Source organism: Juglans regia, chromosome 3, assembly GCF_001411555.2.
Source record: "Juglans regia cultivar Chandler chromosome 3, Walnut 2.0, whole genome shotgun sequence".
Lineage (NCBI taxonomy): Eukaryota > Viridiplantae > Streptophyta > Magnoliopsida > Fagales > Juglandaceae > Juglans > Juglans regia.
In genome coordinates this window covers 32,780,074-32,915,644 of record NC_049903.1, presented here as the reverse complement: position 1 = coordinate 32,915,644, position 135,571 = coordinate 32,780,074, and the positions used below count along the sequence as shown (strand labels likewise).

General features: G+C 34.5%; 9 protein-coding genes, 1 non-coding gene and 1 pseudogene across 11 annotated transcripts; 4 read left to right on the top strand and 7 right to left on the bottom strand.

Annotated features, from left to right (window-relative positions):
* Positions 1–5,539: 5,539 nt before the first annotated feature.
* On the bottom strand, positions 5,540–11,202 carry LOC108994948 (protein SCO1 homolog 1, mitochondrial). 2 transcript variants are annotated; one of them, XM_035688546.1, is made up of 7 exons: positions 10,913–11,202; positions 10,585–10,773; positions 10,035–10,125; positions 7,569–7,781; positions 6,340–6,429; positions 6,084–6,216; positions 5,540–5,850 (listed from the first exon to the last, which is right to left on the bottom strand). In XM_035688546.1, exons 1-7 carry the CDS (start codon positions 11,096–11,098, stop codon positions 5,742–5,744), a joined length of 1,011 nt encoding a protein of 336 aa, XP_035544439.1. In that variant the 5' UTR covers positions 11,099–11,202; the 3' UTR covers positions 5,540–5,741. The 2 variants fall into 2 exon arrangements, with proteins under 2 accessions (XP_035544439.1, XP_018825933.2); XM_018970388.2 differs by having other exon boundaries at positions 10,964–11,200.
* Positions 11,203–17,521: 6,319 nt separating this feature from the next.
* Positions 17,522–22,954, bottom strand: LOC118347953. Its single transcript, XM_035688547.1, has 5 exons — positions 22,871–22,954; positions 22,444–22,528; positions 18,022–18,083; positions 17,875–17,933; positions 17,522–17,787 (listed from the first exon to the last, which is right to left on the bottom strand). Exons 2-5 carry the CDS (start codon positions 22,518–22,520, stop codon positions 17,770–17,772), a joined length of 216 nt encoding a protein of 71 aa, XP_035544440.1. The 5' UTR covers positions 22,521–22,528; positions 22,871–22,954; the 3' UTR covers positions 17,522–17,769.
* A 962-nt stretch (positions 22,955–23,916) lies between these two features.
* On the bottom strand, positions 23,917–26,248 carry LOC108994854 (protein trichome birefringence-like 3). The gene is made up of 6 exons (XM_018970249.2): positions 25,957–26,248; positions 25,604–25,844; positions 25,323–25,494; positions 25,016–25,215; positions 24,727–24,885; positions 23,917–24,337 (listed from the first exon to the last, which is right to left on the bottom strand). Exons 1-6 carry the CDS (start codon positions 26,150–26,152, stop codon positions 24,001–24,003), a joined length of 1,305 nt encoding a protein of 434 aa, XP_018825794.1. The 5' UTR covers positions 26,153–26,248; the 3' UTR covers positions 23,917–24,000.
* A 5,041-nt stretch (positions 26,249–31,289) lies between these two features.
* Positions 31,290–33,321, top strand: LOC108994949 (bifunctional monothiol glutaredoxin-S16, chloroplastic). Its single transcript, XM_018970389.2, has 2 exons — positions 31,290–31,797; positions 32,573–33,321. The coding sequence occupies exons 1-2, from the start codon at positions 31,405–31,407 to the stop codon at positions 33,074–33,076; spliced, it is 897 nt and encodes a 298-aa protein (XP_018825934.1). The 5' UTR covers positions 31,290–31,404; the 3' UTR covers positions 33,077–33,321.
* Positions 33,322–40,964: 7,643 nt separating this feature from the next.
* Positions 40,965–52,585, bottom strand: LOC108994861 (annotated as a pseudogene).
* A 1,671-nt stretch (positions 52,586–54,256) lies between these two features.
* TRNAA-AGC lies at positions 54,257–54,329 on the bottom strand. The gene has a single exon. It is a non-coding gene; the product is annotated as a tRNA-Ala (tRNA).
* Positions 54,330–54,494: 165 nt separating this feature from the next.
* LOC108994914 lies at positions 54,495–67,350 on the top strand. The gene is made up of 24 exons (XM_018970332.2): positions 54,495–54,660; positions 55,156–55,286; positions 56,264–56,348; positions 56,513–56,566; positions 56,884–56,975; positions 58,092–58,195; positions 59,313–59,385; positions 60,285–60,747; positions 61,161–61,493; positions 61,656–61,862; positions 61,948–62,046; positions 62,128–62,200; positions 63,028–63,155; positions 63,238–63,526; positions 63,612–63,844; positions 63,925–64,049; positions 64,328–64,445; positions 64,589–64,644; positions 64,751–64,844; positions 64,976–65,165; positions 65,293–65,364; positions 65,480–65,583; positions 65,680–65,742; positions 66,832–67,350. Exons 1-24 carry the CDS (start codon positions 54,616–54,618, stop codon positions 66,937–66,939), a joined length of 3,339 nt encoding a protein of 1,112 aa, XP_018825877.2. The 5' UTR covers positions 54,495–54,615; the 3' UTR covers positions 66,940–67,350.
* Positions 67,351–68,094: 744 nt separating this feature from the next.
* On the bottom strand, positions 68,095–70,693 carry LOC108994915 (selT-like protein). The gene is made up of 4 exons (XM_018970334.2): positions 70,356–70,693; positions 70,115–70,188; positions 68,708–69,023; positions 68,095–68,506 (listed from the first exon to the last, which is right to left on the bottom strand). Exons 1-4 carry the CDS (start codon positions 70,536–70,538, stop codon positions 68,387–68,389), a joined length of 693 nt encoding a protein of 230 aa, XP_018825879.1. The 5' UTR covers positions 70,539–70,693; the 3' UTR covers positions 68,095–68,386.
* A 2,835-nt stretch (positions 70,694–73,528) lies between these two features.
* LOC109015144 (omega-3 fatty acid desaturase, chloroplastic-like) lies at positions 73,529–76,560 on the top strand. Its single transcript, XM_018997622.2, has 8 exons — positions 73,529–74,462; positions 74,604–74,693; positions 74,788–74,854; positions 74,946–75,038; positions 75,129–75,314; positions 75,446–75,526; positions 75,743–75,880; positions 75,987–76,560. Exons 1-8 carry the CDS (start codon positions 73,933–73,935, stop codon positions 76,167–76,169), a joined length of 1,368 nt encoding a protein of 455 aa, XP_018853167.1. The 5' UTR covers positions 73,529–73,932; the 3' UTR covers positions 76,170–76,560.
* A 22,206-nt stretch (positions 76,561–98,766) lies between these two features.
* On the top strand, positions 98,767–100,457 carry LOC108994853. The gene is made up of 2 exons (XM_018970248.2): positions 98,767–99,878; positions 99,986–100,457. The coding sequence occupies exons 1-2, from the start codon at positions 98,966–98,968 to the stop codon at positions 100,351–100,353; spliced, it is 1,281 nt and encodes a 426-aa protein (XP_018825793.2). The 5' UTR covers positions 98,767–98,965; the 3' UTR covers positions 100,354–100,457.
* Positions 100,458–127,720: 27,263 nt separating this feature from the next.
* Positions 127,721–129,236, bottom strand: LOC108994851 (trihelix transcription factor GT-3b-like). Its single transcript, XM_018970245.2, has 2 exons — positions 128,730–129,236; positions 127,721–128,568 (listed from the first exon to the last, which is right to left on the bottom strand). The coding sequence occupies exons 1-2, from the start codon at positions 129,027–129,029 to the stop codon at positions 128,014–128,016; spliced, it is 855 nt and encodes a 284-aa protein (XP_018825790.1). The 5' UTR covers positions 129,030–129,236; the 3' UTR covers positions 127,721–128,013.
* Between the last annotated feature and the right edge of the window lie 6,335 nt (positions 129,237–135,571).

Here is a 135,571-nt window from a genome sequence, read left to right as displayed (position 1 = left end):
ACAATTGTGGAGAATCACTGATATCTTGATCATAATCAGAGGAATCAGATCATCCTCTAATATTTTCATGGGGCCCACCCACAGAACCTCTCTTTCCCTCTATTTTTTTCCAGCTTTGAAACCAGCCTGAAACGTTGGAGGAATACCTTGCTAATTTCTAAAGACATTATATGCATCAATAATTGTTTTGACACTTACCAAGCTATCAAAGTTATTGAAGAAATATTTTTCACCCCAGATCTACAACATCCCAAAATGGAACACTAGTATAAAGATTTTGTAGTTATTAGTATTAAATCTGACCATTGAAAATATGATTGTTTAAACAATAATTTAATTACAATTTGATTATTACTTAACAAATGATCGATAGAATTGTAAACTATGAGAAAAAAAAATTAAATAAATAATATTTTATTATTATTTTGACTAATAGATAGATAATTCAATGTGAGAATAGGCTTTGAATGGAATATGCAAAAGGAAAAACTTGTGATATTAACTAAATTTTAGATTTACCTTTGCCTATTCCAATGCTAATCCTGTGAGCTTAGATGGACTAGCCAACCGCCCAACATTCACCCTAAGGAGAATATCACGCTCCATCATACACTCTGGTTAGAATCTCGTTTTGACTTGCGTGCCGCCTAACTCCTCCGCAACTTCACTGCCTTTTGTGAACTACCTTTCAGGAGCTCCATGCTCTTTCCTTTGTAAAATGTGAGCTTGGTGTTTTACAATATTTGCCTCAATCAACATCTTTCAAAATGTACTCTATTACAACCCATCACTAATTATACTTAAAATCACTTGAGTGGTGATAGATTTTTGGCTTCATGCCAAGAGATATAGAATCGACTTTGTGTAGCCTTTTCTCATTTGTTAGTTTTGATTTTCGGCTCTGTATTAACTTATTTGGAGTGTTTGTTCGGATTTTCCTTAGCCTTTAGTTTTCATAAGGTTATATTATGTTGCCCAAAGACAATATCTGAAGGCATACGGCCTATTAGCCATTCCAATTCCACCTAGTGCAATCCTATCCATGCGCTCTTCCAAAGGTCATCTAGTGTTCAGTCCCACCATACCCACTAGCTAGCTCTAGCTTTTGATTGGTGTGTGTCATGTAAATTTAGTGTCTGTCCCTCTTTTCCAAGAGCTTCATGTTTCTATCATTACTTTTGTCGAAAACTACCTTTGTATGCTCTCAAAGTATCCTCATTAGTTTGGCTAAATGAGAAGGATAGCCAAAATTTGGATAATCTGTGCGGGTTGAAGATATTTAAAATAATTTAGATTTCAGTTACAGTACTTGGCTAAAGATAGAAGACTATTGTTAGGTCATCATACATTAAAATACTAGTTTCTCATTCTAAGCAAATATTAAAATACTAGTTTCTCACTCCAAGCAAACATTAAAATACTATTTGGTTTGTAATTAAAAAATTTAGATAGAATTCTAAATGAGTTTAATCAAATATTTTTTGTTATTAGCATTAAATGACTTTTGAAAATATGATTTTTTAATATTAATTTAATTAGAATATAATTATTATTAACATTTAATTGGTAGAACTACAAAATGTGATAAAAATAAATTAAATAAAAAAATTATTAAATTAATAATATTTTATTATTATATAGAAAGTGAATTGATAATCTAATGTGGGGATTGAATTTAAATGAAATAGGCAAATGTAAAAAAGTGTGACATTTATTAAATTTTGAAGGTGGATTTGGTCAAGTTAATGAAGATGCTCTTAGGACATGAATTTTATCAAACACCTCAACACGAACAATTCAAGTGTGCACTCGAACACTGTCGAGTTCCACTTCAACCAAAAGTAACTTTTTTCTCAACTAAAAGTCAAGAAAGATAAAAACGGAACCATGTAACTCCATCTCCCAATTTCCTGTAATTCCTGTAATCTTTCAAATGGAAAATGATCTCCTATGGAAGAACTAAAGATAGCTGTCAATGCTATTCCAATGGACAGCAACCCGGGTGTAGATGGTTTCGAATCCTGTTTCTTCATGGAATGTTGGGGTATTATGAAGGAAGATTTGTTAGAAGCTATCTTAGGCATCTATTTGACAAAGATATTATTTAGCCTCCTATATAGGGTTGATACCCAAAGATAGAGATCCGGTGAGCTTTTTTAACTTCAAACCAGTTAGTCTTTGCACAATGGTGTATAAGATTTTCTCAAAAATGATTGTGAATTGAATGGCCCCTCTCTTCTTGCGAAACTGATGTCGAGTGAACAAGGAGTTTTTCTAAAGGGGACGAGCATTTTTTAAAACGTCTTGCTTACCCAAGAGTTAGTTCATAGCATAAACAAAAGGGTGTGAGGCAGCAACGTTATGATCAAAGTTGACATGGCTAAAGCATATGATAGGATTGGATTTCCTGCTAGTGGTGTTAAAGGAATTTGGTTTTGCGGAAGACTGGATCAAGCTAGTGTCCACTGTATCTCCTCTTCGTGGTTCTCCATCAAAGGATTCTTTAAGTCATCACGTGGCCTTTAATAAGGGAGTCCGTTGTCCCCATATCTTTTTACTATAATACAAGAAGTTCTAAGTAGATTAATCAATCAAGCTTTTGATGCAGGGTCTATCAGTAGGGGTGTAATTGGTTTGATCCGGTTTGGGGAGGTCATGAATCAAAAATTTCGGTCCATCATTTTTGATAGACAGGATCGTTAGCTATCGGTTCGGTCGGTTCATGAACATTTTTCTCCTCTTTTTTTTTTGACAACAAAATTAATACAAAATTAATTAAATTAGTAAAATTAATATTAAGTGATCTCTTTAACATTTTATATACAGTTAATGAATATTAAATAATTTTATTGTATATATGGTCAATGGTGATTCCTTGAATGAAAATTATATAATTAATTTATATAACTGCTATATAAGATAATATATTATATATATAATATTTAAATATATATACATTCAGTTGGTTTCGGTCCGGTCCCAAAAAACCACGCCTGAGACCGACCAATGTTATGAAGTTAGCATGGAAAGTAATGTGTGAAAACTCACATTGCTCTAGGTTTTTCTAGGCTAAATACATGAAAGAAAATCAATGAAATAGCATGGTCCCCTCTAACAACGCATCAAGCCTATAAACATCAATTTCAGGCCTGCTATTAGAGGTGTCTAGGGGCACTACATGGTCGGTCAAGAAAGGGAACATATCTTTTTGGTATGATAACTGGTTTGGGGAAGGTTGTTTTGCTGCTGAAGTGGGTGGGTTGACCAGGGTTAAATTAAAATTGAAGGAGGCATGGACAGAAGGGAAATGGATCTTTAAGATTATTAAGACAACTAATGGGTGAGAATATGACACATGCAATTGAGTCTAGTGAAATCCAGTTGAAGGAGGGGACATATATTCCAGTTTGGGCAGCCTCTAGATCTGGAGAGTTCTGCACTAAGTCAGTTTGGCATCTAGTACTAAGAGAATACTCTATGTTTGCGGGCTGGAGTAAATGGGTTTGGTACAATTCTACCCCATGTAAAATATCAGTATTCATGTGGAAATGCTTAGATCTGTGGCCCTACCAGTGGATAGTAAATTACAACTGATTCAAATCCCTATTGTCTCTAAATGTAATTGCTGCTTCTATTCCTAATATTGAGACCCTTGACCATGTCCTTGGAAAATGGGAGATACCATAAGTGGGGACAGTCAAACTCAATGTAGATGGATGATCATTGGGGAATCCAAGTATAAGTGGATGAGGAGTGAATTGGAATGATAAAAGGGGCTTTCCTCATGGCTTTTTCTTACTACTATGTGGAAGGAACCAACTCTAGAGTAGAATCGAGAGCCTTATTGGAAGGAATGAAGGTGTGTATTGAGAAGTGGTTCCATTTCATAGAAGTGGAGTCAGACTCTAGGGTAGTGGTAGTAGACTAGATAAATGGAAGTGGAGTTGTGCCTTGGTTCACTAGAAATCTTCATAATCAAATATGTGAACTGCAACAAGTCTACAAATTCTCTTGCAAGCATAGTTTTTGGGAAGTTAACCAAGTTGTTGACTGTTTATCCAAATTTGCTGATAATGGAAAAAATAGAGTTTTTGATTGTAGGTCAGACTTGCCATGGTTTATAAGAGGTAAGTTAGCTACTAATCGTGCTAATTTATCCCACATGAGGTGTAAATGATTTATACTATTGGTCAGGTTGGAATACAATTGATGTTTTTTGTATTTTACTTTTGGGGCTATAATTGGTCCCACACCATATTGGGTTATATTCACGGCAATCCTCCGCCTTAAGTGAGAGTGTTTTAAAAAATGAAAATTTTAATTGTAAGTGATTCTGCGCACTAATACGTGTACCCATTCATTATGATTGGTTAGAAAGTAGATTTTATTGAAAACAATGCATAGCAACAACATTAGTACGCAGATTAGTATGCAAACTTGCTTGTACATAATAAAACTCTTTAAAAAAGGTGTTAAAAAAAAGCCGTAACATTTGTTTCAAGTTATTTGTTGGAGTCCCCACCCCTTGTCGTATTCATTAATTTCATTAATTCGATTTTATTCATCATGATATATAAGTAGATTTGAAGACATGAGTATGATATGTTCAAATTAAGTGGAACCATATATACCTAAGAATTTATCAAAAAAGAAGTATAAATACGATAAGTATCTCTATATACTAGACACTCGCTAATGAGTACCGTGTCTGCATAATCTCCTATGATGACAACTATACACCTCCTATATCTGCGTTTCCGAAGACACCCCTCTTTCAAGAGGATTTGTGTCATGTCAAGCCCTAGTAATGTTCTTCGTAGAATACGATATTATAGAATAATATTGAATTCTCATCCTTCCACTTTCATGCATTTTTATTGTTAATACTTTACAACTTATAATCAGATTGGTGTTCGTGATCCATTGTCGAATGGCATAACATAAGGCCAAAGCCGTAACTGGGTTTCGGCTTGATATTGGCCTCAGCAAATCGTAATTCTTTTTTTTTTTTCTAAACAATAATAATCAATTTACTGAAAGATTTAGGCTCTGTTTGAAAATAAAACTATTTTCATATATTCTCAGATTATTTTACTACTACTAACAAATTATTCGTTACTATTTTTACTACTATTTATAAATCATCTAATATGTATCCAAACAGAACTCTAGCATCGCTGCCGGTGGTGGGCTTGTTCGACTGTACGACATACCTTTAAGCATCCATTGGAGCCCAACCAGTAATTTACTGTTAAAACTAGTCCAACCTGTGCTGGTGTATCTAAATAAAAAAATGTATAGGTGCAAGCCCAGCATGGTATAATAGATTCGTGTGTGCATGTGGGATTACAATCCGATCATATACCCACATTCTATCCTCTAACCATATCAGATGATGAAAGCTAGTTTTTGCATTTCAAAAGCAACAATATTCTCAGTCAGCTGGTTTTACTCATCCCAAGAAAACCGATTAAGCTTTGGATTAGGCCATGCAAATAACTCAGCTTTTGCTCTCTCTTCAAACAGACTACAGAGCATATAGCTTAAAAATCACTTAACCATGACAATCACGTAGATCATCTAGAAGCTCAATGTTTAATACAAAATTTCCGATCCCAAGTAGAACAATTATCTTCTGAGAACAATCTCCAGGAATTTCCGAAAAAAAAAAGGGTACTGTGTTGACGAGAATTTTCAAAATTGACCATTCAAAAAGTGTGTTAGAGGAAAGAGTAATAATACTACTTCTTGTACCGCTTGATCTCTTTGATAACGCCATCAGTAAGCGAATCAACGTCATTGTTTTTCCCAAAGAATTTTACAAAGTCCATATCAGGACCCAACAAGTACCTGCACAAGATTTCCATAGATATCGTCATACTAGAAATCAGTGACTGTTGAACACAAACATCTATTAAAGAAGTTACAAACACTAACAACAGAACATGTCAATATCATAGATCAACATTCTGGTAGAGTAGATGAAGTGCATAACAGATAAAGTACTCAATTAGGTGGAAAATTTAGGCATAACAAACACACAGCTGATATATTTTTTTTACAAGAAAAGAGCTGATACATACATGACAATCGAGTGATCAACCAGATAATCGGAGTCTTCCTCTGCTGTCTTCATATAATAAACTCGATATGCACGAGCAACATTCCGGATCTCATCCAGTGTACCCGTCAACCCAATTAACTTCGGATGGAATTCTGGATTGGTGAAAATTAAACTAGAGAGTCAATCTTAGCTCAGCCAAAAGAGAGTTAAAATAAGCAATAAGACCATTGAAGTACATTTAAACTTTAAAGCACGCTACTCAAAATCTTAAGCACCTTTGACATATTCGCCTACTTGCTCAACATTATCCCTCTCAGGATCCACAGAGATGAAAAGAGGAATAATTTCAAAACCTTCTTTTTCCTCTGCAAGCATGAAAACAAGCAAATTAAAATGCAATGATCATCATGAAAGCTTTTGCAACCGTGGTCATTAAACCCAGACGAGGGCATTGACATGTCAAGACTCCGGTTTACCAGGTCAATGGTCCCAAAGGTAGGTCGACGACTGCTAAATTTTTCAAATAATACTTCATAAATTAGTTTGGTTAATGCAAAGCTTTGTTTCACCAATCTGATCAGCAGTTCTAGTCATTATCTTTTTTTTTTTTTTTTATTGGCACCGGGTGTCCGAGTACAAAGTCCCGACTACTCCCGGGGGTGGGCCTCTCGGCAAAGAGTTTTCCGCGAGTGCACCTTAGGTAATTAAATGGAAAGTTCCCTCAGTCCAATGGCCCCTAGAAATTGTTTGCACTCAAGATTCGAACCTTAGACCTAGAGGGAGCATACTATCAAGACCAAGGTCTTTACCACTTGGGCCAACACCCTGGGATTAGTTATAGTAACTATCTTTGCACAATGAATACGTCCGGAAATGTAGAATCAGAACAAACGCAATCCACCATACCAGATGTCATGAACAATTCAGCAAATTGATGGCGCCTAAATAGATTTCTGTTTACAAGCTGTAGTTTAATCCAAAATGTATCCTGAATAGAAAATAGTTTGGACTAAATTCTGACACACTGACCTAAGAAGAAATGCCCTTGCATACTTGCATTAGTCAGTGGAAAACATAATTAACAATACCATACCACAAATCAGAGACATTGTTCTGCAAAGAGTATTTGTTGTTTTTTCATTTCGTTGTAAATCACATGTCATCTATAAGTGAGGTTCTGTACCACATTATGAAGGACTGAGATTTATCAACTGGACAAGTACCTGAGGACTTCTAAAGGGCTTTGAGTACCAGACACAGCATTGAGAAAGTAAGGCAGAGCAAGTTTACTCCCAATAATTAAAATCATAACTAATCAAACATTCCCCAGTAATGACAGATCTGAAAAACAATATATTCAACTTTTTTTTTTTTGTTTTTGCTTCTTTTGTGCCATATTCAGAATCAGAGTATCTAAGAAAATGTCCCATAAATATTCAGATGATACTTTGGTTGTGATTACTGCTCCACCAAGTGCCAATCAAAATCAATATTAGAAACTTACTTATTTTATCAACTGCAGCAGCTAACTTTTGTAGCTCATCTGGACAAATATCAGGGCAGTGAGTGAAGCCAAAATATATCAACGTCCATTTCCCCAAAAAGTTCTTTTCAGTTACATGTTTCCCCTCATGGTTGATGAGGTTAAATGGGCCTCCAATGGCTGCTTTTCCCACAGAAGGTCCCTCTTTTACTGCCTTTGAAGCATTATTAATTTCTGCAGTAATAACACCCAACCAATTCATGCAAAATTAGAAAAGTTACCAAATAATATGTAAGGTCAAGGATACACAAATGCTGTAAACCACGCTTTGGCATACAAAACAAGCCAGTCATTTAAAAGCCAAAGAACTAGGAGCACAATCAGCTAAACTACCAATATTTGGAAGTTCAAAATTTTCCTTCAAACTCTATTCTGCATTGAATGAACATATTACAGAAAACAAACAAGAATAAACGGCGATAGAGTGATGAAAGGTGTATAACGGTGCGCAACATTTTCATGGATAAAAAATTAGGTATCTATATGTGTTTCATCGCAAAGAATAAACACCAGCCATATACTGAGAAATTGCAACAACCTCACAAAGAATTAACAGAAATGTAAAATAGCAAGTTAAGCAACATAACTAAATGTACCGACAAGTTAAATAAGGTGGCTAGAACATGAACACCAGTGGCCTTTTTTCATTCTGGCATGTTCAGTATTTTGGTGGCATATTCGTGCATACAGAGTGAAATGGCTTGCTTAAAGCATTTAATTGGTTACTGTTCAGAATACAAAGAGGAAAGAGATGCTTGCAGTGCTTCAAGTGGTAGTTTCATTACCAATGTCAGCAACTATGGTAATTTCCTATCGCAACCATAAAGGCCTCCCATCGGGTATGCATGCAACTATATATCAGTACGCCAATTTTAGAGGCAGATTCCAATATAATTTTGTAACCTCTATGTAACACCACATGCAACTGTTCCCAATTTGTGTGTGTATGCGTGCATGAGAGAGAGACAGAGACAGAGACAGAGACAGAGCCACCTTTTTTGATAGGAAAGCCACTTGTAGTAATTAAATGTTTTATGTTGAAGCCAATCTAAAACCTCATGACACAGAAAACATTTTTTAAATAAGCATGACACTTAAAAACATTAAGACCTACCGTCACTGATAAAAAAACAAAAAGACCAACAACCATATAATCAATCGTTTGCATCATATAACCTTATCTATACATACAATACTTAATCCCATTCATTTTGAATGCATCAAGACATAAGCCAAAATCCATACTGTTTTACCAACACTCAATATGTGCACATGTTAGTGAGCATACCAGGCCCAAACACAAAAATGAATATCCCGACTTACGTCTTTGTTAACATGAAAAACAAAAAATACTTGTAATCCATTTCATCACCTAAATATTAGAAATTATGATCTGCTAGTTATTGGAATCGTACAAAGCATACTTTTAAACAGTAATTTTTTTGATTGGTTAACAAAATTTCTATTAACAATAAGAATAGGCAAGAGCCCAAGTACATGGAACAGATACAAGAGCGTCGTCACCTATGCATGATGATCTAGTTATACCAGAAACTCATGAAAATTCATGCTGTTAAAATTAATTTTTTTTTTTTTGATAAGTAAGTAAAATTAATTACAATCAACGAATGAAGTCTAAGCTCTTTACACAGGCACTGTCTCTCACAACCTCAACCTCCATCCTAGTGTCATTTGAGCTAGATCTTATTGGCTTAATTAATGAGGAAAAATTGAAGATGCTACAATATGAAAGATATCCTGTGATACCCCCCATATGATAAGGATAATGGTATGTGGTGTATGGGATCCCACATTGCTTGGGAAGGAGAAGTTCTTGCTCGAGATAACAATGGGATCCCACATTGTATGGGATCCCACATTACTTGGGCCTTCCATTGGGGCATTACATATCCCAACTTTCAACTCAATCATTGGAATAATTTTATTGAAGCATGTTGTTGGTTGTGAAGAATATGTTAGAATAGATCATGTAACAGATTTTCATGAAGATTTTATCTGAATGTAATTAAAAAGAAAATAAATGATACCATTTAAAACTCCCCCTAGCCAAAGAAAGATAGGAACGGTGTGGTATAAGGTGAAACACAGGACAGTAATATAAACAGGGACTCCTATCAGGTGTCTATCATGACATGGCATGTTAGCTTTTCTAGTCACAATGGAACTTGTTACCAGTTATGAGCATCACAACAAAGGCTTGCCCTCAAACTTCTTGCCACATTAAATAAGGATAATTTATGATAACCATCAAATTGTGAACAGGATCTAAACAAAGATTCCTTGACCAAGACACCAAGTCAAAAACTCATGAGACCAATTCCACAGGAAATTCTTAGATATATCCTATCCTTATGAGATACTTCTACAATCACAACAACTTATAACCTACTCACCATAGTAATCTACCTTCAATGTGTCGTTTCTTTTCCTTGTCATAGTAGAAGATTACTCCAGCTCCAGAAGCAATAAGCAAAAGAAAACTTAACCATGAAATGGGCTGCAAAAGTAGATACAATCAACTCATAAACACCTAAGTTCCTAAAATCAAAGGACTTGGCCATGTTTGGCAACCAAAACTCTCTTTAAAGTCAGACAGTTTTTGAGTCAAAGATGTTTTTATTCTCAAACCAACAATATCTAGGTTGTTAAAATCCCTTCAAAATTTCAAAAACTTAAAAAACCATCTTCCAAATATTATTTAAAAAAATTAGGCAGCAGCCACCCTAACCTGGCCGCCCGTGGTGGCCTCTGGCTGATTAATTAATTTATTACATCGCCCACGGATCCCGCCACTTTTTAAAGCTCTATCAAAACATCCTCTAAACAAGATTTTAAAACTATTCACAAACACTCTTATACTATTCATGAAAACTTCTTACATCCTCCAAACATCCCCTTAGTCATATATTAATTCTAAAAGATAAATAGTAAGCATTGTATGAACAAAATATATTACCCCTCCGCGAACAGATTTTCCAGCGTCACTGCTCTCGTGTGATCCTCCGGAGTGTTTTCCATTGCCAGATTTAGCGTCTCCAGAACTTTTTGATGTTTGATTTTCTGGATTAACAGTGGCAGCAGAACTACTAAACAGACATCTCTGATATAAGGCTGAAGACTGAATTCCGAGCCCTAGAGGTACAACCTGAAATATCCAATCTCGGTTACAAATGCCAAATAAACTTGAAAATGAAAGAACAAAACATAGAAGATTAACGGATTGTGTTTGGCTATGAGAAAAAAGGGGAAAAGCATGTAGAAGAAACGAGAGATTAAAACCCTACGACTTTCGATTCCAACGAGGAAGAATAACATATTTCAACTTCATTACGAACCGATTGAAGAAGAGGAAGAGCTCGATTCGAAGTCGACTCGGAAACTGGTGGAGAAGGCATCGATGATCTCCATTGGTTGAGATTTCGATTAACGTAGCGGAGATGATTCAGGGTTCTTGAAAGGATAGTCGCCATGGTAAGTGCGAGAATCTTCCCATCCAGAAAGCCCTCTCTCTCTTCAGGTGCCTCAACTACTCGGGGTTTTGCTTCCGGTGCCGGGTAAACCAGACCCGTTGTGATATGTCGGATTTAGATCCGATCAAAACAAGTTGGGTTTCCTTAGGGGTGTAACCGGTCCGGTCCGGTCCGGTTTTGGATAAAATCTAGGACCGAACCGGTATGTACCGGTTTTATATTTTTCAAAACCGATTACGCACCGGTTACCCTCCTAAACCGGTACTTCCGGTTTTACCGGTTTCCGGTCCGGTCCGGTCCGGTTTTCCGGTTTTTTAAAAATATAAATTTCACAATTTGTCATTAAAAATTTGTTTATAAAAAAAAAAATTGATTTAAAAAAAACTGTTTTATACTTTTATTAATATATTAGACTATATAATAGTATTAATATTAGACTATTGGTATAGTTATAAGTTATATATTAGTATTAGTTATAAACTTTTAGTAATTTAGTATTAACATTTTATGTAATAATTTATAAATTATAATAAGAAATTATTTCATATATGAATATATATGTTATATATAAAATTTCACATAAAAATTTATAATTATACATTATATATAAAACTTATATATATTAATATTTAATATATATAAAATATTTTGTATAAAACTTATATATAAAAATATTATTTTTTATTTTTTTTAATCAACCGGTCCGGTCCGGTCCAAAAAATTCCGGAACCGGAACCGGACCGGAACCGGCCGGTTTTTACGTTTTAAAAACCGGTTCCGGACCGGACCGGTTCAAAACCGGTAAAACCGGTCCGGTTCGGTCCGGTCCGGTCCGGTTTTTCGGTTTTCCGGTTTGAGTTTACACCCCGTTTCCTTGGGCCTAAAGTTGGGCGGACTTTGACTTCGGTTCACTTCAGCTGCGCCAACACCAAAATTAAGAAAATAAAGTTTCAAAATAATTTTACATTTTGTCATCTTGAATTAGGCATCGTTTGGTTATATAAATTATTTTATTTTATTTAATTATTGTAAATTTTTTAAAATCTTATGTAAAATATAATAAATAATTTAATTTTTTTAAATCTATAAATAAAAATTATATTATAATAATATTTTATTCACCTTTCAATTCTCATATCATTTCATCTTATATTGTGCAACCAAATAAGCCCTTATACTTATTAATATAATAAATATTTAATAAGATAAAAAAAATATAGAATTTCTCAAATTTCAAATGGTATGTTCAGGGTCTAGAAAGGAAAATGCGTATGTTTCCGATTAACGAACCGAGATCATATGCTGCTCTTTTCCAAATAAATATAAACATATATGTGTGCGTCTGTATTTGTTTCAGGTTTCTAATTTACATATCAAGGCAACAATCTTTTCTTACTCTGACACTAAAAAAAGTACTATTTTCTTTTTGAGTAATGTTACACAATTTCTCCAACTCCTACACATCACATTTTTTAACATTTTTTTAAATTTTTGTTTGAGTTTATTCTTTTTAAACTAATTTAATTTTTCTATTCATTATTCATATATTAAATATTTGATAAAAGAAAAAAATAATAAAAACTAAAAAATGTGTGGTGTGTGGAGGTTGTGTGAATAGTAGGAAGTTGGGTAGATTTTTTTCTTTTCTTAATTACAAATCATTCATTTTGGTAGGCTCTTGTTTTGGTTCATATTTTTTGTTGGATAGTGATAGGCTTACTATTCTATTACTACCCATTTACTATTTAAGTTTTTTTTTTTTAATCATTTTTTTAAGTATTTTTTTAACATTCTTAATCATTAAGAAAAAATTAAAAAAATATATAACTTTACTAATACTCACTTCCTTAATCATTAAGTAAAATAAAAAATTAAAAAAAGAACACATACAAAAAGAATAGTAGATGAGTAATAGTAGAGAAGTAACCATATCATTATTCTTTTTTGTTTGGCAGGGATAGAAGAGCAAGTTCAAATAAATACGTTAATTAGGGGCGTAACTAGTCTGATTCAATCTTATTTTAAACATATTTTAAAATCGAATCGATATAAGTCAGTTTTGAAAATTTAAGAATGAATGTGGATTATCATTGAAACCTAAACTTTCAATTTTTTCAATTTTAATCCAGTTCAATTCGGTTTACGAGTGTGATTCAATTTTTGAATTGTCAAACTCCGTTAAAAATTCATTGAAATTTGCATGTCACCCCCATTTCTGGTGCATTGAGAATTTTGCTTTCCGAAACAGGTTGTTTTTTTTACTTTATGGGCACTTCTCAATACATTTGGAAGGTTTTAACGGTGATAATGATACGAAGGATTTTATGTATTAGTCATTATTTAATTTTACATTTTATATTTATAATTATTTTTTATAGAATATAAAGATATTTTTTATAATGTGTAGGGTGTGAAATAATTAATAGTATCTGATGAGAATAATTTTTTTAATAATATAAATGCTTTATAATGATGAATAACAACTTTCAAGCAAAATATTATAATGTTTCTACTCCCAGAATATTTCAGATTAGTAATCTTCTTCTCTGCAATATGACTTTGGTGCATTGGGGATCAAGATTTCATTTTTCTTGTTAGAATTATAAATTTGCCTTATGTGATACGTGTTTAAATTTTTATATTTTATATATAACACAAAAAATTAAAATATATATTTCAATCCCGTTTGGTCCAAATTAATTTTCAAAACATGAGAATCGGGACCAAATCCAAACTGAACCGGTTACCACTGTTCGGTTGGTTCAACCGTTTTTTTGTTTTTTTCATCTCTAATGTTAACCCTATCAGAATCCCTTAACTAGGTTTTTAAACCTTTATCGCTTGTTCTTGCACCCCCATCTCTGTCACTCGTCAGTACTGTTGTAATTGCCATAGAATCTATTTGGTTCTGGCTTCAAGTTGCCCTCTCCGCTTTTCTCCACCTAGCTCATTGTCCAGACCCGAATCATCTCGGACATCTCTATTTCTCTCGAGAATTAATACGTAGAGTCTACAAGAACTACATAATCATTTTAAAAAAAATTAGATCTATTATTAAAAAATTATTATTATTTTTTATATATAAGACCTATATTTACTCATTTTTTTTAAAGAGATTGTACGATATTTATACATTTATGACTACAAATATCATTTCTCATTAAGTAATACAATTAATGTATCAATGTTACAATTCACATACCAACTAAGAGCATTGGCAATGACTAGTCTAAAATTTTGCTAAAATTTTAACTTTTGACTATACCGTCAACTTTTAACTAGATGAGTTCACGTTGGACTAACCATCTTAAAATAAAAATAAAAATATAATATTATATATTTTAATAATATTTGACAATTTTTTTTTATATTTTACAAATACACATAAATAAGTAGAATAAATAAAAAAATCTTGTCATTAGTATTGAATAAACATTAACAAATAAATATTTATTTGTTAACAAATATTAGTATCCTCAACACAGTTCACAGTCCAACATATATAAAATGAATTAGTTGTGTTGAGCAACACAGTCCACAAATAAATACCAACACAGTCCACACGGTACCAACACAGTCCACAGTCCAACATTGGTATCCTCAACACAGTCCATAGTCCAACATATATAAAATGAATATTAGTAATGAGCAACACAGTCCACAAATAAATACCAATACATTCCTTTTAGGCACCAACACAGTCTACAGTCCAACATTCATATCCTCAACATCTTAAAATCAAACAAAGCAGCAAAATGTTGCCAATATATAGATGTTATATCTGCCTGCCTCAAACTGACATGTAAAACCACATGTAAATCTAGCAGTCTCCAATGGAATGTTTAAATCAACTTGAATTATGATAAAAAAAAAAAAAAAAAAAAAACCTATATGTCACTACATATAGAATCATTATCATCTTTGGACAGAAGTCAGAACAAGAAAAATAAAAGCAATAAAACTCAACACAGTTTTTAGATTCTAACAAATTCCTCAAAATTTTAACAAATTTTCAGTAGACAAACAGTCCACAAATATGCAGAAAAATAGCAAAGAAATAAAAGTCATCACAAAGAAGATAAACTTGTTGTTCTGTTTTACTAATCTGGTATGCAAAGAAGATAAACCGGTATGCATGTCTTCTGTTTTGCAAAGAAGAATAGCAAAAACATTTTATTCTTGATCTGGTATGCATGTGCTCTATATCTAGGTGTGTTCACATGAGAGGTAGACAAACAAGCAGAAAAAGAGCCCAGTGGCTTGAAACATCATAAGGCTGGCATTTATTACTAAATCATATACATCACAATCCAAAAACAGTTTACAAAGTAATTCAGCAATGTCTAAAATTTTGGGTTTCTAGTGTTCACCAAATACTTTCTTTGTATTTTTTCTTTGCCTTTTCTCACAAACACTATAAACCAAAACTACGAATAGAAAAAGTCATCTGCATGATATCAATCCACCTAAAGACTCGTGAGAATATTCCTTTAAAAGCACAGCACTTCACATTAGAATAGTCATTTATGACTCAATTTATAAAAAACGTGTTCTAACACCATAATAAAAGGTAAAAAATAGCATATGATTAATAGCATTAGCTGATTAAACAATCAAATAAGAGCCATAGTGGAACAAATTAATTTTCTAAGAGTTAGTGCAATGAAGTTCCTGCTCTGTTTAGTTGCATAATATACATAAAAAATAATCTAAACACGCAAATTATTTATTCTACCCTATAACCCGCACAATGTGCGGGCTTTTATTTTTTTTCTAATTTTAATTTATTATTTGTGATCAAATGAAAGATGATGGTTCGAAAGGAGATTTTTGGTTGTTCTTGAAAAAAGAACGACGTAATTTGATGGCTTTACAAGCTTTGCACATTTGAAGTTCAAGAAAGCAAGGAAAACAAATACTGGAACAACCATAGGAAATGGCCTCACACCGTCTAATCACCTATCATCCAAACTATTTACCTAATGGCCTCACACCATCAATACACCGAAAATTTTTAGGTAACGTACCAGAAGAAGAAATTTTATTTTTACAAATAAAAAAACAAAATTTTATTTTCATTCTCTTCCACCTTCTCAGCAGCCAAACAGGACATCAAAACCAAAATTATCATGACTAGAGCCTCAAGATTAAAAGACTAGCCATAACTCAATGAATTAATTTTCTTACATAAAAAAAAAAAAAAAAAATCTTTGTACAGATTAGGGGCTTCTAAAATTCATCAAATAAAAAAAAAAACCATACGTAGATGTCAGCTATACGTACAAATTGAATAACCAAAACTGCAATATATATCATAGATAACAGATTGAATAAGCAAAAACATATTTTACCAAAAAAGTCCAGGAAAGATATGGTTGTCACATAATTTTGAGATTCAAATAAAAAAGTCTAATAAAGAACAAAAGCAGGAGAGAGAGAGAGAGAAAGAGAGAGAGAGAGAGAGAGAGAGAGAGACCTGTTGATCTGTGAAAAGCGAAAGTTGAAGAAAGATTTGTTTTGCAAAGGATTTAGAATTTCCCAAACTCCTCATATCTATGTCGCAGAGTCGAGGAACAAAGAGATAAAAATGATTTCTTTACAAAAACAACACGGCTATATAAAAATGAACCTGCAATTGTACATCTCCTCCAAGCTTCACTTTAACCTCTAAGTTTCCTTCAAACATCAAAGTCAAAGTCAAAAGAGCTCACTGTCTCTGTCTTAAAGGGGGTGGGGACTCAAGAAATATTAAGAATCTTGGACAACATGAACTAAGAAAATCAAGGATTCAAGAAATTTCCAAGAGAACAGGACAAGAGGGAGCGAAGAGGGAGAGAAGAGGGAGAGTTTCCAACTTTCCAATCTTCAGTGCGAAGAGAGAACAGAATACGAGGGAAAAAGAGAAGAACAGTTGGACAGAAAGAATAAAATAAAGATTTGAACCTTCTACAGTTGCTCGTCAAGTATAGCCAGGGAGAGGAATTTACTATAGTTCAGAGCTAAGAGATTATTCCTTTGGCTAGTCCAATGTAAGAATTTTAATACAAAAAAATGTAAAATTTAAACTTGAACTTGGCATGCTCTAACCACCGAAATATATTTTCAGAACTTTTCTTTCTTTTTTTATTCGAGAAAGAAAATATCTTTAAACCTCCTGACAAAATAATCAATAAATTTTCTTCGAAAAATATTTACAATTCATCATGTCTTGTATTTACACATTTTCTTCAGAAACGGTCGTCTGCCTTTCTATTTTCCCCGCTTCCCCTTCCCTTCATGTCTTGTATACATTTACAATTCAAACCTTTTTTTTTTTTCTCGCAAATATCGTACCAAAAAGAAAAACACGCTCCTTTCTTGAAGGATATTTCAAACCATCGTGTAGCCACGATTGGATTCAAAAGTCTCCCAACTCATCTCATCTACTCATTAAAAACTTTCAACTTTTTTCTTAACCCACCATCCAAACCTCCCTACATATAGTCAATTTGAAACAGAAGTTTATTTTAGGAGGCTCTTAGCCCATTGTTTTCATTAGGATAATATTACACGTCCGCAATCTAAAATTACAAAACTCATTTTCGTCATTCACAAAGGAGGAAGAAGAATCTAGGAAAAATCATATACATATGGTTGTCGGAAACTCGCAATACCATGTCCACCATTGCGGATCACTGATTTTTGAAAGACTGCAACCAAATCCAACATGTATTGCTATAAGCTCTAAAATAATAAACGAATGAATGATATTCAAATTACACGACATAGAATCCAACCTCAAAATCCTTAGAGAGATCTTTAACACGCTCAGCAAGTTCTTGTTTCTTCTGTGCAGCTGCATGAACAAACAACTGCACAATTACTAACAAATTGCCCAAACGAGAAGACAGAAATTACAAGGACTGGAAAGAACGTAAACTTACCCTTACTTGAAACCTCCTCAATCCTCTTGGATGTTCTCACGGCAAATCTCTGGAATGCAGGACTGATAAACCACAACAAAACATTATATTAAGCAATTCATCTAAGGTATTAAGTCCAATTAAACAGTCATTCAAGGAGACAATAATTATGCAAGATAAAAGGAAAATAAAGTTCTCAATTGTTGCAATCATCTTCAATAATGATAAAAACCTACAAAAAGGTAATCAGACAATTTTGAATGTTTATGTTATAGAGAAAGAAACGTACTGAGATTTTTTCGAGATAAACAATACTCTAAGCCGGTTGTGAGACAAATTACTATGAGAATGTTCAACTTCATCTGCGTGCTAATGTTTGTCATGTTGACATTCTGTACAACGGCTCAAATGTCAAGAAGGTAAACACATGCATATTTTATATTTTTGTTGCATGCCCCCTCCCATATCCCCCCCCTCAAAAAAAAACCAAAAAAAGTAAATAGGGGTTCGTCCCTCATGTCCAATCCAAATGGATTACTAGAGAAGCTTTAGTCATGAAACTTCATATAACCTTTTTTATCAGTGAAACTTCATATAACTTATACTCCTTATTCAATCAACTATGAACCTCTTTTTTTAAATGTTCAGACAATTATTGACACAGCCAAATGGTCAAACGAAAGCAAATATAAACAATCAAGATATAGAAAAAATTCCTCAAACTTTGTAAGCTGCAGAAAAAAATGTTATGGGGCGCAGACTAGATCGCATTAAGGAAATTTGAGATTCTTTCACTTCAAGCGAACACTAGTTGAATTGAGATAGAGATAATAAAAAATTTCCTTGAGATAGAGATAATAAATTTTTTTGGATATCTCCCAATATTGGGAGGCTCAAATAACTCAATTGAGATAGAGATAATAAAAAATCATTTCATATTTTTTTTTTTGATAAGTAATAAGTTATTTCATTAATAAAAGTAGGCATAGCCCAAGTACACTAGAAGTATACATGTGATTACACCTATTTAAGCACTAGGAACAGTTACAAGGAAATCATGGAAGCTGCGACCATTCCAATCAATAGCAATGGCCCACAAAAACAAAGTCTTCCAGAAAAAATTCCTAAACTCTTCCAAGGAACGTTCATGGTCCTCAAAGAGTCTCTCGTTTCTTTCATTCCAAATACACCAGAAAATACATATAGGAACCATCTTCCACACGGCTGCAATCTGTAGTGTCCCTGTGATCCCTCTCCAGCTTGCTAACAAATCAACCACCCTACCCGGCATCACCCATGCTATACCCATTCTACTAAGAAAATAAGTCCAAATATCTTGGGCAAACTCACAATGTAGTAGTAAATGGTCCACCGATTCACCACTATTTCTGCACAAACAACACCAGTTCGTAATAATAAGGCCGCGTCTTCTAAGATTCTCAATGGTCAAGATCTTCCCTAGAGCTGCCGTCCAGACAAAAAATGCAGCCTTTGTAGGTGCTTTAGTCCTCCATATATTCTTCCAAGGAAAATTGTCCCTTTGATGCATAGTAATAGAGTCATAAAAAGAGCATACTGAGAATTTCCCTTTTCTAGAATGTCGCCATTCCATCATATCTTCCATTGTGACAGCAACAGGGATGTTGTACAGCAAATTCAGAAATTCCATCAGCACCGTCACTTCCCAGTCATGTGCATCTCGAGTAAGGCTGATGTTCCACTCCTGTGAACCTTGATTAATAACCCGCAAATCTGCCACCATAGCTTCCTTTTCCCGTGCAATTCTAAAAATCATAGGATAAGCATCCTTCAAGGCCGTGTCTCTCAACCACACATCTTGCCAGAAATTAATCCTACTACCATCTCCCAAACGTAGCCGAGTATTACTAACAAAGGAGCACCAACCTTTTCGTATATACTTCCATAGCCCCACACCATACGTCCCCCTCCCTTCTTTAGAGCACCAACCCCCCCTTTCCCTACCATACTTCATATCAACCACCCCTTTCCATAAAGTTCCCCTCTCATGGTTGTAACGCCACAACCATTTACCTAATAGTGCCTTATTGAACGCCCTCACATTTCGAACCCCCAATCCACCATCTCTCAAAGGAGAGCATACCTGATCCCATCCTACTAAGTGAAACTTAAACTCCTCTCCTAGCCCACTCCACAAAAAATCACGTTGGATCTTCTCTATTCTAGAAGCAATACTAGCGGGTAGGGGAAATAAAGATAAGTAATATGTGGGGAGATTGGATAAGGTACTCTTGATGAGTGTGATTTTCCCCCCTTTAGAAAGATATAGCCTCTTCCACCCGGCCAACCTACGCTCAAATTTTTCCAGCACCACCTCCCAAATACTTTTAGCTTTGAAAGAAGCCCCCAATGGGAGTCCAAGGTACTTCAACGGCAATAAGGAAACCCCACAACCCAAAATATTCGCCAACCCTCTAATATTGCTAACATTGCCAACGGCAACCATCTCCGTCTTGGCCAAATTAATCTTCAAACCAGATACCGCTTCAAAACAAAGTAAAATGGCCTTCAAAGATTTGATATGTCCTGCATTTGCCTCACAAAATAACAAAGTGTCATCTGCAAACAAAAGGTGAGAAATAATGGTTGAGCCATGAATATCTCCCACCGAGAACCCTGAAAAGAATCCCCCTTCTACTGCCGCTATTACCATGCGACTTAGAGCCTCCATTACTAAGACAAATAAAAGGGGTGATAGTGGGTCACCTTGTCTTAGACCCCGTGAGCTATTAAAAAAGCCCACTGGATCACCATTAACCAAAACCGAGAAACGAGCCGTTGACACACAATACTTCATCCACTTCCTCCATTTTTCCCCGAACCCGCATCTACTCAGCATATATATCAGAAAATCCCAATTAACATGATCATAGGCCTTCTCCATATCAAGTTTGCATAAAATACCTGGAGTTCCCGACTTGATCCTACTATCCAAACATTCATTAGCTATAAGAACCGAGTCCAAAATTTGCCTCCCTCTCACAAAGGCATTTTGGGACTTGGAGATAATCTTCTCCATGACCATGCTCATCCTATTGGCCAGCACTTTGGCTAGTATCTTATACACGCTGCCCACGAGACTAATCGGTCTGAAATCTTGTACCTCTCTTGCACCTGCCTTTTTAGGGACTAATGCAATGAATGTGGCATTTAAGCTTTTCTCAAATCTACTAAAAGTGAAGAATTCCTGGAAAACCAGCATTACATCCTCACGCACCACCTCCCAACATTTCTGAAAAAAAGCCATAGTGAAACCATCTGGGCCTGGAGCTTTGTCTTTATTCATCTTCTTAATTACTTGATGTACCTCTTCCTCTTCGAATGGTCTCTCCACCCAAGCCATACTATTTTGATCGATGACCTCAAAGGCTAGTCCGTCTACTGAAGGCCTCCACGAATGAGGTTCTGACAACAAATGTTCAAAATGCCCAACCACATGCTCCTTTATCTCCGCCTGATCTGAGGAAGCATTTCCATCTATGTTCAAAGACTCAATAGAGTTAAACCTCCTATGAGCATTGGCAATACGGTGAAAGAACTTTGTGCTTTTATCCCCCTCACGAAGCCACAAAGCCCTTGACTTTTGTCTCCAAGAAATCTCCTCCATTAAAGTCAATCTTTCTAAATCAGCTACCACTTGAACTTTTCTGTTATTTTCATCCCTTACTTCTTCCAAGCCTTGTAGCTCCTGGAATAAACTCTTCTTTTGCAAGCTTACATTACCAACTACCTGTTCATTCCAAGACTTTAGATCCTTCTTCAATGCTTTCAACTTTCCAGCCAATACATAACTCGGATTACCTTCAATAAGATATGAATTCCACCATTGCTTGACTAATTCCACAAAACCCTCCATCTTTAACCACATATTCTCAAACTTGAATGTCCTTCTACCCCCTTGCACCCCACCGCAGTCTAACAATATAGGAAAATGATCAGAGCATAACCTTGGAAGTCTAGTCTGACTTACTTCTGGAAAATGTATCTCCCATGAAGGAGAAATGAGAAATCTGTCCAGTCTTGACCAAGTTTGATTGCTAGACCAAGTGTAATCTCCTCCCCTTAACGGTAGGTCCATCAAACCTACCTCAAAAATGAAATTCGAAAAATCCACCATAGCTTGATTTTGTCGTCCCTCCCCTGATCTTTAGTTGGAACTTTAGGCGGTTCCCCAAAAAAGAGAGCGAAAAAGATTATTCCTAAAGTCGAGCCTAAGAGGAATGTATAAACCAATGCTTCCACAGATCCGTTTGTGTTTTACAATTATAGCCAATCAATAAAAGTTTAGTCACGGTGACTAGAGAAAGAAGCTTCTGTTTTATAATATCATCATGTTATACATATCAAACAGAACACCAGAACACGAGCACCCAAGGCAGATTATGTGGCAGGTGTGCAAGGTACCTGTTGGCAAGGCTATTAACGACAAGCTCGTTCACGAGGTAAGACATAACTCTGTGCATGAAATTGCCCCCCGCCATGAAAGTATCTTCCAGCAAGAAAATGAAAAATAAATAAAATAAAATCGAGCACACAAAAATACCAAACCAGTCAACACAAAGATGTACAATATTTAACAAAACTCTTAACTTTTTCATTCTTGTAGCAACCAAACAAGCCCAAGAAAAAGGCACTTAAACATTAGACATCGGTAGATATCCGAAATTCATTAATCTTTCAAATACCAAACCCTAAAAATCAGCAATAACTTCGATTGCAGAAATTGAAGAGATGAAACAAATTAATCGTATTTTAATAAACACGTATTGAAAAACCGAAGCCAGAGTTGGAAACCCTAAGTAGTGTACAGTACACGTTAATCGGTTTTCACCTGAGAAACCTTGGCGAAGCGACGGAGAAGACTCGGAAGAAGCTGTATCTTCTCGGACAAGGCAGGAGATTGATTAGAGCGGTTGGAAACGAAACCCGCATTATATAGGCGCGTCTTTAAGGGTAGCAGAAGTTGGAATTTGGGGACTTGTAGCCCAAGAGCTAAGGCCCACCGGCCCAAATTTGAAACAATTAAATAAGGGCGCTACTTCCTCCCGAGTCCCGACAAACACTAGTACACTACCGAACTTTTGTAGAGAGAGTGTTCGAGATTTATTTTCATTTTTTGTATGTTTTTTTTTTTAAATACAGAAAAATAAAAAATACAACACTAAAAAATAAATGCAAATATTAAAAAAAACACACACATTTCGATAGTTTTTATCGGTGGAATTCATTGGTGGGTGGCTATATCATTTTTCATTAAACAAACATTAATAATACTTGTACAACTTATACATGGCAACTACCATTAAAATAAAAGGTTAAAATAAAAGGAAGGTACGTATATACATATATATATATATATATATGACAATTTACTTAATATTTTAAGTTCACTACAAGAAAAATAAGTTTTTATGATCAATTTATTACAAACAAAAGATTATTTGTAATTAATTTTAGTTATAAATAGTCATTTCACTAGAATTAACTGATAGTAAATAAACAGTTTTCTTATAGTGATTTTAGAGGATATATAGGACATAAGATGTATCATATATATCATCAAGTATATATATATTCTTAAAGCTTAGATCACTAAATTAATTAATGTGATGGCAACGTTGCAATGAAATTATAGAACTGCAATATTGGTGCCTACATATTCACGGCAATGAAAATCGCGTCCCATGTCATATTACTAACAATGATCATGACGCTCTTTTTAGGTAATTAAGTCCGTGGATTGGGTTTTTACGGCCAGAGACATGAAGATCAAATTTCGTGAATGAATGCTAGTTTGTTATATATGATACCATGCAAACAAAATCAAAGGATATAGACAGACAAAAAAAACAAAAAAAAAAAAATGAAGAAACAAAAAACAAAACAAAAGGTATGTATAATTGATGTCTTGTTTGTGACACAAACGTGCGCAAGGATCGATCCGTGTGGACTTGTTTCTTGCTACAAATGTGCCAAAAAGATTTGATTCCAAGTATCTGGGACACCTGGCAAACACCAGTGTATGCAATCTGCATGGTGAAGTGGGTCAGCTTTCTGCTCATCAGTTAGAACTTTTCCCCCCGTCTCTGTGTAAACAGATGTGTGAGCATCCACTCGGTACTCTGAGATTTGTGTTATGTTGATGACTGTTACTGGAACTTTCATTTTCCTCACTACACTTGCTACCACGCTCATCATTCGCTTGTCCGAACCAGTTCCCCAGTGCTTCTTTTTCATCACTGGCTTTGTGTCGTTGAAACATTTCAATAATCCACCTGTGCTGTTCCAGTCTTCGCTTCTGCAGAGAAGATATTCGACTTTGGAAATCACTACCATGCATCATTAGCAAGAAGAACATGCATCGTTTTATCTATACATGACTTATTATAATATATATATATATATATAGAGAGAGAGAGAGAGAGTATGTATTCTTCAAATCGAAGTTTGTTCTGAAAATGCTGTAGTAGGTGCAGACGAGACATATTGCAAGTGGTCAACAGGGCTTGAGTTGGTGCAAGATGTTTAAGTTCCGATGGAAGTGTCAATGAACTAAAATTAGTCCTTTTCTTTAATTATATCCTAACTGGAGTTTGTTTCAAGTGTACCTAAAACCTTAAAAATTCCATCGGGAAAAAAAAACCTTAAAAATGACTCAGAGAGAGAGAGAGAGAGAGAGAGAGAGACCTTGTGTGTGTGGGGGACATGGTAGTGAAGAAGACACGTGTCTTATTGGGATTGATTGTTGAGTCAACCCAGTTGGCCCACGTCTTCAAACCTATTTTGTAAGCAACTGGTGTATCCAACTCTTCAAACCCTTCTTCCCCGTTTGCAAAAGATCCCCATCTGCGCTCAATTAGACATTAAACCGAAATCAACCGATAATACATGAACTGCGCATGCAACAATAATAACGTTCATGCTAGACATTTTGCTTTCTCAATGAAACAGCTAGCTAGGTTCCAAGAAAACTTACAGTGTTTTGAGTCTAGGACCACTCATCCACCAAACATAAGTATTGAACACAAGTATATCCACATCTAACCAGTTTTCGGCATGCTTTGAAACAGAATCCACTTTCAGTATTCTCTTCTTTGGATCTACTATAATGTGGATATCGGAATTGGACTCGACAAGAAATGGGGCCCAATAAAATTCGATACTTGCATTATATTCCTGAAGGATATAATATAAATGGGTGAAAATATTAGCTAGCTTTTCTTAGCACATACTCTAATTCAGAGGAATAATTTAATTGTTCAATCAAAATCTCTTTTACGTACCTTAGCTTTGAAGACTGTATGAGAGCGGCCCCGTCTCAAGAACTTCTGGTCCTCTGGTATAATGGATTCAACCATACATACGAAAGATTGCCATTGACCTCGTTGCAGCGAATCTCCCACAAACAGTAGCCTCTTTCCTCGCAGTTTCTTAAGAGCCACTTCTGGATTAAACCTACATATATAATAAAGCAGCCCAAGTATCATGTAATGATCAGTACGTGTGAGAGTACTTTTGTACACAGAAATAATATTAAACTGTTGATCATGTTATGATCATCAACCTAGGCAAGGTACAATCTTCCGGCTGCCATTCCCAGTGGCGGTAATCAGAATCCGGGCGTCCATTCTTGACGCAAGAAACTTGTCTATCGAGATACGGGCATGACATGTCTGAGTATAAGGGCTTTATAGAACTGTTAAAAACCCACTTTCCACTAGCGACATTGCATTCCTCCGGGTCAAACTCAAACCTATCATCTACAAAGGAGCTATACATCTCATGATTCTCTGCAGCTCTATCATCTGATCATGGAAAATGACGGTGCAACGTTATAACCAATAACGATAGACAAGCTGGGAAACATCACTAATTAAAGGGGGAAAAAAACAACAAAGTTGCAGCGCTTACACTTACTTGATTTTCTAACAGAGTTTTTTCTGGTACAGGTTTTGAGCCTGAAAATGGAGCTGTGAGAAAGAAAAGTACTGGTTTCTGTATAGAGGAGAGCCATGAAGGCAACAACACAAACTATAATAATAATGACGGGAAGAGGTGGCCTTCCTCTGGAAGGTTTCATTGTGCCTGATGAAGTAGAAGCTGGTAAACTCATTGGAGGAGATGATCGTGAGTGAAGATCTCAGAATTAGCTTAATGGTGGAAAAAAAGAGTGGGGGAATTTATGCAACAAAATGATGAGGACTTTGACAGTAGTGGTTTCTGAGGTGGCCATTTTATGTATGGGGTTTTTGAGTAGGAGTAAAGCTAAAGCCATGTATGGTTGGGCGTTATTACCTATTTCAAAATATAAATGGAGGTTAGCAATTAAGTTGAAAGGCTAACATCTTGGGCTCCTTGCATTGTCTTTATATTGGAAGATTACTTGATGGTCCAACCACTATACTAATGCCATTTTGTTGACCTTTTAGAATTAATATTAGGTGAGAATTGGGTATCTTTGGATTTCCAATCACAGATCGATCAGTTTCTAGTGGAAATGGTAATGCTTAATAGTGAGGTTCCGTATTGTTTCCATAACAGTAGGTGATAAAGACTCCTGTCCTCAAAAAATTCGTTGTCACTGTGAAAGGCCAGGGGTCTTATCAGGGAATAGTACGGAGCCTGCTGCTGGTTTATGGAATTTGGATCAATGGTAGTGACCCAGATTAGGGACCATTAGGATTTAGAAATTTCCTTCACAAAGATCAATTATCAATATAGCTGATAACAGAAACCTGACCGCCCTGTCGGTTTATAGCTTGTGTTCTTTTCCTAATCACGATGATTCATAAAACAAGCTACGAAGTTATTATTACATATATAAATATATATATATATTAATTATAGCGGTGAATCATTTCCACCAGAAATGAGAGAAGTTAAAATGGAACGTAAATTATATTTGCAGTAATGAATAAGTAAACACTGCATATTTTTATTAAATAAATTAAATAAATAGAAGATTCACATTAAAAAAATTAATATTTTAAAAATAAATTACAATTTTTTTTCAAAAAAATTATACAATACTTATGCACTCTATAATTATATCTCTCCTTACTCAAAGAAATTTTGTATAGGGGTATCATGTTGCCAAGCCAGCAGCTACCCTATACAAAATAACCTTGAGTGCAAGTCGATTATGATATGGTTGAATTTTTTGAACTTTGTTATAACCCTTTGAAAGTTTTGAGAATCGATGATATATCTTGAATAATCGTGATGATTTTCCAGTCTTTCATTATTTTTAGGTCCTTTTGTTTTATTTGAATTTATCGGCATTCTACCTAAGGTTCCTTTTTTTTTTATAAGGTTCCTTTTTTTTTTTTATTTCTTTATTATTATTATTATTTATTATTTTATATATATATAGGAAATAGATTTCATTTCATCCATGAAAAAAGTTATAGCTGTGACTAGTCAATACAGAGCAAACCTCCGAATACAAACCAAACTAATTAATATCTGTTGTACGCTTTCCCGCACACAAATTTCTTTACGACAGACATTTTCTTAACTTTTAAAAACTCTCATAGTCACTCTTTGTAAAAAAAAAAAGAAAAAAGATAAAAACCATCCACACCTCTAAAAAAGGAAAGGGTATCCAAACCCTCGTCTAGAGAAGGAAGAGAAAACCACCCCATCCTCCAAAAGAGGAGGGGGTTCGAGATTCTCTTAGAGAAATTGTTTTGCTCAAATTTCATTATTTGAGAATTTTTTTTTAAAAAAAAAAAATTTGAGATATATTTTTTATTGTATTTTGTGAAAACATATAGAAAAATTGAGATTTTTTTTTTATATGTCAGAAACCTCTCCAAGGCTCATTCGAATCCATCCTTGCAAAGTAAACTCTGATCCCATGCACCGTACTCTCTAAAGTTTCCCTATACGAAATTTGTTAAATAGCTTTTCAGTAGGGGGTGTGGCCCCAAAATTGTTTGCAGTCATGATGTGTTGAACATTGGACCTTGAATGTAGTGATATCCCAAGACCAAAGCTTTCCCCACTTGGGCCAACCCCTTGGGGTTTTGAGATAAAGTTTTTCTAAAATATGTTTTCTATTGGAGTTTGTATAATTAGAGAGATTTGAGAAGGTGTTTAGGCTAGGTTTGGATACAAAAATCATTTCATTTCATTCTATTATTATAATTTTCATAAATTTTTACACAAAATACAATAAATAATTCAACTATTTCAAATCTCAAAACAATAATAATATTAAAAAATAATATTCTAATAATATTTTATTCAATTTTTAACTTTTAACTTTCATCTCAAATCATCTCATATCAACTCAACTCATTATCCAAATCTCCTCCAAGACTTTTTAAAATTGTATTTTTTAGATAAGAAATGATATTTGCAATCGTGAAGTGCGCAAGTGTCGCGTAATCCATTTAAAAAAAGTGAGTAAATAGATGATCCACATGAAAAAAATGAATTTTTTAATAATCAACATCACCCTTTTTCAAAACAATTATACTATGTACTTCAAAACTATATATAGCATTACTCTTTTAATTAAGTAAAAATTTCTTTTTGAGATCTAAATTAGACTGAAGATGAGAACCTTTTGTAGAATTTTTTTTTTGCAACTTTCTTTATATGGAAACATACAGCCTTGAAGTTGTTAAGACATCTTGAATTGTCTTGATGATGAAGTGTGTCCCACTAAATTATCAAGGATTAGTGCCATATATGCCTGTCTTACTTTGTGGGGGGTTTGATCAATTAATTCCACTAGCTCATGTGCATTAACTAAATGCAATTATTTCATTAACTCCTAATCATTGAGTCCTATTTGGGGTGGGCCATTTAAGGTCATCTAGCTTTCAGAGATTATGATGGGAAAAAAAGCTTTGCAGAATTGTCAATGCAGTTAAGTATTACCAATAAGATATTTGTTATGAATAGATCTTTATGTAACATCCGTTATGTATATGATATAATTTAATTTAAAAAATAAATTTTAAATTTTAAATTTTATAAATCAAATCATGTATGTATATAATATTATATATATATATATATATATTTATATATTCCTCCTTAAAAGTTATCATTGCTTAGAAATCAAAGCTATTCACAATATAATGACCTTGATTTTTCAAGATGAATCGTGCTTGAAATGGACAAGGCAACCCACACAAGTTGCTGCTGCTGCAGCCGACGATCGATCGGCCTAGCTAACAACAGCAGACCGGACAGCTGAAATTGGGCCAACCTGGAGATCCTTAATTAACAAGAAGAAGTACCGTGTTGGAGAAGCACCCCAATGAGAAGAATCTCCTCGGAATGATGGTCCTAGGTACGTAATTTGCAGATCCACATCGAGTAAAACTAGGTAATGCAGAGATCATCATGATGTGGATCCCTTTGATAAATGGATTTTGCCTAATTAATTACACCTTATAATATCCGATGGAGGAGTGCTAACAGTTTTCATAATGCTATTTACTGTCCACATAAAAAAAAAAATGACCATAGGCCAGAAATCTTGTTAATGGAAATTATACAAGTTTTAGGTCTTGTTTTCCAACATATTATTGTATAAGCAGTGAACATATAGGGAACAAGTTGGTCCATACAGTTAGCAAGGTGAGGGATATTTTCCAGAGATCCGAGTACAAATTATGCATAAACATTATCGTACGGAAAATCTTTAAATTTTAAGAAATTTATTTTTATAAGATTTCCAATATATCTCTTTTATGTTTTATAAATTGAGAATAGCCTCATTTGTTTTCACTTGAGATTAAAGTTAGAAGTTAAATAAAATATTATTAGAATATATTTTTTTATATTATTATTTTTTTAATTTAAAAAAGTTGAATTTTTATTTTATAATAATATTATATGAGTTGAGATAAATTATGAAAACAAACAAGACTAACTAGATTAGACATTTCTCTCTCGCTAACTTGAGAGCTTCTCTCTCTCTCTCTAAACCACCTGAATTTAACTCTTCATATCCTTATTCCATTCATCTCTTTCTCATTTGTCTTCTTAATTCCCTTCCCTCGCAACAAGATATAAATGTTATTATGAAATCATCACTTGTTCTAAAAGTTTAAACTGATAGAAAAATATAGATTTTTATTATTTATTTTTATATTTTAATATTCTCCCTCACGTGTATGCCATACTCTTCCTTAATAGGTGACTCAACACGTAGAATATTTAATTAAATAGAATAAAATAGAGAGTCAGGATTCAAACTCAGAACCTCTACTTATCCCAAAATGTTAAACTAAAATAAAAAATAAATTTTTATATCTTAACAGCCATTTTCCCCTTTCATTTCTCTTTTTGGTAGGTTGAAGATAGATTTAAGGTTGCTTTAGATATTGAGAATATTTTAGAATATCTTGAATATTACTAAAATAGTTTATGAATAATTTATAAATAATAATAAATAATTTATAAATAATAATACAGTAATTCGAGAATATTTAAAAATAATTATATTTCTAAACAGACCTTATTGCTATTGGCCCACTTCATTGTCACGCGCGCGCGCCCAACCACCACACTTGCTAATCGTCAATCTACCACGCCTAGCCACTACCTAAGATTTCTGAAAGGTGTAAATCATGTTGTTCACGCACTATCTACATCATGAGCAGTGATATACACATAATATATTTTATAATAATATTATTTTTATAAAATATTTTATAAAAATATTATTCATTTAAAATATAATTATATAAAACATTATATATAAATCATTTTCCTTCCGAGTACTCAGATCAAACCCAATCCACAATTTATGTAACTCTAGGCGACGGATTGGAATTTAGGAAATGGGTTAGGATACTATTAGCTACACCCAACGGATTTTGCTATACAATCTCTACTATATTTTATATTTTATATTTTTTTAAATTTTTAAATTTTTAATATATTTTTTTAATTTTTTTGAGTTTATTTTTTTAATTTTTTTTAATTTTTTTATTTATTATTTATATAATAAATATTTTATAAAAGAAAAAAAAATAATAATTAAAAAAAGATAAAATGTAAAGTGTAAGAAAATTGTGAAGATTTATTAGCACCTAATTAAGGTTGTGTTTAGATGTTGAAGTGAGTTGAGTTGAGATGATAAAATATTGTTAGAATATTAGTTTTTAATATTATTATTATTTTAAAATTTAAAAAAATTAAATTATTTATTATATTTTGTATTGAAATTAAAATAAATTATAATGATGAGTTGAGAAAAGTTAAAAAGCAAACGAAGCCTATGCGGTCTCCGATGAAACAATAAACGACCAACAAGACGTAAAAGGCCGAAAGCAAACAGTGATTGTATCCGATAAGCTCACCCTGGTTGCACAGCGATTCTCCGTTCACTCTCCCTCTATGGCCACCGCCACAGTCAACCTATCTCTAGTTCGCGCTTCCCCCTCTCTTCTTTTACGCTCCCCTCGCTCTCCCCCAAACGCCCCTAACCTTTTACTCTATTCACACCCTAAACCCTGCCTCACTGTCTCCTCCGTTTATCTGAAATCCAACGCTGCAGCTAAACCTCGCGCCTTAACAATCGCTTTAGCTCATAAGAAACTATTGGAAACGGAAATTGTCCCTGTGCCTCCGGCATCCGAGGAACTTTCCGGAAATTTTCCTTCCGATGCCGGCGTTTACGCCATCTACGACAAGAACGAGGAGCTTCAGTTCATTGGCATATCGCGGAACATTGCGGCGAGCGTTACTGTGCACCAGAAATCGATGCCGGAACTCTGCTGCTCAGTCAAGGTATGACGGATTTATGGCCTTGTAAATGATTTGCACTAATTTGTTGCACGGAGAAAGTTTGGCATCTTGAAATGATAGCGTTGTGAGTGAGTATAAGCGAGCTGTTCAAATTCTCTGCTTCAAATGCCAATGAAAAAAAATACATAATGGTAGTTAAAAGTTTCTGAATCGTTATAGGCCTTGGAATGACATTAGCTAATTACTTGTGAACTATGGCTATAATTGAATTTGAGTGGTTTGCCAATTTGTTAATACTTAGGGTTGAACCTTCTTCTATTACCAAGCTTGAGAAAGAATGTTTCATCTGCAATGATGCTTAAGCTCCACTGAAGCAGGATCTGGTTGTAGTGACCAAGCTGAATATTCAAATGCCTGTCTTCGATCATGTACCCACCTTAAAATATCAGTAAACCCCTGCCAAATTCATGTGTGCTAGGATTAGATCCCAGGAATTCTTATGAGTGTGTTGGCACCCAAACCAGTAGAGCGATAAATGTTTTCACCTATTATTAAGATTTTCATATATCTAGAAAATCACTAACCTTAGTTAAAACTAATAACTTGATAAATGTCATCTCCATCCACAAGCTTCGATTTTGATAATTTTTTCCCTCTAAGGAGACAAAAGCAAATGTGATGAGATACACCTCCTGGTGTTTTTGCTGCATTTGGTAACAATATCCTGTGATAATAGTGTCTCCTTTTGCACAATAATGATGAAAGTAATATATCTTCCTATAGTGTCTCCTTTTTCTAAGAAAAAATTGTATTGTAGGTCGGGGTGGTAGATGATCCTGACAGAACAGCTCTGACCCAAGCTTGGAAATCATGGATGGAAGAACACATAAAAGCCACTGGAAAGGTCCCGCCAGGTAATGAATCAGGGAACACCACCTGGGTCCGACAGACACCAAAGAGGAAGCCTGATCTTCGGCTGACTCCTGGCCGCCATGTTCAGCTGACGGTCTCACTGGAGGAACTCATTGATAGGTTGGTAAAGGAAAACAAGGTGGTGGCCTTTATCAAGGGTTCCAGAAGTGCACCAATGTGTGGATTCTCGCAGAGGGTGGTTGGCATCCTTGAAAGCGAGGGAGTTGATTATGAAAGTGTTGACGTGCTCGATGAAGAGTATAATAATGGATTGAGGGAGACTCTGAAGAAGTATAGTAACTGGCCCACATTTCCGCAGATCTTTGTGAATGGTGAATTAGTTGGGGGTTGCGATATTCTGACTTCCATGTACGAGAAGGGTGAACTTGCTAGTTTTTTCAACAAGTAATTGTCAAATTTCTCAGCAATTGGTCTTCTTGTAATGCGAGGTGGTGCAGGAGATCAGGGACGAGAGAATGCGACTATGCATGTGGTAATTGAGGTCAGAGTATGGTTGATTACTAAACAGTGTGGCGGATGTTAGGCACATACTAGAAAAGCTGTATCAAAGAGAGAACTGTTCAAATTTAGTAAGGTAGAGCCGATTAAGCATCGACAGAAAATATTTTCTGCCTGGATTTCCTCTCTGGATTATTTTCTGCTCCTCACTCTTGTTCTCTCTTATTTTCCTCTTACATGTTTTCTGTCTGCAAAAAACTAACGTGTGCTCAAATACAAGCTTCCATAACTCTACTTTACATGGGAAATGAAATGGCAAATGCCAGAGTTCATACTTTAGAGAACTGAAGACCCCAAATTTATTGTTCGTTTGCAGATCATATTATTATGAGGATTGCTATCATGTTTTTACGAGGATTGTTCGGTTCACAAAGAGATTTTATAGAAACTAGAAAGTAAAGCTCACAAATTGATATGGCTAAATGTGATATGTTAGATCTATCTTTTTTAAATAAATAAAAAAAGATTTTAAAATATGATGTACTGCAACAAACTACGTTAAATTGTAATGTCTTCGTAAATTAAACATTTCTCTATTTTTATTGCCTTGAGTTGGCAATCATGAATTATTTTCAATTGGTTTTGGTCTTGATACAGAACGATCCATATGTGCTATACGTGCTTAGGTGCGCAGGATCTCATTGTTTCTTCTGCATTTCTTCCTCCTTTGAACAATTGGTGCTCTTTTTTCGGCACTATCTGGATAGAGTGCCTTGCTTTCCTTCCTCTAATTAATCAAGCAGCATTAGTTATTGTTCTGAACCAGCTTCATGGGTCCATCAAAACTAGGGCTACAAATGGTCCGGTCTGGTGATAGACCGAATATTTTCAGTCCATCATTTTTCTTGACTGGAACGGACCGAACACTCAAAGAGACCGGACCGGACCAATAGCAGCATTAGTTATTGTTCTGAACCAGATTCATGGGTCCATCAAAACTAGGGCTGCAAATGGTCCGGTCCGGTGATAGATCGAATATTTTCGGTCCATTCCAGATTAGAGTAGACTGGACCGAATGCTCAAAGGGACCGGACCGGACCGGACCAATAGCTATTTTTTTTTATTTTTTTAAATAATTAATAAAAAAATTATTTAAAATACTAAATTAAATTAAGTGACTTATTAATGTGGATTATGTAACAAACTCAATAAAAAAATATTTTATATGGTCAATAATAATAAATTAAATGAAAATTATATTATTAATTTATATAATTACTATATAATTAACTAGTTGATATTATATATTAGTTAATTCATAGGATATTAACAAGTATTAATAACATATTTAAAATTTTATATTGTTAATAGTGATAGGTTAGATGAAGATATATATAAAATATTGTTAATTTATAGAATTTTAACAAGTATTAATAATATATTTAAAAATTTATATTGTTAATTGTACAATTACTATATATAAAATATATATTTTTTTATTTTTCATTTGGTCTGGTCTAGTCCGGAAAAATCCTGGACCATGGAATGGATCAAAATTTTTCGGTCCTCTAAAATGTGGATCGGTCCGGACCGAAACGGTTGGTCTGGTCAGTCCGTTCGGTTCGACCGGACCGTTTATCACCCCTAATCAAAACCTTCTAATTTTTTGGGATAGTTTCATAATAAAATGTATAATTTTTTTAATAAGATAATTTATTATTTTTAATATATTTTATCGATGTAAAAAATTTAAAATATGAAGAATATTTTGTAAGTCATAATAAAAATACCGAGTCAAATTTTTAATGATGGAGATTGATTGTGGGGTCCTATACAAAATGATCTCCATGGTCATACTTTTTGTTAACAATAGGCCTCCTGGCCGGGCCTTTACATTCGGCCTGCCCGGCTCATCTACTCACCCACACATGGGTTGGGCGAGCAATCTGCTCGCTTCATGTGGATGAGCGGGCAGATCACCAATTCCTTTTTAGGAAAATACTTTAATCATAAAGTGATTATATAAAAATAAATCTATAAACTGATGTGGCTTGATGTAGTACATCAGATTGTAAAGTTACTTTTATTATAAAGTAGATCTAATGGATTCTATGAAGTCACATCAATTTGTTGGTTTACTTTATGTAATCTTTTTGTGTCTGTAGCAGTTCTCTTCTTTTTATATGTGGGGGTAGAGACCGAGTGGGTACTCCACCTGCTCACTCGATTAATCATTTGTGTAGACGTTTCAAATTCTTAGTCCTTCCCACTAGTTTTCTCATTCACGCCCATTGTTCCATAAATTCTTATTCATCTCCTCTTCCTCAGCTTCTCTTTTTCATCTTCTATTCCTCCTCTTCTCCTCACAAACCCATAGCCATGACAGTTCATTGCCGGCACGCCTTCTCATTCCTTCTCTTCTTCTTTGCGCAGACCTATGACCAATCATGGCAATGGGTCTCTGCGCAGACCCATAACTAAATGCAGACCCATGAGGCACGACGTAGTTGTGGTTCTTTGCACAAGGACACACAAGCAACAACGTGGCAATGATTTTATGAGGATACCCACCACGACGACGGGCAATGATTCTTTGCACATTTCTTTGGCTTATATATTTTTTTGTTGAATCTATGTATTATTTCGTTATATTTTGTATTTAGAATTTGATCTATTGATTTGAAGGTTGGATATGTCGATTTGGTGGTTGAAAATAGGTTGGGATTTCATTTGGCGAATTCTAGATAAGGTCGCTATCCACATATAAGGGACGGTGTTGGGGAGTGTCTTCCTACTTGACGACCGCATAAGGTACCCGCATATGCAAGAGGAGAGCATGATTGGTAAGTGTCCCCCCTGCCAAGGCAAGAGCGGGGAAGGGATTCAGCAGCAAAAACTCTATGTGTAGCCACTTTTGCATACTCCTTGAGCACTCTACTAATGTGATTGGGTGCATCAATTTTTTTAAAATATAAAATAAATGTTCTGGCCAATTACATCAATGAAATGCGTAAATAATACACAAAAGTGACTGTATGTAGCAGAACTGATTGGGCATACATAGCCGAATAGCAGCCCTAGTTAACAAGACACTTATAACTACCATGATATAAAGACACAAAACTTGGAGTACAAAAATTCCCCTACAGACACAGCACCAGATAATTGAATCATGATTGCCGGTTTAAAAATTGCCTTCAAGGACTAAGGAGTCTGCATTATTATTTATGTACAACAATATTAAATATTTAAAAAAATATTATGAAATCTGTGTTACTTGTTTATTAAACCAATTTAAAGAATCTTGATCATCAAATAATTATAAAATAGAAATTATATGTGTATATATATATATTGTACTCTCATCTCATTTTTATTATATTATTTAATTTTAAGAATTACGTTAAGTGGGAAAATTGGTTATCTATAATTCTCAATGATGAAAAAACAACTCATGAGTTAGTAATGCTAATGTGCTTTTATATGCATTTTATATTTGCTCAGATATGGATCTTAGAGTATTAACATTGGTTTTGGAAGGACTTTAATACCACTATAAAGGCTTGCGGGGTGCCACCCTTGGCCTGGCTCATGAGGGCTCAACAAGTTACTCAAGGCTCAAACGCCTTGACCTAATAGGGCTCAGGTAAGTTTGTTAAGAGGAACGCTTGTTCACTTATCCTAAGTTCGTTAGAATATTCACTCATTCAAAACAAGTGGATAGAACGAAGAGATTGGGATTCAAATTTCAAAAAATAGGCAAGACAGTTAGTCTAGGTGATCTTAAGAAGGCAATCTCTCTATTTAAAGGACTCTGGTATGCTAATTAAAGGATCTGGAATAATTAGCTCTAAGAATACTCATATAATTGCTGACTTAGGCATCAGAGAGGTCCCCTTCAACCCTTCAACCCTCCAAGCACTCTTACTCTTTTGTTGCAGGAGATCGGGAGTGCATAATAGTGAAACACGTCTTCAATAGTTGGCGTCGTCTGTGGGATATTCAACTATCTTGTAATCAGCGTGCCTTTCACATGCCTACCACCACTCAATCTCAGGCAACTAGAGATCAGAAAGAGACGCCACGGAACATGGAATGAAGGCTTGCAGAAATGAAAGAAGTAGTGAGAAGGCTCACCACTGAGGTTGAGTCGTTACGAAGGGAGAATGAGGTTCTCAAGGCGAAGAACGGGCCATCAGGAGAAGACACGGCGCCCAGTCAGGCTAACAGGGTGGAGATGAAGGCTCACAACGTGGGCGTGAGTAAAAACTCTCAGGAGAACGAGGAGACAAAGAAGATGCACCACGACCTGCGCAGCCTGATGAATAAATACAAGGAAATGACCAAGAAGATAGGAACCTCGTCTTTAGTTGATCAGTTGCTGACCAGCACCAACTTACCATACACCTCAGATTTCATGGTGGTACCGCTACCACTGAAATTCAAGGTCTCGTCGATAGACATGTACAACGGTTTTGAGGACCTGGTGGAGTACTTGGAGACTTTTAAAGCCCACATGACTCTTCATGGGTTCCTATGAGAGATTGCATGTAGGGCTTTTCCTTTGACGTTAAAGGGAGCAGCCGAGGTTGGTTCGGGGCACTTCAACCAGGCTCCATTGAGAATTTTGAGGAATTGGGTAGGCAGATCATCACCCAGTTTATGGCTAGTCGACGGTGGAGGCGGCCAACATTGTACTTATTGACGGTAAAGCAGAGGGAGGACGAGAGTTTGTAGGCATATTTGGCACGATTTAATAGGGAAAAAATGACTGTTGACGACCAAGACAAAAAAATCATGTTGGCGGCGCTACTCGGGGGAATTTGGCCAAGGAGTCCTTTCATGACTGAATTGGTGAGGAAAACTCCATCCACTTTGCAAGAGTTTATGCATCGAGCAAATGACTTTCTAAATGCCGAGGATACGTTGATCGCCCTCACCGCTAGGTCAGGGTGAAAGGATGAGAGTACGTCGAAGGAAGGCCCGAGAAAATTGTCTAAGGCCAAAAAAGAATCAGTACGAGGGAAAACGAGAAACATACGTGAGGTGATACAATAGTAACCATGTACACTACTCTAGTGTGCAAGACCATGACAAGGCAAAGGGAACTAGGCGTGACGAAGACTGCGGGCGGCAGACTCAAAGGTACTGTACATACCACATGGTGAATGGTTATCAAACTGAAGATTGTCACACGCTCAAACAGAAAATTGAAGAGATGGAGATGAAGGGTAATGGAGAATTGGAACACATTGTCGCTGAAAATGCCTCTCCACCACAGTGTTTAGACGATAGGATGTAGGAGCGTAAACCTAAACGAAGCCAGAGCCCAAGGAGGAGAGAATCACCTATGAGGGCTAGGAGATCACAGGAACCAATAAATCACCGACCCAAGTAAGATACAAATCAGCAAAATCCACTCTTGGCGTAGATTCGTACCATAGCTGGAGGTTATGCAGGAGGTAGCCCAACCTCGTCGGGAAGAAAGGCCTATGCAAAATGGGCAAGGTATGAAGAAATATACAGTGTGTAGAGGCCTGTCAAGCAGGCGTGGGTGCAAACCTCGCCCCCAATTTCTTTTGGTGATGAAGATTCTCGAGGGGCAGTATACTCACAAGATGATGCACTGGTGGTAATAATGCTGGTAGCAAATTACATGACATAAAGGATATTGATAGATAATGGAAGTTCAGCAGACATCCTATTCTGAGATGCTTTCATGAAGATGAGGTAGAGTATGAGTCAGCTTCACCTAGCACCAACTACATTGAAGGGGTTCACGGGAAATACAGTTTAACCCATAGGGTCTATTACACTACTTGTGTCAGTAGGATCTGACCCTCACCTCACCACCACCCTGACTGAGTTCTTAGTAGTAAGAATGCAATTGGCATATAATGTTATTATAGGTCGGCCAATATTGAACACCTTGAGAGCAATCACATCCACCTACCATCTGAAAATGAAGTTTCCCAAGAAAGCGGGAACTGGCGAAGTACGTGACAAACATGTGCTTACTTGAGAATGTTATGTGTAGGAACTAAGGAAAGGAGAGCAGGATGTAAAAATAGTAGAGCCGCAGGAATACGACGATGGTACCCTCCCGCTGCCTCCACCTGAAGTCTTCATGACGGAGGCAGAAACAAGGGATGAGGAAATGCTGAGACAAGGAGAAGTCAATGAGTCATTGGAGCTCGTTCCCTTTGATCCAACCCAGTTGGATAACTATGTGAGGATCAGAACTACAATGGTGAAGGAGGAAAGGACCTGACTAATCCAACTCCTCTTGGAGCACAAAGACATCTTTGCATGAAATCATTAGGATATGCCAGGAATAAGCAAAGATGTGATAGAGCACCGACTGAACGTCAACTCGAAAACAAGGTCTGTTAAGCAAAAGAAAAGGAATTTCAGCACTGAGAAGTACACAGCAATAGCAAAAGAAGTGGATTGATTGTTGGTAGCAGGATTTATCAGGGAAACTTAGTACCCTGACTGGTTGTCAAATATTGTGTTAGTGAAGAAGTCCAATGAAAAGTGGCGAATGTGCATAGACTTCATGAACCTCAACAAAGCCTGCCCAAAAGATAGTTTTCCCCTTCCTCAGATAGATCTAATAGTCAATGCCACGGCGGGTCACAAGGTGTTGTGTTTCATGGATGCCTACTCTAGGTATAATCAAATCAAAATGAGCCATATTGACCAGAATAAGACGACTTTCATAACCGATCGAGGCTTGTACTGTTACACGGTTATATCCTTCGGACTAAAGAATGCAGGAGCAACCTACCAAAGGCTGGTCAACAAAATGTTCAAGAATCAGGTAGACTGAAATATGGAAGTGTATGTGGACAACCTTTTGGTGAAGAGCATGGAGTTTGGGCAACACATGGAAGACCTAAAGGAAGCTTTCGGTGTGTTGCGGCAATACAGGATGAAGATTAACCCAACCAAGTGCGCGTTTGAGGTACAGTTAGGCAAGTTTTTGGGCTTCATGGTGATGGTGTGCCACGAGAAGAAGCTTAGGTGGTGGAAGCATCTAGGATCAATGTACTTTCAATGGTAGATGAGGAAAAAAAACTTAATTTGTGATTGGTCCAACAGCCTACATTCTCTAAGAAAGTAAACAAAACCTTAACAACGTGATAAAAGTTGCATTTTCCAGCCTACATGCTCTGAGTGAACATCGGGTAATGGTGTTGGACTGGTGTTACATATATAAGAAGAATGATGAATTAGTAGATCACTTGTTTTTACATTCAGGACCACGTGAGATGATTTTTTTTGTGAGAATTAGATTATCATGGGTTGAGGCTCTTAGACTGGTGGATTATCTAGCAATCTGGAGAGGACTCCAAAGTAATCCTCAAGTGGCAGCAATATGGAGAATGTCCCCTATATGTATGTATTGGTGCATTTGGTGGCAGATAAATGATAGAAGCTTAAAAAATCACGAGAGGACAATGAATGAGCTTAAAGTTCGATTTAAAAAAAAAAAACTTTGTTCTTATAGGCGGGGGTCATTGATTTTAATGACTAAATGTTCATGATTTTCTACTTTCGGTTGTAAACCTTAGTTAGGTACTTCTTAAGTAGACTTCCTATGTATTTGAGCTATGCCTTTTTCTCCTATGAATAAAACTTATTGATAACCTATAAAAAAAAAGTAATAAGCAAAATCAATAGTAGAGAGTAATAAAAGACTGATAAAATTTCGGCCTTTTTTAAAAAACTTTATTTCAGTTCCATTGTCGTAATCTAAACATCATTTGTGTAACTTATTCACCTCTTGAGGGGTGTCACAATTGATTCTCATTGAGAAAGAAAATCTACATTTCTTACAGGTGGCTTCGTTTGCTCAATATAGCAGGCTTAAAGCTAGCAATACCAGTGATTTCCCTACTTGTGACCAGGCTGTTGATGTCATGGGTGCCTTCATATGTGTATATAGGCTCCAGATCGCAGAATGCCTGCAATGAAGCCCCAGTACTCTTTAGAAAAAAAAATGAAGATTATCTAATAGACAGGGGTCGAATACCTTTGCGACTAAAAAATCGATCAAAATTCCATTGCCCCAAGTAACTCCCGCCCAATTGCAGCGGTTTCTCTTGCCTTCAAGGTGATCCATGACTGAAGAATTACAGAAATTTTCAGCTCAAGGAATAGAAAATGCATCACAAATAAAAAGATTATCCATTGTACCTTTCCCAAACTAGCTTGACCTAGAGTCATTTTTCCATTCTCATACAATTTGCAGAAGCGCCAACCGACTAGAATCATTGCTTGAACATTACCCAGCATATGAACAAGTTTCCGTTGATTGATTTGGAAAGCTGCGAGTGGTGCTCTAAACTGTTTCCTCTCCTTCAGATACCTTTAGATCGGTTGGAATTCAGAGCAGGTCATACCCAAAGATTAAAATAAAATATTACAGCAAAGAAGAGAAGCATTTACTCCGATACCTGTGACACATATCATAGTTGCGCATTGATATGCCAATAGGTTGCCAGGCAACCATAATGCGTGAAACATCAAGTATCTGTTTTGAGTAAGCAGTTACAGATAAGCAGCATGAAAAATAAGGAACATACACGAATACTCAAAAGCATGAAACTATGGAAATTGGAAAAACAACAATGTACACACTTCACATTCATGCACAAAAGTACTTCAGATTTCTCTAAAATAATATTTGAAGGAATATTCGTTTATGGACACAGCAAACAAATTTGAATTGCCCTATCTTGCTGGGACTGTGTAGCTAAGTGCATGTATGGTGAAGTAAACTGCTACTGATTGGTTTGGTTGAAGTTGATGCATTCCAGAAGGTAGAGGAAATAACATGTCAGTACTGAAATGAGGGCAAAAGAACACCCAAGGTGCTTGTTTTGCATATTCTTTTCTAGCCCTCCGTTTTGATGCACCAAGTAAAGAACCTTAGTTGCAGACTTTGAAATTGTAACACTTGGAAGCCAGGACTATGGTTGAAAACATCAACCTATTTCAGAGCTGACTAAACTAAATTTGAAGTTTTGGATGTATGTTTAACTTTTTAATTGGTTGTTCTACACGTGTGCTAAGGTATGTATTTTCATGGTTAAGAAAAACTAAAGCAGTCATTTGCGTTCATATAAACATATTACCATATTTCTATTTTCAATCCTGACTAAGAAATCACATCATATAGCAACAAGCTTTGTATCAATTCAAAAAATATGACCAGAGTATGACATGAGTAAACCCCACAACATTCCCCCCCCCAAAAAAAAAAAAAATTAACCATACTTCAAATAGAAAAAATGGGAGACCAGTTGGATTACAATGAAAATGTGTTGTTTGCATTGGACTTCATTGGGATGTATAATCTCAACCAAAGACACTATTCTGAGCATTTATGGATGATAATCAACCAGAAACCCATACCAAGAAGATAACACAAACTATGAGGGACAAGATCAACATAACTCCTCACAATTGTACCTTATTTGCATCCTGAAAAGAATCAATGCCAGGTAACCTATCCTCATCAGGGACAAAAACATTCTTTAATATAATATCTCTATTTTGAACAATTCTCAGGCCAATTTTGTTTTCTATTTTTGTAGCTGTTAATCCGGGGGCATCCTTCTTTACTATAATTTTGAAACAGAAAACATAAATATTACACAAGCACAAAAAAAGGATCCCAATTTGGAAAACCCAACAATTACGTGCTTCCTTACAAAAGCCAGTACAAAATCCACTTCATTTCGCAAATAACAGGCAGCTAAGGAGCCTAAATTTTCCTATTTTACATTTTGTATATCGAGGCCAATGGCCAGAGAGGTCTGAAGGGTTGCATTCTATAAGGAGAATTATTTTAGTAGTACTTTATAAGATGTGTACGTAGACAAAACAAAGGGCTCAATATAGGTGAAGAGTCCTGCACATGTGTGAAACTATGTTATAGTTTCCATACTTTTATAGGGTGCCAAGTTGGGTTCAAGGGTTGGGTACACATCGGATCAGGCCATGGGTTCAACTCTAATATGACTTATTTAATTGAGTAGATCAAACCTCTGAACCTTGACATGACCCATTCAAATCAATTGATAACACGATATGACCTGCATAACTTGTTCAATAAATAGATCGTGTTTAGTTTATTCGAATATAACTCGTTTCAAACTGTTTTGACTTGTTTGATAAAAATGGCTTGAATTGACCCAAATACTTGAACTGGCATGGCTAATGCAATTAAACATGACAGAAGCATATCAATTATACATATCACAGCTAGATACACAACAAAATCAATTTGATAATTGGTATCAGTAACCGTAACCCAACTTCTTAGAAAATTTCAACCAAAATATGATTATAGCCAATAAAATTCATCAAAATAAACAAGCACATAACAAAAAAAAAATTGCATTACATTCCAAAAACAAACATGATAAAGCATCCACATTGAGCATCAACAAAAGTTACTAACATAATTTTTGAGTTTACATTTTTTATAGTATAAATGTAACTAAATTAAACAGCTTAAGCGGCTTGACACAAAATTGGGTTGTTTATTCATCGTGTCTAATCAGGTTGGCTTGGTTTTAGACTAAACCCTAACCCTCAAATCCAATGTTGTGTTTGTGTTAGATTCGTGGGTCATGTCTAAAATTGTCCACTCCGATACAATCATGTTTACATGTCACATCAGTTTTTTATGACTGTTAACTTAATGCAGATCTATCTCTCAAGTGACAAATCAAAGAAGAATGGATTTTGTAATGTCCAATATTGATGAAAATAAGTAAAAGAAATAACATAAAAATCATTGGGAATGGACATGGGGTAGTTTGTAACATGCATATATGGAGTTCGACATGACAACCATTCAAAACCTCAATATCGTGTCAAGGTGTGTTTGCATTTTTGCCAACATACTATAAGGAATGTTCACTCAAGTTAATATCTGAGGATGATTGTGTATAAGGCAAAACCATAGACAATAAAGTGATAGGGAGTAGCACTGTAAAACACATGATAGATCTCATTGGAAAAAGGGATTTCCTGCAAACCTTTCTAGTAAATTGGTGTAATTTTTTCTTTTGATTTAAATGATTGGGTGAAGTGTTCTGTATATCATACAGCATATAACATACCCATTTATCTACTTTGTTGTGGCATTCCTTGCAAAAATAACGAATAAATCTGCAAAGGTACTGTTTCCAATCCAGCACTTTTGGCCCTCAAGTTTCCAACCTCCTTGCACCTAGTCATACCAATCCAAATGATATTAAACAAACGTTAAGAATATTGTGTTCCATTATGTATGTGAGTGTACATGCATAAATGTAAATTGGTGTTATGCATATTATAAATCAATAGAATGAAGTTGACAGCACGAACCTTGGTTGATGTCGTCTTCATAGCACTTAGATCACTTCCATATCCAGGCTCAGTCAAAGCCTTAAGGTGTGGAAACAACATATTGAAGTAACTTAAAGTTTCACAGAGACGCATATCAAACATGCAGAAATCCTACACTATACTTGAATTCCAAAGTAGGATACTTACCCAACACGCTACAATGTTTAACTGTGCCAAAGATGGTAGATATTTTTGCTTCTGTGCCTCTGATCCACACAATGCTATACTAGGCAATCCAGACAAATAACACAATGATGTGATTTACTAACTGCATGTTGGTTTGTTTATTGGAAAAAGAAAATTAGCTATTTGATTTTATCAGGTAAAGACAAAACAAAGCTAGTCTAAAGATCTTACCAATTGCCAGAGATGATAACTGCGCTATTATGAATGTGGAACAACTTGCATCAATTCTAGCAATCTCTGTTGAAACAACAGTGCATGCAGTAATGGAGAGACCAGGACACCCATAGCCCTGAGAATCAGAACTAGCTAAGCATCCTATCCACCACAACTTACACCACTCAGGGGAGAGAGAGGAAGAGAAAATGCCAGGGTTGGGGGTAGAAAAAGATGCACAAGCTATCTTGATTGTGCCACCTGCGATATTCAGGGCACCAAGTTTTGGAATAACATGAAATGGAAACTTGGCCTTCTCCCAATACTGAGGATAAAGAAAAAAATGTACAACTTTACTTTTTAATTAGAACATTACAATAATGAAAATAATAATAAAAAATACGAAAGATTGCCTTAGTTCAGACTGAAATTGCTTTGTACATCTTATGAGCAATAGTGAGAATAATAAGAGTAAAATGAGAAAGATACCTCCGTCATTTTTAGACTTTTTAATTAGAATATTACAATAGTGAAAACACTAATAAAAAATAGGAAAGATTGCCTCAGGACCGAAATTGCTTTGTATATCTTATGAGCAATACTAAGAATAATAAGAGTAAAATGAGAAGACACCTCTATCATTATTGGAGCTATTTCTTGTTCCATGCATTGTCTTACTTTCATCCTGATGGCCTTCTCCTTAGGAGTCAATAGATCATCAAGTTGAAAATAGTCTGAAGCTGTGATAATTAAAGGCCGATATGCAACGATAAGACATAAATGGCCTCAAATAATCTAGATAATAATGGAAAATTCCAAGGCAATGCACAATAAAATGGAATGGCACTGAGTGAAAAAATATACTGCCATGTGTGGGAAATAAAGATTATATGCTCTAAATCCTATAATTTGGTGTCCCTTGCTGCTTAAGAATAAGAATACACATACTTATATAAAAAAAAAAGGAATAAGAATACACATACTTGAGAAATAATTATCAGAACAATCTTTTAAGTTTTATTTGAAAAAATGGAAATAATAAATAGCAAAAATAATCATCTTCAATAGTAAGCATGATACATATCATACGTGCAGCATGATACATTAGCAAAAGGCATCTAGTCCAAAGAACCTCGTGAGACTATTTATAAAATCTCAAAAGGAGCTGCTAGATAAATGTAGATTCAAGCTTCCCCTAATTTTGATGCTAAGAAATGCCAAGAACTGATAGTAAGTAGCAACCTTTATACAAAAATTAGGGAATATTACATCTTACTCCCTAAACTATCATTCATTTTGCAATGGGACTACCAAAGCTACTAAATTTTTCATTTGCAATGAGTCAGGATTCCAACTCAAGACTTCTGCTCTATACTATGTGAAATCACCATTTGTTCCAAAAGCACAAGTGGATGGGAAGAGGTAAATTTAATTATTTACATTTATATGAACAATGAAGTTTTATGTATATGTTTGTGAATGATCAAATTCATTTAATTCATCAAGTTATGTTCAATTCGGAACACCAGATGTGTAACACTGCTGGCTGGGGGGGGGGGGAGAGAGAGAGAGAGGGCATTCTTACCACATGGAGGAAAGACGGACGCTGGAGTTGCTTGTGGGAATACGATGGAAACATCCAGTGGTGGTAAATTAAAATAAGAACTTTTAACATTTTGGTCAAGATCATCTGCAAGACATTACAATTAAATATTCATTGGAATGAACACGAAAACAACTATTAGCAATAACTGCCTCACGGAAAAAACTGCTAACAAGCTAATATTAATTAGCAGCAGCAGTACAAAGACCAATTCAAAGCACCAAGGGAATGATTGAACAGTAAAAGCCACTCAAGAGGCAGTTAAGAGTCCTGTATAAGTGCGAAGTCCAATATTGAATTCAGTTTTTATGTGATTAATCGCGAGGCAATTAAAGATCCTTCCAAACCTAAGGACTCTTCAACACACCATTTCCGATATCCATCGGAAGTGTTGTATCTAGTCAGAACACAAAGAAGGAACGAACCTTGCTTTGTGGACGAGAAAATTGTCATGGCAACGGAGTTAGGATATGGCGGACAGTGGGCACGCAAGTTTAGGCTGATAGGTTGCTTGAATTAGGAAAGGGAAAAAACCGCTCGGACGACGGAAGCTACAGTTAAACGGCTCGAGTTTCTTTCCTTCTCTAGCTAATTATACTCAAATTTCTTTTATAAGTCCACTTTTCTTCTTGGAATGTTGGGACAATGGGATATAAAATGTTGAAAAGTTTTTTTTATAAATAGTTAAGGAATAAATGAGAGATGATAATTCATAAGTTTTTGTGTAAATGTGAGTCCCACCTTAAAATTATCGCCCTTCTAGTTCTAGGGTGTACTGATTGTTACAGGATTTGGTAAATTTTATGGGTGCAACGGTGTACCTAGTATTTTTTTTAAAAAAATTATATATAAATAATAAGAAAAATGTTAAGAAAGTCTCTCAAAATTACCGTTTGAATATTTTAATTTTTATTAAAAAATATTGAAAAGAAAATGAAAGAATATATTTTTGAGAATAATCGGATCACAGAATTGGATCCGGATTCTTCTCACCCACCCGGGTGTAATCCGGGTAGATAGTTGCCCGTACACACCCAAATTTCTAGGTTCCGAATTGAACCGAAAAAAAAATCGATCCGGATGCACACCCTTAATTCCAATGATAAACTCGTACAACATTTAAGAATACTTATTATTTAAATGAATGTTTATATGCATTAAAATAATATATTTTAATAAATAAATGAAAAATATTGAGATGAGAAGTTTTATATGTGTGGAAAGAAGTTGAGGAAATATTTTTATTACCGAGAAAACTATTCTAATTTTTATTATAAATTTATTTCTGCATTCAACCATGAGCTAACATGAACTACTTTTCTTACTTTTAACTTTTAAGTGAAGAGTCCAGGTATTTTATGAAAATAACAAAATTTTATTGGCTTGGAAAAGGATGTATGTACATTATAGATTATACAGATGAAAAGTTCTTCTCATCAGTCATTTTTTAGTACCACATACCTCACACCCTATGAAAAATATGTTCATACCTTATGTAAAAAAAACTATAGGTGTGGAGTGTGAAAAATGAATAGTGATTGATACATAGAATTCCTCTTATACAGATAGAAAAATTATACTCATCATCCCACACTGTAAAATTGTTGAAAACTGAAACTATGATATGGAAGAAAACTGTGTAATTCTCATTATGATATGAAAGTGTGATTTAATGGCTTATACAATCACTGTATTTATACACATAAAGACTATACATCATCTGCAACTTGGATCAATAATTTACATCTCATTCTCAACTAACTTAACTGTCAAGTACCCCTTTGTTTGGCTTTACGTGATTTTAATTCCAATCCCTCTATAAGGCTTTGTATATTCCAACACCTCCCATTGTTAGTCATTCTCATCTTGCGAATAAGATGATGAAAATTGAGAGATTCAAGAGATTTAGTTAATATATTAGCTAACTGATTATTTGAAGGAATATGAATTATTTTGATGAGGCCTTCTTATAGTTTCTCTCGAACAAGATGACAATCTAGCTGGATATGCTTGGTCCTTTCATGATGAACATGATTAGAAGCAATATCAGAAGTAGGCTTGCTATCAATGTACAATAATGCAGCTTGAGAATGAGTAACTCTTAAGTTAACTAGAAGGTAAACTATCCATTGAAGCTCATAAGTTGTAGATTCTAAAGCCCTAAACTCAGATTCAGCAGATGATCTACTAACAGTAGGTTGTTTCTTTGATTTCCAAGAGATAATAGAATCTCCTATAAAAACTGTAAAACCAGTCACACTTCTTCTAGTGTCTAGGCTGCCACCCCAATCACTATCAGAATATGCTTTTAGATGTAAGGAAGATGCTGTATATAAGAAAATTCCTTGACCTGGTGTAGCTTTAACATATCGAAGCACTCTTTCAATAGCTTAAAGATGTGTAGCGCTTGGTTTAGCCATAAACTGACTTAAAACTTGAACTGAATAAGCCAGATTAGGTCTATTATAGTGAAGTATAATAGTCAATTAACAAGTCTTCTGTATGATGCAGGATTAGATAGAGGAGAGGAGGAATCATTTGCAGTTAGCTTTAGAGTGGATTCCATAGGAAAGGCTACTGGTTTGCAACTAGAAAAGCTACTGTCTTGCAAAATATCCAGAGCATATTTCCTCTGACACAAAGTAATACCCTTATTTGATCAAGCCACTTCTATACCCAAGAAGCATTTTAATTCACCAAGATCCTTAATTGTAAAGGAATCATGTAAAAATTTATTTACAAGATTGATTTTATCAATGCTATCATATGCAAGAATAACGTCATAACATAAATAAGTAGAACTATAAAACCTACTGAGATTTGTTTTATGAACAAGGATGAATCTGATTTGCCTTGAATAAAACCAAATTGAAGCAAAGAGTAAGATAGTTTGAAAAACCATTGTCTTGAGGCCTGTTTCAGACCATGAAGACTCTTCTTAAGTTTGCATACTCAAGGGTCATTAGAGGATGAATATCCTGGTGGTAGCTGCATATACACTTCTTCATTGAGATCTCCATGCAAGAAAACATTATTTACATCTAATTGATGTAAATGCCAATGCTTTATGGCAGCAACAACAAGTAAAACTCGTACAATTGTCATCTTTGCAATAGGTGAATGAGTGTCAAAGAAATCAAGACATTCTTGTTAAGTGTATCCATTTGCTACTAGTCTAGTTTTATGCCTCTCAACTGTGTCATCAGCTTTAAATTTGACACGATAAACCCATTTACAACCTATTACAGTCTTATTTGGAGGTAAAATGGCAAGTCTCCAAGTTTTGTTTAATTCAAGAGCTTTTATTTCTTTTGCCATAGCAGCTTGCCATTGAGGGTGGGAGATGACTTGTTTGAAGGTTTTTGGTTCAAATGTAGAAGAAACAGTAGAAACAAAGGCTTTATATCGAGGAGATAATTGTGAGTTAGAGAGGAATTGAAATATGGAGTAAGACTTACCAAAAGAAGAAGGTGAATTGCAGCTGAGAGATGCTTGAGATGTTGAAGTTGTCTGAGTTGTATTTTCGCAGTAAAAGTCCTATAAATATGTAGGAGGTTGCCTGATTCTTTCAGACCTTCTAAGGTTTTGATTTTGATTTTGGGAATTTGAGGAAACAACATTTGAAGGAGATATATTAGATTCTATAGAGTTATAGATTTGAGGAAAATCAGGAAAGACAAATGATGTATGAACATCATTTAGTATTGAAGGAAATATGGATTCATGGAAAACCACATTCTTGGATACAAAGATTTTTAGAGTAAGAAGATCAAGAACTTTGTAACCTTTGATATTTGGTGGATATCCCAGAAAAAAACACTTCGAGACTCTTGGTTGGAATTTGTTTCGATGACTTGTGATTGTGCTAGCAAAATACAAACATCTAAAAACTTTAAGATAGTGATAATCTGGAGGTTTTTTAAACAAAAGGAAATATGGTGTTTGATTTTTTAGGACAGATGAAGGGGTTCTATTGATGAGATGTGTAGCAGTTAATACACAATTAGTCCCATAGGAAAGAGGTAATTTGGATTGAAAAAGTAGTGCTCTAGCTACATTTAATAAATGTTGATATTTTCTTTCAATCCTACCCTTTTGTTGAGGTGTTTCAACACAAGATAGTTGATGAATTATGTCATGTTCTTGATAAAAAATAGGCATATCAAACTCTTGACCATTATATGTTCTAAGAGTCTAAATAGTTGTGTTGAATTGATTATGAACATAAGGAACAAAATTGGTGAGGATTGTACGAGTATCTGTTTTAGCTTTCATGAGATAAAACCAACTAAAACGTGTGAATCATTTATAATTGTTAGAAAATAATTGTAGCCAGAATATGATGTAGTGGAAAAGGGGCCCTCAATGTCACAATGGACCAACTAAAAAGCTTTATTGGAATAACTGTTTGATACAAAAAAATGTAGTTTCTTTTGTTTAGCTAATGGACAAATTTCACAAGTATGACTATGAGAAACTTGTACAATAAGATCCAATGCACTAATGATTTGTAGTCTTGCAGGTGGGATATGTCCTAATCGAAGATGCCAAATATCAGAATTTATATTACAATTGTTGGCTAAAGAAACAAAAGGTAAATTGATTGATCCAGGTACTTCACTTTTTGCTTTAACAGGGAACTTTTGTAAGTGATATAGACCAGACTTTACTTCAGCAAGCCCAATCATCTTCCAGTTGCTGAGGTCCTACAAAATACATTTGGATTGAAAGAAAAACAAACCAATATATTTGTCTTTAGTTAGCTTTGAAGCAGAAATTAGATTAATATTGAAAGAATGAACATAAAGGGCATTATGCTAGGTTATGTCAGAAGAGAAATTGACACTTCCAGTAAAAACAATAGGAACAGATTGGCCATTTGGTAGATTAACTAGAAATGATTTAGTAGATAAATGAAATGAGTTGAAAAAATGAGGAGAACAGATCATATGATCTGTTACTCCAGTATCAAGAATCCATGGAGAATGATTCTTGGAAGATAAAACAATATTGCAAGAAGAAGTATTAATTGAGGTAGAAGCAGTGTTAGCTGTTGAATTAGGATTAATGTGTGAACCGGATAGACTATTTGCAAGTGTCATCAGATTTTGAATTTGTTCTTGAGAAAATATATTTGGGATACTTGAATTTGGCTCCAAAGAAAAAGCATTGTGTGCAATGAGCAACCGTGAATTTATACTGCTAGATATGTAGAAAAAGAATCTTTTGCCTCGTGGACCCTTCCATCCAGGTGGATATCCAATGAGTTGAAAGCACTTGTCTACAAGATGACCAGAGTAACCACAATGGGAGCAAATCACATCTATCTTGCCTTTTGGTTTTGTAAATTGAGCACCATTTGTTGAAGTTTGTTTATGTGGTTGTGCAGCAATCATGACATGTGAATCAAGGGGAATACCAACTGTATTTGTCAAATATCTTTGACTTTCTTCTTGTAGTAGCAAAGAAAAAAACTTTGCTCAAGGAAGGCAAATGAGATTGAAGAAGTAACTGACTTCACATCATTGAATAAGAATCATACAGGCCAATTAGAAATTTCATGACATAGTCATGTCGTTGCCTTTATGTAAGGTTCTTTAAGATATCACATGAACATCTATTTAGATTTCCACATCAACAACTTGGAATGGGTTGATAGTTGATGTACTCATCCCACAGGGTCTTGAAATCACTAAAATATTCAGTAACAGACTTTGATCCTAGAGAATAGAGCAGAGAAATAGAGCTAAAGAATTTCTCTAGGATAACGATTTGTGGACCATCACTTTGAAGATAACTGGTTTTGAGTTCTTCCCAAATATCAAATGCACTTGAGAAATAAAGCAGACTGCCATGGATTTCTTTTGCAATGGAGTTCATTAACCAAGATAGAATAAGATTATTTGCTCGCATCCAAGAAACTCGAAACCTAAAATCATTAGAACTGGAGATTGATCGACTCCATGCAACATAGTTTTCACCAATAAAGATCTCGAAAACCAGAAGAGCTCCAGGATTATCAGATGGATATAGATAGTAACTACTTGAAGAATCATCAGAAGGATTTGTCACAGAAGCAGAATTTGCCCTAGGATCAGAGGTTGCCATAGAAGCAAAAAATCAAGAAAGATTTGAGACTATACACGAAAGGAAGAGAATCAAGAAAGGAAGAGAGAGCAGCGGAATCTTGTATACACGATGATACCATGTAAAATTGTTGAAAATTGAAACTATGATATGGAAGAAAACTGTGTAATTCTTATTATGATCTAAAAGTGTGATTTAATGGCTTATACAATCATTGTATTTATACACATAAAGACTATACATCATCTACAACTTGGATTAGAAGTTTACATCTCAGTCGCAACTAACTTAACTGTCAAGTACCCCTCTGTTTGGTTTCACAAGATTTAATTGAAAGTGATATTCCAACATCACTACATACTATACATAATTTTTTATTTTTTTCTTTTACCAAATATGTAATGTATGGATAATGAGTAGAAAAACTCAATTATTTTAGGAAGAATAAAATTAATTTTTTAAAAAATAAAAATAAAAATATTATGTAGTGTGTAGGAATGATGAATAATAAAACTCCTTATGGTTACATAGTGAAACCCACACGCCACCATAGTCTGTGGTTTTTTGGTCTCTATTCTCTCACTGGTCACTAGGACAGACTTTTCCCATTTTTTTTTCCTTCATCTATCCCGTTCGACTTTTATTTTACTTTTTTATGGCGAATTTATTTTTTGTTTATAAGAGACTTTAAAGCTTATATCTACGCAATATAGCCACTTTTTTCTACTAAGTGCCCCTACCAAAGTGCTTCCGCCGCCACCCCCCACGCTGCCACGCACCTTTTCAAAGGTACACCAAGACCAATTCAAGTCATCTCTACAAGCGACCGTGATCCATTGCGTGTTTAGAAGCCTTTTATGTCTTGCATCTCCAGAAGTTAACAGTCTTTTCCTTTTGACAACGTGGGACGAGCATTCTACGGCAATCATTTCACCTCTGTAGAAATGATTTTATATAGCGCATATTCCAGCAGTCTATCATTACATCGCACTAAAACTCACCAAGTCATACCTCTGTAGCATTATGCCAAGGAATATGGGACCTACCCAATCTAGCTGGAGCTTTCATGTTTTATTGTATTTTGTTATGGAAAAATTATATTTAGCAACCATTACGCACTTATTTTTATTTATTTTTTTAATAAATATGTGATGTAGGACTGCAAAATAGAAGACCTCAAATATTATATCAAAAAATTTCTATTCAATAATTTTACACCACACACTTACTTTTATTTATTTTTTTCTCTCGTGTGTGGTATAGATTTGCTAAGTAGACTATGATTGTGTTTGGATAATGAGATTATTTCACTACTATTCATAAATCATTTAATATTAACTCACTACCCAAATATAGCCTAAGTCATTATTTCATATCTGTGCTTATGGTGTGGGTCATTTAAGGCCTTGTTTGTTTTCAAAAAATTTCTTAACTTATCTTATTTAATTATTACAACATTTTTAAATTCTAATATAAAATAAAATAAATAATTTAACATTTTCAAATTTTAAAATAAAAATAATATTAAAAAATATATTTTAATAATATTTTATTCAACTTTTTAATTTTAATCTCATTTTATTTTATCTATAAAAATGAATGAGGGATGAATATTTTGATTTAAGCATAAGTAACACAGAAAGGGGCCCAAAAGCTAATTAAACAGAAAAAGAGATAACGAGTCGTTTTAAATGGAGATGCGGGGTATCGATCCCCGTACCTCTCGCATGCTAAGCGAGCGCTCTACCATCTGAGCTACATCCCCTTTTGCTGAAATAAATAGTTTTATGATACTTAGTTAAAAGAAAATTAATTTAAAAAATGTATGAGCTCACGAAAACTTATAAAAGACAAACCGCAGAGGATACATCAGGATAAAAAACAACGGCTCGTAAATACCTATTCCATTTCATTGATCAGGACTTCAAATAAAGTTTTATTCTTTATTATTAGCTCACAGAAGGTTTGCATAGGTATAGTCACTACTAACACCGATTCTCCGTCAACGAGAACAATTCGAACTCTCAAAATCTTTGAAGCTTAAAGTCGCCATGTTCGCGAAGCGATTGTTACAGAAGGCGGTGAACCATCATCAGGTGTGATATTCCAGCAAGCCACACCGGCCACCATCCCTCTTTTGCCGCTTTTGCTTTACAAGTTCTTCTTCTACTTTCATTAACGAATTCTTAATCTTTTTCCCCATTTTGGTGATCTTGCGTTTCTTTTTCTATGAAAATCTCCAGATTTGGCTTTGGCAGAGCCCCTGCATTCCTTTTTTTGCTTCAAAGTCATATTCCTATGATTTCTTTAATGTATTAATTAACGGATTGTCTTGAGCGCTGAAGTTCTGTTGTAGACTACTAGCTACAAAATTTCAATAATAGAAATATGGTAAATGATGTCCAGTTCAGGGACGATTGGTCATGCTTGCTTTCTTTTCATTGGCCATAAGCATGCACATTGTGTGATGTCTTATATGCACGCCTATTTCATGGTGTCATTTTCTTAGCAAAGATTCATTATAGAGATACAGCAGGGCTTCCACCGATTATTGAGAAAAAATGTTTGTTTGCTTGTTTTTTGACAAATAGCGGAAAGCACATCATGGTGGTTTGACATCAGCAGACTTGGATGCTCGAATTGCTATCCATTATGGTGTCCCGTCCACAGCATCGGTTCTTGCTTTCGACCCGATTCAGTGCCTTTTGGCCATTGGGACTCTGTGAGTTGAAATATTGTACTTATAAAAAAAAGAGTTGAAATATTGTCTTTTAGTAGTAATGATAGAAGTTGAAGCTAGAAGTTAGGATCGGCCAGTCACCTGCGCATCATAGTGGGAATGCTAATTTTTTACATGTCTCCAATTAATTGCATGTTATCTTTTTTTGTACCAGAATATTTGAACTTCCATTAGTCATTATTTCTTTTGGCAAATGTGGTTTGTCTGTCAATAATTTTTGGAATGTCGACTAGATTGATATGCAGCAATAAATATGGCAAGATTTTTCAGAGCATATTGCTAGAATTTAGAATAGGGAAGCGTAATTGACTAGGTTATGGGGATGTATGATGGCCGTTCAACCCCCTGAACTACTGCAACTATTCATTGGCCAGTGGGACTGTTGTGATCCTAAGGGTTAAAGGCTTAACCAAATTAGTATCCAATAGTCTTAGGGCTTTTGGATCAATGGTTGGGTCTTTAACAATTGGTATCAGAGCAGGGACCACGTCACAAGTTCAAGTCACGAAGGAGACAACTTATAGGCCAGATTAAAATGCCTTAGTGCTATATATGGGCATGGTGTTAAGTCATTGAATACTGATAAATGAGTGAAGCCGCCAAAAGGGAAAGGGCTACCACCGGGTCAGTGTCAATAGAGTGGGCCGCATTGAACGTCGGATTCGGAAGCGTGGTGGAATGTTATGATCCTAGGGGTTAAAGGCTTAACCAAATTAGTATCTAATAGTCTTAGGGCTTTTGGATCAATGGTTGGGTCTTTAACAGGGACTGCTAAGCGGCTAAGCCTATCAGGCTATCTAATCTTGCCACACAAAGTTTTCTCAGTGTGCAGTGGTTACCATATAGGAGTCATTTATAATGGCATTTGAATTCTTATTAGATCATTTAGCAGCTTAAAATCAACAAATGGAGAATACAACTCACAACGTCGTGTCCTTATGATTATGATGTTATTGTAGGGATGGGCGAATTAAAGTTATTGGTGGAGATGGTATTGAAGGACTTCTTATATCTCCGAAGCAATCGCCTTACAAGAACTTAGAGGTATGTACCTGCATTAATCAAGTTGATTCAAAGTATTCAAGCAATATCAAATTTAGCCGCTTTGGGAACATTATCAACCCTTTCACCTCTATCAACTTCAAATTTTTTTATTTCTTTCCTCGTTTGATTTTAGCAGCAGATTAATACTTAGTATGCTTTGGCAGTTTCTACAAAACCAGGGTTATTTAGTCAGCATTTCAAACGACAATGATATTCAGGTAGTGAATCTGAATCAACTGCATAATCCCTATTTTTTTTTATCGAGCATGACTTTAGCATTTGGTGTTATTGAAGAATAACAAGAGAACTTTGGCGAGTTTTTATATCATGTATCTCCTTAATATCCTTGTCAATGGTAATCAACATCAAATGATTAAAACATAGCATACAAATCCTTCAATTCAATGTAGGTAGGTGATGGTTGATGTAGCAAGAAAGTTTGACTTTGGAATTGTAGTTAAACACTGGGAGGTGCTTTCACTTAGAAATGCTGTTGATACATTATATTGGTTGATATCTTAATTATTCTTGGCAGGTTTGGAATCTCGAGAGCAGGAGTATAGTTGGTTGTTTGCAGTGGACATCCAATATAACTGCTTTTTCTGTGATCAGTGGCTCCTACTTTATGTAAGTTGCTGATTTTTTTTTTTTTTTTGGATAGGTAATCAAGAAGTTTTATTCATAAGATAATAAGAATGGCAAAGTACACAGGATGCATACACGAGTTTACCAAATTAGGATTTACAACTGAAACAAGAAATTCATGGACATTCAGCCCTATCGACCCCACCAAAAGGAAAAAAATTTTAAAAGGGAAAGCTTCGAACTCATTCATTGTCCTCTTGCAATCTTCAAAGCTTCTATCATTTCTCTCCCTCCAAATGTACCAACACATACATATAGGAGCCATCTTTCGGATTTCTGCCACTTGTGAATTGCCTTGGAGGCCTCTCCAACTTGCTAGAAAGTCCACCAGCCTTCTAGGCATGAGCCATGATAATCCCATTCCTGCAAAAAAGTCATTCCACATGTTCATGGCCACCTCATAGTGTAGAAGCAGATGATGTACCCTTTTCCTATTCTTTTTGCACATGCAACACCAATCCAATGCCATGATTCAGCATTTTCTTAGGTTGTTTATCGTAAGGATCTTTCCTAAAGAAGCTGCCAAGAAAAAAAAAAAAAAAAAGCTGCTTTCAGAGGAGCTTTAGTCTTCCATATATTCCTCCATGGAAAGACATCCATGCCTTGGCTAGTTAGGATCTGATAGAATGATCTTACCGTGAACCTACCTTTCTTGGAGAGGCTCCAACTGATCTTGTCTATTGTTCTCACTGTCACTTTTGTAGAATACAGTAAAGCAAAAAACTCATTGATGACATCCAACTCCCAATCTTGTTACTTTCATGAAACCAACATTCCATTGAGGGGAGCCACCAGGGAAATCCAAGAGCTCAGCTAATGAAGCATCCTTCTCCCGTGCGATCTCAAATATTGCTGGAAATGTGTCTTTGAGACTTCGACCATGGCACCTTGTATCATGTCACGATTTGACTTGAGACTTATCACCCACCTCAATAGCATGTTTCTAAAGAAAGCCTCCCATCCTCTTCTTGTGTGTTTCCGTCACTGAAAACAAATTAAATTGTAAAGGATCATCTTAATCAGCTGCTACTTTGCTTTGAATGTAACTGGGTATTTGACAGTAACTTTATTGCATGTTTACTCTATTACAACATGCAGGTATGTTGGTGATGAGTATGGTTTGATGTCTGTCATTAAGTTTGATGCCGAAGATGAAAAACTTATACAGTTGCCATATCACATCTCCGCAAATTCTATAAGTGGTATTTCTTACTAGCACTTTTCGACTGGTTAATTTACCAAATCAAATAGTACTTTCCTTGTGCGTACTTTTCTTTGGACGAGGTACTTAATTTAATGTAGAGGACATGAAGGTTAACTCAAGTTGAAAGAAACCTTTCCCAATATGTCGTGATCAATTTTTTATTTTTTCAATTAAAATCTTCTTCAGTCGATATGCTTTTTTTTTTTTTGCAAATTACAAGTTAAATCTATTTAACTCGACTCGCATCCTTGGACTTAGTATCACGTGCTACTTCCTCATTTATAGTTAAAAATATTGTTTCTTGTTAACTTAGGGTTTGTTTGGGTACTAAGAATATTTGTGAATACTTAGTGAATAGTAGTGAAATAGTTTGAGTTAACATGTTTTATTAGGTTTTGGGAAAGGAGAGAGAAATAGTTGAATAAAAATATTATAAAGTTAAAAAATTGTTTGAATATAATATTTGAATATTATTTTTATTTTGAAATTTGAAAAAGTTGTATTGTTTTTTATATTTTGTTTGAAAGTTTTGGGAAAGTTGTAATGATTAGGTAATTATTAGATGAAAAAGTTGAAGATTTGAAATTGAAAAGTTTTTTTGTGTTTGAGTGATGTTTGGAAGTAAATATTTGAGAATATCTGAGAATACCTTAGCACAATTGTGTACCCAAATGGATGACCTCAATTAAGCATGTGACCTCAATTAAGCATACATATGGCAATGCATATAAATGCTACAGTAATTTATAGCATTATATCGTAGGAAAAAATGTTACAGACAAGTTCCTACAGGATGATTGAAATTATTCATTTCTGTTGGCAAGCACCTATTACTTTGAGTTTATATAAATGAGCTTTTGTAGACAAGTGAGTGACACACTGTTATGATTTGATACTCCAAACTGCTATGAGCATATATATGCAGATGCATTTGTGCATTAGAATAAGTTAGATCCAACTTTCCAAAGTTTCATGATACGTAATAAATGATGGTTTCTTATATAATGTTTTAGTACTTTAGTCAGAATGAATTGTATATCTTTTATTTATTAAATTTTTGCTGTTTTAACTTGCTTTAATGTTTCTTTACTGCACTGTTTTGTTCTATTTATCAGAAGCCGCTGGGTTTCCCTTTCCTAGTGACCAACCTATTGTTGGAGTTCTTCCTCAACCTTCTTCTGGGAATAGGCAAGACACAAGAAGCACTTAACGTTTTCCACTTTACTTTCCTGCATTTGAATTTGAAATGGGATTTGGTTGTTTAATAATTACTTTGAATATAAGTAATATAATAACATATCCAGGAATTTGGTATTTTTGGATTGTGGTACTATATTCTTATTGGTATAAATGAACGCAAGCAGGATTTTTGTCTAAATCATTGGTTAACCATGGCTCTCCTAAAGTAATTCTCTGTGAATGCATCCAGACATATTAGAAAATCTCCTTGTGTGATATTGTTTGAAATCACACGAAAACCAGAAAATCTATGGTTGGAAATCCTGTGAAAATTACCTATAAAAAAAGAAAAGAAAAGAAAAGAAAAGAAATCCTGTGAAAATCAGCCATAATTAAATTTCCATTTCCATAAGCGATGCGTAAACAGTCATGGCTGTTTTCTTCTTTGTATTATCATCCCTTTCATTTCAAAAGGCATGTATTACTGTCATTTTAGCAACTAAAGCCACTACTATCTCTTGCAATTACTTGTTGATTAAATCAATCTAGACATAATTGTACTTCGAAGGCAACGACATATCAATCTTTTTGATGTCATGGGGAGAGAGTTAAGTAAGTATTTGGAAATTGGAGAGGAATGTTCTTATGATTAAAGGTAGAGAGACAATAGTGATATGCACAGTATATAACTTCAGACTTGTCCTGCTGTACATTGTATTTTCTTCTTCTTTTTTCCAAGAACATATCTAATTATTAATCCGCATGGCATAATGCTTTCTTGATAACATGAGTCTACATTGATGGAGTTATATCCTCAGTACTTGAGGATATGACAGAAATATTGATATATATTACAGTATTGTCTATTGGGACTTATTGCTATGTTTTTTCCATCTTTTTTTTTTCAGAGTATTGATTGCATATCAGCATGGGTTGATTATTCTTTGGGATGTTTCTGAAGGTCAAATTCTCTTTGTTGGAGGTGGTAAGGATCTCCAATTGAAGGATGGAGTTTTTGATTCTTCTTCAAATGAAGTGATTACAAATCTTCCAGATGATACATTGGATGATCATCTAGGAGAAAAGGAGATAAGTGCTCTTTGTTGGGCATCTTCCGATGGATCCATTCTGGCTGTGGGATACATCGATGGAGATATATTATTTTGGAAAATATCGCGTACTGCATCAATTAAAAGTCAACAAGCTATATCATCACCAAACAGTATTGTGAAGCTACAATTATCATCTGCAGAAAGGAAACTCCCTGTCATCGTCTTACAGTGGTCCAAAAACCAAAGATCCCGTAATGATTGTGATGGCCAGCTTTTTATATATGGTGGTGATGAAATAGGATCTGAAGAAGTTTTGACGGTTTGTTATGCATAGCTATTTAATCTTCTCTTTAATTCTTCAATGCCTAGAGATGTACGACATAGATTTGATGATAGTATGACTGATAAAAAGTAATGTGCCATATGCAAACTTTTTCACATACGTTGATCTCGTGTTGGTTTAATTTCTTTACATTTATCCAGGGATTCAGAAATAATTTTTGGTCCCTGCTATGTCTCAGCTTGACCAGTTTAAATAGTAAATTTAATGCCTTTACCCTACAATGTCTATTTTATATAGGTACCTTTGCCCTATAATGTGCATTAACAATGTTGATTTTGTTGTTGGTTGTTGTCAGTTCAACCCATCAACTACTGAGTTGGACTGGTGCTGTTTTGGTTTGAAATAATAGCATCCTGAAATCTACTCTTTAAAAATTCTCTCTGTTACAGGTTGTAACTCTCGAATGGTCATCCGGGACATTAAGATGTGTTGGTCGTGCAGACCTTACGCTTCCTGGCTCTTTTGCAGACATGCTTTTATTGTCAAATGCTGGGGCAATGGGGCGTAACCAGAAAGCTGATCTTTTTGTGTTGACAAACCCTGGGCAGCTACATTTCTATGATGATGCTAGTCTATCTGCCTTAGTCTCTCAGCAAGAGAGAAGACCATCCATCTCTGGCATGAAGTTTCCTGCAGTGGTACCGATATCTAATCCTCTCATGACAGTTGCAAAGCTAAGTAAATTCCCCACTGGAGGGGACTCCTCAAAGGCTCTGGTGGAGGTATAACCTTCAATTGTCTATTTCTAAAGATAAATGAGGCTGACAGACTGTATTTGGCAGGTTATCTTTGCCAGAGCAAGTGGCTTGTATATTTGTCTGCCTGTCCTATAGTTTACTATTCATTTTGTTTATCATTAACTTTTCTTCTTACTGTTCTCTTAGGTAGCCTTGGTTAGGAAACTTGCCTCGACAGAGACCCTGGTTAGTGGTGCACGGTGGCCCTTGACCGGAGGTGTAGCCAGTCAATTGTCTATTACTAAAGATAATGGTCTTCAGAGAGTGTATTTAGCAGGTTATTCTGATGGGTCCATTGGGATATGGGATGCCACATATCCAGTCTTATCTTTTATCTGTCTTATAGAAGGCGAGGTTAGAGTTCCATCAAATAACTTCCATCATATACTCTCCTATGAAAGGACATTTTTTATATCAAATTTTCTAATTTGATTGGTAGGTGCAAGGTATAAAAGTGGCTGGTTTAAGTGACCCAGTGACAAAGTTGGACTTCTGCTCCTCCAATTTAAGTTTGGCTGTTGGCAATGAAAGTGGTCTGGTCAGAATTCTTTACTGGATACTCCATTTGAGGCCGTGAAACATTGGACTATATATTTTCTTATTGCATTGACTTGTCTAGGTTCGTCTCTATGACCTCAAAGGCTGTTCAGATGGGACAAACTTCCACTTTGTCACTGAGACTAAAAATGAAGGTGATCCATATCCAGTTATGCTTAATGGGGCATACCTTCATGTTTTTCTAAATAGTACATTATTTCTATTTATCAAGTTGGTGCATGTTTGGCTTGAGTTATGACTTACTGTGCCAGAAATAATATTAGAATTCTGCCTATGGTTTTTTTATTCGATAAGTAGCATATAATCATATTTGTTTTACGAGTAAAGTTGCATATAAAAATATTAAGAGTGAACAGACTTTGGAAACGTCCTTTTTTGTTTTGAAATGATGATCTTGTATAATGCTGGTTGGAGAAAAATGATTGGTTGTCAAATTGAGTGGTTGGGCTTCTAAATTAACAGTTTGAAGTTTGTATGATATGCTTAAAATTAGACGTTGAAATATAATTTATTCATAGATAATGCTCATGTTTGAGTACAAACTAGAAGAATCATGTACTGAATGTGAGCAGTTAAAAACATGAAGATGATTAAATAGCATGAGTTTGAAAGACAAACAAGAAAAGCCATCCTTGTGACTTGATTTACCCTGAAAGTTTTATGTGCAAGAGTGAACAGTTTCTGAGGCTTAACTCTAAACTAAGACTTTATATATTTTCCTTACCATGCTTAATTTTCCAGCCAGATTAATTAAAATAGTTAAATACAGTTGATTTGATCTAGTGGTATGGGTAGTATTCTGCATCCACTTTTTTGTTCAATTAAAAAAAATCTTCATCTACATTATCCTTTTGCTGCAGAAGTATGTTATAGTTTCTGTATCTGGATATCTTTGCCTCCTTTTTTAAATATAATAATGCCTTATTTTTTTTAAACTGAGAATGTTAAACTTGTTTTGCAGTTCACATTTTGCCTCAAGGAAAAGGACTTCAATGTAGAGCTGTTTTCTTTCTTCTTAGTTCCTCAGTGCAAGCACTACATTTTGCAAATTGTGGGTCTAAACTTGCTGTAGGATTTGAATGTGGTCGTGTGAGTGACAACTTCTGCTTGATTTATTCAAGATCTCTCCAAAAACATTTTTGTGATGAGTTTGGCAATGCTTCTGTTTCAGGTTGCAGTGCTTGACACAAGTTCATTATCAGTTTTGTTCTGGAAAGATGGTCTTTCTAGCTCTCCAATCATTTCAATAACTTGGAAAGAACTTAGACATACTGATGGCATTGTCAAAAGCCCAAAGCACTCCGAAACAAAGATCCCACTCAACCCTGCAGCAGAAGTAATGTTTGTCTTAACAAAGGATGCAAAGATTAATGTGATTGACGGTGGTACTGGTAACACAATCAATGCCCGGCCATGGAACATGAAAAAGGAATCAGTTGCGATTTCAATGTATGTTATAGGCAAGTACAAGTCCTTCTAGAAGCAATAGATATCTTCAAAGTTTGGTTTCACTTATTCCAAATTCTGAGAGTTTTTGCACTCCAGCGGTCAGTATGTCCGTCTCTGAAACCTCTAATGAAACACAGCCGGAGTCCCATGAGGATATTCCCATGAAGAATGACCCCATGCCCAATGGTACTACAGTTCGAGTAAATTCACTTGAGGGTGAACCGCACTCTTCAGTAACTGCATCCTCTGAGGAAAGATTGTTGGATTCGGTTCTTTTGCTTTGTTGTGAGGATTCCTTGCACTTGTACTCTACAAAATCTGTGATTCAGGTGCTCCTATGGCCCTTGTTTATTTTACCTTAGAGTATGAAGGATCTTCTGTTTGCAAGCTAAAGGATATTATCTGTTAGGGAAATAATAAAGCCATTAGAAAGGTGAAACATGCAAAATGTTGCTGTTGGACAACAACTTTAAAGAAAGATGAAAAGTTTTGTGGACTGGTCTTGCTGTTTCAGACAGGAGCGATTGAAATAAGGTAAGTGCTTTTTTTCTTCCCTTTTGTTCCTCCCTCGGTACAATAATTATCTATATGGTACTTATAGATTATTGGGCATCCACTATTTTTTATAAGTAAAACTTCATCGATTAACTAATTTTGGTGCAAACCAAGTACACTAAATTAGTTTATTTTGTTGGTCCATCAAAATAAGATGTTGCTAGAGAATTCTCTCTTCACTATTGTCATGATAGCACATCCAGCTAGGATCGCTAACCACCAAATAAGCGATGCCAGCAATTATTTTCTTTTGGCAGATCTTTGCCAGATTTGGAATTGGTGAAAGAAAGCTCCTTGATGTCAATTTTAAGGTGGAATTTTAAGGCAAACATGGACAAGGCAATGAGTTCTTCTGATAGTGGGCAAATTACACTGGTACTGTCTCCATGATGGGGTTGGTGTGTTAATTTAATATTTTTCAGCCAAACACGTTTTCACTAATTCCTCATAGTTCTTGAGTCTGCAAGTTTAGTGGTATAGTGATTATTCAATTTTCTGATATTGAGGAACTTCTACAGGCAAGTGGCTGTGAATTGGCGTTTGTCTCTTTATTAGCTGCTGAAAATGATTTCAGGTATATTTGTGAATCTAATGTTATAATGGATGGGTGAAGATCATTGGATATTTATTAAATAAAATAGATAGGATTTTTAAAAGGGACTGTGCTTTGGTTTTTCTAGGATTCCAGAATCATTACCTTGTCTCCACGATAAAGTTCTTGCAGCTGCTGCAGATGCTGCCCTTAGTTTCTCTTCAACTCAGAAGAAAAAGCAGGTTTGAAGATATAATTCCTGTTTTTATAGATTTTTCATATGAAGATACTGATGTTTCTTACCTATCACAAAAAGAAAAAAAGAAAAAAAAGATATTGATGTTTCTCTGATAGCTTTTCGATTTGGCTACAGAGTACCCAACCTAGAATTCTTGGTGGCATCATCAAGGGTCTTAAAGGGGGGAAAATGGTCCATTCTGAGGATATCACCATACCTTCTAACTTTAATTTCACTCATTTGGAGGCCATATTTTCAAAGTCACCATTCTCAGACCCATGTCCAGCTGTTACGGACGATCAGGAAGAACTGGAGCTTAACATAGGTTCTGATTTGTCCGCCTATCTCTACATTCTTTTCCTCTTTTTTTTATTTGTTATTTGATGTTGGATTTTTTTCTTGGCTAAACTTTTGCTGTTGAATTTTTTTCTCGCTGCATGCTTTTGGTACAGATGACATTGAAATAGATGAACCTATACCCATGGCTTCTACTTCATCCCATGATTCAATGAATATAAAGACAGGTAAATCAGGTTGTCTAATTTTGACTAATATGTGTTTTGAATTATCAAAAGAAAGAAAGAAACTAATTTATTTCACTCATACAATTTGATGAATAACATCGTGTTTCACCTACAGAGCAAGGGACAGAGAGGGAAAGACTTTTTCAAGGTGGAACTGATGATACAAAACCCAGAATTAGAACCCCTGAAGAAATTGTTGCTACATACAGAAAAGCTGGGGTAATTTCATGATGCTTTTAGTTTAAATGGTTGTCTTTTCCATATTTTTACAGCTCACTGGATGGATTTGTTATCTAATGTGGTAATGGATTTCAGGATGCTTCTTCGGTGGCTGCACATGCAAAAGATAAGCTCATACAGCGGCAGGAAAAATTGGAGGTAGGTTGTCCTTTGGGTATTTCGATGAGAACTCGTTTAGAATCTGGGTTGGATTTATTTCTTTATACTTGGATTCCTTTCCTAGGAAAAGGGGAGAGATCCGAACAAGAGACTTTAGGCCCCGTTTGGAACTTAGCCTGAACTAAGATCAACTTAGTTTCAGTTTAATTTTAAGTTGAGTTTGACATCCAAAACACCCAACTCTCAAATCACTAAACTCATCTCAACTCAAAACCTCTTTACACGTGGGACCCATAACCTTTTTCAATTCAATACCTCTTTACATGCGAGACCCATAACCTTTTTCAACTTCTCATAAATACATATAAACTTGTCTTAACATCCAAACACATCTAAACTCATATTAGGTGGGTCCTACAAAACTCACTCTACTATCTCAAATCACTACTATTCATAAAGAACTCAACTTATCTCAACTCAGCTCAGCATTCAAATGAGACCTAAAAAACTGGAGAAAATAATGGTAGGTCATACCAATACAATATGGATATTTGTTTTTTGATAGGTAAACCCAAGATTGATTAGACACCAATACAGTATGGATATAAACGTCTTATCAATGATCTATTAGGGGATACTTGGGGAATGAGATGAGATAAGAATTTTGTGAATAGTAGTGAAATGATTTGTTGAATAAAAATATTATAAAGTTCAAATATTGTTATAATATAATTTTTTAATATAATTTTTGTTTTGAAATTTGAAAATGTAGTATTATTTTTTGTATTTTGTTTGGAAGTTTGAAAAAGTTGTAATGATTAGATAATGATTAGATAAAAAAATTGAAGATTTGAAATTAAAAAGTGTTTGTGTTTGAGAAGAAAATTTTGAGATGAGATGAGTATAGTTTCCCAAACATGCCCTTAGCCTAAATGGTATTTCTCTTTCCCTTCAAGGAGGTATAGGTATGGTGCTCTCATTCTAGTGTGGCCGATTATGTATTATTCTAGGTTTGGGGTAAAGAGAGCATCTTCATGTACTTCCATCTGAAGTCGTCCTTATATGTTTTATCTTTATAAGCACGTCTTGATTGGCCCCTGAACTTAGCTATCTTGTATTTTGCATCAGAGAATCAGCAGACGCACAGCAGAGCTACAAAGTGGAGCCGAAGACTTTGCATCATTGGCAAATGAGCTTGTAAAGACCATGGAGGCTCGAAAATGGTGGCATATATGAAATGAAACACTTGCTTCGTCCGCATGTGCTTTAAATTTATGCAGTGTGTTCTACTTTGTGTCCGGGGCTGGAATGGACCCTGGATGATTCCCAGAATGGCAGTGGTTATTCTCAGAGATCAGCAATCGGGCTTCAATTAAGATGATCTAGTGCTTGTAATCCAGCTGACAGGCAATAGTGGTTATTCTCAGAGATCAGCAATCGGGCTTCAATTAAGAATATGATCTAGTGCTTGTAATCCAGCTGACAGGCAATAGTATCCATGGTCTTTTCTGTAATTTGTATAACTATGGGATATTCATATAAATCTTTTCCCGACTTTGGATAACTAGACGGGTTTTTTTTATTATTCTATTCATGGTACAGGACCGAATATATATAAAGTAAATTGATAAACGATTTCATGAGGTAGAAGCAAGATGTGTTGGGTCTTGGTGTTTCGGGAAAGGAAAAACATGTGAAACATCAGAGACAGCCAACAAAGAGATTTACATTAGAATCTCCTTAGGAATGCATTTGAGTTCATCAGCAAGGGATGAAAACTCGGTTCAAAGGAAGGAAGCTTTCTCTTTTTGCACTAATTTGAACTTTTGTAAAGTTTAAAAGCCTGGGAATCTCTTATTGCTACTGTTTCTACGACCAGAGTAGAAGGTGCCTGAGTTCTTTAAGCATTGTAGCCTCCACCCTTCGAGTATAACCTCTCTCACCACCACTCTTAGCACCAGAATCTGTTAGCATTAAAGGCGACACTCGTATTGGCCTTGTAACATTGAAATTCCCCTTTTCAAGTTTTTTTTCCACCCCTAAATTTGAGGGTTTCTTGTGGAAGAGAGGTAGACAAATAAAATGGACCTTGTAGTATTTATTGCTTAGATTTTTCAGCCAGCATTAAATGCTCAATATTCGTTATTAGTCTCACTTCATATATCTATTTCTCCTACTTAAAAGGCAATCTTACTTCATGTATCTATCCCTCCTACTTAAAAAGGGCATTCCCACTCTGTTTGGAAATGACCTTCTACTTTCGCAGCCATACCAACCGTTTCGGCCAAAAGCCATAACTTCTCACTAAACAAAACTACCAATGCATGTAGCATTAAAGCATATCAGGAATGAAGCAATGGCATAATAAGTGTCACGTTACGTATGCCAAGGTCAAAAAACTGCCTTTCTGCAAGAACTAATGCATTTATGTATAAAAAAGACCTGGAAGTTAACGTAAATTAATTGGCTTGCCTTCATGATGACCGGAAGCAGATTCTTCTAAAAGGAAAAGAAAAGAAAATCATCCTCTCTTGTGTAGGGTGTCCCAATTAATCGCCACATGATTATGAGAAACGTTACATAGACTGATAGTTCTCTGTAACAACATGCCCACAAATGCCTGTCAGTATCCGACTGCAAATTTGCGCCTCTTATAAAGTAAACTTCAGCCTTCACAGAGCGCTTAGGACCAGAGAGCCCCACCAACGCCATCAACAATTCTTGAATTTGAGAGTTTTCGGCCAACAAGCTCTCTCAGTTCAATCTCGCTAGGGAATCTATGCTCCTGCAGCTTAGAGAAAACCTACAAAGTCCATTAAGACAATATGATGAGAAGCACACGAATTGAAGAGTATTTTTTTATATGCTACCCTCACCAAGAATATTCTACATGTTTCCTGTACCCGGACCCAAAATCTAGAGGTCGCTACAAAAACGGGATTAATGAAAAGATGTTTCGTTGACTAAAAGCCAGTACAAAGTTTATTGCAAGATGGGGTTTTACCAGTTCACCATTACAATATACTTCAAAAGCACCAGAACTCTGCAGGAAGGATTGGAAGAAGTTCCCCAGAAGCCAAGTGCTTGCAATGCTTCCAAATCTATTTGCACGCATGGAATAGTACCAAGGAGGTGGCATCATACCCAGCCTGGGAAAAATCTGTTCACCTGCCACTATTATCCCAATGATTCCAAACTGAAAAACCGGTACCACTTTGCTTAGTAGGCGTTTTGGAAGTGGAGGTGGGTGGTTTGCTAGAAAAACATTGATCCCAGGAAATGCTGTTTCTAGCATATTTTTCATTGTTACTGCATTTCCTCTGGCACAACCAACAATTTAGATGTGAGTATAGAAAGAAAAACATAAAAGCAAGAGATAACACGAATTATCTTCGTAAGTAAATATCCAAATTTTAAACATGAAACAAAATAAGAATTGATGCAATTCAAAACAGTTTCTGAAACACCATGTAAAAAAATTACTGATAGGAATAGATTACTTGACCAGGTGAATATCAAAGATTACCATAGAGAGCTGACGTCATGGGCTCATATTCACCCATTGCCACAAGCAATAGATTGAAAAATGATAAACTTCAAGTCAAAATCATATGAAAAAGATGGAAACTTTCTTTAAAACTCTATGTCTATGGGCTAAGGCTAATGTAATGAATGGTGATGATGTGTTGGAGTTATTCTAGTTTTTTCTATCTTTTTAGTCGTTGTATGTAGGTATTTCTTCTTGTATATTTCCTGTGTACTTGTGCTATGCCTATTCATGATAATAAAATTCTTATTAATTATAAAAAATAAAAAAAAAGATAAAAACTACCCCGATGACGATTATCAAGTCTAATCCATGATTGAAATTGTCAAAATAGGACCAAGGACAACATCAGTTTCTAAGATTGAATTGTAGGTGAGAAATGAGAGGGCTGAACATCATGGAAATAAGAATGAATGAAAGAGTTGGCCATGTGAACTCACTTATACTCAGAAGATAAAGAAAGATTCTACTACCTGAACTCGAAAATTCTAATAAAGTTTATTGACCAAGGAATTCTAACTGTTTAGCCGGGGAAAAGATTAAAATGTAACTTTTTGACTAATAACAATACGTCCCACAACACAAATACAAAATTTAGCAACAATTAGCCCACTTATTCCACAATTCATATTTGACTTTTGGCAATCCATGAGATACACAAGAACAATATTAAATTTAAAATATTATACTATTCCTTTTCACTTTCCTTTCCAACATCAACAAATTGGCTACAAAAATCACCAAAGAAAAATGCACACATCATTGCAACTATAATCTATAACAGAACAAAAGTAATCAAACAAAGGATCATGGTCAGCAAGAGCTCGACCCAATTAAACAATAGACAAGAAAAATTGGGAAAACCTGTAAGAACAGGAAGAGCAGAAGTTGATGTTGACGTTGCTACCCAGGCCAATACCTCCAGGGCTGCTCGGTTTCTGCGTTTCACCGAAACCTTGTTAAATACATAGAATATTATACGCATAAAATTACATAAATAATCAAAAACATACATCATACATATATCCAGGCGCGCGCGCGCACATACACACACACACACATATATATATATATATATATAATAAATTTGAAAATATTGGAAGACCTGAGTTGGGAAATCAAGGGGTTGATGGTGGAGAACCGGTTGGGGTTTGGGCTGGTGATGAGATTGAGGAAGATGATGATGATGATGGGTGGGTTTGGGAGGTGAGGGCGTGAAGAGGTTTATGATGTCTGTACACAACAGGAAGATCGGAAGCCCCAACAGAAGCAACTGAGCTCGATCCATTGGAATGCCTCGCTCACGAACACAGCAGATACAGAAAGAGAAACAGGAAGGAGAGATCGAGGGCAACGGAAATTTCAGGCGAAGTGAAAGGGCAATGAAGTCTCGGGAATTGCAAATTTGCTAGGAACTAAAAGTTTTTGTAGCCGAAAACGGCAATTTTTATTGTTGCAGTTTAGACAATGTCGTTTAAGATATAAGCTCCTTACCCATTTTACTAGGAAAAATTCATCCTCTTAAATTCTTGTCACCTATTTGATATCTTAATTATTATTATTATTTTCTTAATCTCTTTAAAACTCTTCGTTTTCATATTATTTTCTTTATCGTTTTAATAAGTTTTTTGCTTTTAGTTTTAAAATATATTTATTGATTACTGTTGTTGTTTTTTGTGCATATATCTACTTGGATATCAACATATTACTTCGGGTTCCTGTTTTTATTTTCTCTGCTTCTCTCTCCAGCAAAAACGCTATCTACCTAAGGCCCAAAAATCTTATATTCTCCGTCCAGAGTGTGGCTAGAGCTTAGGCTCCACCCACATTCCTCCCGTTTGTATAGTCCTGATATTGTCCTATTGTATTTTTTCTAGTTTTTCCTTCGTTTTTCGATTATAGCTTGGAGAAGTGTTAATCTATTGCTTTCCGACTTCCCACGACTGCCATGCAAGGCACATCAAGACTTCCTAGGCACCAATCATTCGGACGGCAGAATCAAATAGTCGAAAAGAGTGTGTGTGCATCTCACGCGCGGTTTGTCGAAAAGAGTGTGTGTGCATCTCACGCTCGGCCCAAACCGCGCGTGAGATCCACGCGCCACCGCATCAGGAAGAACAAACCCGTGGCGGCATTTTTGAGATTAACGGTCTCGGATCTCTTACATTTGACCAACCTCCGCTCTCCTAGTGTGGTGCCCTAGTGTGGCGCGTGTTTTCACACACCTCCACAGTTTGTAGTAGTTACCCGCATGCGATTTGACACTTCTTTCGCTTGCTATCTTCCTATATTATCGCTTATCTTAACCAATGATCATGAGAAAAAGGTAATGAAAGTCTCATTCAATTAGTCCAAATTAGAGGCATGTAGCACAAATCTATTCATTACGGTTTGCAGTCGTAGTATTACAACATGTTTATCGGATTATACCAAAACCACTTCAGGTGGCATCCCCTTATGGAAAATAAGTGGGGGTCAAATCATTGGCTCCAAATCCTTTTTTTGCTTGTGTTGTAATAGATGGTCTGGGATGAATGTTGAAGCCTTCTACCATGTTATCTCCTATATCCTGTAATTGTCTTATATATTTATACTATGCTTGCTTAAAAAAAAAACATATTACTTCAACAAGTGCATATTTTTATGTTATTTTAGGTTTTGTAAATATCTCTTTTGTTTATAACCTTGACTCAGTCCTTTTTGTTGCTTTCTTTTTCTTTGTATAATTGTTATTTTTTAAAATACTTTGAGATGGAGTTAGTGAAAGTGAAAATCTTCAATGAAAAAAACAAAATAATTTTTTTGCGATGCTCGTTTGCTATCTTTTAGCCACTTGAGTCTCGAGTAAAATTACAACAAACCTTCTTTTTCAATAATTCCATCCTTAATTATTCCAAGGACAAGTACTTGAACTTGAATCATCGGCTTATTTTCTCAATTTTAGAAAAACAATATTGCATGTGTGATTTGTCATTTTTATCATATTATTTTAATGTTTAAATATATGTGTATTTAAATAGAAAGAAAAAAATGACTATAAGCCATCCCCAACAGTAGATAAAAGAAAAGTCCAAATGTAGAGAGTAGCACGAGGAAGAAGGGAAGGCAGTTTGGCAGAATGTGTACCAAAATCCATTGGTAGTCAAGAGACGCGTTTGTGCCACCAATTCTTATTCACAAAAGACTCACTGTTCAAATGCATGCTGAGATTTTAGAGGACGGATTCCCAATATAATAGGATGATGACCGAAAGACACCCCCATAGACTAGACTTGCATTAAACAAATGTGCAATGAATTACTCGTGGGCAGCTTTTCTTTTTCAATACTAGATATAATTATATGTTATATAAACGTTGCGTATTTTTTTTAAAAAAAGAATAAAACTTATTATTAAAAATTTAATGAATTAATTGTACTTTATCTCATCAAATTTTTACTCAATACATTTTCGAAATTAATAATTACATCAAAGTGAACTTTCAAATTTTCAAAACTTCTCAATCTCCACTTCTGTCTATTAGCAGCATTAAATCTAACGAAAATTCACTTCACATGCTTCTTATGTACAAAATATTCACTGCAAATATGTAATTTTCATTTAATTTATTATTATTAACCATATAAAATAAGAAATAATATATGCTATCAATTAATAATAAATAATAAATTATTAAATAATTTTTTATTAATTTATATATAGTTAATAAATATTAAATAATTTCATTGTGTACATAGATTATTTATACTTACTTGCAATTTAGGTATAAAATAATTTTATATATGATTAACGATTTATTATTAATTGATAGCATATATTATTTTATATTTTATATGGTCAATAATAATAAATTAGATAAAAATTATATATTTACAGTGAATTTTCATTAAATTTAACGCTACTGGTAGACGAAAAAGAAGATTGAGAATTTTTAAAAATTTGAGAGTTTACTTTGATGCCATTATTACTTTCAAAGACACATTGTGAATGAATGAAAATTCGAAGAGATAAAGTATAATTAATCTAAAATTAATTTTTCATGTGAATCTTATATTTACTCAATTTTTTAAAAAGAATACGTAACATTCTATAATTTTAAATATCATTTATCTGTTAAATATGTCAAATAATAGTAACGATAAACATATTTCACGTTTGCCACATGGCCTACTCCTAAGAGGCTAAGATCACCCCACCGGCCACCAATTGCCATCTTCAAACTTCAAAGTTAGGTCAAAACAGAATAGCAACTTTGAAAGAGCAAGTTCCCACGAACCACACACTCACAAAGTGAAACACGCCCTGATATGCGTGTGTGTATATATATGCACTATGTTCAGGCGATGCAGGCAGATTAGATTAACAAAGAGGAGAGAGATACCGAGAAAGTAAGGGAAAAACTTGAGGTCGTTGTTCAAAAACGGGTGCAGAGCTATATTATAGTCTTGTTTACTATTGTTATATTCTTCAACTATATAGATTTTATATTTCAAGTTGAATTGTCCTTTGGATATTTTTATTCTTTACTTTATGAACTCTTTCTGTTGTTTGTTTTGCTATATATAACGCCTTTTATTTCTCCCTCCCTCTCTTCTAACTTTCTCTCTCCTTAACCTGAGAGAGACGAATAGAAGAAAACCGACACCACAGAAAGTTAGAAACCCTGGTGTGCGTTCCCTCTAATGGCGAGCTGGGTCATATCAGAATGTGGCTTAAAGCCTCTTCCTCAAATTTTTCCCAGACCCACAACCGGACCCGTCTCGTGCAAGCCCTCAAAGATTAGATTTTTGCATTCGAACAAAACTGGGACAGATCTCAAATTTCCTTCTACAAAGATTTTAACCGGATGTTTTAGAGAGAGAAACTGGGGGCTAAAAGTGAGTGCTCCACTGAGAGTTGCTTCTGTTGAAGGAGACGAAGAGCGGGAACAACGAATCGATGGCGTTAATGTGCTCAAAGAAGAAGAAGGACAACCGGAGTTCGACCCCAGCGCGCCGCCACCGTTCAAGTTGGCTGACATTAGAGCCGCCATTCCGAAGCATTGTTGGGTAAAGGACCCGTGGAGGTCCATGAGCTATGTGGCGAGGGATGTTGCGGTGGTTTTTGGATTGGCTGCGACCGCGGCTTATTTTAACAATTGGTTTGTTTGGCCTCTATATTGGGCTGCTCAGGGGACTATGTTTTGGGCTCTCTTTGTTCTTGGCCATGATTGGTAATTACAATTTAAACTCTTTTTGCTTTCGTAGTTACAGGATGTCCCTCCATGCATTTTTTCATTGCTTGGCTTGTGGTGCTTGATTTGGATGCCAATTTGTAGGTTTTCAAGTAATTGATCTTTCACTTGATTCTGCAGTGGTCACGGGAGCTTTTCAAATAATCCCAAGTTGAACAGTGTTGTGGGGCATCTTCTGCATTCTTCAATTCTTGTACCCTATCATGGATGGTATGTCCTGAGTCCTGATAAAAATCTATGTTTTTCTCTCTTTTGTTCTTCTATTGTTGTTACAATCCAACGTGTTTTGACCTTTATTTTTTAGGAGAATTAGCCATAGGACTCATCACCAAAACCATGGGCATGTTGAGAATGATGAATCATGGCACCCGGTTTGTAATTTTCTATTTCTGTTTTCGTCTTCTTTTTTTCCCCTAGAAAAAGCTTATTTTCAAGCTGAAAGTTTCGATGTTATTCCTGCAGCTGTCAGAAAAAATTTTCAAAAATTTGGACAACATTACCCGGACTTTGCGATTTACTGTACCTTTTCCGCTATTGGCATACCCTTTCTACCTGGTAAGCGTGTGGCGTCATGATTGATTGGTTTCCACCGGCCGGTCTAATTCTAAGAAATTATTTGCTGAATGCTGAGAATTTATATTGCAGTGGAACAGAAGTCCTGGGAAAACTGGCTCCCATTTTGACCCAAAAAGCGACTTGTTCGTTCCCACTGAGAGGAAAGATGTGATTACTTCCACTGTCTGTTGGACGGCAATGGCTGCTCTGCTTGGGGTGTTAGCCTTTGTAATGGGCCCTGTTCAATTGCTTAAACTTTATGGTGTTCCATATGGGGTAAACCCTGTTTCATTAATTATATATCGGTCAATTCTGTTTGTAGAAAGATAAAATCTATGCAGTGGGAATAGAAAAAAGTTAATATTTTCCAATCGTAGAGTTAAAATCTGACTTTGCCTCATCCATAGGGTTTTGTTATGTGGCTTGACTTGGTCACCTACTTGCATCACCACGGTCATGAAGACAAATTACCATGGTATCGTGGAAAGGTATGGTTTTTGAAGTTTTATGCTGCTGCTTTTGTATCTATTTGTTTGTTTGTTTGTATGGTGGAATGGCATGGAAATATGAAAGAAGAGGAACGATGTGCCTAGAGTTGTTTGATAAAAGAAAAGAGAAACCCAAGGATATTTTGTTTGATTTTAAGTTTGTATTATGGCGTTTTCTTTCGATGTGTTAAAGTTTCCTCCATCATATTGCGACAGGAATGGAGTTATCTAAGGGGAGGGCTTACAACGATTGATCGGGACTATGGATGGATTAACAATATACACCACGATATTGGAACCCATGTCATACATCATCTTTTTCCTCAGATACCACACTACCACTTAATTGAAGCTGTAAGTATCTGTTTGGTGTGATAAAACAAATGATCATTCACAATTGTGGGATGTTTTCCCCCAATACCTACAGAATTTTGATGTTCATTGTTGTTCCAACTTGCAGACTGAGGCAGCTAAGCCTGTTCTTGGGAAATATTACCGGGAGCCAAAGAAATCAGGACCTCTGCCTTTTTACCTAATCGGAAGTTTGATAAAAAGCTTGCGACAAGACCACTATGTTAGTGACAGTGGGGATGTTGTGTACTACAAAACTGACCCCAAGCTTAGTGGCTCATCATCTAAGTGAAAGTAAAAGCTTCCAATTCATTCTTTTATTACAACACAAAGAGGTACTCAAGCCATCCATTTGACCCTGGATTTCCTTGCTTACCTTGATCTATCGTACTTCAATTTGGCGTAATCCCCTTATGGCATATGAATTTCTCATGCCAAGGGGGAGCTAATGCCCGACAACTATGATTATAACAGCTGCATGTTTTAGAGCACAAGCCATATGCATGTCATTCTCAAAACTGGTGCTGTAATAGGGTAGGAAATATGTGTATCTAATTCTTCTGGGGGAAATAATATCTATCCCTCAGCAATTATATTACGTATCATTTATAATTTCATAATTGATGAACAGCCAAGGGGAAAACACTGAAGTGAAAGGATAATGATTGTGTTTGAGATTCTAAGTCGCATGTTTTTGTCGGGTTTTTTTTTTTTATCTTTTTTGGTGGTTTGTTTTTGTGGTTAAGAAGAAAGCACGTAGTTCATGTCTCACCTTAACTTTTGAGGGTTGGCCCTTTCTCTAAAAACTAGTTTTTCGAAACTTTTATTGATGAGGGGTTGACATCAGCCACTCATCAAATTCTTAGAAGACAGCTTCCGAGGATGGCCGCTTCATGTTTTCCCTTAGAGCTTATTGTTCATTTCTATCCAAAGTGGAAACTGCGAAACCAGGAAATCTGAAACGTAAGGTGGAAATATTGCCAATCACTTTGTTCCTGTATCACTACTACTGACATGTAAGATTACGTTGTCGTTTGCGAGTGGTCCTCACTAGCAAGTTGCTAATTTACAAAAAAATTGACACCATCCGAATGATATCAATACATTCATAAAACACCGACTAGATGAGATAGTTTTAGATAAAAGTTAAAAGTTAAATAAAATATTATTAGAATATTATTTTTTAAATATTATTATTATTTTGAAAATTAAAAAAATTAAATATTATATTTTATATAAAAATTTAAAAAAATTATAATAATAAGATAAGATGAGATGAATAAAATATTTCCTTAATCTAAACGCGCACTGAGTCTTCAAAGTTTTTGGGAAACTGAATAATGATTTTTATCGGTAGAATTTTGGGATAAGTTTGTTTCTGCGTTTGAAATTTGTTTGAAATTTCGGATTGGGGCAGAGGATGAGATGTTTGTGCAGGCATATGTTTTAACGTCCAAATCAATCAAACTGACTGGAATCGACAATATAATCGATTCAGTTGATTTTCATTGATCAGTTTAGGTAGCAGGATACAGACATAACTATCTTACACCACTTTTTAATGAAAGATTCAAAACTCACCCCAACAACATATATGCTGCACGTTGTGAGTCCGGATCGTGTAGCACATGTTTCTTTTCTTCCTATAATCTCAAAAAGAAAATCAGCATTATTGCTCGTTTTATCGTAAATCTCGCATTCATCATTATGTAATAACAGTTTCAAAGTCCTGGAGAAGCCAGTAAAAGTTCCTCAAATATTTAACCCAGAAGACAGCAATGTATCCAAGTCATGTTTGCCACAATCAATCAATCAATCCATGAAGGCACTCTGAAATCATGCACTTCTGGAGCAACCTCAAATATACTAATAACAACCCAAGCTACTCATATGGCCATAGTTTGCAATCTTATACGCTTCTACTACTTTGCTGATCCATGTTCAAGCATATTTCACTCTGTCAATCCTTCAGGTAAGAGGAGCTTCAACAGTACGCCAACCCTCAATTACAAGACATCAATGCTGAGCAACTGATCACTCTTTCTAGAGCTGTTGCATTGAACTTTTGATTCTTTGAAGCAAGAAGGCTTAGAAGCCTGAACTATTGCATAAGCGTATGCATTTGGAGTTGTATCTCTCTCCTGAGCTTTTGATGTTGTTGTTGTTTGATGCGCATCTCCATGTCTGCTTGTTTCGCCAATTGAGTTTCTAACTTATGCTATCTTGCAATCAATTATTTGATCTTGTAATTCGTATTCTCTAATGCTATAGAGGTATTTGACTTTGAGGAAGAGGTAGAAGGTTTTACACAGTGACCAAAATCCCTCAAAAATTCTAAATGTTGATCCAGAACTTGTGTAAATATTTCAACATCACTTGTTGAAAAATTTTGATCTGACGCAGTTTCAGCACGTAGGACAACCATTTTATCATGCACACAACATAAAGAATTAATATGTTCACAAATATTCAAATATGTTTAATTAAAACAGATTATAATACTTACATAATTTTCACGAGCATTGGGATGAGTCTACTCTCCATTACGATCAGTATGTGATGCAACATATAATTTTGTCAGATCATAATTGGTGTTTGACTCTTGCTACAAGAGAAATTGTTCAGATATAAAGTCAATATTAAAATTAGTACCTCCAAAAAATAAACTATAAAAAATAAAAAGTATATTACCAATTTCATAGAGAGGTGATGGAAAGATATTGAGCATGCATGATGATGAATTTTTAACTTCGATCTATTTGTTTTGTTTATAGAACTTCGCTCTTACATATAAGTTGTAAATATTAATAAGCGAAAATGATAAATAGGACACGTAAAGAATTCATTTAATTTACCTTATATGATAGATTATTAAATATATCGCAAAATTTTTTCCAATCAAAAGGTCGGACATCCTGAAAAAGAATGCTGGTGTGCATCTTCTTTGTTCTCGTACTTATTGTAATGCTCATGACATTTCACCTTATACTTGCGGAATGCATTACACATAAGTTTATCGGCTATCTTACGCCCCTCTCTCCGACAAAAATTTAGTTTAAAGTCATCATTGAAAAAATATATTCACAGATATTATCACTTAGAATATTAAATAATATAAATATAAATTCATTATTTAAATATTACGTATCAAACAACGTTTCTTGATAAGCTCTTTCACATCTTGTGGGATTTTATGCCATGAACTTATAGCCAAAGGTGCTTAAGTCCTTGTAAGAGCATCCACATGCGATACAAGCCAAGCTGCTTGTTGTCACTCGCCTCCAATATGTTCGTTAAAAATGTTAACCTTAATCTTACCCACTTTACGATATTTCTCCAATGTGACGCCTTTAGTAGTGCCTTGACCTTGACAAGATTGTGCTCATAACTCTATAAAATATTTAGTTATTTATCTTGTATCAATTATTAATTATCTTATTTGAAAAAAAAGAGTATTAGATTAGATATTTATCTTGTTTGGTAGAGTCAATTTGTAGTGGTGAATTAGACGGAGAGCTAGGAACAAATGGAGATGGGATGCAAACTTCCTTCCTCTTCGGTGACATAATTTCGAGATGCTGTGTAATGTGAACACAAAATCGGTCAATCATCAGTATCAATTTCATTTATAGATTTGCTCTTATCATCTGTAGATACTTCAGACGACTCAATATTTTGCTCAATTGTCGCATCAACAATTTCAGCCTCAATATCTTCCCTATGTGATGAGATCATCTCATGTTGGCTCAAATTTACAAATGAGTTAAAGACGAGTTGACTCTCTTGGTATACTTCTTGAGTAGAGGGATCATATTCATCTTTATATTGTCCCTCCGCCTTATGTATAACGTCATATATATTTCTTGGAGAAAATTTTTATACTACTCGCCATTCATTTCCTAACTCAGGATCATCTAAGTGGAATAATTAAGATGTTTGAGAAGACAAAATAAAATGATTATCTTCATACATTTTTTTGATGTATTAAGATTCAAAAAATATTCATCATGGCGCTCTCCCTTTGAGGATTGCCTATATCCCACCAATCACATTTAAAAAGATGCACCACAATCTCTCCCAAATATCTTATTCCAATTATATTGACAATAACCCCATAAAAATCAACGTTGTCTCCTTCATGACTTTTTTCAACTAGGCACCACTATTTTGTGTTTTTATATAGCGTTCTTGATCCATTGTATGATACATACTTCCTTGAGAAATACATGCAGAATATGGAACAACGCATCTTGAGGAGTCACGACCGGTGCATACAGTTCGTCCAATATATTGTTTGGATTACTCGCATGTAAATTTACAACCTACATATTAAATAATGCATAAACATCTAAAAATAAATAATCCAATGTATTTTTTAATTTAGTACAAACTCGCATATGTAATTTAATTACATGTTGTTCAAATCATTCCGAGAACTCCTCTTCATGTTTCTGGTCTATACCATTTACTCAGTTCTTTGAGTACTGAAATTAAATATTACCAAAAAAATTATATTCATAAAATTTCATAAAATAAATTACAATATTAATTAACAGATAATGTGAACTTACTTCAAGTGGCTCTCTATCTCGAGGCAATTGTTTAGCACGTACCACTGAGCTTTCTCAAACTTTCTTCCACACAAATCATAATCATGCACTGCACCAAGTGGACATAGTTGTTGGGAAAACATAGAAAATCCGTTTCGCTGTCTTGCTTGATCAACATCAAAGTTTCTTTCTAGCTGATCAAATCTCGCATTAACACCTTGGAAGTATTTGGAACAGAATATATGCCACTCATAATCAATATATGTTTCTGCAATTGATCATTCTGGGGGGGCCATGTTACCCACTGTGCGTTTCAACTTCTCAATGAATCGTTCAATAGGATACATCCATCTATACTGGACTGGTTTTGCGAGTCGAGTCTCATGTGGCAAATGAATGGCTAAGTGAACCATAACGTCCAAGAATGATGGTGGATAAATACTCTCCAGCTTACATAATATTATAGCAATTTCTCGTTCCATACAATCTAAAGCTTCTACATTTAACATTTTAGTACATAAATTTTTTAAAAAATGCACCCAACTCAGTCCAAGTCACCCTCACATCTCTCGTCAAGTATCCCTAGATGCCAACAGGCAAGATACGTTGTAAAAATATATGACTTTTTAGACTAGTAATTTTCTAGTCATTTGTTTGCACACATCTTGTTAGATTCGAGGTATATTCATCCGGTAATTTAATCTTTATCAACAACTCACAAAATGTAACTTTTTTGTTCATTGACAACATATACTACCCAATTGACATATAGACAGACAAACCACTTTGTTACAAGTGCATTTTCGGAATTATTCCTAACCGTTTCAAATCTTTCCGTGAGTTTATAATATCCTTCATTTGGCTTTCAATTGACATAAATGTTTCTAACACAGACTCACAGATATTTTTTCAATATGCATAACATCGAAACTATGCCGCAATTTTAACGTCGACCTGTAGGGGAGTTCAAAAAATATACTATTCTTTGTCCAATTCAACTTAGTTACATTTCATTTCATCTTTTGTTGTTGTTGTTGTTGTTTTTTTTTTTTTTTTTTTATCAAAATCATTAGTTTTGACATTTACAAATTGTGCAAGTACATCTTCGCCAAACAAATTTGGTGGAGGCTACCCCCATTCAACAATGTCATCAAAATCTTAGCATTTTCACGCCATCTGTGGTCACCAGGTAAAAATCAATGATGACCCATGATGCATAGTTTCCTCCCATACATAAACAATTTAGATTCAGTATGTTAGTTACAAGTTGGACGTACCATTTTCCTCATAGTACTTCAACTTGACAAGTTTCCATAAGCAGGAAAATTATTTATTGTCCATAACATGGCAGTATGCATTTTGAACGACTTGTCGGTTGATGAATTAAATGTTAAGATCACATTCTCACACAAATCTTTCAATTCTGCAATCAGTGGCCGTTAGTGTATGTCTATATAATTTCTCGATAATCTCAAACCTGGAATGAGCAAATTCATTATGAAATATGGATGTTTCAAACACTTCCACGGTGGTAGATTATACTGCATAAGTACAACAGGCCAAGTACCATGAACACTCATTCAGTTGTTCATTCTCTTGCCAAAATAACACACAATCATTTTTACATGCATATATTACGTTGTAGTCAAACTCAAGTCTACTTTTCAACTATTTTGCTTCATAAAAGTTACAGGGTAAAATATTGTCTATGGAAGTGCCTCTTTAAACAGCTCGAGCAACATATTAACAACCTTAATAGATATTCGGCTCATGGATTTTATATGAAGCAGTCTAACTATAAATGACAACTTGTAATGCCAGCTTCTACATCCTGGATAAAACTCACGTTGTGAATCATTACACAAGTGTTTAAAAGTGTTACGACCAGCATCATTTGAATTTGATGCATCCGCATCACCTTTATCTATAAACATTTCCGCACCAATGTCACCCAACATTTATTCTATATCCTCTTCATATTCATCACCAACAACCTTTGAATGTACATCTTCATCAATGTCTTCTTCTTCAAGTCGAGACTCGAATGACACTGCATATAGTTCTCCGTGTAAGACCCAATTAGTATAACCTTGGTTAATACCTTTGACAAACAAATGCTCTCTCACCAAGTCTATCTTATGAGAGCGCAAATTCTTATATTTTCTGCATGGGCATCTAATACGTCTATCATTATCAACTGTACAAGATGCAAACTCCAAAAATTTTTAACACCTTCAGCTTATATATTATAGTATTCACTCAACCAATCTTTAACTCACATCCAACTCTTATTAATGTCTAATACCTTATTACAAACAGTCACATGTATCAACAAACAAGCATTTATCTAACATATTGTGCAATTTCTTCATTTCACTTGGTAGTTGGTCCTATCTCATACGAGATTGTAAGGTCATAATTGTCAACCTACCAACTATTATCTGTCACATTTAAGAAAATTTCAGCAGCATATTTCCATAGTTCTCCAAATATGTTCATTTAGTCATGTGCACAGACAAGTAATAGTTCGATGCACCATAACTAGAACTGCATATCAAGAGAACAATATTAGAAGACTACCAAAATCATGATGTTGGACACAATAAATATAATTAAATAATTTGCGACAATGAACTTACAATCCCAAATTATCCAATCTGGACAATTCAAGAATTATCAATCAACCATTCAATAGGATTGATAACTCTCGAACGGATCTAAGGATTATTTTAATACGACATACAAGATACGATAATATCACATAATAACAATACAAAATACGAGAATACAATTATACAATACAAAAAAATGTATTTTAAGTATTATGTATTTATATTATTTTCGTATTAGGTATTAAGTATTTTTTAAGAATATTCTCATTCTAATTATTCTAATTAAATATGTTAAGAGTTTTTTAATATTAATTATAATTTAAGTATTATTTGTTTCTTAAGTATAAAGACTAAATATTTTTCATTAATTATTTTTTGATACTATTCTTATTTTAAGTATTATGTAGTTTACTATTGTTTTATATTATTTTCATATTAATTAAGTATTTTCTAAGAATATTCTCATTCTAACTATTCTAATTAAATAAATATGTTAAGATTTTTTTAATATTATTTATAATTGAAGTAATATTTATTTTTTAAGTATTAATTATAATTTTTTCATTAATTATTTTTCAATACTATTCTTATTAGTATTATGTATTTTTACTATTGTTTTATATTATCTTTATATTAAATATTAAGTATTTTTTCAGAATATTATTTTATACTATTTTCATTCGACATATATAAATCAGAAGTACAACCGTTCGAACCCTATAAGTTTGTTCGAACAGAAAAATCCATTCGAACGGTCAATTATAGTGTTCGTTAGAATCCAGACATCAAATGTAGACAAAACACAAACTCAAAAATCAACTCAAAGATCAATTCACTATAGAGATAAACACATAAATACATCATTTATATATACAAAACATGAACATACTTTCAAAGAATTCGTGTGCAACTCCAAACACTTTAATAAACACCTACACAATATATATATAAACTGTAAAATGAATATAATGAAGAAAATTAGTTAATGTAAAACTATGTTTAACAAAAATCATACCTTTAATCAATACAAGTGTGCAACCCTCTTTGTGATATGCATAGAATAAAGAATTGTTGGAAGAAAATGGAGGATGTCGGAGAGAAAAATTTGACTGAAATTGGGTTGAAGGAGAAGAATGATGAAATGAGGGATTGACGGCACTGGGAGAGATTTATGCATTTTGAACTTATTACGACTTACATAAGTAGTTATAATAAGTTCCCTTGTATCAAAATGGCGTCTTGCGATTTAATGTACAACATATTACGGCAGAATAATCTGTCACCTGGGCGAACTCTTAGCAATTAAGCATTCGAACGACAATATTTTCCAATTGAATGTGAAAAGTTCATTGAGCGGCAAACTTTTCCAACATGAAAATCTTCGCAGAAGCGTTCGAATGTACTACTTTATGGCAAAAACCATTCGAATATTTACATGTCGTTCGAACGATTTGTATTGTTGTTCGAACGTTTACGATAGATATTGAAATATGCTATAATGATTATAGTTATAATTTCTATTAGTATATAGTATATAGTAATCTTAAGTGTTAGTTGTCTATAGTATTACTAATATTATAGTATTGTTATATTAATATATAATATTACTAACACTATAGTATTAGTAACACTAACACTAAAGTATGACTAACATTATAGTATTACTAACACCATAGTATTAATATAATATATAGTTAGTGTTAGTAATATTATAGTATTAGTATATAGTAATCTTAAGTTTTATTAATCTATAGTATTACTAATACTATAGTATTATTATATTAATACATAGTATTACTAACATTATGTTAACACTATAGTATTAGCATAGTTTTTCCCCACATGAGAATGTTCAATGTGTTGCTTGCTACAACTACATCTTCAGTAGGCCAGACATTAGCTATCATATCCAGATTCTAAGTCAATTTATGGCAGAACAACCACTTCCCACCTTGCAGCAACTCATAAGGTGCTTAGACACCTAAAAGGAGTTCCTGGTCAAGGGATTTTTCTATCATCTTCATCACCTATTCAGCTAAGGGGATTCTGTGACTTAGATTGGGCCTCATGTCCAGACACTAGACGTTTTGTAATAGGTTATTGCTTATTTTTGGGAGACTCATTGATTTCTTGAAAATCAAAGAAGCAACCAGTTGTGTCTAAGTCATCTGCAGAAGTGGAATATAGAGCAATGGCTTCTGCCACTACTAAATTCACATGGCTATGACAAATCCTTACTGATCTCCTTATTAATCATCCTCAAGCTGTTGTTTTATTTTGTGATAACCAGGCTGCACTTCACATAGCAGCCAACCCTGTCTTCCACGAAAGGACAAAGCAAATAGAGGTTGATTACTATCTGATTAGGGATAAAATTCAAGAAGGGAGCATAAGAACAAGTAATGTTTGCACCACCTCACAACTGGAAGATATATTTACTAAGGCACTCCCTTCTTATCCCTCTTATCTACTTCATTATCACCTCTCCTAGACGGGAATAGCCAATATCTCTTCTCCATATTGGGGGGGGGGGGGGGATATTGAAGCATGATGACCATGCTCGTGTGCACCACCATCAAGATGAGACTCTTGATGGTGTTGATATGAAGATGCAGCATGCAGAAAGTACCATGCAATAGACTGGTACAACCAAGTTGATGGAAAGCACAAATGCAGCAGTTAAAATGTGTAAAGTACTAGCATAGAAAAGCAAAGCAACAAAAGGAAAGTATGTGGTGATAGATCAACTTCAAAGGTTGCACTGATTACACACAAAAGAAAATAAAGTGATGAAAGAAATGAAAAGCAATGTCAAAGGCATCAGATTGCAATAGATTGCTTGTAAAACAGTAGAAGATAAAAGGTTAACTTTAGGACTCTTCCTTTTAGTCCTTTTTGTTTTTCTGCAATGTATATATATGTGTTTGTGTGTAACATAACCATGTATCAATTACACAATGCAATAAGAATCGAGTTTTGTCTCAATACCTCGTCTTGGTTTTTCTCTCAAATTCTTACAATTGACGTCGACGTCGCCTTGCCTCGTTGATGAGTACTCTCTCTCTCTTGATTTCTCTGTCACACTCTGTTTGCTACTTTCTCTCTCTGACATTCTCTTTCTAGCTAACACTTCTCTGTTTTGTGTCTTTGTCCATCACTATGTATGCCGAGCCATGCCGCCAAGCCTAAGTCGCACTCTGCACACCCTTGCCTCCCCAAGCCTAAGATGGATCATCATTAATAGTAGGTAAATCACTAGACCTTACTAGTGTTGAGTTGATGTTTGAGTTGATCGAATGTTAGGGACTTTAATGATTGTTCAATATTTTGTGAAAATTTGAGCATGTTGATTGGTATTGTTGGGAGGGAAAGACATTTTTCTTGAGAATTGTTTGTTTTTGCATTATGTACCTTACTCATGTTTACACACTAGTATATGGTTGATGGTTATTGAATCAATGGACTCACCCCTTTATCTTCACTATTTTCTTAGATGAATTTTGTCATGCCTCAATTATTCTTAAATATAGGAGGTGAAACTACTGACGTCAGAATGGTAATAAAAATGAGTAAGTTAATTAAAAACCTTTATAATAAACTAAGTTTAGACCATTAAACTAATTAAATTCAAACTGTTCTTTTTATAAAATCCTAAATAAAATTCTAACAATTCTACAGATATCACTAATTCCATAGCTTTCTTTCTAACCCTCCCATGTGTCATCTAAGTCTCTTTATTGGTGTGCCCGTCTTTAAATTCTGTAAACTAAAAACTTTACATGTAGAACGTAAGTCAATGGCTTGGTATGTAGGATTGATTAAGCTAGGTGTAACATGAGTCTCATTGATAAATCAAGAAAAAACTGAAAATTAAAAATGATAACTAAATTATGGTATTGACGTAAATTAAAGATCTAGTACAATGTTAAAAAGCACTTCCATAAATTTTTCTACATAGGGAACTATCCCTTCAATGGTAGCTATTATTCCCAAAAACTTCTCTCCATTTGGGATTTACACTTTCTCAATGTCCTTCGGTGTACTTATCCTTCCCATTTTCTTTTCTGTTTAGGGTCTACACATTTTCAGTGTCTTTCAATATAGTTATCCTCCCCACACATTTCTCATTGAGTGGGTCTACACCTTTTTATTCTTCTGATTATTGCCATATATATATATATATAGAGGCCAAAATATGATTGGCATGCATATGTACGTAGTAGTATCTAATGACTTTGTTTGCTAGCAGATCATGAAGAAGTAAAAGCACCTAATTTGTTTGGATTCATTGCAACTTTTAAAACAATCCCATCTTCTGTAGCATAAGACAAACTTTTTGCATTTCAGGCATACCCAATTTCATCTATCTTATATTGAGATTTGCTGCACATATTCCGTTACTTAGAAAGACCACCCATTTATGCCATCAGACATGTCAAGAGACTCGTATGAGATTAACAAGAAGGCAACAATTTCACATCATAAAAAATAAATAATGATTTAATAACACACAATTAGGTTTCATAAAATAAATAAGCTATCACAGGGAAAAAAAATAACGTATTTGATTCTATATAGGCACTCAAGTTCCCAAGCTATCTAGTAGCAATATAGTTCTACTAATTTCAAAAGAATTTTTCTCTAAACATGCATCCAACAACACAAGTTAATCCAAAAAAATCACCATTACCCACTAACGTAATATAAACATATATTTCAAGCTCCAATCAACTACAAACAACACGATGTAAACATATAAAAAAAATGAAGAATATAAATAGACATACCGAAATCATTCCAATTGAAGAAGAATTGAAAGAGAATAATATTTTGAGTGAAAAAAGATGGTAAAACTCGAAACTGAATTGAGTGCAATGAAGAGCTTCAAGTTAAGGGTATTTATAGGGATAACACCATTAACTTGGGGAGGAGACTGATGGCTAGGAATTAATAAGGAGCTATGTTACGAACAACGACAACGTACATAATCTGAAGGCCAGGTCGGGGGAGCTTGAACATTCTATAGTTACTTGGCATCATGTGGTGCATAATTTTATGGAGCTTTAAGAGAGAGAGAAAGAGAGAGAAGAATGCTGGAATAATTTTTTGTTTATTTTGCAGACAGTTGAAAGAAGTGTCCAGCTCAAGAGAAGAGATTTCACATTATAGTTTTGTTTCATGTGTTGGTATCCTTTTAGTGAAACTGTACACTTTAAGTGCAAATCCATCAGCTCCCAATCGACTAGTACTTAACAAGTCGTTTGGCTTGGGTTTTTATTGATGGTATTAAGCTACTCTTCCAAACCTTAATGACTTGGGCTTTTACTAAAAGAAATTATTGGGTTGGGTATTACAACTTTGGTGGTTGTGACAGTTGGAATAGATAACACGTGATAAAATTATAAAACAAATGTGAGACAAGTGCATGCCAGGTGACATAAGTGGATTCGGCTAAATTAAGAGAAATTCTGTTAGCAGTTTATTTTACTTGGAAGAACTTTTTGAAACATTTGACTTTGGAGGACTTTTGTATTTAAATTCTTGTCATTGTAGTCTTCAAGTTAAAGGGTTCACCCTGGATACGAGGTGTGACATATTGCATTTACTCTCTTGGGTTATCTATAAAGATAATGACAATGAGTAAGTTTTGTTATTACGTTTTGGGTTGATAGATAAGACTTATCTATAGGGATAATGGGTAAGAGTTGATAAGAGATTAAATTTGTCTACAATACTTTATTTGATTAGATAAAATTGAGTATTGGATGAAGATGGAGATTTGAAAATTGCAAAACTCGAAATTTGGATAAAGGTCGCAGTTTCTAGAATTCTAAAGAAGGGTTAGTGTTCCAGTAGGAACTTGTTACGACAAGCCATTTTTAGAGTTTCATGATGAATGCGATTTTGACATTAAAAAAGAGTTTGATTAATTTAAGAATCTTTCAAGGAGCATGAAATTGGTCAATAAAATTACTCAATTAGATATTAATAAGGTACCCAAGTGTGCCAAGAGAGAAAAGAGTTTCGAGACTTTTACAAGAATTATTGCTCGTGGATTTTTTGTAAATCACACATTGAAACAAGAATATTGATATTGTGAATTGAGGTGAGTTCACTGGAATTCCAAAAGAAGAATTCAAGTTTGAAGATTTTCAGAGCTGCTACTGCAGTAGGGACAAAATGGATCGTTTTGTAGTAGCAAGTAAAAGATTCATAATACAAAGGATTTGTAAGAAACTTACTTGTATTAATCTTCAAATAGTGGAATTGGTTTGTTCTGGGTAGTGTGCCTTGAAGTGGTTTTACCTCTAAAGAGTTCTTTAAAATGTTTTCCTCCATCACCAAAATCCCTTGTCTAGTGGTGAGTTTGTTTTTCATTATCATTCATATTTTTATGTCTATTTCATTGCTAATATTTTACATGAATTAAAATTAGACAAAGAATTGTGACATACACATATTCACCCCCTCTAGGTGTTATTTATGGCAAATCTTATAATTACAAGATTAATCAGCATGATTTTAGAAACTCTATATATGGAATTTATTATTGCATTATTTTATGAAATCTCAGAAAAATGCACTTGTTCTACTATTGAAAGCCAATTAAATACGAACATTGATTTTGTTTTTGTTATTTCTTCTATTTTGTCGTGGGTTTTAATTAACATGACAGTGTCCCTTATTATTGCATTAAGGGAAATTATATCATTCATTTATTACAGAAACTTATATCCAAGACCGGATATATTCTGAGATGTTTCTATATCAAACATGACATCATAAACCAAAATAATGCATTTGAACCTCCACTAGTACATTATTTCCTTTTTTGGCTGATCTCGTCTTCACTATTGCCAATACTCTCTACAGACAAATGTCTCTCTGCCTAAACAGAGACTCAAGCTCATCCTTCATAGAAAGAGATAACTCAACCTCTACAGACAAACGTCCGAGAGACGAAGATTTTTTTTTTATTTTAATTAACTATAAGGAAATAAAAAATGAAAGCAGTAAGATAGATGCGAAAAAGGACGGATTACAGTTTGGACAAATTCTGGTAGACTTCAAAATTTGTGACAACTCATAAAGGCAACATACTTGTCTCTTTTTAGCCACAAATGTCATATCTGAAAGGTCTAGTTGTAGCGAGTCCGGTAATCTGGTGTGTGTCGAAAAAAGCAGCCGAAAGGGGTGGAGCGTGAGAACTACGTGCAGATGTGGGGCAATGCATGAGAACCACGTGCAGTGATTTTCACAAAACTACCACTTTCCTCCGAATGATTTTTGATTTGTGCATCTGCTTGTGTTGCGCGTGTCTCACGAGAGTTATTTGAAAGCTATAGATCTGTCTTTTTTGGCCTTGAAGAAATCAAAATAAAACTAAGTAAAAGAAATCTTGATAGACAAGGTAGGTGAATGGAGGAACCTCCTCTGGCGAAAAATCAGATCTGGAGCTAGCCTTTGATTTTGTGTCTGAGAGAGAGAGGATATAGTCGATCTCTTATTATAAATAACTCTTCTATATACAACCTGGTTGAGGCCCGGGTGCGGAACCAGCTGACGTGGCAGTCTACCACATCAGCTGATAAAATAATAAATAAAAAAAAGAAAAAAAAACCAAAACATAACATGAAACATACTATACGCGGATTGGGAGGGAAAGGAAAACAAAACAGAGGAAGAGATTTCGAGCGAAATTGAAGAAGGAGTTCGCAGTGTGTCTGAAGGATGTTCATTCGCCCATTTCGGTCGCCGTCGTCACAACCTACAAATCTCTGGGTTGCGGCATTGTGGGTGAGAGAGAGGTCTGCATGAACACCGTGAGAGTTTCCATCAGTTCTTCAAGCCGGTGAAATTTATTAGGTAATCAAAAGTTTGATCTTCTAGAGTTTTGTTTGTGTACTATCTCATTGGAATCTCAGTGAAATGTTGCTGCGATGTTTGTGAATTATATATTTACAGTTGCTCACAGGTTATATCTTTGCGTTGAAGGAAAGATTCAAGAGTTGCAAATTAGTTACAAATTTTATACCATGCTTTTGTTTTCAATGGATACTGAATCTAAAAAAGTTACTTTCCTGATGTGTATGATGAATCTGATGCTTGTTTGTCACTAGTGAGAGCTTGGAGAGTGTAAGACAAAGTGACTCTAATAATACTCTATTTCTTTAGTTTTTGTAAGGGAAAAAGAAGAAGAAATGGATTTTCAAGGGTGAGAAATATAGCTTACTGTGTGTTTAAGCCAATGTTATTATTTTTGTTTTTCATAAGTAAAATGGAAACACTTTATTCTATTCATTAAATGTGGATGGTATAGAAAAGTTACTCACCTTTTGGAGAAGCTTTGTCTCTTTTATTTTGCTCATTCCTTGACGTGACTGTATTGTCTTATATTCTAGAACAATAAAGTCATTTGTTTCTCCTAGTGTCCCCACCAAGCTTGACATTTTTGTTTTGTCTTAATTTTCACTTGATGTGTGTATGAGATTATATATTGATGCTGAAATTTACCCATAAAAAAATTCATTGATGCTGAAATTTATTAATACCTTGGTATACTTAATGACTTTATTTATGTGTCATCATGGGGAACGGGAAAGTTCCCTCAATATTGGAACAAACAATCTGGACGTTGGAATTGAATATTTTTCTTAATGAAATGATCTTTTATGAGGCTATGAGCTGCATGTTATCTCGAGAAAGTAGTTGAATCATGTTATCTTGAGAAAGTAGTTGAATCCAAAAGGTAACCTTGTTTAATAGGAGATGGCTACACAATTGCAACCATAAAAGTTCCAAAGTTAGTGCAAGAATCAGAAAAGGGAATGTGGGTAGGCATCATTGTTTGGATTGAAATATATTCCCAACTAGATTTTAAATGACCGAGCATCTTTATACAAACACTTACAAGCAGTACATGACTTTATGTTCTATAGTACATGACTTCTTTTCTTTTTTTTGCCTTACAAGCAGTACATGCTATTGTTTTTTTTTACTTAAAATAGAGTAACGAATGAGAATGTGCCGAACTTAATATTGTTCATGCTATTTATGTAGAGATTTAAATATCTAAGAATTTGTATGTACTGAACTTAATATTGTCAATATCTCAGCATGGGAAACGAGAAAAAACATCAATCTACGCTAACACCATCTAGCTCAAATCCACCATCCACAATATGTTATTTCATTTAATATATGAAAAGTGAATTAGAATTTGTTGAGTTAATATTTATTTCCAAAAAAAAAAAACAATAACTTAATGCAATAACATGGCAAGATATACCATCAACTTGTCCAAACATCCCAAATTACATGTCTGGTTACTATGGACCAGTGCCTGCGTGGTCACCGGCTTTTCTGCCATATCCAGTTGGGAACCAATATCCATTCTGGTGATAGCATGTTATTTAATTTAAATATGTTGGCTTCTTTTCATGAGTTTTATTTCCCTTATTTTTAATTGTTTTTTTCAAAACGTTTACCCATTTCAACATAACATGGAATCTCCGACTCCTCTCAACAATACAAGCTCCACTACAAGCAAACCAGTTGGTTTAGAGGATAATAGACCCGATGGTAGGAAAACAGAAGCATGTACATACTCTAGAATTAAAGAAAGTAATGAGGATATAAAAAATTCACAAGAAACCGAGGATGACAATGCCGAGACATCTCAGAATGTGCAGATGGATGGTGATGATATGATTAAGGAGCTAAAGTCGGGGATGGAGTTTAATTCCCTCTAAGATTTAATGAGTTATTATAAGCAATATTGTAAGAAATGCAGGTTTGAGATGATGACAAAAATGACTGAGAGAGGAGATGATGAGACTATTAGATATGTAATCCTTGCTTTTGCCCTCGGTGGAAAGGCCCAAAATAGGACTTTAAATGTCACCAACCCACGTCCGACAGGAAAGACAGAATGTAAGGCTAAGATTAATACCTTAAAATTTGATGGAAAGTTTTGGTTGACTACAGTGCATAATATCCATAACCACAGTCTTAGTCCAAGGAAATCCCACTTTTTTCAATGTAATAGAAAAGTCAGTGATGTCGTATAAAAGGTCTTAGATACAAATGATTTGGCTGGGATCCTAATGAATAAGAGTTTCAGATCACAACCGACGCAACCTTACGGGGATGGATTACAATCGGCGCAATGATATGGTATCATTTTAATATCCAAATACTTTTTGTGTATTGAATGTAATTTATGAGATGGAAATTATTTCTAAACATTCCCTTAATTAGGGTCTCCAAGATATAATCATACTAGTTTAGTAGTTGGATATCATGTAAAAGGGATTTCCCACTGTACAGTATGTTTACAAGATAAGAGTATAGGGTAATCAATTTACTATAGATGCAAAGTAGGTCAGTCGCTTGGTTGCCCTTGAGTTTTCCAGTTTCTTTTTTATGTTTTTTTTTTGTTGGTTACCCTTAATTTTTGTCTACTTTAAAGCTCATTAAAGGATGAAATGCTTTTTACTATGTCGAATGCAATATGACAGTGAAAATGTATATTTATATGAAGCTAAATAGATATTTCCTGTTCGCTTAATTATTTGCCTCTTCTAACTAAATTATCTATTTCCCATTGGAAACTAATGATAATTTGGAGGATGCTAGCAACAAATTGATTCTCACTGATGAGGAGGTGATTTGGTTCCAAATAGGTGAAGTCTTGGCCCATGTGCCGAAGGAAGAAGTGGAAAGTAGGATAGATAGGCATTAGTTGTAACTTTTGTATAATTTCGTTAGTTATGCTCCAATGATAATCATACTTAACTTAATTATGTTTATGATAGGTTTGGATATTACAATTATGTAACCATTGTCATTAGATGTTGGAATTTATATGTGGATGTTCATCAGTCTTCTATTGTATGTCATGAATTGGTTTATGTTTTCTGGTTGCAGCATTGGAATTTATAAGTGGATGTTCATTAGTCTTGTTGGTATATGTCATGAGTTGATTTATGTTTTCTGGTTGAAGCGTTGGAATTTATATGTGGATGTTCATCACTCTAGTTGGAATTTATAGGTTCATCAGGATAGATACAAATTTATAAGTGCATGTCAGCTGAAATGGTTTATGTTTTCTGGTTGCAGTTTTGTTATCTTGGAAGTTAAAGAATACATTTGATAAATTTGTATGCCTCCCTTTCATAATAACATGAGAATAAATTTGATCCTGCTGAAAAAACTAAGACATATATATTCATTCTAGCTCAAAATTTGTTGATATCAAGAGTACAATTTATGCTGGATTAGGTATTTAAGCTAAGTACAAACATCATAAAATTTGTTGGTGAACTCTAGTAAGCACCAATTAAATTAGTCTAACATAAGCCTACAAACTTCACAACATATACCAAGTTCCAAAATTACCTACATACCACTACATAACATGACACAATAACTACAAAAGTCCTATAAAAACTGAGTGATCTACGTGAACGACAAATTTCAACTTCTTGCTTTTGAAGCCCTAACTCTCTCTTCTCGATCTCCTCCGCTCTCTTACAAAGCTCAATCAATGTCTTCTTGATGTCGTCAAGTTTCTTCTTGAGCTCTCTTTGGCTCCTTAACAATTCATTTAAACATTCTTAAAGTTGCAGTTCATAGTCGTGATTACCATCTGCCAATTTGAAAAATTTGCAGTAAGGTAATCCCTGATGATTATTTACATAAAAAAATGTTAGATGTAAATAATATTAATCATTATATTTAGAATCTTGCACTACACATTAAGTAGTTACTTCTATGTTATACTTTGGACAACCTAAGAAGGGTCGTCCTGGATTTCTACCAGTATATGAGTATCTCAATGTGGCTAGAACCTCACAGTGACAGAATGGTTGATCGACAGAGGTTTAGCAAAGGATGAATAAGTCATTGATGATGATGATGATGATGGTGATTATGACATCTGAACGAAGGCCATCTCAGAATGTGCAAGTAAGCAGGAAAGACCAATTGTTTTGATAAGTAAAGGGGGAAAAAAAAATTTTAGATTCATATTACTTGTGATTCAAATGCTACACTAGGGAAAAACAAAATCAAGTTGATGTTAAACAAAAACAAGTTCCTCTTAGACCAACAAGGTTTAATTAAACTGAAAACTGAGAAACTGAAAAATTGTAAAAATTGATGTAACATTACTTGTGCTTTATGAAAACCAAAGAACAATTACTTGTGATTCATATGCTAAACCAGTTGATGTAATTCGAGAAACTAAAATGATGTCCAAACAAAAACAGGTTCTAATTAGACCAAAAAAGCTTAATTAAACTGAAACATTAGAATGACACATTATAAAAATTGATGTAACATTACTTGTGTTTTTTGAAATACAAATGTAGACATGTTGTGATTCATATGATAAACTAGGGAAAAACAATAACAAGTTGTAATTCATTAAACTGAATTGATACTAAACTAAAACAAGTTCTAAAGAGTTGAAAAGGGTTTACTTAAACTGAAGAATTGTAACTTTACTTGTAACATTGTAACCAAAACAATCTAATTCAGAATGCAACAATTAAACTGAAAAACTGTAACATTACTTGTAACATTGTAAAGATTGATGTAAAAGTAACATTGTAACATTTACATTGTAAAAATTGATGTAAAAGTTATTGTAAAAACTGTAACATTACCTGTAGCAGAAGGCAGTTTTCGGAACAGAGGTATTATGTTTGGTTGCTAGGAAAATGTAAAATTGTGTTTACTACATATGACATAAATTTACAAACGTCGGCACTAGAGGGTAAAGAAATATTTGACTCGAAAGAAAATTTACAAACGTCCACATTAATGTTATTCAGCCTTCCACAAGCATATATTTGTTATGTTATCGAGAACAAAAGCCATAAGCATCACTACAAATGTAATTCAAATCTATACTAGAAAGTAAAGCAGTCCGTCATAAATTATAAAGTATAATTGATATTTAAAAGAACTTGAAAGTAAAACCAAATCCACATGACCAAACTGTAGGATAACTAACTTGATCTCTTTCTCGATGGTTGATGTTAGGGTTGGGGTTACACGCTCGATTTTGAACAAGTTAGTATTAGGATCAATCGGCGGGTTGGGTTAGGGTTAGGGTTACATGCACGATTTTGGATAAGTTAGGATTAGCATCGAAGGGACTGGGGTTTCAAGTGAGAAATGGATTTTGGTGACCACGAACGAAGGTTAAACATCGTGATTGAGGAAAAATATAACCACTGTTTCGTGGGTCGATTTCGATAGAATGGGTGAATCGAAGTAGGTTTGTGAGGAGAAATTGATGGAGAGAGTTGAAATGGGTGAATCGAAGGAAATCTATGAGAGGAAATGGGAAAGGAATCGAAGGGGTTGGGGGGAAAGTGGGATTCTGTACGCGGAAAGAGGGGGCAATAGATAATGGGTGGAAGAAATCGAATGAGAGGGAAAGTGAGATTCTGGGTTGGGGGGAAGGAGGGGAAAGTGAGATTCTGGCAAAACGACACATTTTCGTTTTGCCATGTTGGCGCTGGTTTCATGCCAGGTCTCCAAGTCAGTTGTATCTAAAGTTTTTCTATTACAAAAGAGAAAAGGCAAGCCTTCTTTTTAATTTTTGGAACGTTTGAGTCCCAATTATTGAGTTTTTTTTTTCCTGTATTCCAATATTTATAGATTAATAAACTAGCTATATATGTATTTTTTATATCTTGTCAGTATTAAAAATAAATAATAAAAGTAAAACTATATAAAATAATATTTAAGAAGGGATCGACGCTGCTAGGACGACCGAAAATCATACTAAAGCATTTGTGTGTATACTTTTTTTAATATTTTAAAAACACACACAAATGCTATAAAAATAAATAAAAAATAAAAAAACAAATACATTTATCGATACACTTGGAAGCACATGATTCATGAGGCAGCTAGCTACACATTAACCTTTAAGAAAAACGGGTGGGACGGTGCATGGGAGACACCCTTCCCTTGGGTGGTCGGTGCTCAAAGGGATGACTGACGTACGTTCCACCATTTGAGGGCCGAGTACTGAGTAGTGAGGTTTGGAAATATTTTGTTAAGTTGCGTTTGAACATTAATTTTAAAACTAATATATATAAAATGAAACCTTTTTCATATTTTAATATATTAATATAATAAACCATGAATTTCTTTAATTAAAATGTTAGTTTTCAGCTTCAAACAATCATAATAAATAAATTAACAAAAAAAATAAAATAAGTTAATAACCAGTGAAACCAGCCTCGTGCATGCAAGTTCAGCTCGTAGCCAGTCCAGGACTGACAAATGGCCCACCCATACCCAGATTTTAGAGCCCGAACCAAAATCGAAGTCGCGTAAGTCGGCGGATCGGAGTTAGTACGACATGGAAGACCTCGATCATTGGTCCGGACTTAGAAACGTTATACCAAAAAGTCAGCAATTTCGGCAGCGGTGCACGTTGATCATTATATTTCCGATAGATAAATTTGGGTGAAAAGGCATCTTAATTTATTATTATAATTTTTTTAAATTTTAATATAAAATATAATAAATAATTTAATTTTTTTAAATTTTAAAATAATAATAATATTAAAAAATAATATTTTAATAATATTTTATCATTTCAATTCAATTTAACTCAACTCATTTCAACATCTAAAAAATAATCTGTAAATCAAAAAATAAATGAATCACCACAAATACATTAACGTTGATCTCCAAAGAAGAATAGAGAAAAAAACGAATTGATTAAATAAAGGAAAGAGAAAAATAAAAAGATATATAACTCGATGCATTCGCGGAAGAAGCCTATTTAATAATTCTTTTTAGTAATTCTGACCTTTCAACAGTCGACGTTGGAAAATAGGGAAACCAACACGCTCAATTATTATATTCATTGTCCAATCTGTCACATGTTTGGTGATAATCTTAATTGCCATGCTGTTTCAAGTTTTAAAATCTCATCTTTGAAAGTTATTTCCAGTTTGTAAGCATGTTCTCTATTTTCACTTGAAATTATGGATGATTTGATATTTAATGATAAGAGAAATGTTATCTATCATTCACTATTTACTCTTATATTTTATATCTATAATTTCTTTTATAAAGTGTGAGGTGTGACATAATAAATAATGACTGATGAGAAGAATTTTTTGACAATTAAAATATACATCAATCTTATGATATTATCAATTTCAATTCAAAGGAAAGACAATCCCATGAATTAAGATTTTTTTATAAGTTCTTATTTGAACATTATCTAATTATGATAAATATATTATATAATAAGATGATAATATGATGTACATCATTACACTTTTTAAATAATCACACTATGTTAATCTTATGGTATGTCTGTTTATCTTCCAACAGTAAAAAATGTATTTAGCCAAGAAAAACATTCGAAAGATTAAATTCTGATAATGAACCAAATTGATGTGCCAGCGTTTCAAAATTCTAAATCAGGCATTATAGTCTTGTCTCTAGGCGCGCGTACATTAAGGCTAAAGCCTAAATCAACGTAAGAAAGAGTGCATGGCAGACAAGACCGGGAGGGCTAATTTGTCTTGATATTCTTTATCGTACACTCTATACGCCTCGAGTGCGCGTAGGGCCAACATTTTTGGCTGTTCTAACGTGAATTCAACGACCAACCTAAACCCCAGCCCTGTACTCATCTGCCAACATTATTCTTTCCCCCCTAAATTTAATGGATTATATCTCGATCCATCTTCCATCTACCCTCCTATTATTTTATGCTTTTGGTAACCTCTGTTTAGCTTCCTTAATCTCAATTATCTGCAACAATGTTTTTGCTGACAAATTTGAACCCTTCCCACCATGTTTCTATTTAAGTATTGCATGCCAGACTTTGCCTACCAGGGTAGCCGTCTACTGATCCATCTCTTTCCCCTGACTGAACAATGACTGATTTTTCACGTAATGCCGATTCCGGCTGTTTCTCCGGCTTGTTTGGCCGGAATTCATGCTTTAGGAGCCTCCCGACTCACCCAGCCGATAATGTTATTGACTCGAAGACAGTCGACAAGTCTGACTATCAGAAGGAAAATCCGACAGCCAAAGCTAAAATCAAAGCTCCAGCTAACCCAGGAGTCGTTGCTCGACTAATGGGCTTAGATTCATTGCCGGAGACAATTTGGGTCCCTGGAAAAGGAACCTCTGATTCACTTGTGCGCAGTAGGTCAGTTAGTTTTGCTGATTATATGCTGCAGTTGGATATAAGCCAAACTCAGCATCGCCGGGTTAGAACATCGGTGTCGTTTCGGGAGGTTCCAGCGTTGTCACTTCAACAGAATCGTGATCTCTTGGTTGTGTTTCTGGATAATGTGGATGAAACCAAGGGAAAGGGAACGAAGGTGAGAAAATGTGAAAGAGATTCTGGAGATATGAAGCAGGGGAAGGCCGAGCAGAGAAGCAAGAAGAAGGAGATCAACACGAGGGAAAGAGCTAACTCTATGAAGAAGAAGAAGAAGATGGAGAATCAGGAAAACAACAGGATCTCCATGTTAAGGAACGAGCCTAGGAGAGTTGTCTCCACTAACCTTTCTAACCGCAATACTACTGGATCTGCTAAGCGTTTGAGCCTTCTTCCAACTCACAAAAAGAATGAGGACAGAACTGATGTTGCAAATTTGAAGGAGAAAAGTCCACCCAAGCCGAGAAATCAGAAGAAACAATCTGTGGAAGCCAAGCCCAAAAGGAACAGAAAACCTCAGGGTACTTTAGCTGTTGAAGTAGAGCGTGATGAACGTCATGACTCTCAAAATTCAAGTCCTATATATCTTCTTGAAGTCAATGATTCTGAAATGCAACAAGGTCATATCTCAGTTTCTTTTTTCCTGGAATTTTACCAATAATTTATATATATGCATGTGTGTGTTATCATTTTCTAACTCAATTTCTGTTGATGATATTTGTTACAGAAGCTGATCAAAGGCCTATGGAGTTGAATTTAAACCGAACATCTTCACCAAAAGTTTCTTATACGGATGATCGTAGAATAGGAGCAATCAAGAAGGACTGCGACGACCAAATGGACATTCCAGAAACACAGTATTATGTGGACGTGGTAGGGCAGCTTTTTAGGATGACAGAAACGGATATTGAACAGTCAAATTGGATAGCAAAGAATTCCCTTGGATTTGAAGGGTTTGAAGAGGTATGCCAAGAGCTCGAGCGACAGATTCTGGATTTACTACTAAACCAGGTTTTAGATGAACTTGTAGAGATTGATCCCTATGAAAATCTGCTACATATAATGCTTGAAGAAGCAAATAAAAATTGGGTATAAACTCATGTGTAAAGTTTGCATTTATTTTTATTTGTTTCTTTTTATGCAAATTAACTTCGAGACTCGGAGCTTTCAGCTTTCACGCTTCTCAGCTATTTTGCATATTGGACATGATATATCATTCACGAACAATATTTGATGCTTAACGTACGTGAAAATTAAACATCAAACGGGAAAATACATTACACCCGTTAATATATATATTGTTCGATCTATGGCTAGACATATAGTATTCTAAATTTACAAAAAGGAGATCATGATCAATATCCAAACTGATATATACCGGACACAACGTAAAATGAAAAATAATTTTTATGATTATCTTTTGATTATTCACTTATATGTGTAGAATCAAATAAATGACAGGTAAGTATAAAATTTAAAACAAAAAAGTTTTTCAATCATTTGACATGTCAAAAAAAACCCTTTAGAAGTCTGAATTATATGGCATTCAAAGTTTCAACTTTCAACCCAGAATCATGATCAATTAAATTTTCAAGTACCTCGCTACATATATATGAGGTGATCAAATGGTAAATGAAGTTGAATTTTAATTCGACCAAGTCTAGAGAGCTGGAATGTAAGGAATTGCCATGCAAGCGGGTTTCTATTTTTATGATCAGCACCAAGCAAATGCAGGAAAGCCCATGAATATTGAAATAGAGAAATGGGAAATAATGGTACTGTTTCTCAAATGTCAAGCTGGATGGTGCCTTTTGGAAGTACAAAGAGAAGATCAATTAAAAAGGAACAATTGATTCATGATAGATATAATTAACTCAGACTTTCTCACTAATATACTTGACAAACTATCTTACTACTATTAACAAAATTCTCATCTCATTTCTCAAGCATCCCCTAAATTCACTCAACTTGCAACACAAAGAAAGTGGTGGGCTTGGGTCATCCTGAAAAATCTCTGATGCCAAAGTTAGTATTCTTCCTTAGAGAATTTTTTCTTAGAATCAGAGAGGAGAGTCTGTATTCTTACCTGGTGTCCGACTTTTATTGTTAGCTCTTTATTGGCTTTGCCCATTATCAACCCATTAATATTAGAAGTAGCTAGCTAGGATTTGAAGGAGATCGCCATGACTTTCGTAGAATCCCTAGCTATGCAATCTCCCAGCACACTACAACAAATGTGGGCTTTTCCTACCAATTCTTTTCCCACGATATACGATTGTGGCAAATAACGTGTTGATGACACAAAAACTGCTCGTGAAAAAAAAAAAAAAAAGCATTTTATCACGAAATCACATCGGCCAGTAAAATGTTGTGGGAAAAAACATTTTTGTGACGAAATAAATGCTTTTTTTGACGATAAAAAGTTGCCGCAAATAAACTTACCAAAAATGTTTTCTTTTCGTGGGTAAATAATTTTTTGCGGCGATGTTTTCTCGCCGCAAATAATCTTAACTATAAATATTGTTCTGTAGTGGGATATTAATTTTTGCGACGAGGTTATTAGTTTTTACGACTATTACTTATCACCGTAAATAAACTTATCTGAAATATTTTTTTTATTCCAGGGGGCTTTAGCAGCGATAGTTTCTGGTTTTTGCGGCGATCTTAACTCGCCGCAAAAGATAGTACAATTTAAATTCGGGAATTTCCTTTCCCTTCAGCCATCTCCCCCCTCCCCTCCCCGCCCCCCTCTCTCTCTCCCTAATCCCTCTTCTCGCTGAAGCGTCTGCCGCGCACAGCCCGTCGCCAACGACCCCACCTCACCGGCCACCTCCTCCTCCTACCCTCCAGCAGACGCCGATCTCCCCCTCCCTCTTCTTCCCGTAGCTTCTTCTCTCTCGAGTTTCCCATGGTTGCCACTGCCTAGCGCCGCCTCTGCTGCAGCCCACGTCACCGTCACCTCACCTCACCTCGACGGCCACCCCCTCCTTCTCCCCCAGCCCCCACGCCGATCTCTTTCCTCTTTCCCGAATCTGGCCTCACCTCTCTTTCTCTCGGATTTCTCTGTTTTCTCTGTTTTCTCTTCTCTATTTTCTCTCTTTCTTTGTTGTTTACTTTTCCAAACTTTTATTTATAGTTTTATTACCCTTGTGGGTGACAATGTATTTGATGTTGCAGTTGTCCCTGGTACAGATTTTGTGATGAACATGGAGCATATTTGGGCTTTTTCTATACGCAGATAAAGAAGAGATTTAACATTAGGGTGAGTCTTTCACTATAACACATGCATAAAGAAACATCCTTTTGTGAAGAATCTATTTCTGTTTTGCTTTAGTTAAGCTCTCATGGTGGCATAAATTTTATTCTCTCAGTGCAGTGTGATTAAGGTCTTGAAATTGTAAGCCAAATTAGAAAAAAAAAATTTGTAAGTTCTAACAAGAGCAATTTAAGTTGTTGGCGATTAGTAGATGGAGAAGCTTCTAGAAATCCTTTTAAGTTTTTATTTTTCAGTAGTTTTTTATAGGTAAGAAACTGATATATATATGTCTGTTTTATTTTGTGATATAGGCCCTTCTTTATGCAGATTCTTTTGATGTTGAAGCACAAAAGAAAATTGAAGCTGCCATTCGCCAGGTTAGTTTTATTATTTCATCATATGTGATAGTTTTTCTAGTGACAATGCATAAAATGCTCCCTCTCAACTGATTCGTTGTGATAGTTTCATCATATGTGGTAGTTTTTCTAGTAGCTACTGAACTAAAGTAAGCTATGATTTCTTAGAATAATTAGAAGAATATTATGTTTCAAACCATGTGTGTGTACAGATTTTCCAAACTTTGCTTTTGTGGTTTGAACTTGTAGCTCCTAGCTCATATCTTTAGGGTTTGGCTTGATATGTAGCATTACAAGATATTGATAATTAAGTTGAATGATCAAGCTATGTTGATAGAGATTACTTGATCCTAGTAAAATTAGTACTTATTCATTTGTAGTAATTTTTAATGTAGTGCGTTTTGAGAGTAATTGCAATGAAACTTAACTATCTATTTTCCTTTTCCTTTTCATTTTTTTTTTGTGCGTGTATAAGGTGTGGGGCAATCGCTGTGACTATGTATAACTTTGGGTCTCCTAGACTTGGTAACAAAAAGTTTGCAGAAGCTTATAATGGGGTAATAAAAATCATCATTTACAATTTTATTATCATAAATCTCCATTTATTTGATATAATTTTGCTTAAATACCTTCACTTTTACCCTATGGCTCTGTATTTCAGGTTATGCTGTATGTTGGCATGGAGGTTAATAGTGTCCCATTGAAGGTAACTAGGGTGAAAAATATCTCAAGATGAACTTATTCAATTCATCACTTGGGTTGCTTGGTCACTTTTCTTTACTTTTAAACATCTTACATTATTGTATTTCCAAGTGCTGTTATTTGCTTTACACTAGTGGTGGCAGTGATAATATAATCTTTCAGTATAAGAGTTAGAAGGCATGGCTAAATTTATTGTCATCTTTCATTATACGAGTTAGGAGGCAAGGTAAACAGGCTTTATACCTGATTCTCTGCTTTTGATCTATCATTTTCTTATAAAATACATGGTTATGTTCTCATGTATAATTCCTATGTATTTGGACTTGGCCTTCTCTTATGAATAAAACTTCTTGATTACCTTAAAAATAAAAAACCTGGTTCTGTAAAGCTAGCTAATGGGGTATATTGAAAACACATGAAATCAAACTTGCTCAGCTCCATATAAAATATAATTCTTTTAAGTGTGATCTTTTGTTTCATAGAATATTTATATTTCCAAGCCTATTGTTAGCACCTATGAATCAATTACAGAAAGGAATTCATTAGCATTTTTACCATCATTTTAACCTGGAAACTAGTTATATAACTGAGTCCAAGTGTGAGATTTTCATTTCCAATGGTTTCCCCCAATGTCCATCTAATATGTTCTCAGGTGTGCCATATAGTCAAGAAACAATTACTCCTAGTATGCTTTTAGATTTTTTTTCGTGTTTAATATTGTCACATTTAAACTGTGTAGTTGCATCATCACTTTGATTTGGGGCTTAGTTTAGAAAACTTATGCATTTTTTCATTGATTAATTAAATTAAAGGTAGTTTAATTATAAACAAATTTTAATTAAATGTAGTTGTTTGGGTTAGTTATAATTTGTCATTGGTTCGGATATAATAATTATAGCCTCTATCAGACTATTTGTTATGATTATTTTTGGCTCAGTCTTTTTTTTATTTGACAATTTTTTTTTTCTGAAATCTCTTAACATTTGCCGCAAATGAAACTCGTGGCAAATACATTTTTTTTTACCGGAAATAATTATTTCCCACGATAAAATTTCTTCATAAATAAGTATTTTTGATGAAATACTTTGTGGAAAATATATATTTCCGCCATCTAGTACTATTTGTCACAAAATTTTGTATGTTTTCTCCGCCATTAATGTCGTGGAGAAAATTTTTTTTTTGTCATGAATTAAACTTTTGGTGGAAAAAGAGACTTACTTCACCAGTTATATGCCACCAAGCTACCACGGATCAATTTGGTGAGAAAAAACTTTTTGTCACCGGGTATATATTTTTTCTGACCATAGTTCCTCTTGGCAAAAAGTAGTATATGTTGTAGTGGCACTTGCCAAAACACTCCAAGGATGAAGGCTGCAGCTCCTCCTACAACAATACTATTTTGATAGAAACCAAATTTCAGCTCTTCGCAGCGATATTAAGGGGTTGTTTGGATAATGAGTTGATGTCAACTCATCTAATATAATCATTATAATTTTCTTAAATTTTTAAACAAAATATAACAAACAATTGAATTTTTCCAAGTTTCAAAATAAAAATAATATTAAAAAACTATATTCTAATAATATTTTATTCAACTTTCAATTATTATCTTATCTCATCTCAACTCAACTCAACTCACTATCCAAACTTCTCCGAAATCTAATTCATATTTTTAAAAACTTGTCCACGGATTCGATTGGTTGAATTCAGGGCAAATCACAATATTTGAGGTTCACATTTTACGGCATCAAAACGAGTTTGTTACGCATACATGAGCACGTACAACCAAAGGCTAATGCCAATTTCAATATATCCATGACCTGGCTGGGATGGTATCTTTTTGCAATATGCTCATATAGATTTCCCTTGATAATCTTTTTCTTTCCTTCTACTTGTTAATTTCCTAAGAGATTCATCCATTTTTCCTAATTGTGATATGTTGTGTCACTACAACAGAAACGACCTTTTGCATTGAATGAAATCGCAACGAAAATACCGAAATACGCCGCAAATAATTAATTTCATCCAAATCCAATTGCCGCAAAATGGATGCAACTAGAGCGTCTTAAAAGGCTTATGGCAGTGAAACTTAGTGTGGGTCGCAATTAGCTCTAATATTTGCAGCGAATTCTGTTGCCACAAACATGTTTCAATTTAGATGCAAAAATGTGAGTTGATGGTTAAAAAACACACAATTGCAGTAATATGTTTATACCACAATTGAAAAATATCGTCGTAAAAAAGGTTTATTCCCGAGATATTTTTAGTGTCAGAAATAGATATCGCCGCAAGTATTTAATATTTGTGGCGAGAAAGATTTTTACAAATGTGCTATTCTTGTGACGTAAAAGATCGACTACGCGGTCGAGAAATACATTTGTGACTAACTAGTGGTGCTGCAAATATAAACAGTTTGCTAGGAAAAATGCATTGCCGACTCCAAAACTATTGTCGCAAAATACATATAAAAATTACATATTTTACATTATATTACAATCCAAAAAATAATTACACAAAGTACTTGCTTTATATTCTAAGCAATTATATTATATTACAATGCATAAAGTAATTACATTATATTTGGGTGCAACTTTAGACTTCTCAAGGTACATCAAAGTACCAAACACATCAAGTCCAACATACTTGCATAAAGCTTATCCTCCAAAGGAGTGAAAGCCATTTCAATATCTAGTTGTGTGAAAACTTTATCTCAAAAACATCTGTAGAGATGAGATAAAAACTTGAATTACACATTTCATTGAATCTTGCTAGAAAATTAAACCAAAGCACATCAACTTAGGACATCTAGAAAATAGATAATACTATAACACAATATACCATTATAAGTGGCCTGCTCCTAGATTTGCCCAATAAACTAAAAATAACAAATAATACTAAAGCTGATAACGTAACATAATTTCAATTTGGTAAATATGCTGATAATGTAGATCAACTAAAGCCAGAAAAATGTCCAAGAGATAATATACATAATGTTTCAACCAATGCTAACCAGTAGCAGTTATTGAGATGTTGGAGGAAAATAAAATCAACGGTGACATCAATATAATTTTTTTTGTAAGTTAATACCAATATAAATTATAACTAGAAAAATGGTGTTACCTTCTCTTATTTTACCAATCTTCAAGTCCTTTTGCACCTTTGAACAAACTAAAAAGGCCAAGCTAAGTCCAATTCCATCTACATCCAAAATCAAACACACATAAGTCCTACTCCATCAAAAGTCATTAAAAAATAGATTTGAGCCTTGAGACAACCCGCTTTAAGCATCTACACTATGCATGTGTAAGGATACCATTGCAGATCAATTAAAAAATAGAACAATAACTAGAAGATATATGTCACAAGGAATATATAATACAAAAGATATACTTGAAGGCTTCATTAAAAGAAAGAGCAGGTTTATCAGTGGCTATTAGAAAAAAACGCGATGCACTACAACCCAATAAACTGAAAATAGCCAAGGATAGTGCATAGGAATGAGAGAAAAAACTTAGGTGGATGGCCCATCTATTTAAGTCAGGGCCTCCACTTGCAAGAAAAAGTTGTGGAAGAGTAAATAGAAACATTTTACCAAGCTTTTCTCTTGACTTTGGTTCAACTCATATACTGTTTGTCCAAGGAAAATTTTGAAAATTTAACAACACTGTTATTGCTATCAGTTTAGCCATTAATCATAACATCAACAATAGCAGTGAAATGGGTTAAGAATATCTCAGCTTAATGAGTTTGTACATATCCTATAAACTAAAATGATGGAATTTGTTCAAAGGCTTGTACATCTTCGTTAAAATTAAAAGACATTCAAAAGATGTTAGCTACCACAACCAAGTAAATATAAAAAGCAAAAATACCTTTCATTAAGCTTTTTCAGCTTCTAAATACTCTCTTATAATCACTATAAAACATAGTTAGCATTGCCAATCTTTTATCAAATAACATTAAGTTAGAACATCCAAACTGCAATAAAATTAAAATTAAGGATAACACTTTTGCTTTGCCAATTGCAACAAGGATAACACTTTTTTAGTTCATGTGCCTCTATGAAATTAAGGAACTTAAGCTGCATCAAAATTTTATAATCATCTAAAAACAACCTGCATTAAAGTTTTCTAGACTAACTACAACAAATTACAACCTTCAGGTTTTAACAACCACAATTTTCAAGTCAACACATTTGAAAATTTCTAATTCAATAATACAAACACAATCCTAAAGAAGTTCCTATGATCCTCATCATAAGGAAATTAAAAAAAAAAAGTTTCTAATGATAGATTTTTTTTCAAAGAATTTGGCAAATAAGCGGAATTTACTTCTCTATGTTATGCATGACAATCATTCCAATCAATGAACTGATTCTTTTTTGCAAGAATACAAATGGGAAAAAATGCCAAGCTAAATTAAGGTAAACATCCAAGATACATGTGACCCCATTCATCAATGACGCGTGTCTATAGAGCTCGATAAACTAGTAACCTTATCCTAATCAAAAAACTTATAAAAAATCAAAAGAACACCAACGACCTCAATAGTCACACAATATAAACCCATCAATGTTTACACTATAACGCAAGGCACAACAGAGTAACACAAAAATTATTAATCAAACCATGCTCTACAGAAAAAATTAAAATCTAAAAACCATGTTGTAAGCTAATCACATACACAAACTACAATTTATCAACACCAAATATTATAGAGCAACCAAGAAATGTAAATCAAATGAGAGAGAGAGAGAGAGAGAGAGAGAGAGAGAGAGAGAGAGAGAGAGAGAGAGAGTCGGGATGGAATTTGAATGACATAATGGGGGAGAGAGAAAAAGAAACAGAGACACGTATCCTGGGGCAGGGGAAAAGAAGAAAGGATTTTTCACTTTTTTTATTTTTAAAATCAACCTTTCGCATCTGTATAATTTCTCCGCAAATAGTTAAATACCACATAGACCATTTAACGGTAAGTTAATGTCGCCGTAAAACAAATCAAGGTGTCAGAATTAGTTTTTTTCGACCAAATTATTTACGATGATAATTTTAATTTGGTCACAAAAAGTTATTTTTAGCTACAAATTTTTACTCGTTGGAAATAAAACGACGGGAATGAAAAAAAATTAACTTTTTGCAATCAAATTAAAATTCTCACAAAAGAATTGGTCGGAAAAACTATTTTTCTTGTAGTGATTTTTTAGGCGTCCAAAAAACACCGCAAAAAATACAAAATTTTGCTGTGATAAAAAATATACTATTAGAATGTATCATTTGCAATGAAATTTAGCGTGACAATGAAATTTCCCAAATGTCCATATATCGTAATACAAGGTTCTACCAATTTACTCAATAAATTGGTTAATCATCAATCATACAATTATATAATAAGAAAATGATTACATAAAATAAATTAATTGTATAACACCGATCTTGGTAACAAAGGAAAACCCTTATGTTAATTTTATTACTTGAAAATCAAGTACAAGTAAATCTCAATTACAAAATTTTTGTCAATTGACTCTCTTACTTGACATGACAAACAACCCGTTTGTTTCTACCCAAGTAGCAGCCAGAACCTCTGACGATCTTCAAATATTGATTTTTCTCCTAAAGGTTGAGATCACTCTATCTCCAACATGGAGCACAATCACACTCAATGAGAGAAAAATAACGAAAAAAATTTTAAGAGAATTTTCTCACACATAAGCTCGGAAAGACTCTCCAAAATCTCCAAAGCCGAAATCTCTACCAATCATAATCAGTAGGACAATTTAAATATATCTTTGGAAGAAGTTTCCAAGTCATAGTGAAACTCTGCTTATGGTTTGCTGGATTCTGACACTTTATCTTCTCAGCAGTGGCAGTTTTCCATTTAGACTCGTCTCTGGATAAGATCAAAACTTTTGAAACTTGAATTCTAGTGTTTTGACTTATCTAAAACACTTTTTTTTTTAATTAAACATGGAGGACAGGCCTCCTTATTATTAATAAACAACCTCACTTATGGCAGAGGAAAAAAAAATCATGGTAACAATCTGAGACTACCTATTTCAACAAAGACCAACAAAATCAATAACAAATAAAACAATGAAACCCCGATAAGCCCTTTAACAACGTTTTTTACTTTTCCGAATATGGGGAACCACCCCCCACCCCCCCTCCATAACCAATCTAGTAATTCCTCTTATAAAGAACTAGAAATTTGACATCAAAAACCATGTGCCAATGGGACCTTGAGCTCATCTTTTAGCTAAACCATCTGCAACTGCATTAATTTCTCTATAAGAATGAGATAAGAAACAGGTGAGACTAGCTAACCAATTTTGGATTTCATACCAATAATCCTCCATATACCAAGACCACATCTTTGTGTCTTCAACCAGTGAAGCATGAGTATAAAGTCTAGTTCAATCTCAACCTTTGTCAGTCCCAACATACCAATATGCCGAAGCCCATAGAGTAATCTCATCACCTCTACATAGTTGTTGGAGTTATGACCTGTAGAGGCTGCAAAACCACAACTCAGATCACCTTTTTCATTCTGAATCACACCTCATGCACCTGATCGACCTGGGTTTCCAAGAGAACAACCATCCACATTCAACTTCACCCAACCTTTTTTTTTGGATAGTTCCACTGGATCAGAGCTAGAACCTCTTATGCAACCGATTTAAAAGGCAAATTAAAACAATGTAAAACCCCCTCATCCCGCCGAGTAAGCGACCTTACTTCCTTTAGTTTTAAAGCAATCCAAGACACCCAATATTTAACGGAACACCAGACCTTCTACACTGATTCCACTACGCCTTCCATCCTGGCCTTGCAGCGATGCCACCATAAACGCCATGTAATTATCGACAGTAGAATACCCAGTAGTTGGCTAGATAAAGAAGAATTGTGTGCCCTTTGATGCCAACATTCAACCCTTTGTCTCCAAGTGCTACCTTCCATACACGGCACTCCAAGAATCACCGAGCAAATTCGCCATATTTTTTCTAGAAATTCACCTCACACAAGGACATGATTCAAGTCTTTATACCCATGTACTGAGCAGCAATCACATCTAGAAACAATAGGAATACCAACCCTTCTAATTCGGTCATCCAATGGGAGACACTCATGCATGGCTTTCCACATAGTGACTGAAACATTTTTTGGAAGAGCAGGATGCGAAACCCGTTTTGCTCAAGGAAATTCAGGACCTCTTGTTCATATACAATTCCATGCACTACGAGTAGAGAACTTTCCATCAGAATTCGGTAGCCAAATTAGCAAGTCATTTCCAGATTTTATCCTGCCCAGTTGCACTATTATTTCCTCTGCTTTTTTATATCCCACTAACCGAGTAAATAGTTCCACATTCCAACGCATACCAATTTTACAGTCCTCCAAACTTAGATTTGGTAATTCTATAATCTGATATTGATCCCATATAGGCGCATTGCCACACCAATGATCTCTCCGAAAAGAAATGTGTCTATCACGAACTTTCCATTTCGAGTTAGCTTGCACTAACGGGATACTCTTCAAAACCATCTTCCAAAAAGTAGTAACATTCTTTGGGTCCACCACAGAAATATGTTTATCACCAACATATTTACCATGAAAAAAATTCGACCATAGCGATGTACCTAGCAATAGATTCCAAGCTAGTTTCATGTGTAAAGAAGTATGCACCTCATGTAGAATATGAATGCCCAAACCACCTTCCGAAATCGGCTTGCAAATATCCTCCCATGCACACCATTTCTTCTTTGCTTTCCCATCCTTCACTCCTAAAAAAAATGTACTCATAATCCTTTTAATTTTCTCAAGAACAACTTTTGGCATCTGCAAAATCAAAAGGCAATGAACTGCTATACTTTGTAGCACATGTTTTAATAGTAGCAGTCGAGCCCCACTAGATAAAAGTCTAGCTTTCCATCCCTCCAGCCGAGATCGAATTTTAGTAACCATGTCCTCAAAATGAACATTCATCAGCCTTCCTAAAATAATCGGTACTCCCAAGTAATTGAAAGGAAAGCAACCTTCTATAAAACTAGTAACTCGGAGCAATTCACGGCGTCTAGATGTTGAAATATGCTTGGAGAAAAATATGGACGATTTCCTTTTGCTCACTACTTGATCCGACCACTCCTTATAGATCTTTATCACATTAGTTATAGCCCTCAAGGACGCCTTTCCCCCGTTAGAAAATAAAGCAATATCATCGGCATAAAGCAAGTGTGAAATAATAGGAGTGCCCCTTGGTTGATAAAACGGAATAATCTTACCCAACTCAACCTGTTTTTTTTTTTTTTTTATCATTCTAGAGAAAATTTCCTCTACTAAAATAAACAAATAAGGCGAAATGGGATCCCCTTGCCGCAAGCCCCTACCACCTTTAAAGAAACCTTTTGGAACTCCGTTCATGACTACTAAGAACCATGGATTAGTTATGCAATGTCTGATAAGTGAGCAAAAAAAAAAACTGAGAAGCCAAACGATTACAAAACATGCATAAGAAATTCCCAATCAACACTGTCATAAGCCTTGGCAATGTCGATCTTCAAAGCCACATTACCACCATGAGATGGTTTATTAATAGCATGAATCATCTCTTAGGTCAAACTAATGTTTTCAAAAATGCTTAGGCCCGGGAGAAAAGCTCCTTGCTTAAGAGAGATAATTTTGGTAATCGACGGAGAGAGTCGATTAACCAAGATCTTTGAACATATTTTGTAAAACACTGTACACAAGCTTATTGGCTTAAACTTATCAAAACTCGCTGGATTTTCCACTTTCAGAATTAAAACCAAGAAAGTTGTATTATAAAACCGGGGAAGAACCATACCTCGAAAAAACTCAACCACGGCATCTACAACATCAAGACCCACAATGTGCCAACAAGAACGATAGAAGCCCGAACCAAACTCGTCAGGGCCCAGGCTACTATCTTCCGGTATGGAGCTAAGAGTATCATAAACTCTCTGTGACCTTGGGACTCGACATAACATCTCATTATCTTCCGGAAGGATCAGCTCTTGTACCAAACCCTCCAAATTCAACTCTACGCACCTTTCTCCAACCTCCAAGATATGTGTAAAATAATGAATGGCCCCATCATGAATCTACTCGGGAGAAGAAAGTATCATACCATCCACAAGCGTCATCTCATGCACCTCCTTGTGGTTTCAGTGATTCACATCACGGAAAAAAGTAAAATTTGCTTCACTATTTTTTATCCATCCTTGTTTTGCTTGTTGAGCTAATCGTTGTTCTTCCCTATCCAGCCAAACCAAAATCTCAACTTGAGAGACAACTAAATCAATCTCAACCTCTTATGAATAATTGAATTGTAAGATTTCCTCCAACCCCTTTATACAAGACTCAAGCGCTGCTCTATTAGTCTCAGTCCGTCCAAATATATGCTTATTCAATGTTCTTAGAGCAACCTTTAATCGTTTAAGCTTTGTCACAAGCCTATACAACCTTGAGACCCTAACCTCCTCGGCATTCCACACCTCGAAAACACATCCAAAAAACTGTGCATGGGATACCCACATCTACTGAAACTTGAAGGAAGGATAACTATAGAGAAACAACTGCTTCTCCAACGAAACTTGCATTGGAGCATGATTTGAGGAGGTTCGTGCCAGGTATTTCATATGAGCATTAGGAAACACATCGAAAGCAGCCACATTTAGAAAACAATGGTCTAGGCTTGCCCAACTTCTAGATAATCCAGCATGCCCTTTACACCAAGATAAAGGTTGCCCACTAAATTGCATTTCAAGGAGGCCCAAGAATCCACCCAACAATTAAATTCCTCCATAACCAATGCAAGTCTTGGCCGACCCCCTCTTCTCATTATCATCCTGATAATGTTAAAATCACATGTCCCCACCCATAGCCTATTATGGATGTTGGCATCCATCAAAACATTCCAAAGTCTTCTATGCTCCATGTAGGAGCATTTAGCATAAACAAAAGTAAATAAGAATTCTTTCAAGTTCCCATTAATCCGAACCATAAAAAATTGGTCCCCCATGCATTCCACTGTAAAATCTATATCTTGTGCCCAAAAAATCCATAATTTACCTCCTACATCAACATTAGAACAACAATTCTCAAATCTCAATCTGTCTCTCCATATCACTATCCTAAAATGATTCACCATCGGCTAAGCAATAGAAAGAACTTTATGACGTAACTTTGACACCAGCTTCTTAAAGTGTCTACTTGAAGTGCCAATGCCCCAAAATTTCCATAATAGATATGATGTCATCATATATTAAGTCTAGAGGGTTTGCTAACAACCCTGGAGGATCCCCTTAATTTTATTCCTTTTCCTTTAACTATCATCTCTTGGTGAACATTAGAATCCGATACCACAGTTTTCTCCTTTGCTAAATGCTATAAAGCCCCATCTGTCTAGAATCCGAGCAAACATGAACATCAGAACACTCATGCCTATCAACGTTCACCCCTTCGAAATTTGGTCCGCAACCTTCCCTGGCCAGCAACTCATCAATATTGCTCCTAATCAACAGTAATATCATCTGCAATAGTCTCATCTAACATCTCGCCTGCAAGCATTCCTTCCTCACTAGAGACAAGACCTGTCCCTAATAAACCCTGTGCCTGCCCCAAAATCATACCCCTACCTCCCTCCAAAGACACTGTAAGCTCTGACAACCCCTCCTTTAGATTAACAACCTCATAGTCGTCATTCACCACTTTAGGAGGCATCCCATGCCCCGCCGAACAATCTTCATATTGTGGTTTGGCCATGTCTGACAACGTCAAAACTAAATTTATTCCTTATGTGTCTAGATTAGTAACCCTTTCCTCTTGCGGCAATTTCTTCCTATCTAAACATTTATAAAAAAACGTGCAACTACATCTCTCCCATCTTATTGGTTTCTCCTTTCAAAAAATCATCAACATGATGCTGACCTGCTTTTTCCTTCAGAACCCAGACCTGATCATTCTTCCCATTATCCTTTTTCACTTTCTGATCCATTTCCCGTCTCTTTCCTTCCCATTTACATGTCTTGGCGTTATGACCTTGAACATGACATTGCATGAAATATGCAGGTAATGTTTCAAATTCTATCTCTTAATAAAAACTCTGAGGGTTCCTGGGAGTGCCAATCCACAAAGCCTTCAAAGGATCCTTTGTGACATACATCTCAATACAAACCCTCGCACAATCCATACATGTAGCACATCGTGTTGGATTATCCCTCTTGAAGAACTGACCAATAGGGGCCGTGACATTATGTAGGAATGATTCATGATAGAAGTTCAGAGGTAATCCCGGCAACGTGATCCACACCGAAACACATACAGGTTCTTGATCTTCATGAAATTTCGTCGTCCAGTGGAACACCATCAATCTCACAAGTCTCTCGAGCAAATGCCTTGACAAAATCTTCTTCCGAAGTCAATCGAATGAACACGTTTCTCAGCCTACTCATCGAAGAGACAACCGGTTGTTTAAGCAGCCCCCATCTTGTTCTGATGAAAGATCGAATAGAGTCCAGGGAAGGCCTTTGACGTAAGAAATTCAAAACTAACGAGCATTGAAATGGCAAAGTCGATCGATCAAATTCATCCTTAAAGAAAACCACACACACCTCCCCCTCCACAGTTTTATGAGTTTTAAAAGGAACCACAACCTCTGGAATAGGCTGTGAGGAATCTAGAACCATATCAACAAAGGTTCATAGGTGAGGGGCGGACACCGAATTGGCCTGGGGGCCATCGGTGGCAGCCATGCCAAAGCCCTAGTCACACAAATCCAGAGAGAAAAAAATCCTACAACCACGTCAGCACTTTTTTCAATGCTTAATTCTATTGATACCTCTATTTATGCGTAATCCTGCCCATTATATCTAATACATGTAGTTAACAAACTCTAGATAAGATCAAAATAAACTCTAGATAAAATCAAAATATTTTACATTCATCCAAAACAGAAATTTCAACTGAAGATGAAAATACTTTGGACGCAAAAGGTCATTTTTGTTTTATCATGTTGGGCTCTCATCTCATTTTTTTGAAAACTGTTGTTTGCTCATCTGGTTATTATTCATAATTTGACCCCATCTCATTACAACTGAAGTTTGTGTTCTGGTATAAAATTAGTGTACGTAGGATCTGATCATGGATTTACTGAACATTGGAAGATGTGATTCGGTTTTTGTAATCTGTGTCTTGGAGATCTGGATTTGAGCTTTATGGGGGTAATTTGTAAATTAATTAGCCGTAAAGATTTGGCTGATCAAAACTGCCTGCAGAGACATATAACTTCTAAACATGGCAACAAGTATATATCACGAGAGTCCTCTCTGATCATAACCTGATCAGCTTGTTATATATCGACTATTCCCCTACCGTACCAAGATATTTTCCTGATCAACATCACAACCTTCCATCTCAGTACATCATGTTTGAAAATTGTTAGATCATCCAATGCACGTGATTCAACCAAATTTATAAACCATCTACATTGTGATACGGGCAGATCAAATAAGTTGTCCTTCCCAAGACAAAGCATCAATGCAACCCTTTAACACATAAATGACAACGATATAATTTTCATATTAATTAACCTTTTTCATCGGTTTAAGTTTTTAAGATAAGTGATGATTTTATATTGGAGAATTTCTCGAAAGCAGAATCTACCCACCATTTGGAATCGAGCTAGATGGCGGATAACAGAGGCTTTAAGCAAGCAATTAGCTGGTAGTACTACAACACTCGCTCAATTGATCGGTTTGTGCAGTGAAAATCCCAAGCCACAGAAGTAATTTCTTCTGGGTTTCAAGATGTAAAGGAACTGCATGTCATGGCGCATATTGGCATGCCTTGTAAAACAAAAGGCGTTTCCTTTAGTTTTAGTTTGATTTGTTTGCCAGGTAGGAAAAGGAGATGGTAAGAGAAAATAAATAATTAAGTATACAGTTTTCTCTAAATTATTCTAATTTGCAACCCACCCCACCCAACTAGTTTCTTTTATTTTTCAACAATCTTCTGGTAAACGAAACAAGAGGCAGTCTAGAAGTAGAACGACCAAGAAAAAACAAGATCTCAGCTTTTCTTGGAAATTTCTAACAAAGGTCAACATCATCATGAGCTATAAGGAGAAAAATAAGACATGAAAAATTCAAGCAAAGTAGCCTACACCACAAAAAAGAATTTCTGTACTTGTTAATTAATTTCTGAGTTGAAACTGTCGATCAATCTCAATACAAAAGCACATGACCAGAATTTCAGAAATCAGGAAAAGCTAGGAATCCACGTGGTTACGACTGTGAATTTTAAAAAGCCAAACATTGAATGGATGTTCAAGATGATCAGTAGGAGACGTTTATTCAAAGCTTCAAAGAAAAAATAAATAATAAAGATAATGGGATCATGATCAATAGCTTTGAGAGACTAGCTAGACAAGTAGGGCTACAGATGGCGACGTGAGAGCTAATCCAATTCCCGCTAGTTTGGGTTTGGCTTTCTTTTTCAGGCCAGCCGCTTTCGAATTACTGATTAACAACGGAGAATTTTAGCCAACTAATTTGTAAGCATTTAAAAAAAAAAAGGTCCACCAATTGATTGATGTCAATGACACATGATGATAAATATCGCCATCAACTTACACAAATGTTAGAATTAAAGCAGTATAAGTTTTTTATTGTTCACCGTTTATACGTACGTACGTACGTACGCGTGCTCATTTACTTAATGGATTAATATTAATTCGAAAGCAATAAGCTTATAATGTATTTTTGGACTTGTATCGAGGATAACATTATTGGTTCACTTTTAGCTCAACTTGCATATATATATATATATATATATATATATATATATATTTTATAATAACAAAAAGAAAGGTAAAGTCATATAGGTTCTATGTACCATCATGATGATCTACAAAGAAGTTGTGATCATCTTTCAATAGAAATAAAAAAGAGATCGATGGAGAAATTCGTGTATATAATATATATATATATATATATATATATATATATATAGGTAGGTAAACGGGCACAATTTTTTTGTTTTTTTTAAATTTCAGAGATTTCGAATTCCAGACTTTCATTTTTTAAGGGTGCTATATTAATTCATGAGTTGAAGTAATTGCTTGCAACCATGCAACCTAAAACATTGACAGCTCAAATCACCATATATGTGTGTGTAAAAAGCTAATTCACAAGCATGCATATATATGTAAAACAACTTCATCTTTTACATCATCAAATTAAACCATGTGAGTAGTCAATGCGTTTGAAGTAGTTGTTTGTTATTTTCAGTGATAAAATCTAAATGTAAATTGTCACTTGAATTTGAATATATATATATTATCTTATTTTTTTTAACTTAGATATTACCTTAATATATAAAAATATATATTTGAGAATCTATAAGGATATTAATGGAGATCCTAGTTCTTCTACGCACATGGATTGAGAACCTTTCATATTGTAATAATTATTATATGGGTCTTATTGGACTTGTGAAGGTAATACCCAATAAACTTATGCAGAAAGGCGGAATTTTCAAATCCACGTTTCTTGCCTTCTCACAAATTACAGCTTTGCTACTTGCAACCGAGCGGCGAAATAGTAGGGGAATCGGCTGCCACATCAGCCGATATATTTAAAAAAAAAAAAACAGATGAATCGTGAGAGAAGGAGAAAAGAATTCAGAATTTCATAGTGCAATAGAAAACCCAAAAGGCTGCTCTGCGTTGCAGTCGTCTGCACCGATAAATTAACAGTACCTGGAAAAATTGTTGCCCATTTTCATGGTAAATATATTTAAGCTCGTCCCCATTCACGGCGTCCCGTCTGCAAGCTCCTACGCCCTACACATAGAGCACAGCATCTATGTTCACAAGGAGAGGGATTATTCAATTGTTATGTTGAAGCAACCCCATCTCTGTCTCTCTCTCAAGCTCAAATGATATTTTTTTGTTTTGTTTTTGTTTTCTCTTCTTTATTTAAAATCTTGGATAAATTATTTACTTATTTTTAGAGAAATATTTTTTGTGTTTGGTTCGCAACCCACTTCAAAGAAAACGTGTGTTGAGGATTGTGATTATGGAGGATTGTCTATTTCTGCTCTGCACTATTTATTAAGGGAGAACAAGCTGTTTTTTTTTTTTTCCTCTGAACAATTTCGCGTTAAAATCAAAACAGAGAAAAATAAAAATCGGTATTAACGAACACAGAATAAGAGTTTTTAAATACAACAAAATTAATTGTTTATTTATAAAATCATTATTCATTTGCATCTTTTCTGCCGTTGTTGAGAACTTGAAAGCTTTGAAAGGTTGATTTTTTACGGTGCTTGGGGAAGATGAAGGATCTTCTGTGCTTGATGAGCATTTTTGTTTGAAAGTTAGAAATGAGAAAGTTGAAGACGCAGAGAAGAAGATGAAGGAAAGTTAACCGTTTTGAAAAAAATAAAACGTTACCGTTTTATTTAGTGCCACATGGGACTCGGTTCCCCAGCGGTTTCCTCAGCCGGTTACATCCAGCTTTTTTCCACAAATTAAGGGTCCAGTCCCGGTCCCCATCCATCCGACCAAAACACAATTTATATATACTAGTAAGGGTGCTACGTGCAAGACACGTATGCCCCCTACACGTAGCGCCCTTTTGGAAGAAAATTTCTGACCTAATAACAATATATCTGTTAGGTCATTTGAGGAAGAAAATGAAGAAAAATTTATGATCTAAAAACATTATGAAAAACACTTTACATCAGCCACTATTTGGCATCAGCCAAACCACACCTTACATGGCATGAGTCAAACCACTCACCATGATATCCCCGAATTCGAAATACTACCGGACTATGAGAGAGAGCTGATGCGAGAGAGCTAATGAAAGAGAGAGACTCGAGCTGATGAGAGAGAGAGAGATCCGAGCTGATATGAGAGAGAGAGACTCGAGCTGATGAGAGAGAGCGCGCTTGATGAGAGAGTCGTAGATGAGAGAGAGAGCTGATGAGAGAGAGAGAACATTTAAAAGAAATAAAACAAAAGTACATTTAGAGAAAGAAAAAAAAATATGCGTGTACTACGGATCAGCCGTGAACAGTGGCTGATCTGTAGCACAGCTCAAACATTATTGTCTCACTACATTTATAGAAAAAGCATTACAAAAGTTCTTCAAATGTAGATTTTGAAGAGCAATATATACAGCACATATCCAAAAAGTATCACAAAGACTCTTCATGGTAGGTTTTGAAGAACAATATATACAATACGAAAGTTTTTTTAAGCTAACAAAACGTTTTTTTTTTTGCAATTTGAGGGAAATATATACATCTGGAACTCATGTTGTTGTTTCAGTCACTGGATTGATAGACAGCACATTAAATTTTTTGATGGCATGGCTTTAAATTTATAATGTTTTAAATTTTATGTAAGAATTTTATATACATATAAATTAATCACAATAGAAATTTACTATTCGTCACCTAACATCACTATTCATCACTTGGATGTATTCATCTCATTTGTTCCATCAAATGCAGGTATTATATTTGGAAGCCAACCTAATTTAGTAAACTTTAAAGATGGAATGAAAATATCAAACCGGATATTTCTTCCTCACGAAATGGAGATTGTAGAAAAGTAGAAATTAGCTAACCGTCTGAACTGTACAATGTAAAGGAAAAAACCAAAAATGTAAGGGAAAAAAAATTCGTAGGACTACCAATAAATTAACCCCATTCCATTCATATAATATTAATGTTATAGATGAATGGATTTAATTGTTGAAGAAGGATATATAAATTATTGTGAGATTTAATATATAGATCAAAAATATATATTAGCCTAACATGGTCAATATATATTAATACAAAAGATGAAATCAGCTTTCAATTGCTATGAATACAATCGAACCCATATTTATCTACGTATGATCGGCCTGTAAAAGTCTTGTATGATCATCGACAATATAGAAATATCAATATTTGAAAAGAATTTCTAGGATTTATTTATGGTTCTAAAATATTAGACATTTTTTCTTAAAACCCTTTATCATTTCTTCCCCTCTCCTACATCACCCTCCCTTCTCTTACCTGCGCCACACCATATTTCTGAAAACCCTTACTCATTTCTTCCCCCCTCCTGCACCACCCTCCCTTTTCTCACTCGTGTCGTACCACATTTTGAAAACCCTTCCCCATTTCTTCCCCCTCCTACACCACCCACTCTGTTCATTGTCGACATTAGAATCAGCGGCTCCCACATTGCTCACTTCCTCCGTCACTACTCCCCTCACCCTTTCTCTATCTGAATCTTCGAGCGTAACGGCGTCGTCGGGGTCTGCATGGCCACAGTCAACGTCTCCAGCCAGAGGGCGATGGCATTCCCTCATCTTCCACCAACAACAGGCACAATCGTCCTTCTCTCTGCTTTGACCTCAGTCTCCGCCGCTTCCGATGGCCTCGCGAGAACCTACAATAAGTCTTGTGTTTCATCTCTCTTTCTCTCTCTGTCACTTTATCTCACTCATATCTAACTTCTCTGTCACTCTATCCCACTCTTTCTTCTCTCCTCTCTATACAATCAATATTTCACCAACAACCATCGTCATCCTCCACAAGATCTCATAAAAATGGTCTCTAATGTCAATGGTAGGAGTGTAACCGGTCTGGTCTAATTTGGTTTTAGATAAAATTTGGGACCGAACCGGTATACACCAGTTTTGTATTTTTTCAAACCGATTACACACCAGTTACCCTCCTAAACTGGTACCTTTGATTTTATCGGTTCAGTTCGGTCCAGCTTTCTAATTTTAATAAAATGTAAATTTGTCATAAAAAAATCTGTTTTTAAAAAAAAAGAAAAATAAAAAATCTGTTTTATTAAAAGTCTGTTACTATTTACAAAATTTGCTTTATAAAAAAAATCTACTATAAAAAACCTGCTATAAAAAATCTGTTTTATTAAAAATTTATTACTATAAGAAAACAGCTTTAAAAATCTGTTTTATTAAAAATCTGCTTCATAAAAAAAAATCTGTTATGTAAAAAAAATCTGCTATAAAAAATCTGTTGCAAAATTTTATCTAATAAATTAGAACTTTAATTAGATGTAGATATTAGTAATTAGTTAATAGTGAATTGGTGATAGGTTAGTTAATTGATATTCATATCATATAATATAGAAATGTATAGAAATGTATTTATCAAAATTAATATATACTATAATACTAAATAACTATAGACTATAACAATACTAATAGTAATAGTAATACTATATACTATATACTATACTAATAGTGACATTAATACTATATATAATTATCGTGATATCAATACTAACATATTAAGTTAACCATACTATTATACATATATTATGCTATAACTCTTACAATATATTAATATATACTAATATTATATATTATACTATTATAGTGTTACTGCTACATATAGTATATAAATATATATATGTATATATGTATATATTATAGTGATATAGTGATACTAATACTATATTTTATACATTATGGAATATTGGAATATATATTATATATTATATAATAGTACATTGATACTAAATTATTACTAATACTATATACTATACTAATAGTGATATTAATATTATATATAGTTATAGTAATTTAGCTATAGTGAATCAGTGATTAGTATAACTATATAATAGTATTAGTATTAGTATAACTAAATATTAGTATTAGTTATAGTGATTTAGTATAACCTTATTAGTATAAGTTATAGTGATTTAGTATAACTATATTAGTATTTGCTATAGTGATTTTAATTTAGTATATAGTATAACTATATAATATAGTTAACATATTAGTATACTAATATGTATAAGTAATTATTACATATTGTGTTTGGTTGGATCTGATTTCATTTTGTAAAGAATGGTGTTTCTGAAATCGTCTGATTGAACAATGTTTTTTTAGATATAGACATGTAATAGTACATGAGATTGTCTTTGGATTTGTTTTGGTGTCATATATATGGGTATGAATCTGTTTGCGATTTATCTCTTTGTTCGGATTTGTTTTGGTTTCGTGTAAATGGGTATATGATTTATTCAGTGAATTTGTATAAATTTGAAAGGATTGTGTTTGCATTTGCCTTGCTTTCGTCTATATGGGTATAATTATTTCTTTGCTAATAATTTATGTTTGGACTCATGCATATGAAGGAAATGGTTTCTGGAATGTTACAATGAAATAAATACAAAACAGATAGATAAAAGACAAAAAAGTCAGTCGGTGGAGAAGTAACCAAAACAGAACAAAACGTAATTTCGTCATAAAACCAGAGGCAAATTGGAAAAAAAAAAAAAAATGTGAGACCAAAAATCACTGTTCATAGATCCTGGATAAAGGTATAGGTACGTACAGTCTAAAGATTTGACAAATGGCCTTGAGAGCTGAAATCGAGCAGGAATTCTCAAAAGTCAGCGGATGAAAAATCACGTCATATAATGAATTCAATAGGATCCACCTAAGTCCATTCACATTTGTCTCCACCAATACAAACAGTGAGCCAACGTCTCCACCAATGAAAAGTAAAAGTATAAATATTCAAATTAAAAAAATATTTATAATTAGATTGATGCATGGTCGATGTCTCTCACGAATTACACAAATTGTAAAAGATTTTTAGAGTAAAATTTGTAGTTATAAGTTTAACATGATATCAAGGCCTTTTTATGACGATGAATAGATGAACGATATATGTAGCTAGGTCTTGTAATTCTATATTGAACGATTCTCTGATCTAAGGTCTTGTATGTTTTCGTAGATGAGATGAAATAAATTAAGATAAAAGTTAAAAATTAAATAAAATATTGTTTAAATATATATTTTTAATATTATTATTACTTTAAAATTTAAAAAAATTGAATTACTTATTTTATTTTATATCGAAATTTTAAAAAGTTGTAATGATTAGATGGGATGTGTTGTAAAAACAAACGAGGCTAAATCCTGCTTATAAAAAGTAATCTTCTTTATATTTTTAAGTTTTTTCATTAAGCAATTTTAGATTTTATCATAATCCAGTTTGGAATAATACGATGGATATATATAATGTAAATATGAGTTTAATTAAAATCCTAAGAGCTAATTAATCATGTCACGAAATTCCGAAACCAATTAATATGATTTAAGAATTCTAGTACACATGTAATACAATGTCATGTACGGTTTTTTCAAAGAACTAATTCATGTTATCTGGAATTCATGATAATTAATGTAACAGTTAATATTCTTCCTTGAATAATTAACGCAAATATTATTGCCATGATCACTAAGTTAACCAAAGAGGAGAAAGTGTTATGTTGATGTTATGAATTAATTACTACCCAACTCCGATTAGACATTAGCACACTCCGATTAATAGACATTAATTAGTTCAAGAACTAATAATTACAATCCGATTACATATTAATCATGACAATCCTTGACAACCGAGAGTCAATTCCATTCAAACCAAGTAAAATGCTACACTTTCTTACGAAATCTTATACAAATTTCATTATGCATAAGATTAATGTATATATATATATAGTGAATTTGTTAAGTCTATATATATATATATATATTGTATAAGTATCTGATCAAATATTAATTAATACTTGTGAAATGATGTTAGATATTTGTAACCAATTATTTACAATGAAAATGACTATTTACAACGAAAACATACTTATTTTAGCATAAAATAGTCATTTCGTTATAGCTATATATGTATAACAATGCTGATTAATTTGAAATCTTCCATATGGTCATGTTCAAATTAATGGCCGGAATCTAAATAATTTCTGAGTTACAATTAATTCTTGAACAATTGCAATGCCAATTACCGCGTGTTAAATTTCGGCTTTTATATATGGTACCTTGTTATATCTTCACCATTCAGTTTGAATATTATGCTTATAATTTCGGCCACCCGCCATCTGTTGGACACGGAAATTGACATTTCCCACAGTTTTCGATCCCCACTGTTTTCCCACAGCTCCTGGCCGATTCTTGTGATATTGCTTGCTTCGATCGCATAGTACCTTATAAATAAAACCTATATATATATATACTAGAGCTAGGACCCAACAGAATAATTAAAAATATCTGGACTGCTAGCTAATCCAGATTATGAAGAAAATATATATATGTCTTTGGGAGATCGATCAGCTGGGATATTATATAGAACAGATTCAACATAATGAACAAAAAAATTAAGAAAATACTCTAGTTATAAAGTGATTACATAAAAATAATTTTACAAACTAACGTGATTTGATATGATTCGTTATATCGTAAAAAATTTTTATTATAAAAAAGATTTAACGGATCAGATAAATTTACGTCAATTTATAAAATTATTTTTATGTGATTTTGTTTTGGATGTAATACTCCTCAAAAAATTATGAAAAACAAAAAATGTCGGAGAATTTACAAGCACCAGCAAAAAAATATCTGTCGGTACAAACATTTTGTACAATAAGAACTTTTGTCAAAGACGCGTTTGTGTGTCTGCGTTCAGAGCTCTAGCTAGCTGGACCTCACTTCTCTAGGCTAAACTTGGCTCAGTTAAGAAGTGATTCGTATAAAGGCAGTGTCATTGGTAGTTAGAGCTTATACAAAGAGATATTATAATATAATTTTATGTAATAAAAATTATAATAAAAATAATTTTAAAATTTAATATACTTCGTTAAATGAAGTTAATTAAATTTTATTTTTATAAAATTTATTTCTCGTCGTGACTAATTAAATATTGTACGAACGTGTGCTCAGTGCTCAGTGCTCGTGCACTTCCTAAAAGATCAGAAAAGGAAAGATCGATGGGGGCAATTCGGCTTTTCTTTTGAGGAAAAAGAAAAAATAAAAAGGTTAAGTAGTACGTACAAACATTTAGGGGTTTGTACGTACCAAAGGTATAATGAAACACATATCTTGGTTTGAATGCATGCAAGAGAAAGAATAAATTAAAAATTACATGAATATTAATTTTAATCGAAATGCATGGTCGGCGCTTAATTAATGCATCCTTAAATTAATGGAAGATTTTAATCTAAACAAGCTGCTTGTTTGCTAGTCCTAGTACTACTACTACTAATACTACAGCAAGACATGATTAGTGGCACTCTTTGACTTTGATTTAAAAAGATCAAATATTTTTACGTTTTGTCTTTGCATACAATCGATCAGGTGCCGGCCTGGCAATTTTTTTTTTTTTTTTAATATATATATCATGATTCAGGAAAAAGCTCGCTAGCTAGCTGATCTCTTGAGAGATCGATATCTATATATATATATATATATATATGAAAAATGATAAATACACAATGACAGTTGAGGGCGTAACTCCTGATTGGCGAATTAAAGATTATATACAAAGTACGTAATAAATGAAAATAATAATAGAAGCTAGCAATTAATTGAAAAGGATTGTATACCAGTCCAAGGATAGTACCGATCATGAACAGCAGATAATTAATGATATATATGACAAAAAAAATACAAAGAAACTAAATATTACTTATAATGCGTACGTACGTACGTACTTGTAGCTTGCTAGATCAATACTTTCAAGAATATTAATTCCCTGTATTAATAAGTTTCATATTAATTAATCATCCTGCAAGCAAAGAAACAATTGTAACGTACATATGTATATCATGATCTAATTTTATTTTCTTTAATTTTCAAGTAAGAAATTATTTTTTATATGAAGTACGTACGCAGCTCAAAATAATTTATCTCGTATATATATTAATTATAAGCATCGAGATCATGATACGCACAGATATTCAAATACATGATTCCAAAATATTTTAGCAGAAATTATATATTGATCACAAACTCAGAAATATATATTGTCTCCAGCGAAGCCTATCAAGATAGCCTTGCTAGCTGTGTGTGTGTATACAATGATTCACACACACAGCAGCTGGCTGCATGACAATTACGACTAGATCGATCTAGCTATATGTTTCATATACGAAACTATTCTAATTCTTAGCATCCTTCCATTCCTATTTCAGATCTCCCATGCATGAAGAATTAACGAAGCTTAAAATTATTCGTGTATATATATATATATATATATATATATATATATATACACACACAAACACACGGATATATGTATCGTAGATCTGGATATATCTGGATATATATATATATAAATATATATATATATATATATATATGCATGACATACAGACTCTAGCAAAATAAAACATTACTTACATTCAAGGCTCGTTTAATTTGGATTACAGAAATCATCTCATCTCATTTTATTATTACAATTTTTTAAAATTTTCATACAAAATATAATAAACAATTTAACTTTTTCAAATCTAATAATAATAATTATAACATAACATTCATCTTTGTGTTAATCTTTTCGGGTTATTGAAGATCTTCCTTCCATTGTGATCATGACTTTCAACGCAATTACAGCTGCCAGATAACTAGCTAGCTAGTACATGATTAACCACCATGCATGTGTCGATTAGCAAACAGAACCAATTGATCTGATAGTAGTACTACTACCGACTCTGAAATGAAAATGCTTATAATTTCGACCCATGAAAAGCTAGAAATGATCAGAAACTACAAAATAAACAAAAATCAATGTATATATAGCACAATATTTTCATAACTATTCTGGCCATAACTTTCAAAGATAATTTCTATTCGGCTAATTTCTAGGTTTTGATGGCTAAAAAGTAAAAATATAAAACATGAGTACTAGTAGTACTTATCAGGGACTAGCAGCACCACAAAATACCTAATAAGAGCGAGATATATCTTTGTATATATATATAGCTAGAAATTAGTTTATCTGCGAGACTGCATCCAAGTGATCAAAAGTATGCCGTACGACTAACATTAATGATCAAGGACTGTACGTGCATCATATATAGTGGAATGCTATTTTCTTACTTATTACCTCGGACGTGTGCTAATGTTTCGAGGTTTTTACTCAGCTAAATATGAGTATAAATTGTGTTGTTTTATCCAGATCATCAGCACTAAATTAACAAGAAATCGGTGCTTTTATTTTATGATCGCTTTGATTTAGAGTGTATGTGAGCTAGCTAGCTTTTGGTGATGATCTTCTCTGAAAGATAGATATAATATTTATTAATTGAACTGAATGATTTAGATCGATACTAATTCGGAGATCATCACCGAAAACAAATAAATAAAAAGATGAAAATGTTATCTTTTCTGGTGAATTTCTATGCCAAAGAATCCTCAGTAGTGGGCAATACAGTAGGAGATCATAATAGATGATAAGCCATTATAAGAACCACAAACATATCTCCAACATGAGATCAGTTCCAAAGACAAACCTCTCGAGTCTCAAGAGAGCTTGCTTCGACCCACTAGTACTACTCCGATCGATAGAAAGAATAACGAATGAAGAAAGCTGAGTACTACATATCCTCTCGTCTGAGTTTGTTTAGCAGAGCTGTGATAAGAACGTCCCTCTTCTCGGCCCTAGCCTCCTCTCTCATCCTCCTTTGCTCTTCTCTCTCTCTCCACCTCTGCTCCATCATTATCCTCTCGCTTTCTAATGCTTCCATTGTCTGTCTCCACTCCATCTCCTTCAACCTTCTTTCGTTTTCCCTCGCATCGAATGCTTCTCTCCATTGCGCTTCCATTTGCATCTGTTGCTTCATGAAGTCATCCAATATCTCCCTCAAATCCTTGATATTTCCACTAATCCCACCGCTGCTACTTCCAATATTAATATTGCTCTTGCCCTTTTTTTTCTTCTTCCTGGAGCTACCGGCCTTCTCTCCCTCACTGTCCTCGTTATCTACCTCTTCGTCCGATGATAGATGGGCCGCTTTCTTCTTTGACCCGCTCGCTCCTACTTCCGCTTCAGCCCATAGCATTCTCTGCATCCTTCCAGCGAAAATCGCTTGAACTTCATTGTAAAATGGGAATTGTTGCCGCATCGGTTCAGCTTCCTTTGTCTCACACCCCTAAAAATGAAAAAAAAAACCAAGAACGATTTACCAAAGCCATAAAACTGAACTGCTAATAGTTTCCCTAATCCAGAAAGGGAAAGAAACAGAAAAACAGAAATCTTCAAAGCAATAAGTAGAGTTTCATTAAAAATTAACGTTTCTTGATATATAAGTACCTTATAACGTGTAACGAGGTTCTTCCACTTGCACTTGCACTGCTCAGCGCTGCGATTGTAACCCTTTTCTTTCATCTTTGTGGCAATAACTTCCCACAGAAGCTTATTCCTCTTCGTTTCCATGAAAGTTTGATCGAGCTCTGCTCGGATTATCAAAAACTCCTTTGTCTCGTGAATACTCCATTGAGGAAATCTATCACTCGCATCGATGTTAACACTGATATGATGCTGTTGTTGATGCTGATGCTGATGCTGCTGATGAAGATGATGAGAACGAGGATGAAGATGATGTTCCTCCATAACACCTACAAAATCAAGGAAAGCAAGTACAAGATTCAATTTTGCTGCAAAAGCTGTATTAGAGGAGAGAGAGAAAGCTAGAGAGAGAGATTTATATCAGGTTGGTGTGAATAGCAGGTGTGAATCGTCAAGGAAGAAAAAGAAGAAGATTTTCTTGTTTCATAGGTGTCAAACGAAGCGTTTTTTTAATATTCGTTCCGATTTCTCAAAAAAAAAAAAAAAAAAAGGACAGAGAGAGATAGAGAGAGAGAGAGTTTTTCTTCCATTCTTTCCTTCTTGTTATAAACAGTCTCTTCCGAGTCTCATCTTTCTACGCGGAAACACACACACTCTCTCTCTCAATCCTTTATTTTTTTTGTGTACATCCCCGTTTGTTCCCATTGCGTTTACGCGTCGTCACGCTTACGAGATATTGGGATTTTATTCACTGTGGCCAGTTCTACAAAGCATTCCTAGCGAGCTACTGGTGTCATGGTTAATCAACCATGCATATATTATAGCACTTGCTTATTTTTAAAAAATAGATATAGAATGAAAATAGGAAAATACTTTAATTATAAAAAGGATTAGCAAAAGTAAATTCTCTAGCGGACGAAATTATAAAATTATTTTTATTATAAAATATCTCTTATAAAAATATTTAAACATTTTCGTTTTTTAAAAGCTATTTTGGTCCTTTCTGCGACCACGAAGTTGACAAAAACCAGGCGATCTTAACGATCGATCGATTTGATCCGGTTGGCGATGGAGCTCTGTTTTTTCATGTTTTTTTACTTTCCTCCGATAACATCAAGGTCAACAAGCTTGCTGTAAGTCTTTAACGAGCTCCCTAGACCGTCCATTTTGTTTAATCATTTACGCGGTTGCCTAGTGTCCCACGTGATGCCTACCGTCTCCGTCCACGTGGCGTGCATGCAGAAAATTTCAAACGGGAAAGCTTCGGACCCACGAGTCCTGAGGTTCACACTTGCCGCTTACGGCTTATTCTATTATATAGCCCTTCCCGGCCCAAACATTTGACCCCATTAATTAAGGAATTAATCCTTTTTCAATATTAACAAATCGGCAAAACAGGATCAGAGTCGCTTTAAATAATTTTAAAAATAAATAAATAAATACTGACATGTCATTATTTTTTACTATAAGTATATTTTCATTAATATAACCCTTTGACGGACTTCTACGAAGGTATACATTTCCCATTACTTGGCTGGTAATCCATTAATATAATTACATTGACCCGTTTGATGAAATTCTACGTTGAGACCAGTCTTTTTATCTTTCATATAACTTTCATCTTAAGCTAGGATTACGTAAAGAGGAAGCATCGTGATTGACCTGTTCTCCTCTGATCTCTTCCAATATATATTTTACAGTGCACGTACGCATGCATCCTTAATTCACACAACTCTTCCGACCGCCCTCCAGATGCCCGCCCACAAGGCTGGCCTCTCATTTATCTCCCAAGGCAGAGATATTTGATTTATCATTTTATATATGCCTCGGAAGAACTCCATTTGAGGAAAGTCAAGGTACATGCAAGACAGAGATTTGTCTTTTCTAGAATCCTCTGTTTCGTCTAGGGGATTTTAGGAGAAGACTCATGTAGCTAGGTTACGAGGTAGGTAAGAATGGTCTCTTCCATGCCAGAAAAACAGAAAAAATAAATTAAGGTGGGTACGTAGAAACTAATTATTAAGATATTTACCTTGCTAGTTAATACATCAGTAGTGACGAACGACCGACCTTAATTTATTCAAAAATTCCAAGAAATATATGCAATATGGTCTCAACAAGCACTAATTAAACCAGTAGTATTCGCACCTTGCTGGTTTCTAATTAATTATAGATCAGCTTAATTTATGTCATACGGTTATCTTTCTTCTATTTTATAAGTATAAATAAATTTTATAAAAATAAATTTATAAATTAATTAAATTTAAAATAATATGTTAGATTATATTCACGTCAAGTAAGTTTATATTTTTAAGATTTATTTGCGGTTAAAACATTTATATATCTTTTAATTTTGACATATGCTAATTAGTGGCTGTGGGCTGTGGCTGCTGGCAGGTAGCATGTGAAAGAACAAGAGAATGTTAGGTTTCTGCATGCATGCGCGCAGTGCTTGTTGGGAGATCACTGTCTTTATTAATATGGTTGCTCCACGAACGCTATTATTTTGGGCTTAATATTATGCATGGCACCAATTTCAGTTCGTATGTTAATTAAATTATGCACGCTGTATATTTATTATACGTTCCGCACGTATAAAGATTATTCATAGTACTAATTATATATAGATTGTACTTGGTTTATCGAAGCTCATGTACTTATATATGGAAAATTCTAAGCGTCCCGCTCCCAACTCTCGTTGGGAGTTACCGCTTGCATCAGTGTATGTTTTTTTTAAAGTTTTTTTTTATATAAGTTTTTATTTTACTTCGTGATTAAGGAAGTATTTTTTAATAATATTCTAAATTTATTTTATTTTTTTAAAATATTAAAAAGTATTAAAAAAATTCTATAAAAAATAATTAAAAAATATATATATAAAAAAATACATACTAGAGCCAGTAGCTCTAAGTGGGAGCCACCAGCGGTGGCTATATATATATATATATATATATATAATTAATTTGTTCAGTTTCTGCATTGTACTCTTAATTAATTAGTAATTAGTACTGCACTATTACTTAAAATCTGCTCGAAATTAATGAAAATGATCTTCTACTGCACTAATTATTTGCTCGAAAATTTCCAAGCTGAAAATTAGTATAAATATTTTTAAGTATTATAATACTTATAAAAATTTGCTCGAAATTAAAACTAATTAAAAGTCTGCATCATATATATTCAGCTAGGAAAATGCGTTCTGATCATGTGCTTAAATGTTTCTGCAGCGTGCAGTAGTACTTCTACTTTTTTTTTTTTTTTTTAATAATAACGGATCTCCTTCCATTTATTTAAAGAAGACATATAAATTTGACTTCAAACAATAAATCAATTACAAACATTAGTAGAATTTCAGTACATTATTATGACTGACATGGTCTAGTCCAGACGGCTTATCTCTAAAAACCGAAGTCTAAAAGATAGCACAACTCTGTTCCTAACAAAGTTTGCAATAACCAAACACAAAACTCCATACCCAACTGGACGGGATATGGAGAAACCAAACCCCAACATCACCGACTAAGCGGAGGGGGGACAACACTCTTTAGACCTAAGTCCGAAGAGACAAATATTTTTGAGTTTTTTGTTTTCTTGAAAATAAAGACAATGCATAAATAAATTACATTAAAAATACTGTAAAAAGGGAAAAACAGTGCACAAAAACACCTCAGAAGTAAAAACCGACGGTCGGTCTTAAAAGATCCAGAGTCGCCAGTTCGGGAGCTGCCGCTCATTGCAACGGCAAATAACTCTTTGGTGGCGTGTGAGGGCCATGCGCCGACGATCTCCAGAAATTTCTTCCCGCGCGTGCAGGCTACGCTCCACTCCGATTGGGGCCGTGTTCGGTGGACGTGTAGATCGGCGGCTGGGCAACTTCCTGGTACAGCACGTGTTGGCTATAGGGACCCGAAAGATCACGAACGGCGATTCTTCCTTTATTTGGCGTGAAATAAAATGAAAAAAAAAACAAATATATAAAGGAAACTAGAAAGAGGGAGGAAATGAGTGAAGGGGGAAGGCATCGAAGCTCCCACCCCCTCTAGCCGGTCTGAAAGATGCTGGGTTTAGAGAGAAAGGTTGATTTAGGCCTAAAAGAAGTCGACAGCTGGATTTTTTGGAAACACCCCTTCCCATTACTACTAGTTTATCCTTAATTGTTACACTAAGCCTTGTTTGTTTTTCAAAAATATTTCATCTCATCTCACCTCATCATTACAACTTTCTCAAATTCTCACACAAAATAAAATAAAAAATTCAACTTTTTCAAATCTCAAAACAACAATAATATTAAAAAAATATATTCTAACAATATTTTATTCAACTTTTTAACTTTAATCTCAACTCATCTCATCTCATCTCTGAAAATAAACGAGCCGTAAGATTTTCAATGGTACTGCTAGCTGTAATCTTTGCCATAATATTTTAAAACACGAGAACGCGCGTATTGCATCATGACATTTTTGTTCTTAATTAACATGCCTGCTTGCTAATATGCCCGTTTGAATTTTATATATATATATATATATTTAAACAAGATCAACTGATCCATTAAACTAATTGATCAGTACTGCAGCAAATTAGATAATTTATACCAGTGAAGGAAAATAGATATATATATATATATATATTAATTTTGGTAATTTGTCTAAAAATGGCAAGAATTCAGTTAAATTGAAAAGATTGTAAATCTACGTTTGGTTTCCAATCTCAGCTGAGTTCAGTCTAATTTTAAACTGAGTCTAATATCCAAACATCTAACTCTCAAATTATTAAACTCATATCAACTCAAAACCTTCTTACATATGAGACTCATAATTTTTTTCAACTTAAAACATCTTTATACGTGATAACCACAACCTTTTTCAATTTTTCATAAAAAATATTAAACTTATCTTAACATTCAAATACACTTTAAATTTAGTTTAGATAGGCCCCACATGACTTCTTCCACTACTCAACTCACTATTATTCATAAATAACTTAACTCAACTGAGTTCAGCTCAACATTCAAACATAGTTTGCCACAAAATCGGAGACAAATCAGAAATAAAATCACTACTAATATAAAAAAAAAAATAGATGTCGGCCTAAAAAGGCAAAAATTAAGTACTCTTGTTAGCCAACAAGAGTTTTTTCAAGTTGGGATGTACTTATGCATTATTTTAATACCCTAAGCCAAAGTAATGAACTTATAATCTTGACTGATTAAGTGCCACAATTAGTGCGTTAAATATTGCTAGTCTTTCCACTGATCGGTTGGGATGGACTTGCTTGGCTAGAAATTAAGGCCGGGCTTACTCGGTCATGAGGATCGAAGGACCTCCTTAATTGCTACGATCTTCCTTAGTTTAGATGATAGTCCTAGGTTTGAATTATCTTCCTGATCAATCAGTTTGATCTTGCGTAGTCAAAATGACCAGCTTAATTCCTTGGTCGACTTGATCTTGTTTGGTCGAAATCATACCACAAATGCTCCGAATTTGAGCTGCCGGTCTTTCCTATCACTCTAGATGCTCTAGTGCGATTGAATCATGACTTGAAATTCAGTTCGGCATCTGATTCTCACGTGTTAATAATACGAGTAATCAATGATTAAGTGGCGGCAACCAAGATGCATGAGTTTGACAGATTTCTATTATGAAACATCAGTCAAATCCAGCTCTGACCATGCATGTTCCATCAATCACATTACAGGCCAGGCTGAATATATACGTAGTGGGAGGTAGAGTGCTTTTCATTAATTCATAGTGGTAATTTACATACATACATACATAGGTGTATATATATATATATATATATATATCTTGAAATAATTTTTTTTTTTATATAAACAAACATCTTCATTCAAGATAAAATTTACAATTATTTATCAAACTGGTCATAGGGTTTGAGAAAGAAAGTCTGAAATACAATTCCATCACATATCAATATTCTCAACTCTTCAAGCATCTCTAGCAAGCTGATGGGCTGCTCCATTACCCTCTTTATACACATGAGTAAAAGAACAACTTGTGAAGCAACTGTTCAATTTCTGTACTTTAGTAAACATATTACCCAGCATGAAATTCATCATATTATTTTGCTGTAAAGATTGTAATAACAGCAAACAGTCACTCTCTATCTCAATATGCAAAATTCCCATAATGAAACACAATTGTATTTCTCTGAAGATAGCAAGTAACTCAACTGCTTCTGGTTCCTCCACCTCAAATTCAAAGTAATACATCTTTTTTCTGATAATGGTGCTTGAGAGTACTATTTTTTCTGACTGATCTCCCCTCCCACACTCACCTGTATTTTACTGATCAGCTAGCCACATCGAATTCTAGGGTGGCTAAGAGGATTTATATGGGAAAGTGGAGTACTTTCAAATTCTTTAACTACAGGGTAGGTGTTCCTCAAGGCTCAACGTGCCACTTGAGTTTCCTTTTTAAAAGTTTAAACTTTAAAGTGATGTGTTAATTATTACAAAGTTGCATAATCTAATTCCTATTATAAGATGGTGTTGCGTGCGCGCGTTTCATTTTTTTTGTACAGGTATGTGTGTGTGTGTATATATATATATATATATATATAGTAGATCATTGCAAAGAAAGAACCTAATATACATAATATAATCTAGTCTTACTCTCATATAATCACTATATTATATACTGGCACGCATTGACTTATCAATCATAGAACCTTGTTTTAATTTTTTTTTTCAAAAAAATAAGAACTAATATGAGGGTTGTCTAGGGGTGTAACCGGTCCAGTTCGGTCTGGTTTTGGACAAAATCTAGGACCGAACCGGTATGTACTGGTTTTACATTTTTCAAAATTGATTACGCACCAGTTACCCTCCTAAACCGGTACTTCCGGTTTCT

Excerpts from the sequence above, each read along its gene's own strand:
- LOC108994948 (XM_035688546.1), bottom strand. The coding sequence starts at position 11,098 with ATGGCGACTATCCTTTCAAGAACCCTGAATCATCTCCGCTACGTTAAT. Across the intron at positions 10,126-10,584 it reads GAAAATCTGTTCGCGGAGGG|CCCATTTCATGGTTAAGTTT; the intron begins GTAATATATTTT and ends CTACTTTTGCAG. Across the intron at positions 5,851-6,083 it reads GTTGATCACTCGATTGTCAT|GTACTTGTTGGGTCCTGATA; the intron begins GTATGTATCAGC and ends AATCTTGTGCAG.
- LOC118347953 (XM_035688547.1), bottom strand. The coding sequence starts at position 22,520 with ATGGCGGGGGGCAATTTCATGCACAGAGTTATGTCTTACCTCGTGAAC. Across the intron at positions 18,084-22,443 it reads GTTAATAGCCTTGCCAACAG|TCCTGCATTCCAGAGATTTG; the intron begins GTACCTTGCACA and ends GTGGTTTATCAG. Across the intron at positions 17,934-18,021 it reads TGAGGAGGTTTCAAGTAAGG|CTGCACAGAAGAAACAAGAA; the intron begins GTAAGTTTACGT and ends TTGTTCATGCAG.
- LOC108994854 (XM_018970249.2), bottom strand. The coding sequence starts at position 26,152 with ATGAGTTTACCAGCTTCTACTTCATCAGGCACAATGAAACCTTCCAGA. Across the intron at positions 25,216-25,322 it reads ATACAGTCTTCAAAGCTAAG|GAATATAATGCAAGTATCGA; the intron begins GTACGTAAAAGA and ends TATATCCTTCAG. Across the intron at positions 24,338-24,726 it reads ATGTCCCCCACACACACAAG|AAGCGAAGACTGGAACAGCA; the intron begins GTCTCTCTCTCT and ends TCTTCTCTGCAG.
- LOC108994949 (XM_018970389.2), top strand. The coding sequence starts at position 31,405 with ATGGCCACCGCCACAGTCAACCTATCTCTAGTTCGCGCTTCCCCCTCT. Across the intron at positions 31,798-32,572 it reads AACTCTGCTGCTCAGTCAAG|GTCGGGGTGGTAGATGATCC; the intron begins GTATGACGGATT and ends ATTGTATTGTAG.
- LOC108994914 (XM_018970332.2), top strand. The coding sequence starts at position 54,616 with ATGTTCGCGAAGCGATTGTTACAGAAGGCGGTGAACCATCATCAG. Across the intron at positions 58,196-59,312 it reads CTCCGCAAATTCTATAAGTG|AAGCCGCTGGGTTTCCCTTT; the intron begins GTATTTCTTACT and ends TCTATTTATCAG. Across the intron at positions 63,527-63,611 it reads GATTTCAATGTATGTTATAG|CGGTCAGTATGTCCGTCTCT; the intron begins GCAAGTACAAGT and ends TTTGCACTCCAG.
- LOC108994915 (XM_018970334.2), bottom strand. The coding sequence starts at position 70,538 with ATGGATCGAGCTCAGTTGCTTCTGTTGGGGCTTCCGATCTTCCTGTTG. Across the intron at positions 70,189-70,355 it reads CCCTTGATTTCCCAACTCAG|AAACCGAGCAGCCCTGGAGG; the intron begins GTCTTCCAATAT and ends GGTGAAACGCAG. Across the intron at positions 68,507-68,707 it reads TATATTGTAATGGTGAACTG|GTTTTCTCTAAGCTGCAGGA; the intron begins GTAAAACCCCAT and ends TGGACTTTGTAG.
- LOC109015144 (XM_018997622.2), top strand. The coding sequence starts at position 73,933 with ATGGCGAGCTGGGTCATATCAGAATGTGGCTTAAAGCCTCTTCCTCAA. Across the intron at positions 74,463-74,603 it reads TTTGTTCTTGGCCATGATTG|TGGTCACGGGAGCTTTTCAA; the intron begins GTAATTACAATT and ends TTGATTCTGCAG. Across the intron at positions 75,881-75,986 it reads ACTACCACTTAATTGAAGCT|ACTGAGGCAGCTAAGCCTGT; the intron begins GTAAGTATCTGT and ends TCCAACTTGCAG.
- LOC108994853 (XM_018970248.2), top strand. The coding sequence starts at position 98,966 with ATGACTGATTTTTCACGTAATGCCGATTCCGGCTGTTTCTCCGGCTTG. Across the intron at positions 99,879-99,985 it reads TGATTCTGAAATGCAACAAG|AAGCTGATCAAAGGCCTATG; the intron begins GTCATATCTCAG and ends TATTTGTTACAG.
- LOC108994851 (XM_018970245.2), bottom strand. The coding sequence starts at position 129,029 with ATGGAGGAACATCATCTTCATCCTCGTTCTCATCATCTTCATCAGCAG. Across the intron at positions 128,569-128,729 it reads ACCTCGTTACACGTTATAAG|GGGTGTGAGACAAAGGAAGC; the intron begins GTACTTATATAT and ends TTTCATTTTTAG.